The sequence below is a fragment of the Micropterus salmoides genome, unplaced genomic scaffold, assembly GCF_014851395.1.
Source record: "Micropterus salmoides isolate LMB-PRFRI ecotype aquatic unplaced genomic scaffold, ASM1485139v1 Ms_hic_scaffold_22, whole genome shotgun sequence".
In the NCBI taxonomy this organism is placed as follows: Eukaryota; Metazoa; Chordata; class Actinopteri; order Centrarchiformes; family Centrarchidae; genus Micropterus; species Micropterus salmoides.
The window spans coordinates 18,171,837-18,310,839 of NW_024041373.1; the positions used below are offsets into that span (position 1 = coordinate 18,171,837).

Below are 139,003 nucleotides of genomic sequence, written 5' to 3' on the forward strand. Positions count from 1 at the left end.
TATGTTGGATTTTTATTACTCCTACGCATTTTACTCAATATAAGAAAAAAAAATTAAACAGTGTGAGGAATATAGATAGATGGTGCTGATTTATTGTTTTGACTGCATTTAATGTGGAAATGCTAACTACTGTATAAGAGAATAATGTCAGGTATTGCAAACTTTTCACTAAGCTGATACTCCTTTCTGTGTTATCAGGTACAGCAAGGTGTACAAAAAAAAGTCCAGGAAGTGGAGCTTTTACTCATTGAAGGTAGAGGACTACAGTTTCGCAGACCTACAGAGTGCCATCCTCCTCCTCCTCTGGCAGTTGTCTACTACCGAGGAGCTGCCTAGAAGCAGAACCAGGAGAATCTGATGATTCCCGTCAACATGGGATTCAGTCAGGTGTCCCTGCCCCAACTGTATTTCTAGATACAGCAAAACCTATAACAAAAAGTAATATGGTTGGTTTTGAAATGTGGTAATCATGTCTGAGAGGTTGAGGATTGTGATATATTAAATCATCTCCACAGCAACAATACAATGCTACGAGTAAAGGACCGAACATTCATCAACATAATTATATATTTTTATTGAACAGAGGTTCAATAAAAATATTGAATAATAAAAAAAATATTGAATAATAAAAGAATCTAACAGGACTTCTGTGTCCACATTACACACCACGTCAATGTACATGACACAGATGAGCCGATGGCTGGAGCAGAGCTGTAGTAAGTTTTGGTGTAAGCAGTAAAAAATAATAAAGTAATACTAGTTATGGATTACATTTTATAGCACTTTATTTTTGACACCAAATGAGTTTAGGGGGAAACACCACAGAAACTTTGAGTCAAGTACACTGGGAAATAATATATTAATATAAAATATGTATATACAGTATATCGTAAAACTTCAATGGTAACTTCAATTAATAGCCGAGTCCCAAATAGCCGCCTACCTCCTTTACTGGCCTGGTGTGGGAACACATTTTGACAAATAAACGCCTGGTCTGGTTTTTATAGAAGTTCTTTGGATGTATAAAACCTATTAAACCTCGCGGGGTCGCCTGCTTTAGCTGCTTCTAAGCTGCTCGTATGATCAATATGACAATATGGACATGCTTCCATCGGTTACATTCTCGCGCTTGTTAAGTCCGAATGTGTCCGTTCCTTGATTGTTTATATTCCTTTAGTCTGTAAGGGTCCACCGATCAAAAGAATCAAAACAGCTTTTCAGAAAAATTTATCCACATTGTGAATCCTGTCATGTGAAGTCCATCGCTCTCTGTCTGCTACACTTCTCTCATCCTGCACCATGTTGTTGTTTTCGTTAGGTTGCTGCTTTCAAAATAGAAGCGCATAAGCCGTCTGTCGTAGCTAGATCAAATGAATGACGTGTATTTGATATTATTTGATCATTTTTACATTAGTATTATTCTGTTTTAAATAAATAAACTGTTTCATAGTAGTTTTAGTTTTGTGCAAAAAGAATTAAAGGCCTGTCCCATATGGACACCTGTCTCAAATATAGTCAGGGTCAATACAGTGATTTTCGCAAATAAAAGCCTGGGCTATTATTCAAAGTTTTAGGGTATACACATATGTTCATATGCCGTTGTTGGAGTGTGAAGCTTGAGGCAGCTCCTAGAATATGTGCTTCTTAGTTGCACCTCGTCCTCTGCGTTCTGCCTCTCCTTCCTCGGACCCTGGCAGCCCTCCCTCCTCTGCTTCGCCTTGATCCGGTCCTGTCCCGGTCTGTGCTTGGCTCTGGGGTGCAGTCCTCATCAGAGACAATAAAATGCTGTCACTGTGGAAGCTCTAACATGCAAAACAATGTACATGTTATGAGTCTAACACGAAATTAACGTTCATATAGTGTAACTGTGATGGTATGGAGAAAATGTGTATCAGCCTGTTTTTAGCTTTGCCCAATGTTACCGCAGCTGTTAGCACAGCTACCTGTTGCTAACAGTTAGCTAGCTGACTCGTTACTGAATCAAAGTCAGTCTTTTTAAACCTATCCAATAATAACATGCAAGCTTGATAGTGAGTACTAACAGCCGGGTTAGTTTTCATAATGATAAAGTTAGATATTTTCTTAACCCCCTGATGTGAGCCGCTGCGCTCCTCTCCCCTTGTCACACTGTGCTCGTCATTCAGCGGTGTCGGAAACGCGCGTTCACGTGTTTTTGGAGCTGTGGCTTTGGAAGGAGCCCAGAAGGGAGGGGATGGGAGTTTCTCTGTTGGATACTTTCAAAATCCAGCAGTTTCTTGCTAGTTTCTCAATCTTACCTACCCTGCCTTTAAGGGGATACTTTGCAATTCTTATCCAATGCACTTTTTGTTAAAAAAATATTTCCTCATGGGTAGGTAGCTCTCAGTTTTTCGTTTGCTCTGAAAAAAAATCCGGTTTTCCTACACAGCCCCGGGTCTGTAAATTGAGCAAAAACAAAGCTGCTTGGAGCGAGCAGCAGGTGGCGGTGGCGTGCTGGAAGCAGCGGGACAGAGAATGAAAAACTGTAGTAAGTATGGTACTTTTGCTGTGAAGATGACTGAGAAACAGTCACAGAGGGAAAGGTCTGATGAATTGTGAAACCAGGCGAGGGGAAGACCTGTGTTAACATCTGTGAGGGGTTTCAATGCTGGATAAATCTACAAGATTTGAAAGGAATGAAAACCGATGCTGAGGTTGCTCTGTTTCAGCTGGACAGGTGAGTAAAGTTTGCTTTGCTGTTCCACATAAACGACAGGTTCACTATTACTGTCTTGTTTGTCTGTTGCCATTGTAGTATCCAATATTTATATTTGACTCATAACAGTTCAAAATAGCACTCTAGCAGCAGGACAGAGGGTCAGTGACCTTCTACGGGAGAGCAGTGATTGGTGGTTATGTAGGGACTGAACCCTTCTATAGAATTTGACCTCTAACCCGTTGTTTTGTTACCTCAAAATAGTACTGTACCCTTCTATGGGTTTGACCTTTTATTTTGCAGACTCAAACCCCTCTATGGTACCTAACAGATACCTAAACATATCCTATATAAGCTATGTTTGATGTACAGAGAGTGGCCATCGGGCTGGGTCACTCTCCAAGCTGCTGTAGAGCTTGTAATTGATGCTGAACTCCTTGATTTAATAAACTTTATGATCAAGAACAGTGTCAAGCGGTTTTCTTCTCAACACATTATCGCAGAATTATTGTTCGGACACCACACCAATGTTTGTGATGATCCCAGCTGGTTAGCTTTGTTAGCTTAGCCGCAGTGGTCAGTGTGTGTGTGTGGTAGAGGAGGAACAGACGGAGCGCGTGTGTGAACGGAGACCCGGTGAATAGAGAGAAATAGAGAGAGTCAGCAATAAGGCTTGTTCAGCAGTAAATGTACAGTAGAAGTTACAGAGGCTGGTGAATAAACTGAAGAGTTGCTCCATAGTGTTGCTGCTAACTGTTGAATAAAGAGTGAAGGAGGTTAGCCCCAAAGTTAGCTTTGACTTCGGCAGTGTATAAAAACAGTCTCCCCTGTGCTTCCCAACTCTTATCAGTCAATGTATTTTTGTAGATTTTTAGATTTAGGCTTAGAAAAGTATTTTGCTTCAATACATATTTAAAAATTGACAGGCTTGTTGTCACACCTTCTACAGTACTGCTAAAATGTCCTCTTATTGAGGCTAACTTGCTCTTGGACAGCAGACGCTGTGGATTCTGCTATATTTCAGCAGAATAGGACTGGTTACCATGGCAATGCCCGTTCATGAGTTTGTTTATCAACAAACTCTCTGCAGAATAGCATAGTATCCCTTTAATGAGGTCATATTATGCTTTTTGGCTTTTCCCCTCTCCTTTATTGAGTTATATATCTTTTTTGTGCAAAGTGAAAAAGCCCAATGTTCACCCCAAAGGGATTTCCCATCTCCCACAGAAAACTCTGTTCTGAACTGCCTGAAAACGGCTCATCCGTAATCCATCCATATTCCTTTCATCCCTGTGACGACATAGGGATGAAAGCAAAATGCGTGTCATATAACGCTCTCCAAGCAGCTAGACTGACATGCCCTCAAAAACACCGGTGAAAAAACACTGAACTGCAGCACACACCTCTCCTCATCCTTCCAAACACTAGCTACCCTCCAGGCAGTCAATGGACATAAAGTTGTTGCTGTATGTAGAGACAGAGCTCAGTTATAACTCAATGGATGAAGGATACATTTGTTACAGATTAAAAACTCACCACTCAGAAACTCTTGCTCCAGTGTTTGTTGCTAAGCTGGTAAGGGGATATACAGCTGAACCGAAGCCCTGTTTACTGCTTCTCACCGACCCGCCCTTCTCTGCTTCTGATTGGCTAGTAGTCCTTAACTAACTTGCAATGAATTTGATTCCTTCTTCACAGACAAAATTCAAACAATTAGACAAGCAATCAGTGCCTCCATGTCAGTAACAGGATATGTCTTGTCCCTGTGTCCACTTAAAAACAATTCATATAGCATGAGACAATTCGATTCTATTAACCATAAAAACCTGGAGGACATAATACAACATCTGAAATCCTCCTCATGCTGCCTTGATATTCTGCCAACAGGTTTTTAAAAAAAATGTGTCTAAATGCATGGCCTCAGATTTACTACAAATTGTCAACATGTCTCTCCTCTCAGGTTTTTTCCCATAGGCCCTGAAAACTGCAGTCATTAAGCCACTCTTAAAAAAGAGCAATCTAGACAGTTCACTAATGAGCAATTATAGGCCAATATCAAATCTCCCATTTTTAAGTAAAATCATTGAAAAGGCTGTTTTTCAACAGCTTAGTGCTTTCTTGGCACTAAATAACTGTTTTGATGTCTTCTAGTCAGGTTTTTGACCACACCACAGCACTGAGACAGCTCTTGTTAAGGTCTTCAATGACATCAATTTAAACACTGACAGTGGCAGAATTTCAGTCTTAGTATTATTGGATCTCAGTGCTGCATTCGACACGGTCGACCATACCATATTACTAGACAGACTTGAAAACTGGGTTGGACTTTCTGGCACAGTACTAAACTGATTTGAATCCTACTTAAAGGACAGGGACTACTTTGTGTCTATAGGTAATCACACATCTGAGCTGACAAAAATGACATGTGGAGTTCCCCAAGGCTCCATTCTGGGACCTCTTTTATTTAACATTTACATGCTTCCACTGGCTCAGATTATGAAAAACAACAAAATATGTTACAATAATTATGCAGATGACACACAGATTTATATAACCATTTCACCAGGGGACTATGATCCCAAACAGGTGCTGAGTAACTGTATTGAGCAGGTCAACGATTGGATGTGCCAGAATTTTCTTCAATTAAACAAGGATAAAACTGAAGTTATTGTTTTTGGAGCCAGGGAGGAACGATTGAAAGTCAGTGCTCGACTTCAGTCTGTAATGTTAAGAACCACAAATCAAGCCAGAAATCTTGGTGTAGTCATGGATTCAGACCTGAATTTGAGGAGCCATATTAACACAATTACAAAGTCAGCCTACTATCACCTGAAGAATATATCAAGGATTAAAGGACTTATGTCTCAGCAGGACCTGGAAAAGCTTATCCATGCATTTATCTTCAGTCGACTTGACTACTGTAACAGCGTCGTTACAGGGCTCCCTAAGAAATCCATCAGACAGCTGCAGCTGATTCAGAACGCTGCTGCTCGAGTCCTCACTAAGACCAAAAAGGTGGATCACATCACTCCAGTTCTGAGGTCTTTACATTGGCTTCCTGTATGTCAAGGAATTGATTTCAAAATCCTGCTGTTTTAGTTTATAAAGCACTAAATGGTTTAGGGCCAAAATACATTTCCGATCTTCTGCTTCATTACGAACCATCCAGACCTCTCAGGTTGTCTGGGGCAGGTCTGCTTTCTGTCCCCATAGTCAAAACTGAACAAGGAGAAGCAGCGTTCAGTTATTATGCTCCGTATATTTGGAACAAACTCCCAGATAACTGCAGGTCTGCTGAAACAGTCAGTTCTTTTAAATTAAGACTTAAGATTTTTCTTTTTACCATTGCTTTTAATTAAATATTTAAGATTTTTCTTTTTACTGATAACTTACACTGCACTGTAACTTTTACTGTCCTGTTTTCGTTTTCTTTGTTTTTAGCTTTTTATTATTTTCCATTTAACTCTTTTAATCCTGATTGTAACACTGTAACTTTTATTATATTTTATGTTGCTTTTAAACTTTTACATATTTCCCTGTTGCTTTTATGTTTTATGTAAAGCACTTTGAATTACCTTGTTGTTAAATTGTGCTATACAAATAAACTTGCCTTGCCTTGCCTTGCCTTGCCTTAACTAGGAACTCCCAACAAAGATCATGTAGAGGCAAGATGTATCACTCCATAGCTAAAACACAGTGTGAATAGAGGAGCTGCAGCAATGTGCAGTATGACCAAAAAAAGGTGGCTTTTGAAAATTAAAACATGTAAACCTGTTCTGGTACAACCCTTAAATAAGATTTTGAACCTGAAAATGAGCATAATACCACCAATTAACCCATGGCTAGTAGAGGTGCGGTACATTCAAGATAGCCCTGGGGTAAGAACGTGCTGTGTGAAAAGCCCTAATTGTTAGTTAGCTAGGATACATCCAATCTTTTATCTACTCCTCAGATACTTTTAGCATAATTTGTTGGCACTCTATTATTACACCTGTTTTGTGATTGTTTCATGATTTGTTAATTTAGTTTTTGTGCTATGACTTACTTCACTGCTGCAAGTCTTTACACTAGCTCTCCAAGAGCCTATTTCACCACTGCCCCCTCCCAGTTTTTGTTTCATATTATATAATACCAATTTAATTGAAATATGATGTATGTGTCTGTATAGAGTTGTGTTTTATATTCTTATTATATTATTTATTAACCATACATTTCCATTAGTTGGGATTTATTTTTATAATGCAACTATGACCAGGTGGTGCAGTGGTTTGCACTGTTGCCTCACAGCAAGAAGGTCATGGGTTCAAACCCCCAGTTTCCCCAGCCTTTCTGTGTGGAGTTTGCATGTTCTCCCTGTGTCTGCATGGGTTCTCTCCGGGTGCTCCGGCTTCCTCCCACCATCCAAAGATATGCAGGCTAGGTTAATTGGTCCCTAAATTGTCCTTAGGTGTGAGTGTGAGTGGTTGTTCGTCTATGTGTGGCCCTGCGATGGACTGGCGACCTGTCCAGGGTGTACCCCCCCTTGCGCCTGATGTCAGCTGGGATTGGCCCCTCCCTGTACACAGGATAAGCAGTTGACGATAGATACAACTATGACAGTTTTTCAGAATCAGCTTTATTGACAAGTAGGTTTACACATACTGTTATTATTATTATTAAGTTTATTTAAATAGGGACAGACAAAAACTATAAAAACAGATAAACTTTGACAGACATCTGATGTGTGTATCAAAGTGTTTTTAGCTAAAGCTAATTCACGACACTTGTCCCTAGTAGGGCTTTTTGATTAAAAAATACAAAAAAACAAATATGAAAACAGTATTGTTCCTGAATTAACCACGATTTAGTGTTTTTTTTAAGGAGGCTAACGTCAGGATACATTTCAAGTGATCTGGCAGAGAATTCCATAATTTTGCCCCTTTTACCGAAAAAGATACTACAATTGTCTTTTGACGCTGACCGGGTGATGGATCTGGTACTTTGATGTCTATACATGTGGTTTGCTTCGTTATTTTGGTGCACAACAATAAACATAGTAGGTGTAAAATATAGGAAAGATAAAGCAAGAACTGCAGGTCAAGAATGATAAATATAAGATATAAAATGCACTATATGATAACAAAAATAAAATAAAATAATAATAAACTATATGTACAATATTAAATTAATTGGGGATTTACATGTGCAAAAATGAACAGTATGAGTATACAGTACTGTAAAGGGGGTGGGGTATGAGAGTGAGTGACAGAGGGGGTCCCGGGCCTTGTTGATGAGGCCAACTAACAGAAAGAATCCTTTCTTGTGGTGTGATGTTTTGTTCCTGATGGACCGCAGCCTCTTGCCGGAGGGGAGAGTCTGAAACAGTTTGGGTCTGGGGTGGGAGGGGTCAGCCACAATCTTTCCTGCTCGCTTCAGAGTCCTGGAGGCGTGCAGGTCCTGGAGGGATGTTAGATTGCAGCCAATCAACTTTTATGCGGAGTGAATGATACGCTGCAGTCTGCCCTTGTCTTTGGCAGTGGCAGCAGCATACCAGATGCTGATGGAGGATGTGAGGATGGACTCGGTGATGGTGTTGTAGAAGTGCACCATCATTGTCTTTGGCAGGTTGAACTTCCTCAGCTGCCGCCTGGAAGTACTTCCTCTGCTGGGCTTTCTTAGTGAGAGAGCCATTGTTTAGCTCCCACTCAAGGTCCTGGGTGATGATGGTGAACATGAAGCGGAAAGACTCAGGAGCTTGACGGACCAGTGACTGGAGGTGCAGCTGTTGGTGTACAGCATGTAGTGTTGTAGACAAGACCGCCCAAACCGAGACCAAGTCAAGACCAAGACCAGAGTTTATCGAGACTGTGACAAGACCAAGACTTTTAGGGGCTGAGAGCAGTCGAGACCAAGACCAAGGGAGGGCGAGACCGAGTCAAGACCAAGACCAGTTCCCTGCATTGCATGGCATGCAATAAAATGTGGAACGAGATCATAGGTACTGAAAGATCCACATTCCCATTAAAACACCCACATACAAACACTAAGAGCTGAAATCAACGTAAGCATCGCGGGGAGGGGTCACAGTCGTTAACGGTAACAACACATAGGGTTATTGTTTGCATTTGAAGCAATATGTTTTACTTCCAATCAAAGTTAGGATGTTAACAAATCAGACAATGATATTCCCAAAGTTATGGTCTTGACTGGTCTTGCAATAAAATCCCGAGTCCTCAATGTCTGAGACCGAGACAAGACCATCAAAAAGTGGTCTTAAGACCAAGACCGGTCTCCAGTACTACAACACTAACAGCATGGGTAGGCAAATAAGTCCGGCATCGGGCCAATTTCCTAAAGTCATTAGATGGCGGGTCAGAACACAATCAATTTATCATTCATAATCCATCATTTAATGTGTGCCTGTTTAGCTCAGTCAATAGTGCACAGGACACCTGTTTGAAGGGTTGTGTTCAATCCCCACTAGCTGCTTGTATTATTTTTCTCCCTTTTCAACTAATTGATAATAAAGACATCGTTTTACATGTCCACAATTAAGCATGTGCAGGAATGTGTGTCTCCTGGCGATTGGTCCCCATAAACCAATGGATGCTTATTTTCATTTCCCCAGTATCTCCAGGCAGAGGAGATTCCTGTGTTTCTTATTCAGGGGACTCCAATCTCTGAAGGCTTTCAGAGGTGTCAAGCAAGCCAGAGACTCTTTTATATTTCCTTCAGAGCTTTTCAAAGTAAAAGCTCTCAATTAAACAACATAAAGTAGGCCTACTGCCTACTGCGAGACGCTTTTATTTTGTAGGCACAATCACTTGGAAGTGATTATGTGAGTAACTTTTGCTGTCATGACTGAGATTTCAGCACCAGTGCTATAATGTGTTTTTGTTCCCCACTATCAAAGTCATCTGGCCACGAGCCAGATATTATTGCTGATGGGACAGCTTTGGCCCACAGGCCTCTTATTGCCAACCACTGGTGTACAGGGAGAAGAGCACAAATTCATTTTAACCATCAGTATGACAGATTATTTTAATGTATTGCAGATGAAGAATCTGTTTATCGCAAAAAATAAGGACGTAAGTTAGACAGTGACCAGCAGAAGCGTGTTACTACATGAAGAGCCATTTTGGAGCCAGAAGATTCCGCTCCATTTAAAAAGCTGTAATTCCCATGGCTATTGCTAAAACAACATTATAAGAAACTGTTACAGTAAGCTACTGTTGGGCTAACTGTTATTTGTTGTTTTTTTCACTTTTACTCTTGTGGAACCAATGGGTTTGTTTACCAAATTAGTTATTATTTTCAGTGTTGCCAGATGGGACAAATATAATGTAGGCCAGTCAGAGCTTAGAACCAGCTCAATTGTCAGAAAAGTAGCCCTATTGGTAATTTTCATTTAGGAAAGGGTTTGTGTGTGTGTGTGTGTGTGTGTGTGTGTGTGTGTGAGAGAGAGAGAGAGAGGGAGACAAAATATAGAAAAATAATTGGTCATATTGCCTCAGCTCTTCTTTTTTATCAATATAATAAGGCAAACTCCAAAAATCGAAACCACGGTCACAATAATACAAAATTTACAACATGAGTCATAATTAAATGAAAGTCTTTCAGACAATGTTAAATTAAACATTAAAAGATTTCACTCACAGATAGATAGTCTTTATTGTCCCTCACAGGAAATCTGTCTTCACAGTATGTACAGAGCCTCGAGCATACATAACATACACATACACATGGAGTAACCTTATGGGGTCATGTACTATAGTAAGTGCTTTGCATTTGGTGGCTTTACTGTTGAGGTCTGATAGGTTGGGAATGGGAAGGCCAATTATTTTTAATGCAGTGAGAGTGACGCAAATTAGTCCTATTGGTGTCAGTTAACATATTGAAGAAACATGGGGAACAGTAGAGAATGGGTTAGAGGATGCTCTTGTACAGTAGCATGTGACAGGCGGTAACAGAGAGTGCTTTAAGCTTTCGGAAGGCAGAGAGTTTGAGAGTTGACAGCGTTTATGGATGTCAGTGGTGTGTTGGTCAAAACTTAATTTATTGTCCAGGGTTAGTACAATGGATTTGAAACACTCTACCATTTCAACAGGTTCATTATAAATGCAGGTGGGGTTGTGGGTGATGTCCTGGGCTGTCCTGTGTGTTCTGGGGGTACTGATAAATAGTTCTAGGTTTACTCATGTTTAGTTGGAGAATGTTGGTGCACCATTGTGTGAGGTGGGAGATGGAGTCTTGGTAGACTGAGGTAGAATTATTGTCATTGAGGAGTGCAAGAACGGCAGTGTCTTCAAAGTATTTGAAGTATGTGGTGACAGGTGAGGTACCTCCACAGTCGTTGGTGTACAGGGTGAACAGGAAGGGGCTCAGGACACAACCCTGTGGAGCTCCGGTGTTGGTGGTGATGATTGACGAGTTTGCTGTGCCTACCATGACTGATTGAGGCCTGTCACTGAAGAAGCTGTGGATCCAGTGGATGAGGGGCGGGGGGACATGGAGGTGGTGAAGTTCACTGATCTTCTGAGCAGTGATTTGTGTTAAATGCAAAACTGAAGTCTAGGAAAAGGGGTCTGGCATATTAACAGATGTAAGCTTTTACAAGTCTTACAAATTATACTTGTGTGACGCCCTGTGTGGCTTGACTGTGTATATTTGTCGGTATGGCAATGGTGATGTGGTTTTCTGTTTGAGGAGCTGATTGCAGTGGTCCCAGTGCTCCACAGGAGATAAAAGCTCCAATTCCAAGAACATGTCTCTGTCTCATCCTCCCTGCCAGCAGCTACACCTTTTGGTTTTCGTTCGTTTGTTTTATTTGAACACCACAACACTCTACACCACGATCACTCATCCACACTTACACGACTGATGTTGCTGACTAACCCATCCCATAATTTAAGTATTATTTTGATCATCTTATGTTACAATATACCTTGTTAATTGAATCGCTGTGTCCTTTCCCACTTTTTGTCATGGCCTTCGAGCCTGGTCATGACACTTGTAAGTTTTAAGTGTCCTAAAGTTAGACAAACTGATTATTATGTCTGTTACACAGCAATATCTAAAGTTAGAGGGTTTCTACCTAATGGGCTACTGCTGCAACCCGTTCTCACTCCCAACTCATCACATATAGACACATGGTCAAGACCCGTCCGCGTCAGTTTGTAACGCATTAAAAATCAACATAGCATCATAGTTCAACACAGTGGGGGACGTTGCATATTTATTGTTGCTATCTTGACTGCGGAGCCCTAAACGTCAAATCTATGTTAAAGGGGTATCCAGTACATTACAAACTGACGCTCACAGGTCTTGACCATGCAACCAAGTGTGATGAGTCAGGAGTGAGAAGTGTTGTGACAAGGCAACAGGATAGGATGGCTCCCACCTGTGACACCTAGTGTCCATGCCCTACGCATTTTGCATAACTTTAAGCCTTAATAGAATTTAAACAGATGAGTTTCACCCCCAAACAGTTATGAATAGGGACATAAGCTATAGAGACCAAACTGTTTTTGTACCAGACTGTGAACATGTTTATTTCTGGCATTTTAACCTGGGAGTCTAGGGGGATTGACTTGCTATTAGAGTTTTACTGCATAGGAATTAAACTATTCATTTCTAAAGGGAAGAGGGACTTATTTCTTCCTCAAAAGTTACAGTGTCACTTTAAAGATGTTTCTTTCACACATGATACATCCTGGCATGAGAGACCTAATTTGTGTACCTAATTTTTTTAATAATTAGTGTGAATCAACATTCCTTGTATTGTAAGATATTGTTCATTGTGCCCATCTTTTTGTTTTTGTTTTCCGATACTGTTTTCAGAGTTTCACTAATCCTGCCAGTAATGACTTTAGAGGCCATCTTCTAGGACATAAGTTTGTTAAGCTCAATGGATAGCTGTGCACCTACAGTGAGGGCAGAGGAGAGTGCACAACTACGTCAAGTACGGAAGGTCCAGGTTGGAACAGGACGCCTGTGATTATCACAACTGTGATGGATGTTTATAATAGACTGTTTGGCTACTAATCTTACATTTCAGCAGTGTTTCAGTTTGGCTAACCTGGGGTTTTGACTTTGGATTCTTTGCTGCCTTTCCAATGTGCTGAATACAGAGTATGTGACCTGTGGATGTAAATGATTTGGAGGTGTTTAAAGGTACCTGTGATGAACAGAATTTTCTGCTGTGATGGTAAATTGAAGGCATCAGTACAGATGTCACAATATGTGTAGGTATGTGAGGTTAATGGAAAGCCAGAAGGAACCCAGAAGACCGGTAATGTTTCCATGTTGTAAACATGGTTAAGGCAGTTCATTAAATGACCCCGAGTTCTTTTTCATATTATTTAGATGTCAGGAAGACATCATAGTATCTTTGACGGAGCTGTGCTGAGTAAAAAAATGTGAAGTTATCAGTATAACAAGTAATTCCTTTGCTGTTGAGTAGTTAGTAAAGTCAAGCAATGTGTAATTTGTAATGACTAATTAAGTAATTTGCCCAACACATTTAATCAGTGAAAACAATGTGGCAGACATCAATGATTTGAAAGATGTTCACATAGAAATTCTACACACCGTATATAATTGAAAAACCATTGTGAGTGAATGTTCAATAATATTGCCAAAGAACACAATCCAGAGTTTGCAGAATTTTATTATATCTGGGTGGTGAATGAGTTGCACTGAGCCAGAGAAGATCCAGTAGCTTGAGACTGGATATTTTGTAGTGTTTTTGTTCTGTTTTCAGTTTCATTTGTCCTCTCTTGCATATCTTCGTGGGTGTGTATTTTGTATAGTCCTAGTGAGTTTTCATTTTCCAATTCTGCCCAGAGATTAAGTGTGTGCAGATGTACAGTACAATATATCTTCATATATGTCTGTGCATGTAACATATAGTGGCTTTGACAGATCGAAAACCAAAATCATTTCTCACATCACGCCATGCTGGGCAGTGTAGATTTTTGATTAACAGCTGTAATCGAACTTGAGCCCCTCTTTCTGAGCCATTTCCCCATAGCTGTCCAAAAAAAAAGAACCATGTTGGATTTCGAGCTGTCTCAGACTTCAAAAGGTTTGAGATGGGAAAGAAGCGAGGAAGTGCAAGTGGAGACACATAGACAGAGAGAGGATGGGGTGGGGTAAGGGGGTGGGAATGTACTTGAAAGGAAGACACAGAGACCAAGAAAGAGAGGGAGACAAAAAAGGAGAAATGTGTGTGTGGGAATGTGTGGTGGGAGGAAAAGGTCTGTTGGTAAGCAATTGCTTGCCAATGGACCCTCAAAAAAATAAGGAAGCAGAGAACACATCACCTTTGGCCAAGTTCTAAAGTGTTCATTTAAAAAAATCTTGGAAAAGTTGCCGAGGGGTTTTAAGCAGTATTGACTTTCCTTTCAGTCTGTGAGAAAAGCCTAAAGGAAACCCACTAAAAGGCAGAGTTAGCCCACACAGCCGAGGTGTAAATGTGGGACAAAATCCATAGTGGGGAAGATGTTTCTTTCCTCTGGCTTCTCTCTTGTCAGCATAAAATATAACACAACAGTAAACTGATACAACCATTACTTGTTTATGATGTTGGAGCAGGGACGATGGGAAGGATGGGCTTTAAAAAAAAAAAAAAAAATCAGTTGTCATTCTGGACACGTACTGGCTCCTTTTAATTTGCCATGTTATACTGCTATAAATCTGCCCCAGTATCATAGTAATGCTAACAAGGAGAGAAGGGATTTGGATGAACTCTGTGTCATGCTGTTTTTTCTTTATCACTTTTCTAATCTAATCTATTGCTGTTGTTGTTTGCCATCCAACCCAACTGGAACTAACTTAAATAAGAATACATCTCGATTTTTGCATTTATGCCTGCATACATTACTCCCACAATATGGTCTGACATCCTCAGCAGTATTTGTGAACATAAAGATGTCCTAAAGCTAGAAATCAGAGAATCACAATTTTGTCCATTTGATGATGTCTTACTGAAAACAGAGGTTTGTAGATTTAGGCAATGTTTGACTTAACTTTAACAAAAAAAATTAATTTATATAAACTTTAAATGAGCTCCACCAGTACTGTACCTATTGTTCTTAGAAAAATAATCCTTATACAGGGGGAACTTACACCACATGAGCTAACTTGTTTCTCCTCACCGATCCTTCTTAATTTCACTCTTCACCATACAGTATGCAATTATGGCTCCCTTCTGTGGAAGGCTTCATTATCCATAAGTGTGGCTTTACAGATTTGAACTGCTTCTCTCTTCCTTTGTCTGTATGGTATTAAAAATAAGTTTCATTCGTTAAATGAAACGTGAACACGAATGTCTTCAGCATGGATTTTCCCAAGGGGAAAAAAATTCCGGCCACAGGAAGTGGCATTTACAACTGGGCTAAGGTTTAAAAGACTTGAAATGTTCATTTTTGCAAGTCAAACTGCCCTCATGCGTAAAATTGCTGGTATTTCTCTTTAAGAGACAGATCTGATATTTTCAAAGTGGGTCAAAGAATATCTGTTTGACAACAGATGGTGTTTGCTCTCCAATGGCAATAAACAAACACGTTCATTAGAAATTAACAGACCAGTTTTATAATTGTGCGATTGTATCTGTTGGTCATAATTTCTGGACAAAATATGGTGACATATTCACGCAAAAAAGATTCAAAAACAATATCTGGAGACATATGTGTTCACACACAAATTTTCTCAGAAGAGTTTTAATAGAAGAAAGAACAGATTCTTTAATTTTCCCTTACATCTTAGCCCTAAGCAAGTTGTGTTGCCTTTCCCAGCATGCATTTGGCACCAGGCAGGAAACCAGCCTGAAAAGATTGTCAGTCCATCACATACTTGACAGAGACACACATTCAAACACATTCCTGCCTAGCTATGTTATTTTCAAGCATGAATTTCATCCAACTTGCATATGGGCATAGCACCAAGAGAACATGCAAACTCAGTACTCTAGTCATAGAGAAAGGATCATTTAGTTTTTTTACAATGTGGCTTAGTTTTGTAATTTTTGCAATAAATCTTAATGGTGATAAAACGTTGTACCCACTTAGTTAATTGTTGAGCTCAAACATGGTGACATCGCTTAAAAAGTAGTCCGACAGCAACACAAGCAGTCAGATGATCAGGTTTTAAATAAACCTCAAGGTTGCCCAAAATGAAGGGGAACTGCAAAAAATGATTATCCAAACTGTTTGTTGAGCTGACCTAAGACCACTGTTTTCCTGTACAGAGAGCAGACCTGTCTCCTAGAAAAAGTTGTGTATATACTAACAATTTGTTTTGCTAATTACATTTTGAGAAGAAACTTAATAGCTGGCTGGATTTTGTTTCCTGCAGTGTTAATTTCGGCACCTGATTTTGATTTAGGTCTGATTTTAAGTCTTTTGGTGAAAATGTATATGAGTTTTAGTCAGTAATACAACAGTTGTCTTTTCTGAATATTGACGTTCTAACCTGCACGTTTTTGTAGTTTGTCCCAGATGTTTTGTTGCTACTTCTTGTCTAAAGTGGATTGTATGTGAATTTAGTCTGCAGTAATTGATGGAGACAGAACTCCACTGAAAAACTTTTATCATGCTTAACTGCTAGGAAGTTGTATTGCAAGAGTGGGGTTTACACTGAAGGGAAAACAAATGAAAGACTTTGTCAATAACATTTTACTTACACACTCAGCTTCAACATTTTGCGACTTTACAGATATGTTCATTTACATTTCCTCTTTAACTTGATGAAATGTAATCACATTTCTCTCAAAACCTTTTTTTATTGCTGCCCAAGTAGTTGTGTATAAATGTAACATAACAGACAGACACAGAGGCTTAACTATGACAATCCAATATCCTTTAAATGATGTGGATCGTGGTAAAGAATGTGGCTGAAGGAGCAAAAACTATAATTGACCCAGCAAATGTGAGAAAATCCTGCAAAAGGATACAATACAGCTGTGTGTGAAAGATGAGCTACAGCTGTGGGAGATCAAGTAAATTGCATTGATATCTTGACAGGCTCGTCCCTGTGCTCATCATGTACAGGAAAAAGGCAAAAGAACAAAGACATCAAAGAAATAATAGTAATACAGTGATTCGCCAATGAGGAGAGTTGTATTTTCAGTGACAGGGCCAGTTTATTGCAGCAGAAAAACTGTCCTAAACTACTCCTCCCACTGTGATTTTAAAATGCCTTTATTTCATCTAGACGATGAAGGAGGTACGAAATAAGTGTTTTGCTATCTGCAATAAAAGAAAGTTTCTCTTTTTAATGGCATGGGTATAGCCGAGTGGGGAGTGCACCTTGCTGTTCATCTCCTGCATGCTAGTGTGAGCTGTCTGGGTGATGGCCATTACAGTTCCTGCAACTGCCTGTGCGTCTGCTCCGCCGGGATCACTGAAGTGTTGGAACTAACAAGCTTGGGATGCAGACAGCGGATGCACAAATGGGATTTTGTCCTGAAAGCTTTAGAGTTTGTTCCCTGTCTTCGGTGGAAAACAGGAGACAGGACAGTGCTGTTTGCAGAGTTATGCGCCACCAGAATGACATGATTACATCTGATAATCTTGCTAATGATCTACACTGGGGAGGAGAGCACATAAAATTGAATGAGCTACACCGATGTACACAGTTTCAGTCTCGTCCTCTCATCTCTCTTTTTCTCGTATTCCCTTTCACTGGCGCTCAGATTTATGAATAATCTGAGATGTTCTCCACCCAGGAAGATATGCAATATTCCTTGTCATAGTTTAAGCACACACAGGATGTGGGGCAAAGACGCGCACACATAGACACATTAAAACTCTTCCCCCAGATATTTCTTCACATAAACACAAAAGCTTGTCTCTTTTTTTTTCTGTCCCTCTCTATCGCTCTCTCTCTCACACACACACACACGCACAAAGACACAAACACGCCAAAATCCGCACAATGCTCTCCCAGCTCAAGGTTAGCACAGATTAAAAGATGTGTCATTGATGGAAGATGCTCCTCCTCCCTCCCCGGCCTGTCACAGTGTGTTTGGGAACAGCCCACTTCATTTTAGCAGCATAATGGGTAAACAGAGTGTGATCAGTCCAATTACCCCCTCATTGCAGAGGCGTTCTGGTGGGAATGGCCTGTAGAGAGAGTGAGCTGTCTGGCGTGCAACAGAGTTGCAACAGTAGCACCTGCTGCCCGGAGCCCTCACTTGTATGAATCTCAATTTGTTTATACAGTCGTGCCAAAAAACAGGGACGAAGAAGCGAGCCCTCTAAGGAGGATGGCACTTCTGGCTATCCGTTTGACTGCAGTTTTCACTGCACTGTCTGACCATGTGCGCAAGATCTGAAGCTGCTGTTCTCAGCAATGAGCTCATGTCAGTGTCAGTCCTTCCAGTGGATTGTTCTGTGTTTAGTTCTTGCTGTGCAGCTTTCAAGGATGGTGAATTTTCGAATGCCCCTCCCTCCCCAACTACACTGTTTTACAGTTCAGTAACTGTATGATTTTGCAGCCTAGAGTTCATCCATAGTACAGTAACAAGCTGCAGTCCTATATAGGAATTCTGAAAATGTATGTGATATGGGTTTTACCTGTTTTCAGATATTGTGTTCGCTCTCAAATGAAGATTAAGACAGGACAGTTGGCAGCACAGTTAATAGTCCCATCTTCACTTTTCCAGTTTGTCTCATGACTAACAGTCAGGACTGCTTGACATGTTCATGCAAGTGTGGAGGTTTGTGCTGAGTATGTCCAGGTTCTGGATGGGTTTAACCTTGACAGAAATGAGTAATTGCTCAAACTCTGTTTCAAAATAAATAACATCACATATCTGCTTATATTCTTTGTTTCGTTCTGATCTAAAGATGTGCTTGTCGTCCTTGAAGAAGATGGAATCCTTCTCTTTATGGATCTCCCCTGGGCAGCTGTCTGGCAGATGATGCAAATGTATCTTCCTTGTGTTTTAGCTCCTTATCACCAGGCATCATAATAAGTTTTCCAAGTCAAAAAAATAAGCCTTTTTTAAAAACAAGACTGACATACAATTCCTGCAACAGCTGACATAGAGCTCTGTCAGCAGGAATTAGGTACTGCCTTTCAGGATTTATTTGGCTCTACTAATTGAAACTAATACCTTTCAAATAGCATATTGATTTGGTGAAAGCTCAATTTTTCAAATGAGAATTGTAAAAATGAATGAATAATACAATAATGTGAAGGTGCCAAGATGAAAACAGAGTTGTTGGATGCTTGTTGCCTGTGTGGCACCACAAGACATGGAGATGACAGCAAACATATCATACTATGACTTCAAAGTGCATCTTATTTCCAGGGCTGTTGTGCAGTAGAAGGCCTGAGGCACATTGTATTAGTGGCCTAATTAAAAAAAAAGTCTTATAGTGTCATGAGAAATACAGGCACAGTAGAAAATCCTGCATCTGTCCACATCAAAACGCTATCTGGATCTTTATCGGGAAGTCCAACTGAAAATGTAGTCACTCCTGCGCACGCGCGTGCACACGGTTGACAGGTGAATCCGGTGTTGATTGATGCAAGCAAATTATGTTTTTTTCCCCCCCCTGTCGTTTCAGATGCAAAATTTTTTATTGCCACAGCACTGTACTGCAAAGAACAAATTATTTTTGCTGTCAAACGCTACGAGTCAATCAGGGTGCTTTTTTGGATAACTTTTGTAGGTTTACATAAATAGCCTAAGACGTAATTGAATAAAAACTATGTCCTCCCAGACGAAAAAAAGATCAGCATTTTAAAGCCGTTTTTTCTCCAAACATCCTCATAAACAATGAGCTCAAACAGTTCCTGCAGTCACTCTCCGTCGGCGCGTTTGCCTGATGCGCAGCGCCTCCCCAACTGGTCCCTCACTTTGACAAATTCCTGGACGTGAGCGGGTCTGCTGGCTTCTTGCTCGTAAAGATGATACCTTGAATATTTTAGAAGTTGAATAGCTCTTGCACACATTCACCCCCCCACCGGTAGAAGATCAGTCTGGAAGAACACAATGGGACGGTGGTTATTTTGGAGTTTTTCGCTTTTGGCTTTCGCATTCCTGTACTCCGCTCACCCCAAGTTTGTGGCTCAAGCGGAAATAAGTTCTCCCAGACCAAACGACAGATTTTATCGCCTGGAGGTAATACCGCTGGAGGCACGTGTTACCCGAAAATCAACGGCGGTCAAAGGCTCAATCAAAGTCGACCACAGCGGAAAAGTTTTAAGCGCTTTTGAAACGGACGGTGCTTTGAAGCCAATTAATGGCAAGGAAGTGGGGAATGAAACACAGAGTGGACTTGGAAATGAGGCACCCATCGGCATCAAAACGGCACCAAACTATCACAAACGTTTCAAAATGCCTGGTAAAGAGTATGGTAAGAATTCCGAGGACATCCAATGGCGACCTACAGCGAATATACTGTTAGAAAACGCAAGAAAGAGAGTAAAAAGGAGCGTCGGCACAACATTCAGCGAAAATGTGGATAGGAGTATAAGTGGAGAAGCTCAGTCAAGAGAGAGGTTTGTGGAGACTGTCCAAGGTGTTTCTAACTCCAGAGCCGAGTTCCGGCGCACTGGGGAGGAAGCCAGAGGGTCTAACCCGAGGCAAAGCGAGCCGCACCTGGACACTTCTACTTTTGCTCTATCGGGAGACTCTGCGCACAACCAGGCGATGGTGCACTGGTCCGGACACAACAGCAGCGTGAGTTTCAGTTTTACAAATAACACAATATATCATAAAGGTTTTAGAAAACGTGTTATTTCCCCACACACCGATTACAGCACAATTCATTTAACATTTTCATTTCATGTGTGAAAATGCAAATTTTGAACATTGTAAAAATAGATTTACATGAAACTGGCACATCTTTACGCACAGCTGTTTCTGCGCGCACGAGGGAAATTCCTTCCTACAAACTAATTACTTCAGTCTAAGATGGTCTTGAATTGATCAATGCATTTTCTCTTTTCTCATTCATGATGTTTGTCGTTATTGCCTAAATAGAGGTTGTGACTTTATGCGGGTTGTGTGGGCGCCTGATGGATGCGACTGTGCACTTGCTGGATTCCCTCTGGCCCTTTCAAACTACACTAGAATAATTTATTTCAATGGAGTGTTTGTCACATGAACTTGAAATTAACAGTTAACCCCGTGGGTAAATTTATCTGACACTGAGCAATGGGAAGGTGCATTGTGGCAGCAATCACAACACATTAATTATTTATGAAATAATCAAAGATTGTCTCCCAGGGAGGTGCAATAGCTACAGTTAAAAGGGATTGGGTCCAACTTGGCCCTTGATGTGAAGCTAATGATACAAGTCTGACCTTTTTTGAAAATGAACCATGCATTTGTCCTTGACATTTGACTCACACCTTGTTGGTAGTTGTCTAATTGCTTGGATTAATACTACATTGCAATATGTTTGTTGTTGAAATGTTGCCCAGCTTTGGTTGTGCACAGCTTAAATGGATGACAAGACATTGCAGCAACCACCCATACCCCCCACTCCCAACCCACTCTCACACACCACAGCTGCATGCACTCTTTGTGGTTGCACACCATTTTACCATCACAAAGACAAAGCCATGGAGATTTTATCTCTTACTTTACATACGCCGCATGCAAAGGTGTTTGCAAGCTTCAGCACTTATCACACACAAATATCTTTAAACTACAAACAGCCTCGTACAAGCCACTCTGCCTTTTTAACTTCAGGTAATTCAGATCACCTCAGTTAGCTGGGCAAAAGTGTGTGTGGTGGCAGCATTAATCTGAGACCACATCAGAAGATTTGTGTCCCAGAAACACTGCAAATATTTATACATTATCCAAAAACATATATAATTTCAATGGATTATACGGTTCACCTCTACTATACTTCTATTTGTATTTTCATGGTACATTTTATGTTTGGTAATATATGTCATAACATCAGAGGCATCGCAGACTTCAGCCACATGCTATGGCCAGAAATAAACCAGAAATGCATCTAATAAAATCTGATTTGTGGGATGTATTGTGAAATATGTTGTTGGTTTGAGATATCTTCACCAACGATGCCCTTTTGTACTGCAGGACACTGTTCACTGGATCATTACTGATGGGCTTGTCACTGCAGCCAGTCAACATCTGAGATTTATACAGTCTGAACCTGTCTGTCGTCCCAAAAGTACGGCTGGAACTGCAGGGTTTAAATTGATGGCATTTTATGACTAGATGTTAGAGCTTAGACTATATTAGATGTAAATGACTGATAATAAATCCAATCTAAAAGGAGCATTTGAAGGAAAATTACTACATTCCTGTGGTCTAGGATAGATCTATCAAATATTCACTTCAAGACTTTGCCAGTGATCTGGCCAAAATGTAAAATCCTATATGGAGTGAAATGAGAAAGATTTAGACGGTGATCATGATGGCAGCGGGGGAATCTTCAGAGTTCAGATGAGATAAAGAATTTCATCGTATAAAACCTCAAATCTATCCACAAATCAGTCTCCCAACTATTATTTGATTTCTGTGATTGTCTGAGACATCAAAGCCTGGAGCCATAGCTCTCTGGTCTCTGACTTTTAAGAGAGATAACATTGATTGGACTCGGCCATGGGAATAAAACATATACTGCACGAATTCCCTTTTTAAATTCATGCTTCTTAACTACATATAGTATTGATTGAGTGTGCATGTTTCTGTCCTGAATGGGAATGGAGACACATAGGGTTATGATTCATAATGTGTGCCATAAATAGGAGAAAGAATAGAAATTAAAGTAATTAAAAATACTAATAAATACAATTGACTGTGATATGACTACGTATGTTGGTAATCTTTTAAAACAGCCATTGCAGCACAACCTACACTCAAGGGATGCCGACCCTCCCTCCACCCTGAAAGCAAAAGTCTTAGTGTGCGAGCCAGCTGGTAATCAGGGAGTTATTGGCAGCCAAATTATTTTAGGTTCCTGATTGACCATTTTTGCAAGCTCCTTGCAGACAGCTGACCAAACTAGGACACTGTGCTGAAGCTAAGGATAGTTAATGAGTGTCTTTATTGACATCACACCCCTTGAGCTGCTGCTGCAGAAATTATACTGAATTTGTTTGTGTAAATAATGCCCACCTTCAATGAAAATAAGGGTCTGGTCATCTTCACTGGCCTGCTATTATAAACTTACTCTGGGAGGAGCTGGAGGCCAGTTGTTCTTGGACCATGGTGTAAATCTTTTTTGTTGTTGTTGTGTTTTGTCTGAGGTGGTGAGAGTCAAAACCAATCTGTCAGCTCTGTAACATTGTCTTTTTCTGCTGCGACTGACTGGCAATCAGACAGGCCTCCTGGGCCGCGTTGTCCGCATGCTTAATCAGAACGAGGCAGTTATTGTTGCACATAATCTCATCGGTATAAATAGACAATAAAAAAGAGGAAATGGCATGGCCCTGGGGGACACTTGTGTTTAAAACCGGTTCATTAGATAGACAGCCATTCCATTTAACATGCCAGAGCTGGTTGCATAGAAACTCCTTGATCCATAAAATCAATTGGAATGGGTTCCCAATTCACAGAGGTGTTTGACCAGAGTTTGCGGGTGGATGATGAAAAGTGCATTAAAAAGCTGCCACTGTCGAGGTATTCAAATACAACAAAGGGAAAAGTTTCAATGTGGTTTTGTTTTTCTGATAATTTCCCACATCTCTTTTGTATTTTACAAGCACATCTGCAATTTCTTGATTTTGCACTTATAATTTGAGGTAAGATCCCTTTTAATTAAACAGTTACATGATGCTAAGTCAAAGGGGCTGATATTTGACCTTGTAAAACCTTTTGTTCTTCCGCTTTTCATCATCCTCTTGTCCCCTGGAGATTTTGATCCATACACTTTTGAAAACCAAAAGTAGTTCACGTTTTAAAATTTCAGTACAAATTGTTTGCCTCCTGTGACACACTTTGTATAAGGATATTCTGCAGCACCTCAGCATAAGGAAATGTTTTGTTTAAATTATTATCAATATACCTACATCTGATTCAATTGATTGTCAGTTAAATGCTTTACTAAGTATGTAGTTGCCACTGGGGAAGAAACTTCAGAGAACTTTTTTTCTACCAGCCATATTCATCCTTTAGCTTTTACCTGCTTGTCCCTCGAGGTGTCAGCACCATAAGTCTGTTCATTAATCCATCCCGTCTCAAGCCTTTTGGGGTGCACTGTCCACTGATGTGATTCTAAGATGCTGATAGAAACTGCAGCAATCCTGCGTGCTATGTAAGAAGTACACTCTTGGTTACTACAGCAAAAACAATCGCTCAGGAGCCTGTATGGGCAATTATTAAAGGTTTTCTGAGAAAAGGCAGCATTTACCATTTGTTTGTTTTGTTTTTTTGCCTCAGTTTTATTTTATTTTACAAATTTTACCCTCTGTAGTAATAATTCAGTGAAATCTTACTTTTTTACTCCTCAGATGACATGCATGTATGCCCTTTGTTTCATGAATCATTTATGCTCGGGGACCATAATGCATGACATCAACATAGGCTCTCAGCACGTCCTCAGCAGTTAGGCTAGTTTTACCTCACAAAGTGCATTTTAAGCTGCAAAACAAGGCCCGCCATCAGTTGCGTGTTCAAGCTCACTGTCATTACTTGATTTCCTTTCTGACTCCCTATCAGTCTCAGTCTCTCTTTTTAACACACACACTTACACACACTTTATATTTCAAATTCAATCAAAGTGACAAAGCGGGTGCAGAATCATATTTGACAAGTTTGCATGTGATTAATTAGTTTAATAACTGTCGTAGTGTGGCAGACACATAGTATAGCTGTGATTAGGTTATGAAAACAAATTTATGCATTTTCTGATTGGGAAAATCATAAAATTGAAATTCAAATTGGGAGACGACCTCTTTATTAATCATCATGGAGATAGAGTTAAAACAAACTGTGGCGCTTTATGAGATGAAAGTTTTTATGTCTAAAGGTCATGGCTGATTTTGTTTGGTTCTTTGTTGCCATCACTCCAAATAGCAGGCAAACCAAGCTACCCCAATTTGGTAACAGTATGTGTTGAGCCTTACAGGTCCTTGAAGCAGCATATTGCCTGAAGCAACACAGCAGTTACTATCATGTTTAAAGATGACTGGGATTGCTCAGGTGGCAGTCAGCTTAAATAATGGTTTGAGTTGGCAGTTTACAGTGACGGGAATGTATTAGTTGCGGGGGGGAATGCATTTTTCCTATCTAGTGAGATAGAAAAGACCAAAACGTAATGCACCACACACACACTGTGCAATCAATGTAGGTGATGGAAATCTTTCAAACACGAAATGACACATTTGGAAACGGAATACTCACTCAATGGGTATCCTGGAACAAATCCTTTTAAAATGACTGGTTGCTTTTTCTTTGAACAAAAAAAAGACTTATGGTTAAAATCTGTATAAGCTATAGCTATATAAATGGACAAATCAATAGGAGAAAATGATGGCAGTTATTTAGAAATTATTAAACAATATTCATCAAAATCTTTGCAGAGGTAAGGCTTGATGGGTTAATGGTTTTATTGGAGCAAATGTGAATTGACATCAATACAAATGTCATGAGACGAAACAATGTAACACTGAATTTGAAATAACAACTAATTGTATTCTAACTTTACTACTGCTACCATTTAATGACCCTCTCAACCTGAATCCAGTACCCTTTAATTCTTGATTTCATGCTGTGCGTCTCTACTTGACACACTCTGATTCTTAAATAGTCCTGTTTGTCACCATCTTGTATTGTATTCCCATTCATTTCTATCTTTCTTTGCTGTATACTCTTGTTTTGTGTTTCAGTGGCTCAATTTTTCACATTTTGTATTTGGTTGTCCTTCTCGTGCTGTTTTTCTCCCAAACACGTTTCTCTCTAATTTGGAGATGTTCTGTAAATATTTTTCAAAAGTGTAGATGGCCTACTGCAGCTGTTAGGATGGTACACAACCGGGTGTGACAAATACAGATCGGATAGTCTTAAATTATTAGGAATAATTGGTAGGTGGTAAGAGGTAGGTGGTTTGTGTTGATATTGCAGTAAACAACTTTAAATGTGAATTATTTCATATTATTTAATAAACCTGCAAACTAACAATCAAATAAATGGCCCAAACTGTCACATTATACACCATTCAGGTTCAAATGCAGCTGTGTAAACACATCATTGTGTCTTGCTCCATTACAGGTTGCGACGCTTGGTTACCAGAACCCTCCCTATTCTGTTTCTGATTGGCTAGTATTCATAACTAGGTACTGCACATGCGCAACTACAAACAAAGATCAAATAGAAGTGCGTAGCTAAAACGAAGCGGTCAACACACTGGGTAAAGAGTTGCTGCAGCAATGTGCAGTATGAAAATTATGGTGATTTTTGAAAATGAAACCATGTAACCTGTTTTTGTACAACTCTTAAATAAAATGATGAATCTGAAAATTAGCGTAATTGTTGTGGTTTCGGACAGAACGGACCCAAACGCAACGCTTGACAGTTTTCAAAAGAGGTTTATTGAGTGAAAAAGGGAAGATGACGGGCTGGAGGTGAAAAGGGGGAAGTTGGATGCTGGCAGACGTGGGCGCGGAGGACCGAGGAGCCGGCGGGGCTGTAAAGGTTCCGGCGAGGTGACCAAGAGGGACCACGAGGCCGAGGCGAGAGAGGACATGGAGGCCGGTGGACAAGCGAGGAGCGTGGAGGGAAGCGGGGGGAGCGCTGCGGAGGTGAGGCGAGGGGAGAAGGCAGGTAGACAAGCCCAGCTGACTGATCGGATGACGGAGGTGAGTGGACCTGGCGGGGGAAACAGACAAGGTTGGTTTCAGAGGACAAGAGGTCGGAGAACGAGGTATCAGAGAGCTAGAACGGTGAGATGGCACCAGGACTGGAGCGACGACGATCAAGCGGCGATGCAGTGGAGGACCGGGGTAGAAATACTGGTGAAGATGAGGCTGATGGCTGGCAGGTGTGGCGGGCGGAGGTGGAGGTTGACGAGACACAGGTGCGGATCATCAGCCGGGCTCCGGAGCGGAGAGAGGGAGAGTACACACCGAGGGAGAGGGGAGGAGCCACAGGGAATAAACAGAAATGCGAAACAAGGGAAAAACAAAAAAGAAAAACCAAAAAAAGCACAGGACACTCGCCGTCAACAGGGCCCCCCCCTCAACGGACGCCTCCAGGCGCACCCCTGGCTTGTCAGGGTGGGCCCGGTAGAAGTCCATCAGGAGGGATTTGTCCAAGATTTGGCTGGTGGGGATCCGGGAACGTTCCTCCGGGCCGTAGCCAGTCCAGTCCACCAGGTACCGGTATCCCCGGCCTCTACGTCGCACATCGAGGAGGCGGTGCACTGTGTAGGCTGGATGGCCATCAACTATTTGAGGAGGGAGGGGCACCGCCGCTGGCATGGAGAGGGTGCTGGTGGAAACAGGCTTGATTAGGGAGACATGGAAGATGGGGTGGACCTTTAGGTGAGGAGGGGGAGGGTCAGGTGCACAGCGGTTGATTATGGCCTCGATGGGGTAAGGGCCGATGAACCGGGGGGTGAGTTTTTTTCGAAGAGGTCTGTAGAGGAAGATCCCTGGAGGAAAGCCAAAGCCTGCTGCCCCGGCCGGTAGGCGGGCGCAGGGGTCCGGTGGCGGTCTGCCAACTGGCGGTTGCGGGTTGTGGCGCGCTGCAGAGCAGCGGCAGCGTCGAAGATGGGCCTGTACTGAAGGGACCACTACCTCCTCTTCTAGTGACGGGAACAGGGGGGGCTGATAACCCAGGGAACACATGAATCGGGACATACCAGTGGCGGTGCAGACTTGGGAGTTGTGGGCATTCTCGATCCAGGGGATGTGGGAGCTCCAGGAGGCGGGGCTACAGTATGCCACACACCTGAGTGCCCCCCCCAGGTCCTAGTCGACCTGTTCGGTCTGCCCGTTGGTCTGGGGATGATAGCCGGAGGAGAGGCTGGCGGCTTTCCAAACTTTAGAGGTGAATTGGGGGCCCCGGTCAGAAACAATGTCCTGGGGGATGCCGTTGAGGCGGAAAACATGGTCAATGATGAGGCGGGCAGTTTCCAGAGAGGTGGGGAGTTTGGGTAAGCGGATGAAGTGGACGGACTTGGAGAAGCGGTCGACGACTGTGAGGATGACTGTGTTCCCATTAGAACTGGGGAGACCGGTGACGAAATCCAGGGCGATATGGGACCAGGGGTGATTGGGGATCGGAAGAGGGCGGAGCAGACTGGCGGGTGGCTGTTGGGATGATTTGGTGCGGGCGCACACCTCGCAGGGTGCTAGGAGAGGGTGAAGTTAAACCTGTTGAAGAACAGGGCCAACCGGGCTTGACGGGAGTTCAGTCTCTTGGCGGTCTGAAATGTAAGAGATTTTCGTCAGTGAGAACCAGGAAGGGGTGTTCTGCTCCCTCAAGCCAGTGCCTCCATTCCTCCATAGCCAGCTGCTCCCGGTCCCCCACGGTGTAGTTCTAGAACATTGAGGTAGCACCAGGACTGGAGCGACAATGATCAAGTGGAGATGCAGTGGAGGACCGGGGTATAAATACTGGTGAAGATGAGGCTGATGGCTGGCAGGTGTGGCGGGCGGAGGTGGAGGTTGATGAGACACAGGTGCGGATCATCAGCCGGGCTCCGGAGCGGAGGGAGGGAGAGCACACACAGAGGGAGAGGGGAGGAGATGCAGGGAAAAAACAGAAACGCGAAACGAAGGAAAGATAAAAAACAAAAACCAAAAAAAACACAGGACACTCACAGTCAGCTGGGCTGCCACCTCAACAGTAATATGACCACTTTAACCAAAGTGCTTTTGTTGCCTAAACCTAGCCACATGTGAGACTCAGGATGCAAACCTTGCTCTCATGTGTCAAAGTCCTGCCCTTTAAATGTCCACCAGTGTTGCCAAATGTAATGTGCTTATTAGTAAAGGACATTATTAGGTTATTAATCTTCTGTTATGTTCTGTAGCAAAACAGGAATGCAAGATGGGGGGAAAAAAAGTGTTCCTTTTGGTTTTCTGTTTTATTAGTATAATTCAACCCGTTCGTACTCCCTGACTCGTCACATACTCACACTCACCATCATTTATCATTTAATCATTTAGCTGACACTTTTATCCAAAGTGACTTACAATTGCTAAGTATGTCAGAGGTCCATCACCACAGTCAGCATCAGTTTATAATGCACTATAGCATCATTGTTCAACACACTGGGGGAAGCCCGGTAGCATCAGTTTATGATGGTAAAGTTAGGGATATGATATTTAACAGAAAAGATTGAGTAAGGAGGTGGATGGAGGGCCAGAACCCCAGAACCAGGAGACTGGGGTTTGTATCCTGTGTGAAACAAAAAGTCAGCATTAAATATTTTATTATAAAATAATTATATTTTATATTTGATAAGTTCCGCGAGTTACATAAATTGCGTAAGTTCCGCGAGTTACATAAATTGCGTATGTTACGCAAGTGACTTAAATTAACTTAAGTGTTAACTGACCTAAGTAGTTATTTAAACCCAGACCATGATCTTTTCCAAACCTTAACCAAGTAGTTTTGTTGCCTAAACCCAACCAAGTATTTTTTGTGCCTAAACATAACCAAATTGCTACGTTTCACGACTTTAATACGTTTTATTTTGAAAGTTTAACCGGATGTTGCATATGTATTGTTGCTAACTTTTCTGGGCATTGCATATTTGTTGTTGCCAAGCGTTGCTAACTTGACTGCGGAGCCTTAAATGTCTTAAAATGACGCTAAAGGGCTTCCCAGGGCATTAAGAATGAGTGAGAATGTGTTGTATAATTAGGCGACCCCCAAACGATGGTTAAAGTAATGAAAAATAATCTACACAGTCTTTTAGATCATTTAACATTAAACATTTATCAGCTTTTATCACCAAGAAATGACTCTGTTACTTAGTCTTTATTATGCAATCAAAAAATGGGTTTGAGAGCAAAACTATCCACACTCATATATGTGTGATTAAAAATGCAAAGCAATTCCCATGCACCAGTTCAGACATCGAATCCTTGCTATTACTGAGACGGCATTGATTTTTTATTTTTTTTTTCCCGCTCCGTCTTCTTCATGGACTTCAGAACTTTTAGTGTAATTACTGTGTAATTTACTGTGCAGTGGATGTTGTCACTCTGATCGAGACTGGCCAATAGAGATTTGTCTTTTGTAGGTCCCACACACAAGATTTCAGCTCAACATTTTAGATTTGCAAAACTTTTAGATTTGCAAACAAAAGTTTTGGATAAAATTTACAGCACACATTTGCTAGTGTGGAAAGTTTTGCCCTAAAAACTATTTTGTGACACAAAACTAACTCCATAGTAATAAGTAAGTTTTATTTGGTAATGAGTTGACAGTCACCACGAGCCAATCCCATTGAACTCCATGTCCTGTCAATCTGAATCATAATACCTGGAGAGGAGAAGGGGCAGATTCCTTGGACTGCATCTACAACTTTTTGTCAGCTCAAAACAAATGTATCCACCTAAGCTGCTGGAAAACTACCAAGTCCTTTTCAGTCCTTTGTTCCCTGGAGAAGACATTCCCTCCGAACATAATCATGGCAGCATTTATGTTTACCTCAAAATGTAACTGGCAAAACAAATAAGAATATAAATGTAATTTGTAGGAGAAATATATACTTTAAAATGTATGTTAACGAAAACTTAAAAAGAGAAGCCAGTCTCTGCCTCCACATATTATGAAAAATGCAAATAAGTGATCGGGGGAAATGACAAAATGGTGATATGTGTGACACATTTAGCTTATGATTTTAGTCTCTCAGCACTTTTGGCAGTGAAGGGGGTCATTTTAGGTGGAGGGCTTCTCTCTTCCAAAATCTCAATTTGGACCCACTACTGCCTTTGGCTCCAGCTCAGACCCCCGTGGGCAGAAGCCGAGCCATTAGGAGCCAAAGCTGTTAAGGAGAGAGGAGACTGGAAGTAATGTCTGAATGGTGTTACATTTCTCAAAGAATTCCAAAATCCTAAGTAGTGTACAAACTTATTATAAACCTGTTAATTTTCCCAAAAATTTATAATATCATATTTCACCCAGGGTAAATATCCAATCTGTTGTATTCCATGGCTTAATGAATAACAGGATTACACACACACAGAGTAGATGTAGTCATGCCACTGTACCTTCGTCAGAACACTAAATATGAACAAATAAAAGTGTCAGAGAACAAAAAACCTGAAAGAGTAAATTGCTAATGTTGTATTTTCTCCAAACTGCTTACAATGCATCAAATCAATATAAAATTGCAGGAGAAATGACTAGAACTTTGTCGAATGTGTCAAAACATTTAAATGACTTGCCATCAAATTTGTCCTTGAATGCTGCATTCCTTGTTTTTCCACCTTTTTTGTCAAAACCTCAGAGTGCCTTGGTGTCACCATCAAAACACAAAGAGAAAATATGGACTGAGTGCGGAGAACACTAAATATACCTTGTCCATTAAACATATTTCACTGACATTTCACCCCAGGCTTTCCTTAAAGAAATGAAGCAGACCAATCACAATATTTTATCCCACTAATGGCAAACAGCACAGTTTGTGGTGCATTGTTGTTAGCAGCAGAGAGACATAACATGCCCGCAAAAACTCTTCACAATAGGGCCGTATCTCAAGTGAAACCCTTTTATATTCAGCCCATTTCATTAATTCCCCCCATAATGGACTGAATTGATTGCTAAAACCTCTGAAGCTCAAAGCGTCAGAACCATATGACCAAAGCTCAGGAGTCGTGAGGATAAGCAGACATACAGACAGCAGACTAATGCACAAGGGACATTTCACTGAGGTTTACTTGATGAAAGCAGCATCCTCTGAGTATGTTTTCACCCACAAAGTACAAACAATCAATTTGGTCCTCTGATGAGATGAGGACAGAGTAAGGCCTCTCTTCGACCGCATCGTTTCTTAAAAGACGTTTGTCTTTTCTGCTAAGTGCTCTACTTCGGAGATGCTCTCAAAGAGCCACAATCCAGATGTTGTGTTTTTATCCCTCCACCCACTTGCAGTGCATCCTGATTTTGCCCTCGTTGCTGTCAAGCCTTAAAGAAATGTATGCAAATTTGCAACTAATACTGTATTTCTTTTCTCCGCAGGTGTTTGCATCAGATAATTTCTAATGGATGCATGAATATATTAATCTTTAATCTTATGAGGAGAAAAAAACAATTTATGTCTACAGTGTTGGATGACACAAAAGTTGAGTTAATTTTGATACACAGATAACTTTATACATCCACACTGGTAGTCTTTAGATTTTAAGGATGTTTTTCTATATCCAATTAGGTTAACAAAGGACACAAAACTAGTGTGCTTAGCTGGTGATCCACCCCCCCCCCCCCCCCAACCCTCATATCACAAGAAATGAAAGTGATAGTCTACAATGGACCTGAAATGTTCTCCCTTTGGGTGGGAGATCTAGGACAGTAATTAGTTAGTTGACTTAAAGAAAACACAGTGTGTGTCAGATTACTCAAGTGACTGTTTCTTGCCCTTGGCTGCTTCTTCCTTCCCTTAATGAAGTTGAGAATGTAATGAGCTTAACAACAAATGGAACAGGTTTTATTTTTGTATCATCTGGATTGCATCTGCGTGAACAGGCCAGTGAAATGCAGTGCAGTGAGGTGAACAATGGAGTCCCAGCTTGCTCTTCTCACATTGGTATGCCAGCTTTTGGTGTTTGATAATGGCCAGGATGCATTAGGGGGCCTCCATGGATCAGCATTATTCGGTGGACTTGGCTCTTCCCACTGTGTTCTATGGTTTTCACCCCGCTTCCTCTTCCAAACCATTCTTCTGCTTCTTATTCAAAGCACTAATGGCAGAGAGTCAATTTTTGGGTAATCGACACACGAGTACAAAAAATTATGTTAAAGATTGGCATCACCCAGATCTGTCTTATTGACTCAGACATTTTCTCTCAAAAAAGATTCTTTATGGCTTAGAGGTGACTTTATTTTATTCATTTTATTTATCTGTTGTGATCATCAGTGTTTTTATGATTGCCTCAATTATTGTAATATATTTGTTGCTTATCGGTTTGTAGGGGTATATAGGTTGATGCTATTTTATCATTTTATATTAATTTTTTGATCTGATCTGTTTTACTCTCTTACTAGGTTTCGTCACTTGAGGGTTGTGGAAACAAGATGTGTATACAACATTGACATCGTAACTTTTAGTTTATTAGGAAAACAGTTTGTTAGCAAAACAAATGCTGGATGTGCTTATTATCACATCCAGCAGTTATTGAGTAACGTTATTATTAATTTAAAGTCTTGTCTGTGGCCACCTGGTGAATCTAAGTCCAGTATTCACTTTTCTTTTGGCTCTGTTTTTGGTCTCTACCAACTCCTGGGGGAAATATCTGGCCCTTAACCGCTAAATGCTCCACTGTGTTCATGAGCTAGTGCTGAGCAGGTAGTGAACAAAGGGTTTTTATACCTTCTTTACTGAAAACAGTTGCCTGCTGTGATGGAAAACTACGCTATGAGAGCAGTGAGAGTGAACCAAAACAGTAAAGTTGCAGCCAGACAGCTAAACAATGAGCTGAAAATCACAAAAAAATCTCTGGAAAACTGAGCTGCAGATTCAGGTGACAGTTCTCTGCAGACTACTACGACTGACTTCTTTTAACTTTACATTGTCATTTGATACATTGTTGTTTAAAAAAAATATTGATTATAGCTACTTTATAAATTGGAACCCATTTCATTATTAAGTGGGACCTTTTACATTGTCACCTTGTCAGTGCTCTCTGGTGGACAAACTAAAGGAGACACTGTTTCTAAATTACCTCAAACCTAGCTGAACTCGGCCAACATATAAACCAATACGATAAATCTGCATTAAGCTAATATTCGCTCATATATTGGTCTAGCTGTAGTCTGTGTTACATGTTTTGTAACCTCTATGTTGTATTTTCTGTGTGCTGCTGCCTGTAAAAGAGATTGTTTAATCTCAGTTAGGCACTTTTCTGGTTCAATAAAGTTGTTATTATTATGAATTACAAAATTATTATCTAGTACAGGACATCTTCACAGCCTGAGTTTCTTGTTGGAAAATAGAAAAACACAAAAAGTACACACAAATATATACTTTCTGTACACGTGCATCTACACATAGCCCATGTAAATAAAAGAACGTCTGCTGTAAAGTCTTGTCTGATTATTTTTAATTCGATCACTTGATGGATTCAAAACCCACCTTTTACTGTGTTTATCAGATCTGATAAGGTCACAAAACCTGACCTAAGCTGACAGATAAAGGTAGCGTATTTGGATAAAAATCAGCCTATGAAAGCTTATATTTAACAAATGATTTAATTATTGTTGACACATTTCAGCGAATTGTCAGACGTTTTGATGTTGTGGTTGGACTCAGAGGAGGTAAATAGACAAGGGTTACTCCCGGGAGATGGCTGTGTGAATGGATGTGTTTACCCTCCAGTGCAATATACAAAAGCTTATGTGTATTCATGAGAATGTAAATGTGTACCATTTCTGCAGTGAATATTTCACAGGAGGCTAAAGGTAAAAAAAAATATAAATATATGTCAATGCTTCTCTGAGAAAGAGTCGTTATCCATGTTATAACATTCACTGTTACTTTGGGCGTCCCTTGGAAATTAATTTAGATCATTCCGTTGTCCCCCTCCGGTTAAGTTAAAAAAATGAAGCCAGATCTGCATGAAAGTGGCTTTATTTCTCACATTTCTTAAGACTCTTCCTACTTCCCGTGATGTGTTACTCCTGAGAAGAAAAGAATGAAACAACAGTCTTTTGGAAGTGTGATATTTAGGATCCCTTTTTTTCCCCCTTGACTACCCAATTAGGCAGAAATAATGTTTGAGGGGTGCCGTCTTAATGATGCTTTACTGGTGGCTGAAAAAGCAACAGGTTCCATTTGAAGTGTGGTGTTAGAAAGCACAATAAAACTGAGCTGATGTGCAGTGACAGTCTATTTCATTTTATTAATAGCCAAATTGCAGTACAGTACACAGAGATAATTCATACCTAAATTGCGAGCTGTGTAGAAAATCTTCTTCCCACAGATGCCTCTCACGTCCCACTGACGCATTTTAAAAATTTGAGCATTTTCTCTTTAAAATAACCCCCAAAAAACAGATTGATATTCTAAAGATTTCATTTAGTCTGTGAATGTGCTATACATGCTGCAGGCTTGAGCGCTCGTGCAAGCGGCTTGTGTAGGTCTGCCTGTAGATAAGGCATTTGCATCGAGCCAATACAGTATGTCTCTGACATTATGGCTGTAACACCTTCGTTGTCATGCTGGCTGTCTATGTTCAACCATCTGAAAGAGTCAAAATACTTGCTTGGCTCAACAGCATCTGACTGTGATCTGACTTTTAATGGGTTTTTTTAATTTTTTTTTTATTAATCTTCTCAATGTGCGGGTTCCTCGTGAAAAATGCGGGATGCAAAACAAAAACACAACAAAAGAAAGTACCTGGAGAGCCTGTTTTTAAAAGGAAAAGAAAGAAAAGGAACAAAGGCAGAAATAAAGAGAGATGGGATGCAAAGAAGTGAAAAAAGCGACAAGAATAGAATGTTAGGATAAAAGGATGACTAAACCCAACTCCTCGGAGGGTGAGAGCCAATCTGAAAATGATTGGTTGACTTTCCCGGGGCAAAGCTCTCTTTGCTCACATCAATAAAACATAAATATGAATAAATGCAGTGCTTTTGGCCTTCCAGGGTCCTTACTTAATTTCATGTATGCAAGTGAGCGATGATATGCATGGAAAATTGTATTTACCTAGAAGGCTCAAAATAATTCTGAAGCCATTTTGTGTTTGTTTGTTCCCAGTATTTACATAAATGCAAGGCTGCACCGTAAACTCTTTTTGCCTTTTAATGCAACTTCATTTGTTGGGCTCTTATAGTGTAAGTCGCGCATGTGATGTGTAAGTCATGCGCTCTCAGCCACTCGTCTCAGCATTTGCACGTAAAACAGTTGCTCCCTATTGACTTGAGCCACACATGCACAGCCTATCAATAATGTTGAAGACGTGGGAATGCACAGTCTCCAGTGATGTACTCTACATGTATCCACTTAGAGACAAATCATCCAAACAGTCATCCGCCTCAGTAGTCTGTTGGTCCCTGAGGTAGATCGTCACTGACCCAATTCAATGGGTCAGCTTTGTTAATGAGCCAACTGCACAAACACGTTGATGTCAGTTAAAACAGGGCCCCTAATGGCAATTACAGCTTGGGTGCTAAGAGGCTTTTTGTTAAGTTTTGCCTTTTGGGGCTATTTTATTTTACATCCTCAACTAAATTCGTGAACATTTGATTAAATTGGATCCATGTAAAAAATGGTGATTGAAATCCTAAAACTGTGAACCTTTTATTCGTTGCTCACTCAATTAATTTGCAATTTTATTTGAATCCCTTTGGTTAGGATTGAACTGCCTCTAGTTTGACACTGATAAAATCAATTCCAGATCCAATTTACCTCACAGTATTTATGATGTCCCATGACACAGAGTCATTGTTGTTGGCAAAAGAGAACTGAAGAGACAAACGATCAACAGTTTAGGAGAGTTTTTCTCTTGTATCCATTTTTCAAAGCAGGCAATTAGGCCTAACATCACAGCCATTTAACTAAGTCTGTACTCCAAATTGATTCAGACTCCAGAGTTGGACCTTGCAGACATGGTGCATTTAGTTATGCAAATGCTTATTTCTCTGTGTGATTGGTTAATTAACCTGTAATGCAGATAGTCCCAGCCATGCACAGTGGCTGTTTGATGGCTAAATTGTGGGTCAATTGGGTTTTTAACATTTTCAAAGCAGACTTAGAGACATGTCTTTGTTCCTCCGAGTCTTGTGTGGCTTTTCTCAGTTTAATGACTCGTTCCGGGGGTCCCATAAGGTTAATGTGTTTAAACTCACTGTAATTGAGCTTTTGACCCATCTTTCAGGGTTTTTTTTTAATTCGTCATATTATGCCATGTTTCTGGTCCTTGATTATTATTATCTGCCATCCCTTCTCCCTCCCTCCATGCGCTGCCCTAAACTCTCTACCCTAACCCCCCTTTCTATCCTGAGTTATGAGCATCCCCATGGGAAGTCATTTATAATGCCATTGGAGTGACAATAATTCGTTTGCACACCATTTCACTCTGCCCTCTGTGCCTTGGCAGGCTTTTATGGGCTGCATTTTTGTTCCCCCAGAAACACATTGTCCAACCATCCTCAGCGAACACGCAAAAGCATTTAGCCCAAACTGGACCTCTTCCAATGAGTGAAATAAGTGACATAACATCTTCCATCAACATTTCAGATAACATTTGTTGGTGCTTTTTGCAGCTGAACTCCTTTGCTATTTTAAATGAATGACAGAAATTTTAAAAAGGAAAAAGAAAGGGAATGAGAGATGACGCTGTAGTGCAGCCACTGACTACATTTCTTTTCATTGTTCAGTGAACAATTATGTTCAGATTTTGCTGTCATGTAGGTATCATTCCACATGAGATACAAGCACAATTCTTGACAGCCCACATGGATTTTTTTCAGATCCTGCCACCAGCAGACTGACATCTCTTGACAGCATGAGGATCACTTGTCATTGGGATAACATACTGTATGAAGCTGATATTTATCAGTAAAGGAATGTAGCAAGCATGTTGTATTTATTCCACACCATTAGATGACAGGTAATGTATGCCGGTGAGGTACTTATTCAAAGGCGTTTTAGTGCAGACGTTGGCATGTAATTACATATGTCTGTTGCTGTTATGTTGTAGGTGATCCTGATCTTGACTAAGCTGTATGACTTCAACCTGGGAGCTGTTACTGAGAGCTCACTCTGGAGGTAGGTGTTAATTTTAATCAATGCCATTTTTCCCTTTCCATCCACTGCAACATTGCAAGAATAAAAAAAAAATGCAAAAGCACAGCTCTAAAAACAATAACAATAATATATTCATAGAGAGTGCAGTGTACTGTTAGTATGATTTATAGTGTTCTCCTTGCTAGGATATGAACAATCAAGTTACACTGGAAGCCAATATGAAGTATGTTTTAATAAAGCAATCTGAAGTAGTTTAGAATGAAGCATCCTCCCCTTTGCTTCCTGCAGTCCCATAAATAACAACTGAGATTGCAACAACCTCTTAGAAAAGGAACTATCTTCTGTCCATCATCAGTAAAGAAACATTTTGAAAGGCTATTTTTTAAAGACATATACCGGAAGAGTTATCTGAGGGATTCTTTGTTTGGATCTGTGGCTCTTTTCCTCTGACCTAGAAACTTCCTGATGGAGTTTTTGATTGATTGTCATTCGTAACCTTTTGTTTCAGAAGCAATTGACATGCAATTGCTACTGTATAGCTATAGTAATTCCATTCAGTATGTATTGAGATGTGAGTTACAGTGCCCTGTCAGGTCATAAATAAGAATGGAATTCATTAAGGATTATACCATAGAGACCAACCCAGCTTTTTTTTCTCACCTCGCCCATAGCCTGCAGAGAACTCATTTCATTCTGAAATACACGTGAAAAAGAGACCATCAGTCTGCCAAGCATAGAGTTTCAAATTAATATCTGTTTCACCAGAGGCGCCTCTAAGATTTACACCCGACTTGACACGTTTTGAAATCCCATATTGTGTACAGGAGGTCTTCCATCATCAAGGTGTCTGCTTAACAATGGCACCACAAGTAAATTAGAGTGTACCTCAGGGGGTGCATGAAGGCTCTTAGTATAGGTATTAGAAAAGCAGAGATTTGAATGTTGTGAAAAGAAATGGGAGTAAATGATTTCTGTGACAACACAATACATGATTTATGACTACAGCTCCGGGCCACTGTTGGTGGCAAAATACAATGTGCAGATCAATGAGTGACTTGAAGAATCTAAACACATCAAGTCCCTTTGTGTTTTAAGATGGCTGCCTTTTCTGCTAAAGAAACTTCACAATATAATAACGTAATTTAAAAGGCTTTCTTCCAGAACCACAATCAAAGACAGATATGCCAACTGAAAGGAGTACTTAAGCAGAAATACAAATGTGTTTAGGGGTAAGTCTTTGAAAACAATGTCAACAACAAATGGGACTATTCAGATTAATGCACAGACAATGATAACAGACACTGGGTATCTATCCAATTATGCGGTGAAATTACATTTGGAGGCACTCAGGTAGAACTGAGAGTGGATTGGCTGTTTGTGGTGAGGAGAAATATGAAGATGTTGATGACAAACACATCTGCCCTTGTCATGAGATGCATGGACTTGTAAGGAACAGGCGGCTCTGTGAAGAGCAAGTATCTTTACATGTTGCAGAGATACCTTCCACAACATTCTGCTTTTATTTTATTGAAACGCAGGTAATTTAATTGATAAACTGATAAATCTGCTTTTTATTATATTTTTTACAATATAATAACCGTAAACCTATATTTGTCACATTTGTGCTGCTAATTTGTTGTTCTATAGCAACACAATACCACACTTAAGCTAAGAAAACGGAATACAAGAGGATGAAACTGAATAAATAAGATGAAAACAGAGAACAAAAGGCCATTCTACCTCTAATTTAAGATATATTTCTGTATGAAAGGGGATTTCACCTCTCCTGTGTTTACACCGTTTTAAGGATGTCTTTAAATCCCTTCCTCACTATCTTCTATGTACAAACGTCTACTGACATGAAAGGAGAGTAATGCCATACTGTCGCTTAAAATGTGTTCAGCACAATGTTGTTATATTCAAGAACTACTGTATGCTTGTGTTTGATGTTTCAGTCCTGTATTTACTGTGTGTACATTCCTCCTGACCATTTTCCAAAGTATACCTGAAGTTCATAAATTGATTTTCTACCTTGCAGGCAGCTGCTTGTTTCATTACATGTCAGTGTAGCATGAAAATCAGCTTGTAAAGCCTTGAGACTTACTTGACGTGTGAAGTGAATGTTTAGGCTACATAATGTGTTTGTCACCGCTACATTATTGCTGAATGGTATTGTAGCTTGGAGTAGGAAATGCCTAATGAATATGTCAACCTCTTTAATGTAGAAAGCTTGCATTATGCTTCTTCTGCTTTCCATATTTTCTTGTGGGTTGTCAAAATGTGATTGCTTCCATTAATGCAGTAGTAAACAGGAGTTTTTGGATTATGTGTACTAAATGTGTACTAAACCATTACCACACAGTGACAACATACTTTTGAAAATGTTACAATACGTTAAAGGTACCCTGTGGTGTTTTCTTGTAAACACAGTTGTTTGTGTGTATCCTTGAGGCCTAACAAACCTGCTGAATGAATTTCCTTCCTCATGAAATATTTGCAAAACCATTTAATATGTCCATAATATTAATCCATAATCTGTATTTACATTGGTCAGCAGTCTTTTACTTCCTGTCTTTTGCTGGTTCATCGCTACATTTCCTGCTGGCTTATTGCCACCAATTGTTGATCTGTGAAATAAACTGAGGGATGACCGATACTGTCGCCTCTCTTTCATTTGACAGACAATCTTTCAGTTAAATGTATTTATTTGCTTTGACTGTTGCTTCACCTTCACCGCTTCACATTGTCCTACTCCTAGCAACTTTTAAGAAAGACCATAACTGCTAACATAAGAGAGTCGACAACATTTCTTGTATGTGAATTAGCTAAAAAAATGCGTGTAATGGCCAATCCCTGATCACTTGTTTAGCCGGGAACTCCTTCGTTGTTGTTTTTGTTATAAATGATTTAATAAGTATGTAAGTGTAATTCTTTTCTCAATAAGTGAGTTTATTCCTGTGTGTTCTCCAGTCTATACAACATACTACATAAAAAATCTTTTGATATTAGAGGTGGATTTAGATGAATATTGAAATTATGCGGAATAGCTAACATTAAAGCTGGTTAGAGTTAGTTAAGTTTTTACACTTACCTAATGATATCACAGATATGCAAATAGCATGCAACATCCAATGACTTTTTGAGCAGGCTTTAGCTACTTTCTATTTAATATAGTTGTCAACAATACTAGTAGAGTACAAAACCCATGCATCAAAAAATGTCTCACAAGTGGTCAAAAACTCCACAGGGTCCCTTTTAACAGTGATTTATTTAATCTGTCTGTTTGTATAGCACATTTCTGTGTAAAAAACACAGACTGCTTGAATGAATGAATGAATGAAACCTTTATTGCCCCCAGGGGGAATTGACTTGAAATGTCTGCTTTTAAGTCAGCTTCCACCGTGTGCTGAAGCATGTTGGCAGAATAAAGAGTAGGCTTTTCCATAAGTGAGTGTGATTTTTTTTTTGAGTAATTTTTTCAAATATCCCCTTTTTTTTATTTGAGCATCTACAGTAAATGACTGGTGGGGTAATGACAGCCCACTTTTTCCTGTCTAGCATATTTCATGCAGGACTGCAACAAAATGCTTTACAAGAGCAAAAATAAAAATAACACATTAGCATGAAGCTAGTATCTCTCTGCAAGTTGATTTTCCTTCTGTAAAGCAAAAGCTGCGTGAATGGTAATAAAAAGAAAAAAAAATCTCAAAACTCATGGTGCGCTTTAGAGATGCAGTCACGTAGAGAATAACTGATTTGCAGTTAATGGGCTAAAACATCCCAGATCGCTGGTACTTTAAAATCTGTCTCTGGCAGGTCTCTAATGGATTTTCTTCATCAAACATGCAACATGTTTTTTTTGTTTGTGTCCAGATCCACTGATTATGGAAGCACCTACACCAAACTCAATGACAAAGTGGGTTCAAGGACCGTTTTAAGTTACCTGTACGTCTGCCCTACCAACAAACAGAAGGTCAGCATTTCTCTTTGCTTTTATCTCTCTGTCTGATCTCTTACAAGCTACGGTCCTGACATCAAATTACAGTTTTTTTTTTTAAATTGCTGCCAAATGTCGGTATCTCTATCTCTCTCCCTCCTCTCATGCCTTATCCCTCGTCTGGCCCTCTGTACTTTAGATAATGATGCTTAGTGACCCAGAGGTAGAGAGCGCTGTTCTCATCAGTTCAGATGAAGGGGCAAGCTTTGAGAAGCATCTCATTAACTTCAATATCCTGAGCCTGCTCTTCCATCCTGCACAGGAGGACTGGATACTGGCTTACAGTCATGACAGCAAGGTAGCTTCTGAGTGAATCCGCAATGAACCTTTAAGTGGAAACAATATAATATATGATGCTGAACCCATAACCTGTTTTTAAAATGTTGTTTTAATGTGATTCTACTGTGGATGTGATGATAGCTGTGCCGCTCATTACCAAGATCTTCCTCCTAAAACTTTTAAGTGTGATGAAGATCAGCCTAATTTTATCTTGCAGCTGTACAGTTCAATGGACTTTGGGAGGAAATGGCAGCTTGTTCACGACAACGTGATGCCAGGCCGATTCTACTGGTATGATTATGTGGATCCTATTTTTGAACTGTTTTGTAGAGTGATTGATTGTAATTTGCATAATGATAGTGTTCATGACCCTATGCTGTCAGAAGGATACAGTGACCTCTTGTCACAGCCCCGCCTCTCCCAATGGCAGTCAAGCACAAACCTGATTATATCCATGTCACGTAGACCTGAAGGAATATTGTTCTTCTTTTCCATAGCACAAACACGACATGCTGTTTTTGTTGTCGCTGTAATTTTGTAATCTCGACTGCTCGGGCACAAGGTAGTGAATATTGATGTGAGCCCGTTTATCCCTGTTTGTCATGGCATGTGTCAAACAGAAGTGTGTTTTGTAGCCGGGAAAGAAAGGGCATTGGTTGGAGGACATCCTCTCCACATGCATGAACAGCGAGGAATTTGATGAATAAGAACGGCACAGCGGGTAAAGCGGCACCCGAAATGGGCATTATTTGTGCTCTTGAAAACCATTCCTTCACGCGTATCAAATTGTATTATTCAAAACGGTTTTACAACCACACACAATTTCATAACTACAGACATTTGCTTTGGTAGATATTTATGGGAATAGCTGATGTTTTGTTATCCCTCCTCCTTGTTGTTTCCACTGCTGGTTCTTTGGTGAATTGAGATTAATTGCTGCTGGTGGCGCAGATTCTACACTGACTGATTTACCGGAGATAAAAACATCTTGCTTTCACACAATAGGGATGTCCATCTACAGCTGTGATACACAACCTGGCGCCCCCCTCTCTTATCTCTTTCTCATTTACCTTTTCTTCCCCATCTTCCTCTACTTCTTTCTGCTCCTTTCTATCTTCTCCTCCACATGCTCTTTCAAGGGCGGTAATGGGGCTGGACAGAGAATCAGATGTGGTCCACATCGAGACGCGCATCGCAAAAGGCCGTGAGTGCTGCACTCCAGTCCGCCGCAATAGCAGGACCCTAAGGACCCCTTGCCTCTCATTTAGAGCGAGGTCACAGGGAAGATGAGACCCGTTCTGCTGTTCAGATTGGTCCCTGAAGTCAAGTAAAGCAGAATAGGTGTCTCCTGACAAACGGAGAGTTTTATTGTGTTGATGGATGTTTCTTCCTCTTAATCTATCCCCTGTGTCTCATAGACAAACCTCAACTCCCTCCCCACATCTAAACAGCATCATATATTCTGTCAAACCAATTATAGATGTTTCCTGCATTGGGAAATATAGTCATATGCATCCTGTAGTGAGAAAATATATATGTCTGAATTAGCATCAACTCTTCTCTCTCTTGTCTTACACAATAACATCCTGAACTTTTTTTGTAGTGTGACACACCGCAAGAGCCTCTACTCGTTATATTGGATTATATACCTCTATCCAAGCCTAAAGTTGTTTCAGAACTGTGAACTTACATAATTATTTAACATTTAACATATGCATATTGCAGCTCGAGTGCATACAAAATACTGTTCAATGGTAAATGGTTGTAATTTACTTCTTATTGATTTCCTTTCGCCTCTTTCCAGGCGCCCAGTATGTGAAGTGCAGAGCCCAGCGATGCACAGATGGCAACAGACAGTACCTCTTTCCTGGACATGTAGACACCAACTCACTGGTTGTGCAAGATGAATACGTTTTCACACAGGTTACTTTTTCTTGATTAAACTAAACCAGTTGTCTTTTTCACACAAAGGCTTCTGTCTCTGTGAACTTTGATTTTCTTGTTGTTTTTTTTTATCATTTTATTTTGGTCTCTAGTGCATTCAATTCATGCTTTTCCATCAAAACCCACATAATGGCTTTCCCCAACACACCTGTTCCCCACTGGCCCAATGTGTGTTTTGATTATGTTTTGTCTCGTTCATGTCAAGGCACGCTCAGTTTTTGAGTTTCCACACAGACATGCTCCATGCCTGAAATATGTGTTTGCTAGCTGAGAGCACATAGCAAAGGAACTGTGAATAGACAGGTTGGTGTCCTTGTTACGATTCATTCTGAGTTTGACTCCAATTAGACAGCAGTAGTCAGGGCCATTATTAGAAATTTAATTTTCAAATGCCCTCCACTGTCATTGATTTCCATCCACAGCTAAGTAATTTTCTCCCTGCTGGTCAGCCTTGATGCATTTGGCCATCCTTGTTAGACTCCAACTAAGTTTCAGGAAAATAAAAATCACATAGCCGTTTTCTAGGGCTCAGTGTTTGTAGTAAATCATCCTGTGCTCTTTCATTTTGAATAAATGCCCCTAAATATTAGCTGTTCGTTTTTTAATTTATTTATCCACAGATTTAATCTTTTGATATGATGAGATGATGTTGCAGCAGGAATACTTCAGCGGTGACCCAGTTTCATTTTCAACACACTTAATCCACAGACTCGATTGGAATGGCTGCGATGTAAGAATAAAAATGTATGGGGGGGAAAAAAATACATCAGAGCGTGATTCAGAAATGGTGATTCAATAAAATTCCCAAATTGCATTTAGCTGAGATGAGATTGACCGTCAAGGCGGAGGCAGACATGAGGAAGATGCTGGTGAAAATAACTGGACACAGACAGTGTCTATGCCGAGCTGTGGTGGCACAGATGACTTTCTTGTGACTTTCATTGCTCGGGGCAGTTGGATTTAACTTGACAAAGAGTAATGAGGTTATCGATTGGGTTACAACGAAATAAGCAGTCTTCAACACCTCCAAAGTCTCTTGGGAGAGAAGGAACAGCCAAGTGCAACATCCTCAAAAATGTGGCCTGGGAAAATGCAGCTCATTGATTTTCGATAGATTATTCCATTAGAGCCCTAATGTAGTGTGTTGGGGGACAAACACCATCCTTCTAGTTGATTAGAAAATAAGCAATCAAGTAGTGTTGCCCTGCCTGTAAGTGCGAAAGTGGTAGTGCATTAAGATCTTCAAGACACACTGTAGATAAAGCCAACACAATTTTCAGTGCCTCTTCGCTTTAGACTAATTGAGATAATGATTATAATTTCTGTTGTGCTTGTAATTTTTAGTCTGCTTTCGACACTGCGGAAAGCAGAGCAAAACTGTAAGCATTTTATCAAGTCAGTCATGCATTGTGAATTAATATACCTCCTTCAGGAGACGTTTTAGCTTTGTGTCCTCATTTCATTCACATTTTGAATGTTGTCAAATTCTCTCACGTCTTAAAAAAACTCCCCATCCCATTTTTTTTTTCATTTTCCGGACAGTCTACATTGTCCTCTATGTAGGGAAAAAGTCAAAAGTGTCACTAAAATAGAGAAAAACAAGGTGTTAGGTGAAGTGACACTGACATATATGTATATGTGGTCTATTTAAAGAATGACAAAGCCTCTTTGACATCATTGCAAAGGTAACCAAGTCAGGACGAGCCAGCTACTTTGTCTCCTACATGAGAGAATCCTTCAAGCGAATGAAACTACCTAAGTATTGCCTACCAAAGGTAAGCATCAAAGACACCAGATAACTGTCAAATAATAATGGTTCATATGTATGATCATAAATAAACATGTTTTGTTTTTTTCTGCTTGGAATCGCTTTTGTTTCTTTTTTTGTAGAATACAAGTCGCACAACAGTGTTATGAAGAAATGTATTAAAAGGCTCCTTAGCAGTACACAGCCTCTCTTAGTCTTTTTCATCTCTAAGACTTTTTTGGGGGGTTTTCTCACTTGCGCTTTGCTCCACCTGTCTCTCTTTCTCTCACCCACCCCTTCCTACAGGACATGCACATTATCAGTACAGATGAGAAGCAGGTATTTGCTGCAGTCCAGGAGTGGAATCAGAACAACACTTACAGCCTGTATATCTCAGACTCCCCCGGGGTCTACTTTACTCTTTCATTAGAGGATCTGAGAACCAGCAGAGGACCCGCCGGTAACTTACTGGTTGACTTTTATAAGGTGCGTAGTTAGTCTCGTTCATGGGCTGTCACTGTACCGCTAATTCCCCTTCCAGTTATTTCACATAGTAGGAGCTGTCAGAAAGGCCTATAACATTTTTCAGAGCCTAAGGTGACATATTCAGTGCTAAAGTATAATTTTGAGGTACTTTACTTGAGAATTTCCATTTATTGCTACTTTATACTTTACTACATTTGAGAGGTAAAAGGAAGGGTAAATAGGGCCCCTTTTACCCTTCTACATGCATTTCACAGTTATAGTTAGTTACTTTTCAGATTAAGATTTTATGCTTATAAGTCTTTAAAAGATGGCGCATTGTTACACATTAAACAACCCACTAGCGGGGTGCAAACCACAGTGGAGCCAGGGGGCTGTGCAGATGTTATAGTTGGAGCTCTCCTAAATCCTGATTTCTGACATTTTATGGGGTCTCTAAAATATTGTCAATATACAAATGTAGCCATGCATTTCTATTTTCTGTATCTTCATCATTATGGATCATGCATAAAATTAGGCTATTATTGATCTATGATTGATGCGTGAGAGTGATTCATCACTAATTCAGTTTAATAAAGATGCATGCTATTCTGTCATCACCATTGAAGTGTGGCGGTGCAATATCATAAACTTCACTCGCTTAAAGATCAAAAAAATGCCGTGTGCCGAATCACCATGATTCACCATGAAGTACCAAGCCAAACACTGGAATAGCTTTGTACATGCATGGCCAGGTTGGGGGGGTTGCGTGAAAACATTGCTTCCCTTTAGGCAACACCCTTTATAACCATTAAAGAAGTAGGCAGATAAAATTTGGTAATAGTGAACTAACATAAAAACAATAATAACACTGAGAAGGCCTTTTCGTAATGAATTCTTTTAATTTTGATACTGGAGTACACTTTGCTGATAAAAGTAAGTACTTTTACTTAAATAACCTGTAACTGAACTGAGTGGACTGAATGCTATGCCACTGCTCAAACAATAAATCACTTTCTAATGATTCATTTTCCGTTCAACTAACTAATCAGTTAATTATTTTAGCTCTAAAGTGTCATGAATATGATTGTTACTTCTTGAAAGTACCTTAGACAATAAATGCATTTTTGCTGTTTTCCTTCATAGGTTGAGGGGATAAATGGCATTTATCTCGCCAACAAACTTCTGGACAGTCACATCAAGACTTTTATCACATACAACAAGGGACAAACATGGGCACTGCTGCCAGCTCCCGCCACATCAGTGGCGGGAAATAACCTTCATTGCATTCTGGTGAGCTTGATCCTTTGGGCAGCAGTGGATGAATGCTTGTATTCATGCGAAATGAAGCTTATGATGTATGTCATTCATCAAATGTTTCAACCTCATCAGCTGTGCTGTGGGTCTTCTTTGATTCAGAGCCATATTTGCACAAGGCTAGGTGCCAGCTTCAGCATCAGCTTGTGTCTTTAGCCTCCTAATTGGCTGAGGAGATGCCTGGCTGGAATATTCTTATTATCGGTGGGAGGCACAAAGTGTCATCGCGTTTAGTTTCAGGGGTCCAGACTTTCCATTAACCCCTGTGATTTCAATTTACTACCTGTAGTCACACTGGACTAATGACTGTTAGATTACACTGAATTACATTATGTGGCCGTGTTGGTATTCAGCAGGTATGAGATTCACCTAATTCAGTTAGTGTGTTCTATGGAGACAGAAATAATGTATATTGTTTGGTTAATAGCAAGTTACACTTTTTCTCTGTCATTCAGATGACCATTATGCTCTTGCCTGCTTTCTGACCTCTGTCCAACCTCTGCTGTTTGAAAAGCCTTATTGATGTTTTTGAGTGTGCTTTAGTCTGTGAGATGAGTGAAAATGATTTGAATCAATTTTGCCAGTTTTATCAGTGCATCTTGGCGAATTTTAATTACATGCCTTGTTTGCTTTAGAATGAAACAATTCACATGCCCTCTGTGTCCTCTCAGCCATTTTCTGCCTTTTTTTTCTGGTAGAGGAGATGAGAGGAACAAAGTATCTTTGTTTTATAGATTTTCTCTGAAAATGTTAGCACTTTTCTCTCAATGGGAAGAATAGTTTGAAAGCAAAGCTAATTATAATTGCTTCTGTTAAGATCTGCCTGATACATATTGTCTCAACCTGTGCTGTATTGGAATCCATTTTGTTGACAGCCATTTTGTTCGCTGCATCTTCATCTGGAGATGTCGGAGAATCCCTACACGTCCGGACCCATCACCAGCAAAAAGTCTGTTCCAGGAATCATTGTGGCTACAGGTACAGCTGCATAAACGACGCGCATTTAATTTATGGATTAAATTGATCAGTTTAGACCTGACCGAAGTGGTGAGACTTGGCTAATTTTTCGTCACCATAAGTATCCCTACTCTCTCAGATAAATGCATTGTACCAGTGCAACCACAAAAACACAAAAAACTAAATCACACAGTGCCCTCTTTCTGTCATTGAAATCAGATACTGAGACTTCAACTCCTGAATCTCATATTTTGGGGGAGATGATTAGGTTGCAGTAAGTCATAAACATGTCCCCCGGTGGAAATTGAAGACATGCACAGATTTGCAATATAACTAACGATATCTTTATCAGGCGATCGTGCATATAGGTGTGTTATGGAGTCTTTGCTATGTAAATACACAGTGAGTGAAATTATTCATGTTTCTGTACTCAGGGAATATCGGAACAGAGCTGTCCTCCACCAACCTTGGGATGTTTATTACATCTGATGCAGGAAATAGTTGGAGACAGGTGAGACACTGAACGTGTTTACCTTAAACAATATGCATTCATATTGAAAGTGTTTCTGTCATGAGTGGAGCAAATGTGTTTCTTCATTATAGATTTTCGATGAAGAGCACAACGTTTGGTTTCTTGACAACGGAGGGGCTATGCTGGCAGTCTTGCATGCAGCAACGCCTATTCGACACTTATGGTGGGTGTAGTTACTGTTAAACAATAGCTGATCTCATAATTGCTGGAGGTAGGGACTGTAGGTGTTGCAGTGGGACATTACCTGGGTATAATTTAATTTTTTTTCTGGGTTTGATGCAGCAAATGATTACATTTAATGATGTGAAATGCTGATTGTATCGGCACTACAGCTTCAGAACTGTCAGACTCATTTCCAGCAGAAGAGAGTCTATTAAAGCTTTGTACTTGTGGTTGGATATGATGGTTTGAGTGCTTTTATGCAAATGAAAAGTAGAGCAGGATGGAAATGAGACTGAGGACACCCTCATAAGTCCCCTATGTTGTGGTAGCTTTGTAACACTCTCTACTTTGATATGTACTTTGATGTCCCTGCTCCAGTCCTGTCAAAGGTGATTTAAGCTCTGAGAAAGGTGATTTGAACCCCCCAAATCTATTTCAAATGTTACAACCTGAGACATATCTCTCTTTACTGTTGTTTTGTCACCTTCAAAGATTTACCTGCTACGAGGAACATTTGTTCCATTGTTCACCTTGGTGACGAGATAATTTTTCACACTGAAGAGAATTCAAGGTTCTTCATTTCTCAACTGTGCCAAAAGCCTGAAATCTTTTATCATATTTCTTTGTGCCTTGCTTTCCGCTGTTTAACCTCTACTTGGGATGTTTAATGCCATACGCATAGAGAAAACAATATATTTAACCACTACAGACAGACAAATGTGGTTGGACACACAGACAGACAGATGTTCATGCATTGACAGCTGTTGTTTGTTCATTGTTTTATGCAGGATCAGTCTAGACGAAGGAAAGAAATGGGACCGTCACAGCTTCTCCTTGGCACCGCTGTATGTGGATGGAGTTTTAATGGAGCCAGAATCTGACAATCACATTATCACGTAAGCAGAGACAAACAAGTACAGTCCACCATGAATAAAACAAATATCAGGCTTGAAGAATTAGCTCTTCTGTGGATGTAAACCTGATTTTCCCCAATCAAATATAGGGAATGTTATCTTGTTTATCAGCATAAAGGACATATGACACATTTGTAGGTGCTGTTGTTCCACCATCATGTCAGTAACCTTTATATCTGTATATCAAGATAGTCTCATCTGAAATGAGCTTTTTGGTAAATCATCTTACAGTTTCTTTGGACACTTCAGCCATCGGTCAGAGTGGCAGCTGATCAAGATCGACTACAAGGGTCTCTTTAGCAGGAGATGCATGGATGGCGATTATCAGACATGGCACCTGCACTACAAGGTAAGAGGAATATTAAACGTTATTGATTTATTGTCAGTTTCAAGTTTGATGCGTGTTTCACCAGTGTCACTGTGGACACAGTACACTCGTATAATGCATGAACAAAAGTATTTCTTTCTGTCTGTCTCTTTTTCTTTTCAGAGTTTCTTTCAATCTTGTAAAAAACGAGATCATCTTTTTATTGTTTGGTAGGGAGAGCTGTGTGTGATGGGTGAGAAGCAGATCTATATGAAGCGCAGGCCCGGAAACCGCTGCATGCTGGCCCAGGACTATTCAAGGATCTATTCCTCGGAGCCCTGCCTCTGCACAGCCTATGATTTTGAATGGTAATGACTCATCTCAGCTATCCCATTTGGGACTGAACTGTACTGTACTGTACTGATCCTTAATTTCTTTCTCAGCATGTTTACCAAACAGGCCCTCTCCCCATCTAATTTAATTGCACTTAATTACGGCTGCTTGTAGACATTTGTAATCAAAAACACAAGTATCAGATTGCAGAAATTCATATGCCTTAATATCCATCTTACATTGCATATTTACTGGATAACCAATGTGACTGTATCCATCAAATCTAATTATAGTTTTGGAATTGTAGATGGGAGTTAAGAACTTTTCATCGTGCTACTGTAATTTGCATAATGTCGAATGACTTATTAGAATTCAATTAATAATGAATCGCTAAATGAATTTTGAATATCTTTTATCCATCCGTCTGAAATTCTGTTTGATCCTGCTTGTCTGACAATCATGTCTCTAGTTATGGTCTTAAAATATGCCACGAAGCTCCAACAGCAAAGCACTTGCCCAACTACAAAAGCTTGTAGAAGCTAGATTATTTGATTAGCAGAATTTATCATTTTATGAAGTGTCGTGTTTTTTTGGGCAGTGATTATGGGTGGGAACGCCAGGCAGATGGGAAGTGCTCCCCAGCTTTTTGGTTTAATCCAACTGGTGCGACTAAAAGCTGCAGCATCAGCCAAAGCTTCCTTAACAGCACAGGGTAAGTGGCCCCTAATGTTCAGTCCTCACAAAACAATATTATTCCATTCCAGCTTGTTTGTCATGTTGTCTAGCATACAGAAACAACAGAAAATAATGCTTAATTTCCTCAATGGTAAGTAACCTAGACTGTGTCCCAGTTCCATAATGTATAATAATGCTAAGCAGATTTGTAGTATGCAGCGTGTTCACACTCATAAAGTGACAAAATGAAGTATACTTAAGGAGGCCAGCATGCATACTATATCTGTTTGCTGATGATGGACACTTTTGCCCCACAACTTAAGAAGTGAGAAATGAAAATGAGGAGCTGCTCAGAACTGGAATTTTGTAAAATATATTCTGGATGGATGGTCCAGAAACATATTTTAAAACCCCCTAAAAAGACGTATTAAACCTTTTGCTTTCTGTTTTTGAAGTTTAATCGACAGTAGCATTCCAAAGTTGCAGTATGGTTGATCGTCTTCATTTTCTGTACAAAACACTGAAGTGCATAGATTAATTTAAAGTTGTAAATGATGAAAATAAGTATAAATCATAAATATCATGCTGTATTCTTTTAATATGTAATAAGACATTATGAGACAAGACTTGTTTTACTATGTGCTTCAAAGGTATCGGAAGGTTTTATCCAATAACTGTAAAGAAGGAGGGAAGAACGTGTACTCGCCCAAGAGGCAGGCGTGCCATCCCAGCCCACCCCGAGGCCTCCGGCTGTCCATCAGTCAAGGAGAGTTCAGTGCCACTGTTGGAAGCAACGTCACTTTCATGGTTTACCTGGACGATGTGAGTCATTTCACCAAAAAGTTACTGAAATGTTAGCAGTAGCTGTAGCATTAGTAATTGTTTTAGAGGGTCGGTTAAACAAAAATGAGAGCAAGACTAGCATGGGTGTAGGCTCTGTGAGCTATATGGTAACGCCAACACGCTAACATGCTAATGTTAATACAACCTGCTGGTTGCTACTAAAGGAAAAGTTGGGGAATCGCCAACGTCAGGAACAATGAATGTCAGCGCCAAATTCTTTTCAAATTTACCAAGCAGATGTGGCAATATTTCACAGGAAAATTTTAAAATTTAAAGTCATTAGGAATCCTACCTTGAACACATTGACTGTCAGAATCAAATTTCATGGCAATCCATCCAATATGTGTCGAGCTATTCCACACAAAAGCTCAAATCCTAACCTGCAGGAACAGTCAGGAGATCACCAAAGGGGCCAATATGTGTTGAGCTATTTCAGAAAAAGACTCAAATCCAAAACTCACGGCAATAGGGTTCCCAGGACCAGCAGGGCTGGGAACCCTATTGTAATAGTATTCGTTTTTATTATTGTTATTCTTCCATAAAGAAAAGTGATACTGCGGCCTAGATGGTAAGTGCTACAGACGCGAAACTCATAGGATAGGTACAGGTCACCCCAGTGACCTCAGGCCCCAAATATTGCACACTTCAACCTCTAGGGGGCGCTATAAGCAAGTTCAACGCATTTGGGCTTGGAACTCCTGCATACAACGGCGCATATCAAAAACCTTATATCCACGCGTTGGGGGATCGAGCTGAATCTCGTGGTATAGGCCGCACCCATTTCCGTCTATAAAAAACTATTTTAATTAATTCCTCCAAAGTGGTAAATCTGATCGGCAACTTGGCACGGACCATCTTTGGACCAAGCTGGTAAAAGTTTGTAGAGGAAATTTTGATAAATGAAAAAATGTCCCAATTACAAGCTAACAAATCTTTGCGAAAAATGCTAAAAACAGGAAGTCATGTCATATTTTAGGTTTGGAATGGCTGATCAACACCAAACTTGCTGCCCTAATGTGGCATGACTTGCTGAGTGGCTGTGTAAAATTTGGTGCAATTAGCCACTATGTGACATTATTTAACAGAAAATATTTGTTCCTCTATAACCACAAGTCACATTGACATGAAACTTGAGCGGAATTTTTCAGGATGGTCTCCTGACTCCAGGCACCAAAATTGACTCTAATATGCCCATATTATATTCATTTCATAACCACAATTCCAATTGATACCAAATTTGGCTCATTTGTACCCCATGCACCCCTGATGACACCTGCAAAATGTGGTGCAATTTGGCCTAAAGATGGTGCTATAATCGAAGCTGAAATACCGTATCATTTGAAAGGGTCACGGCTGTCACCATATGCCACATTTGATGTAATTCGGACAATAGGTGGCGCTGTTATTGCAAACTGAATAGTGCTGGAAAACGTTATTTGAATACATAGGATTTTGAAATTACACAGAGATCAGAGGGCAGCAGCTGGCGTTGAGAGGCTTGGATCCCGCTTACAACTGCTCACAGTTCTAGATATTTATGAGATTTCTGCCTCTAGCCCAATAATGAATGGAATTTTGTTTGTTTGTGGTGAATTTATAAACTCAAACAGTATCATTACTCTTGATGATTCTCAGATCTTGCGGTGAACAGTTTCCATTGGAACCACTGAAAAAATTCTCTGTAAAACTATTGACTGGGTGTTTAGCAGGACATATTGTTAGCAGAGCACCACAAATTAAGCCTTATTGACATACTACATTATAGTGGCAGCAGAAATCTCCCTGAACAGATATCTCAAAGTGTGGGAAAATAAAACCAAAGCTATCTGCCTGACTAGATGCCACTATGGGTTAGTGAGAAGATATGTTTTTGTTTCTTTTTTTTAATTTGGATGAAAAACTCTTTAATAATCAAAATATATTTGTTTGTTTTGGATGATTTTATCAGTTGGCAAGGTGGCACGCGAATAAAAACTGATCCTTCTCACTTTAGGATGGTTTCATTACCTCTTTTGCTTCTTTAGCTCTATTTTTACTTTTCTCTTATTTTTTCAGTTGAATTTCTGTCTCCTTCCATTCATGTTCACCTACAAAGTATTTGTGACACAGCTTATAGGACATCTCAGCCCAAGCACTTTAGAAGTGGACTGTGCTTACTTCACTGTGTGTGTGTGTGTGTGTGTGTGTGTGTGTGTGTGTGTGTGTGGTCTAATTGAAACATCCTGACCTAAGCCATGGTGACAGAGGCCACGTCTTACCGTCTGTCCACAGGGAGACTCGCTCAGGACCAGCATCCAGCTAGACTTCGGGGATGGCATCAAGATCACATACTCTAACCTGAGCAGGACTGATGATGGCATCAAGCACATCTACCGAGCAACCGGGATTTATAGAGTGACAGCTTCTGCTGAAAACAGCCATGGATCTGACAGCAGCACACTGTTTTTACACATCACCAGTATGTGAATAAGAAACATCATTACTCAGTCCTCCGGCGGCGCATATAGCATGAACCTCCTCTCTTTCATGGATAGTCACATTCCCACTCTGCTGAATTTTATTTCAGTCATGGTTGTATTACTTTAATACATTTTAAAATTGAAGAACACACACCTGGAGCTAAATGTACATCATCTGTAATCACAATAATACCCTGTTTGCTGAATATTTGTGTGTTTTGTGTGTGGGTGCATTTATTTGTATGCACACGTGTGCTGGTGAATGTGTTGCTACCTCAGGTCCAGTGGAGCGTGTATATCTCTCCGCTCCTATTGTAGCCATCAGGGGGAAGGAGGCTAATCTGACTGCGGTGGTTTGGCCTAGTCACACCAGAACGTTGACCTTCTTCTGGTGGCTTGACAACAGCTCAGAGGTGAGAAGATTCTCCTCCCACTCCCACTTATTTTCCCCACACACATTTTTTTTGTCTTGTTTACTGCAGTCTTTTCCATTCTCCCACTCTTTTCTTGATGTCCTGGTGTTGTAGTTTACAAAGTATAAATCTACCAAGGTTTTGCACAAATCATGTTAAAAAGGACTGCATGTGACTGCCCTTTGTCTTTCTGGAGAATCCAGCTAGGATGGCTGGTCATATTTGTTTATCATGCTGATTGTGTTTACTGCAGCACCTCCTCATTATACAGTATGTCAAGGGCTGCATGTATGGAGTATTCTATATTCGGCTGAGAGGATGGTGGTTTTTCTGTGAAATTCTCTGTTTTTCCTTTTGAAATCCAGCCCATTATAACCTTGGAGGGAAGCATCTCATACACGTTTCAGACAGAGGGAAAAAACAAGGTCACGGTCCAGGTTGCTTCTGGGAACACCATAATGCAGGATTCAAAAGTTATAACTGTTAAAGGTGAGTGGTGGAGACAGTCTTCAAAGCACTTTAATTGGTGCGATGCATGTTACATGAATATGCAATCCCCTAGCTCGGGGAAAATATGATGCCCCTCGGTCCACTCTGCAATCGGAGTCAATGTGGACTTATCTAATGAATAAAATGTCACTGTAGATGAACACCCAATCTTGAGGTGCAATTAACTTCAAGACGTATGTTGCCAAATGAAAAAAGACAAAACTGCACGTCAGATTAATCAAAAAGAAACCAGAGGTAGTGTTCATATTCTAACATCATGACACCTTTTTTTCCAGAGTTCTTCAGGTCGCTGCTTTTGTCGTTCTCACCAGCTCTTGATGAGCACAACCCTGACATACCCGAGTGGAGAGAGGACATAGGGCGTGTGGTGCAGACAGCTCTGTCACAGGTACATCACGTCCCCATAGCTCTGAGAACATTGGCCACAAGTGGCTTTCAGGGTCATTACTATTTTATACCTGTGTGCGGTACTGATACAGTGGTCCTGTTTTATGGCCAGTGTGAGAAAGTTGGTCTTTTTTTAGTTTACCTATGACAGTAACCAGACATGGCTGTCTAGTGTGAGTTTGAAGTGAAGCTGTCAAAATGTTTGCCGTGGGACAGTGTCCGTTTGGAGATTCTGACTTTAGATGTAACAGTCCAAACTTTAGCCTCCACAGTGGAGTTATACCTGTCTGTGGTGTTGTCCTGTCGCCGCAGGTGTCTGGGGTATCGGACGATCAGCTGCTTGTGTCTTTGTACCCTGGACTTCCAACGACAGCAGAGCTCTTTATCCTACCTGATGAGCATATATCAAATGAGCACAAGAGAAGGAGTGAGGAGGCTCTGGAGACAGTAAGAAACATGATATCTAAAACAATACTGGGTCACTTATCATATGAATCTTTACCAAGAATAGCTGTACTTCTACTCACATGACTCATAAAATTATACGATCTTATTAGGTGTAAAAAAGCATTCAGAGGCTGTTGCCAAATCACGTCCACCGGTAAATAATTAGACTAATTGATTTTGGCTCTGGTTTTAATGTACTTTTTCATACTAGCTGCTATGTAAGGAGCCAACAAACTAAATGACGAGGAATAGTTCTACATGTCTTTATTTGTTTTTTTGTTGAGAGTTAGTTGACTTAGATCTAAAACTCACTAAAGCTAAATAATCAACATATTATAAATTGTTTATTTCGTATGCAATACAAATGTAAAACTGATAAGTGGGGTTAAATGCTGTAACTTGTGATGCCAAATTTTGAATGATGGAGAGAGCAAGGCTAATTGTTTCCCCCTGTGCTAGTCATTATGCTAACCTAAGCTAATCGCCTCCCGGCTCAAGCTCCATACTTGATGTACAGACATGAGAGTAGTTCTTCTCATTGAAAGAAACATTTATCGAAAGAAGAAAGCAAGTGTTAAGCAAGTTATAAATGGCCAGTTCATGATATTATTAGGGCACTATGATATTTAACCATACAGTGAGATTTTTTATTTATTTATTGTAGTACAATACATCACTCTCTGTTTTTTGTGTTTTTGTTACCTAAAACAGATGTCAGATATTTTTGTCACTGCCCTGAACCAAGGCCTGATCCAGTTTGAGCTGAAAGCTGATATTCGCATTATTGTGTACATGACTCAGCAAACCTTGGGTAAGTATGTCGTGTTTGTTATTTATGCACACTTGGACCAATGTAACATTTGAAAACCTTTTGCAGGCACATAATAACAGAGTGTTTAAACAGATCTTAGTCTTAACTTATTCCAGTTTAGTACAGGATGTCTACATCCACAGTGCATTTGTTCTGCCTGCTGATGTGCAAAAGATAAACCACATTTCTTTCTTGGGATGATTTGACATTGAGTTGTACCCAAAAAACAGACAAAGACAACAGTATTCCCAGAGTGAGATTTATATGATACGGTATCTTACAAGATTTAAATATATTTCACAGTGCATCAGTTTTGCACCCGAGACTGTGAGACAGTTGTTCTCTTTGAAATCAGCCAATCAATGACATGATTGACAAAGAAGGCATTTGGTATGCACTGAGGAAATCGTCAGGGTCACCGGGTCATTAGCATATCGCAAAAATGTGTCGATCAACCCTGCGTGCCTTTACCCTTTTCATCCACCAACGGATCTGTCTTCATTTGTGTCTGCATACAAAGGTCTGGGTTGCCTTTAAAACGATCCAGAAAGGTCATAGACTTCATAGGCTTCTTTCTGAAGGAGAGAAAGATGGGCGGGGAGGAGGAATACTTTGAATATTGCATCTCAGCATTTAGAAAACCATGACTATGCATAAGCTACCTGCATGATGGACCCTAGGGAGAGGCAGTAGACCTCCTAAAGCTTCCTTTTAATACCCTGAGGGGATAACATGCAGAGAGCAGCTCTTCCAACTGGGCCTGCAGTTGTTACATGACATGGAGTAATGAAAGCAATCTCCTTGAAATAATACATAATTTAAGAAAAAAAAAGAGCGAGGGTTTAATGCATTTGTCTTAGTCGAAATGTAATGCTCATTTGATGATGTTTGTCTTTCAGCGCCACTTGTGGATTCAAACTCCATCCACAGTGGGTCAGCCATGCTGATGCTGCTAACTGTGGTATTTGTAGGTGTTGCAGCCTTCTTCATCTACAAATTCAAAAGGTGTATTATCCCTTAGATGAGTTAATCAGAAACTATTTATCTTTGTTTTTGGTGAAAACCTTACACAGTTGCTCTGCCATCTCCTTGTCGTTAGGAAAATCCCTTGGATCCATGTTGAGACTGAGGACAGTCATGAGAAGGAGTCAGAAGTGATCAGTACAGTTGGTCAGAACGACAACATGTCCAAGGTCAAGCTCAGTGAATTTCCCTCTCCAAAAGAACTCATGGAAAAGGAGCTGGAGGCCAGAAGCAGAGGTACACTGGCTACACATTTTCTGTTTACTATGTGTTTTACTTGTGTTTTCTATTTTGTATTTTAATCAGTGGTGGATGACGGATAATGATATATTTCTTAAGTAAAAGTAGCAATACCCAGGCCTGGGTATTTTTAGGGGGAAAGGCCATGTGGCCTTTGGGGTTGTCAATTTTTTGAGGTCATAAAGGCCAAATGCCAGGGCAGCAAGGTCATCAAATGAAACAACAATTTTAAGGAAATAATGAAATTAATTTAAGGATTAAGGATGATCTTGTCCCTATTGTCTTCGGTCTTATGGCTGCAGCTGCAAAACTTTGATTAACTGGAATTTAGGATGGAGGATGTGGGCTGGTGCATAATCATAGTTGGCTGACAACACATCTTTCTCGCTCTTTGTCCGTAGCGACCCGGTGCTGCAGATGACCAGTCTGACTATGGTTTCTTGTCTTATTCATTCTTTAATTTATCAAACTTTCTTACCTCAGCTCAGCTGCCCTTCTCTTCTCAGAAATTCACTCAATCTCAGCCTGTGTATCAATGCATTGCATTTTATATGCTCATAGGTTTTTATCATCTGCACAGTAACTTGTAACTACAGGTACAAATACATGTAGTGGAGTAACATGTACAATATTTCCCCTTGAAATGTAGTGGAGTAAAAGTATCAAGTAGTATAAAATTAAAATAGTCAAGTTAGTACTCAAAATTGTACTTGAGTAAATCTACTTCCCACCACTCACTTGAGTGAATGTTTTTTAGGATATATAGTCAAAAATATAGTATATGACATCTATGATGCAACTTTTAATGCCAAGACTAAATTAAATACAGAATATTCATATCTGTACTACTCAAACACATTAGTACAGGGTTTAAAGGATGACTGTCAGTGTGACAGACTGATACTGATTAACATTTTCTTGCCCTAAAAACACATCACAGAGCATCTGTTTTGAATAAATTGAAGCTGTATTTGGTGTAAACACAGAACACAATGACGTTGTTTCAGCTTTATTTAAATGAAGTCTTTTCTATGAGCAAGACTACTGCACATTGAAGTCAGCACACATCTGAGGTGCTGGAATGTCTTTATCAATGCAATGTGTCATATTTTGCAGATTTGTACACCACAAGAGCAACTGCAGCCCAGTAACCAGATATCACGATAACAAGTTAACTGTTTGATTGCTATGGCTGACATCCACTGTGATGTCATTTAGACGAGAACTATTCAGTCCCTGCAGACAGTGTGGGTTATTTGACAAAAGTAGCATTGCAGTGCTCCTGACACAGACATGTGGGCTGCAGGCCTTTTTTCTGGTCACTCAGCACTTTCTACTGTTCTTCATTTCTCAGCTGTTTCTACCTTTCCAAGTCCTTACTGATCTGAAACAAATTAACTCCTTTTGGTTACTTTCGAAAGTGTTTATTTACAGAAAGGGCAGAGCAGCATGCAACCTTTGATTTGGGGCTTGATTAAATGAATTTACAAGCATGCTGTTTAAAGATTTCATTTATACTTGGAGGCTTGGCTTGTTTCTCATGCAGTCTGATTTTGGCTGGGAGACAAATGTTCCCATAACGCTGAGTCTGTTGTATCCAACTTCAATTCAGTTCACAAGAATATAAGAAGATCTATCATCTGCTAGTGAAGGTCACGGTCAGTCTTCCTGCAGGATTAATGGCAATAATTCATCAATTTTTAATATTGCCTTCATTTATTTATCTACAGTTACTCTGACATGTATATTTATTTAAAATTGACCTAGTATAAACTGAATATCCCTCTGAAATATTTTATGAAGTAAAGTAAGTCTGCAAGGTAAGTCTTACGCCAGCCAATGGGGAACATGCCCCCTACCAGAGAAGAACCATTAAACAGTTTTAATTTAATTAATGCCAGTGTTCATTGATTTTATGTCTTCTCCTTTTAGTCTAAATGGCTTTAAAAGCTCTAAGAAGAATCTGCAGGTCTTTGATAGTTGCCACAGAACAGCCAGAACTGTGAAGTAAAATCACAGTCAAAATTCATAAAGGTTGAAATGAATATTTGAATATTTGAATATTTAAAACAGGATTTGACAGATTAAAATGAAAATTTGAATGCAAGTTCAGTTAAGAATCTTAATTTGATTTATGTTAATGCAAATTGGTTCAGAATGATTAACACGACAGCTCACACGGGCTCATGTTTCATAATAAGTAGAAATTTGCAGTTCAGCTGAAATAAGAATTTATAAAGCTGTAAAAGACATTATGCATCGCACAAGACAGGAGGTCATCAGAACAGGTCTACTTTGCAATAAAGGCAGTGTTTCCCAGTGTGAGAGATGCAAAATGAATACTATGAAAAAAGTGTTATTTATAGTACATTTTTATATTTATATTGCATACTGTATTTATATTATATAGTCTTGCTAATCCACCCTTGATGCTCGTGCTGTGAGGGAGAGGTGAATATTTTTGATATGATATATTGATGAAGGTTGGGGTGACTTAAGCCAAGTATATAGACAGCAGAGCCTGTACTCATCAAACCTCTAAGAATTACAGTTAAAATTGGTCTAAAGAGCCCATTTAGTCTAAAAAAGGTGAATGTGAATAATAAATATTTATGAAGCAACTTACTCCTACTGACAGTAAAGTGTGGAAAGTGTAACAGCAACTCTCAAGTAATCACATCATTTGTCACATGTATTAACAGCCTATCAAAGACAAGGATTTACCCTACATCTGCTCCACTGTTTAAAAATCCTTACCTTTTACTTAGTGATGTTGTTAAACATTTGTAATTTACATTTTTATTAGTATGAAACCTATAAAGTGGCAATAATTTACTTTTTTTATAAATACCAATGCATAAAATGATGTGAAAACAATAAAGAATTATCACCTGATTCTGCAGCTCCCCTCAGTTTCATGGAGCTTTATAGTGAGTTTCAGCTGTTTGGCCCTTCAAAACTTTACTTTTTTGGTTCACTTTCACCGCTCTAAAACCCCCCTGTACACTACCTCCTAAGCACCAAACAGCACACAGACACAGTTAGCCAATAGCTGATGAATATAATGCTACATTTAGCTGCTAAAGAACCAGATATTTTCCTCATGAGTTGGTGGAGACCAAAAATAGAGCTAAGAGAGAATGAATATTGTATTGAATGTATAATGATTTACTTCTCAAGATGACCACCACCCCATATGAATCATGACGTTGCGCTGTATCTGCTGGGTGTTAATAAGCAACTGTTTGCTAACAACAACAGTTGCTAACTCGCCATCTCAGCTTAAAAGGTGATGTGTTAACACTGCCCACAATTGGCCAGAAACTCCGTTATCGCAGCTTCAACGTCTTTACATGTGAAATGAACAGCAATTTAATACATGTATAAGGTCTAAATATACTGTTTGGATGAAATAATAGTAAACTGATTGAAAACTAAACAAAAAGATACCCAAACTGGAACAGGAAAAATATTCTGCAGCTGGTAGATGAGGCACATCAGAGAAATTATTTTGTACAGTCACTTCAAAAAATGTCTCAAAAGGTGTGTGCTCACCTCTCTGGTGGTACTGCAAACATCTATGATGTACTTTTAGCCAACTTGAGATTAAGTTTGATTAATATCTTATAATCTTAAGTGTGTGAGTAGAAGTAAAAGTGAGGGATTTAAACTTTTTAATTTTAGCAGTTATACAGGTTCAGGTCTCTTCCCTCATGGACACTCAGCTCTTTGAAATCAGCCAATCCTGGCTGGCATACTGTGATATAGTAACGTCTGCTGAGGCTTATGAGACATTTATATCTTAGATTTAACCTTTCAGAACTCAATTCTAAACATTCTTCAAATTTTGATTTTGCTACAGACAGATTTTAGTCTTAAAATACGCTCCATGTAAAAGCAATTTAAAACTCATACATCATATTTTCTTTAGCAAATCTGAACTGACTGCCAGATCTTTACTTTGATGAAATCACTGCCAGGTTATTAGTTATATGGGCAAACATGAAATTTCATGCTGCTTTTTACAAATCACTAAATTTAAAACTACTGACACTGTTTCAGCACCTTTTGAATAAGCCAGTGTCTGCACAATCTGAACGACCCCTCACAGCGATCCTATCAGCCCTCCATCGCTAGCTCAGCCCTGCTTGGATAGACCGTGTTCCTTTGAGACAACAGGGGGCTTTTCAACAGAAATGCATGGGTGATGACTTTATAATTAAGTGTAAAAGCTTGTGATCGTCACGTAAAAAGATTAGAGAACGCAAGATTGAACTTTGAGTTGTTTGGCTGATGTTAAAGATAGTTATTACAGCTCAAAGTTGTTTGCATGGATCCTCTCTCACAGTTCTTTTATTACCATATCCTCAAAGCAAGCAACTTGTGATGTGCAAAGCAGTTGACCGTCCTTATATTTTGTCTATTTTGTCATTTGTTTGCATGTTTTCAGGAAGAATTGGAAGAAATATGGAGAGAATTGTAACAAGGGAATTTCCAAACTGTACAAATGTCTAAGAAATGCGCTCTGTCACTAAGTAAGTACAGATTGTTGTGTTACAATTGTGCTGAAATTGTTTGCTTTGTTGGCATTGTTTTTTATTTATTTCACGCTGATAGCAGCTATTGTTCAAAGTCATGTTTTAAACTCACATGGATAGATAAATATCTACTTTACAATACTTGATGAAGATGAGTCCACTGAGCCAGACTTGAGGGCCTCTAGTTGGAGGGCGGTGAATTGCTGAAATTAGCTGATAACTACGGCACACAGCACAAAATGTCCAGTTAGCATCAAGGTTCCCTAGCTCTACGTCAACATCACTGATGAATAGCTGATGTGAGTATTGTCAAGAAATGAAAACAGACTGAGTTTCTGAAATTAAATACCTCAAAAGCTATAAAAGACAATTTGAGAAATATCTTTAAAATAATGTAAATGAGAAAAGTACAATTCACTCATGGGCAGTGGTGGAAGAAGTACCGCTACATTCCACTACAAGTAAAAGTCCTGCGTTCAAAATGTTACTTAATTTACAGTACAAGCATTATCAGAAAAATGGGTAGTTAAATCTACAACAACGCATCATCATGAGTTTGTAGCGTCGCTGTCCTGTGAGAACCATGTGTCTCTCAAAAGTCACCTTTTCATGAGCTCAGTAAAACAGCCCTGTTTTCAGCTTTGTGACAACGCATTTTCCAGCTAATCCAAGAAGGTTTTTAAAATAGGTTCTTTAGTTTAAGTAGTAGGAGTTGTTTTAACCCATAAACACACACAGAATCAACAAATTTGGAGATACGTGGTTTTCACTGGACAGAAGAGGTTTGAAACAACTAAAGCTGTCAGACAAATGCAGTGGAGTAAAAAAGTATAATATTTGCCCCTGAATAGTGTAGAAGTATAAAGCTGTATAAAATGGAAATACTCAAATAAAATACAAGTACCTGGAATGTATACTTAAGCACAGTACTTAGTAGTGTTAATGTACTTAATTACATCCCACCACTGCTCATGGGTCAGTACAGGAGACAGTGGAGTGTACAGGTTTTACTGTATTTGTGTATAAGTTTGATAAAGTTCAGCATTGAATGACAGAGATTGATCGTGACTTACAAAAACAGGATATTTAGGCCCTCGAGAAATATAATAATAATACAGAGCTTAAAATGACAAACTAATGTATAAAAAGTTTTTCAAATCTTACCGTACATGTTGATAATGTTTCCCTCTTAGCATAATGTTTGCTCATGAATTGAACCCGCAGGCTATAAAATTTCTCAAGTGTAACCTTTTAATTTCCTATTTTATTTTCATTTTTCTTATAATTTTGTGTCTTTTTGTTACATCCCGAATGGATAATACAACCCAACAACAAAAAGTTGTCTGTTTAAGGCAGAACACACCTTGCTCTGCCTCTGTAAGACAGAAATATCGTTAATAGATCATTTTAGATTTAATTACAATTTTGGTATGTTAAATAGGGTTAACTTTACGCTCTGGAGATATATCAACATTTACCACCCTATAACTAGAGGTCTTTTAGTTGTAAATATACAGTAATGAATATAAAATGTAATAATCTGACTGTTGTGAATGCCTTTAAGAAAGAAATATGTAGTTGCTCTGTAAGATAACATGGTGCTTTCATTGACTGTTTCTCAGATGATGGTACACAACAAAAATGTGACAAATTGACATGAAAGTCTAGCCTTAGGTGTGGAAATACTAAAAATGTGTATATAGAATAAGACGAAATGTAAATCTATACAGTAGCTCCATCCTAAACCACAGAACAGACAGTAATGTTTCCATGACCTTCAGTCTCACAACAAGCTGTTTGTCGTCTTTATTCTATTTTTTACAGTAGCATGCCCTAATAATCTGTGTTAAAAGACTGAAGACTATATTAGGGTGAGCGAGTACTGTGTGTGTGTGTGTGTGTGTATGTATGTGTGTGTGTGTGTGTGTGTGTGTGTGTGTGTGTGTGTGTGTGTGTATGTATGTATGTATATATATATATATATATATATATATATATAATATAACATAACATGGTTGGTTTTAAAGTTTACTTGACACATCAAATTATTAAACACCTTGTCTAATAGGCTAGTTGTGCATGATCTATGATATTGTTCATTTGTCGATGATATAAGAACCGTCTTGTTTTGAATCATATTTCTTACTGTGAACAAATTGCCATTTTAAAATTGTTCAAAATAAATGTATTTTTGTATGGAATTATGTTTTTTCTATTATGCATGCACCTACTATAATAGTTTGTTGTAATACACTTTTTTTTCAGTGAATGAGAAATGCCCATGTTGTCATGACATAAACATGAAAACAAATGAGTTCATGAAGCTTTGTTTTTACAGCATTGCCACAGTTTTATCTGAAACATAGGTGCCTTGTAGCACTAGTGTATCAGCCTCAGCCCACCACTTATAATGATCCCGCAGAGGCCCTGAAGTTGGCTTTAATGGGCAGAAGTGTGATAACACCCATGTGAAGATTCCCATCTGACACTTTGACTGAGCTTCATTTTACCTCTATCACTCAAGTTGTCAGTCCCAAATGGTTTCTATTTAATGGGAACAATTACTGAGGCTGTAGTCGAATGATGAGAAACAGATGATTTTGTAAAGAAGAACTACTGCCGTTAATATTGTTCCTTCGTTCTCAGATCTGAAAAACAAAAGTCTTAAAATTAAATACACGGCAAGGTTGAAGGACAGAACTGTGCAGATGATTGGCTGAAATAACTCTATACACACAAAGCTGTAGCAACAAGGCCCTTGTTCCTCCTCTTTTGCATTTTGTTTGCCACTTCCTATCACACACACCAATCTTCATCAGTCCAATAGCCATCGACACCCCGAGAGTCTTATTCTCGCTCTTGCTCTCAGTCTGAATTAACACCAAGGCCTTTCTCTAACTGCCATGGGATGTTCAGCGGTGCACAATCAAATTGAACGGTGACAATCACTAATGGATGATTCGCTGCAGCCAGACACTGTAATGTAGCACTCAATGAAAGGAAACATGCTCATCAATTTCACACTGTGGCTAACACAATATTGCTGTGGGTTATTGTTGTGGGACATTTTTCATTCAAGGTGCTACCCAGACTGGGAAAATCTTCCGTGTGTGTGTGTGTGTGTGTGTGTGTGTGTCTCGATTTCCTGGAGAGGGGATAATTAATTTGATGCACAGTGGGATAGCCAAGGAACCAGCCCATTAGAATCACTCCAGGCTACTTGGTGCTTTTCATTGTCCTCCAGCTCTGCCCCATTGTGTCATGCAAATGGCACTGAAACTTTGAGCCTGCTAAGCAACATTGTTAGAGACAAAGCAGAAAAAGCAACAAATTTCGACAAAATAAGAGTTCCTGTCGATCAGAACTACCAATTTGTGACGGACTCACAGTCAGCTGAGGTGAAGTCACAGTTTTGCCCTTCATGAAGTCTGTTGATTGATTAAATCAAAGGTCAAACACAACTAAAAGCTGCAGTCAACTTACATAGATTACAATAGATCGATAACGGCACAAATGAGCCGTTTGTGCCTTTAGAAACGAGTTTAACAACCAGCCTTGCTGCGTTAATGTTGTTTCTGCTTTATTCCACAACCATGGTCACTTCTGCAAGATCAAATGGAAAAACACAGAAACAACCCACTGAATAATCACGTCACTTGTAATCAATGCGGCGTCTAGCCTCTGAGAAACAGAAAATACTGCAGTTCACATTTCTAACATTTTCTAATTAAAACATATTTTAAGTATCTTGAAAGAAGGGAGAAAAAACATCATGCAAATATGTTCACAATCGTATTTACAGGTTGATTACTGGGGCTTAAAAACTTTGTTAAATAAATAAACAAGCACAAAATAAAACTCTTCCGATGATCGGTGTGGAGAGACGGCGTTCACCTGGTGATGATCACAAGGTTATTTTTGCTTTAGGCTCAATCGCAGGATTGGGGGGAAGAAGTATGGAGAAGTCTCTAGTCAATTTGTCTTACTGACAAATGCTGCTGACAACTCTTAAAAAGAAAAGTTTGATGAAGAAGAACTTCAGTACTTATCCCAAAGAGACAGCAGCTGACCAAAGCTCTGTGCGTAGGCTGAGCCTTGTTGACAGGAGATACGTCTTCTCTATCTCTGTGTCCCTAGCAGCGAATGAGATGAACAAATCTGCAGCCTTTTGTCCGCTGAGTCCTTGGGAGCAAACCTAGCACAGACTGCAGGCTCCTCTGCGTTACTGTAAATTGAGGAAATGCCATTTGGAGATGTTGGTATAATCATGGTAAATAAATAGTCCAGAATAAACAAAAGGTGTTTTAACATAACGTAAAAAGACAACTTCTTCCTGCTCAGATCTGGTCTAGTTTAGCTGTTGTTCTACTTCCTGTAAGAAGGCACCGCAACCTTCACAGTGAGATCAGTTCAAAGAAAAACAACAAAAATATGCATCTGTGTCAAGGAGTCTTTTAACTTTATGGTGGCAAATTGAGAACACAAACAAATAGCTAATACATTTAACTAATAAGTAATTGTCATACAGACATGGCACTGTAGCACTTTTTACTGCATTACAGCAAGTGTTTGCTGCTGTATCGTAGCTTCTTCTGTTAACACAGGAATTATTGAGAATTTACATGTAGTTCTTTTTTTTTTGTTATAGAAACCAGAATGTACAAGAAATGCTCCCGGCAACAAGTAAATATGAAACACAAGTTAAAAAGTCATTGTCTGTGAAACAATCAAATATAAAATTGCTGCTACAACAATATAATCCATATGTATGATTTAGATTAGACAAAAGATTTGTGTAGAATCTGTTTTAAAGTAGTAACATTTATGATGTTAGCATTCATTCCACTGCCTCTAAAATGATTTGCAGTCTCCTAAACAAGAGGGATTGCTCATCTACTGTATATACCTATCTAGTATATCCACTTTCTGCTTCTGTTCTTATTTTTGTTATGACATGTATAACATTTTGAGCGGCGGGCTTGATGGAATACACAGATCTGGGAGTAGGAGCCCTCCCTCATCTCCTGGATATTGCAAGCTTTCATTTGATGAGAATCTGGTGATAAGATTTACTGATTGTACAGAGCTTAATGAATCTGCTACCCTCACTGTCTTACTCAGATAAGCTGTTTCCACATAGTTAAACAAAGTAAACTTCACAAACACAAGCCCAAAGAACAAAAACCGAAGCATATTTTGAGATATTATTATACATCACTTCTGTTCCGCTGTTTAATATTTTCATATTTGAGCAGGCGCAGCTGTAACCAGCCGAGACAAATAACTATAACTCCTTCCATTATGGATGTACATTATTTACATAAAAAGATCAATGTCCTTGCAAAAATACAAGTATTTTCAGTCAAAAAGTGTCCCTTTTCAAGAAGCAAGTATAAATCTGTACAGTCTCCTCAGAGGGATTAGGCAGCACAGTGTGAACTGGTCCATCCATGCATGGGTAGCAAAACACTTGAGACCATTCATTGTGACCGTGGTTTCATAGCTTGCTGGAAGTAACTGCCAAAGAAGATGTATTGCTTTCGAGTCGGTCATAGACTCTCAACATTAAAACACATGGGGCGCTTCATCAGAGAGCTTGATGTCTGTGTGCGATGGCAGGTAGCCTGGCAAGGGAGAAGAAAGGGAAAGAGACAAGAGGAGGAATTTTATGTAGCTATTTGCATACGGCTGTAGTTTTGCAGGCAAACACATTTATCTTGGATGGGTCGATTGTTTAGCTACGGGTAGAGGTAAATCAACTGGAACCCCGTGGATATTTCTTGATGAAAATGCTTTCACCACTCTGCCACTTTCCTGATGCACTAATTATTTTATTGGGTCAAATAATTCACCCAGACATTTTCATCACTTTAGATCGCACTTGATTGTGCTTCACTCACCTGTGAATACTAATACCCTGCTATGACAAACTCGGGTTGGCAAATACATAAATATACAGCACATAATAATGAAAGTATTTTGGCAAACTCATGTGATAATACAGGGGAAGGAAGAATAGCAGCAGCACTTAACAATAAGTGAATATCTAGCAACTCTTCCCCGGTCAGCGAGCTTCAACTTGTTCCTCTTTGCCAATGCGGTTTTTAATGTACTGTCACAACTTTTGCGACAACTCTTTTTGCTTAGTCCTTGTGATATCCAACTAAGCAGATAGTTATGGGCTAAGGTTGTGAGATATGGCTGTGATTTCTGCCTCAACTCACACACAAAGGAGGTGAATTAAATGTTTGTATTGCTCAAAGCATTAAAGAATTAGATTTTACAAATTCAACAGCAACACGTATTTCCAGAAACAAGGTCTGCCTTCTGTTCAGTCTAACTGCTGCGCAATGCCTGACTATCCAACCACCCACCCAAAAAGGGTTAGTGATATCATAATTTTGGGGTGGTAATGAAGAAATATTAGCAGAGCAATCACTAACTGTAAGTGGTTTATGAGAGCGATGCTGCCATTTGTAGTCTGGTAGAATAATATTGAACAAGACAAGTTGATGGCACATTGCTAGTTAATTAGCAATTAATTTTATTTCCATGTCAAGCCGAACATTTGGCTGATCCTACATGTGATTACATGAAACTGCAATATATCAAACACCAAAAGTATAACAAGATATTTTCTGGTAAAACATGCACAAAACAAAAAACATTATATGTACTTTTATATCCATTGAAATAACATGTTTAGGTGTAAAACTTCAAACAAGTTTCGCACCAAATAGTGGAGGAAAGAAAAGAAAAACAACAAGCTTAAAGTTTATTCTGGCCAAAGGCCTTTTCCCCCCTCATCTACCTGGCTATCTCCAGTTAACCGGCTTAAACTCAGTCTACTGAACTAGTTAACAAGACTACATTTCCGAATGCAATGCATCACTGTTTCCGAAAATGCGCATGTAAAGGTTTAATAAAAGTAAACTCTGACTTAAGAGTTTGCAGCAGCTGGCCAGGAGATCGCAATGAAACAGGAAAAGCATTCCTGAATTCATCATGGGTGCTGTGAACAGCTTTTATAGGAACAACTTTATACTTAATAGGTCCACCGAAGACAGTTGACAGTGTGTTCTGTGGATTATCAGAAGGGGGAAATTGTTGGAGAAGAATTTTCTAAATGTGATTTATTTTTTCAATGCTGTTAGCACTACAAATTAAATCCCAGAGATGGTTATCTTGAAACCTGTGGAAATTACAACCAGTACCACTTAATGTAATAAAGAAAATGTTAGCTGGCGTTGGCTCCAGACCTTTTGTTGCTTTGACAAGTGATACATACAATGGAGGTGGTGATTATTCGTTTACAGGTGTAATACCACAGAGTGAATAATTACTTTGTCAAGTGATAGAACACAACACTACATAAAGAACAGACGTTTCATTGTCCAATGTACGAATCTGAAAATTACAATCTGTATAAACCTTGTGTGTTTCCGAGGAATGACTGTAGCTCAAAGGAAGAAACAGATGCATTAATACCTCTGCTTTTTGAGTCCAGCTGCACATCCACACGATCCAGTGAGGTCAGCTTGTCCCCCTCAGGGTTTGGGACGTCTATGGAGGTCACTGTCGGTATGACCTCTTGTTCTTTGTCAGGCTGCTCTGCTGTGTATGTGTTGATGCCCGGGATCTTCCTGTTAAGTCATGCAGAGGAGGGGAAAAAAAAGAAAGGAAAGGATTTTAAAGTAAAGTTAATGGAAACCTGCCATCGAGTCTGTTTCACTAATGCTCTCACTATGCATAATGTGTCACACACTATTTTTAACTGTTAAGGATGGGAAAGGATTGCTTGAAAGCTAGAAACTGGGGCATTTTGTGTTCCACTGGGCATTGCTCTCTCACTTTCATATTGTTCACCTCAGTTTTTTCAATCAATTTTTCATCCCCCTCAGATGCACCCCCAATTCTGCCTAAAAACTAACATCTTGCATTTCTAATTTCAGATCCTCCCCTTGTGATTTTGTGCTGCAGCTGTTGCTGTGACATTTGAGGCAGCTTTAGAAACTCAACGTTGATTTCTTAATGTAGTAATTATGATCCGGAAAGTTAAAGTTAAGTAATGTTTTACTTTATAATGAGTAAAATTCTCCAAACTACAGAGGAACTCAACCATCCCCCTGTGATTGTCATGGGATTACCTGCAGCAGAGGATGCTATTTACTGTATGTCTCTCACTGTATAATATATGTTGTCTCAGGACTCCTCTCCTCAACCTTTCCTGCCATTCTGCAGAGTATGCCTCACCTTGAACGGCTGTGTTTAGCATTTCCAAAAGGTCAACCCTCACATTGTCAGATAGATGAATATTGATAACTGCAGGACTCTGACACCCATTCAGCACTCTGGGAGAATTGATTAGACTGTCATTCCCTGTAATATTCTGCAGATTGAGACAGAGGGGAATTGTCTTATTCCTCGAGTTATTATTGTGTCGTGGACGTCCATAACTCAGAGATATACGGAGTCTGAATACTTGTGGAAAGTTTTAGGAGTTCAGCAGTGAGCCGCTTGCTTGTAGATAATAGGGCCGACTACAAACAGGGCCATTGTGCAACACACACACAACCAAAACAACATCATCTATCTTCTAGATATTTACAATAATATCTTCACATATTATTTCTAACAGTTTTCCTGTGCTGTATATGTGGTTACAATATCCAGTATACTGTACCTTTTAAATTTATATATTACAAAGAGAGCCAAGCCCATCAGTACGACTGACACAAGCATGATGACTGCAGTGCCACTGTGGCCACTGTCACTGCTGTCCACAAGAGGAGCTTTAAAAGAGAAAGAATTAAAGAGAAATTGAGTGCACATGCAGGCCAAATGAGGACAAATGCAGATTTTTGTATCGACTATATATTTCTATATCGAATTAGATAACAATTGTATTAAATAACAATGGAAACCACCGCTGTCTGGTTTAGCTGCTAATATTCGAGAATTATCTCCAGGAAGTCATGGTTACATGAATTAAAAACTAACAATACACCAGTAAGACAATTAAATGACATAAAACAGTTAAGTAAAGCCTGTAGACACATTTGTTCCCTTGCTAGTCATCTTCGCCTCCAAAGTAGAAGAATTGCACTGTCTTGACTCAAATAAGAGACAACACACACAACCACCTGGAATGCTCCTCTATCCCCAAAATGGATTGGACGGTAGGTGCAGCAAACTCACCCGGAGACAGCCGTGTGGCGTACACGTTCACTTGCACCCCTGGTCTCAGTGCGAACTGGATGAGGTCTTGGTTCAAAGCACTTAGCAGGACCTGATAAAGCTATGAGGAGGAGTGACAGAGCGGAGAAGACTGTTAGCGGCGACTGCACAGCAATATTCCACAGTCATCAATATTTCAACCGCAGTCATTTCATCCAACAGCCTGAATTATGAATCAGAATTTTTGCTTCCTTCTAAAGAGGAGCAAATGTTGATGTGATGTGAAGAACCAAACCTGCTGCACTGAAACCTGGCAGGCTATTAATGGCGATGGAAACCCTATCAGGTAAAAGGGCAATCTGCTTATTATGTGGCAGTGACATTTAAAAAATCTTTTGCCATTTCTATCAAATCAGGGAAATTTCCTGTTTTATTTTTATTTTTTGGTGTACCTATGTTCAACAAAGTATTATTCGCCATTTTGAAAATTCACTGAGGCAAAGCTACTGGAACTCAAAGTGTGTTCCAATATCATAAAATTGCTATTTTAATTGTCCATCCTGAAGTGCCTCTAGTCTCCCTGCTTTTTTACACCTAGATGAAGCAGTCATTTAACAAGAGACCAAAATGCCTTCCCAGAGCCCATTTGAGTCCTTAGCCATGCCTCACTAATTCCATCTCACTCTTTCTAAAATCTTTCCACTGGTTAAAATTAGACTGCTCTACACAGTATGAATAATTACTTTTTGTTCTAGTGGCATATCAGGGTCAGTAAATCTATTACACATTTTAATAAGCTGTTCCACACATACTCACCGCACGCACGTGTGTATGTGTGGGTACACGCTCACTTAATGCATCCACATTGCAAGTCATTCACTGGAGATGAGAACAGTGAACTGAAGATTTATTACCCTATTGTCTGTGAGGTTCTGCCAGGTAATCAGACAGGCTTTAGATAAATACATCTCTTTAATTCCCAATCCAGGCCGCCTGTCCCAGTTTGTCTAGTTTCTCCATGGTGCCAATTATATGATGCATCAATGTAATTAAATACCTATTAACTTAGTTCAAGACTGACTGTCAGCCAGCAAAATTATGTTTACTTGTGATACTTCGAGGCCCTATCCATTATCATGAATAAATGAGCTGGTGCTTTAAAAACAGCTCTGCTTTATTGTTTTGTTTACATATTTAATAGCTTTATACAACACGATAAGATCCAGAAATCTTTTTTTGATGTAAGAAAATAAATATGACGCATGGTGGCTTGAAATTATTATGTTATAATTTAAAGATTGCTGCAAGTCTCTAAACTTCTAAGAGGTTAGTTTGGCATTGAGTCTATAACATGTACTGAGATGTTTTGTGAGCGTTGTTTCAGTGCTCTGATGGATCCTGTTTCAGTGCTTTTACATGTGAAGACATTGCCCTCTAGTGTTGACATTATGCATTACTCTTTAGAAGGGAACATGGGACCATTAAATCATTTAAACTTCTGTGTTACAATGAGTGAAATCTCTCACTTTTCGTTTGATGGCAAAGAAAAGAACCCCAAATTAACAATTTAGGTTTGGGTTGCATAATTCAACCATTATAAAAAACAGAGATACAGTGAAATTGAGAAGCAGTTCCCCAATTGAATTGACTCCACGGGATATATAAGTGGTTTACTCTAAATCTGGAAACTAAATGAGAAAGATGTCATACGGAGCTATGAGATGAGATGTGCTTGCTAATAACAGTGGAGCTGTAGAAAACATATTCCCCTTGCTCTCTGTTGTGTGTTGTCACTTGGCGTTTTTGCATCTTTTACCTCATTTTCTACAAAAAAATGTACACTCTTCATTACTGCTGACCTTTTCCAAGGAACAACAGTGTTTTCCTACCTACAGTACCATGCAGCCAATGGTGTGTCTATGGTGACCATTTCACTGTGGTATGAAAATACATTTGCAGAGACTTTAAACTTGGTTGACTTGTAATCCATCACCATGAGCATCATGTCTGCATTTATTTTTGTCAAAGTTAACCTTACTGTTGTGTGGTGTGCCGACTTTCCAAATCAAGCTGCACTTTAAAACCTTGTTACCATGCAACGATAATGTAACTTTGACAAAAATAAGTGCTGACATGATGCTCATTGTGATGTATTGCCTCACAGAAACAAGTTTAAATTCTCTAAGTTGATTTTCATACCGCACTGAGATTAATAGGAACTACTGGCTGCCTGGAAAGTAGGCAAAAATGATTAATGTATGCATGTAAAATGTAAAACACTTCATAAAAGAAATAATCAGTGATGATGCAAAATACTTGCATTTTAAGAGATGTATCTCAAATAAAAAAGGGGAAACAATTGGGCTGGGGAAAATGAAAAAGCCAAAACAGAGGTAACCACCTTCCATGTAGTCAGAGATAAGAGGGGAGTTATCAGTGCAAGTACAAGTATCTGTTCACTGTATAACAGCGCACATATAATTTAGGTACTGTGCACAAATAAAGAAACGGTGCAGTTAAGATGTAATCTTCTCTTTGAAATTCCCCTCCAATACATATGAAGATACCTTCAGGGCAGAGACTTTAGAGAAATGAAACAAGCTAAAGAAAATGGACCTAAATTGTAAACATATTCATTGATGCATATGACATAAAAGACAACAATTGTCTAATATCAAGATTATATAATGAACACAAAAGTCCAAAAATTACATGACTGTCTATATTAATCAGAAATTGGAGAATCAGAGATAAATGAGCATGATTGATTGATATGATATGAGAATGGCAGATGATGACTACCAAAATTGAAATTTATACAACAGGGTTCTCAGGAATTTGTCGTTTAACTTTTTAACATTGGCAGGATATTGCAAAAGAAATGATTAAAATATTTGTAATAGAAGCTGCATGGATACGTTTGGCTATGAGCAAGAAAGCTATCACAAAGTGCAAAGTGAAAAACATATACAGCTGAATCAAAGCGTGTTTAAAACTTCTCACGACCCGCCGTAGTCGTGAGAAGCTAGTAGTCCTTAACTAGGAGCTGTGCATGTTCAACTCCCAACAAAGGTCTTGTAGAGTTAAGATGCATCACTCCATAGCTGTGTTCAACACAGGGTGAAAAAAGGAGCTGCAGCAATTTGCAGTATGACAGAAAATATGGTGTTTTTTGAAAATGAAACCTTGTAAACTTGTTCTGGTAAAACCCTAAATAAGATTTTGAACCTGAAAATTAGCACAATATGACCTCTTTAAACTGATAGTTAATCAATAGTGTTGTATGACACTGAAGTAAATTGCATATTCTCAAGGGATGTTCTTTCTAGACAGTCTCCTCACTTCCCTAGCGTACTTTTGTGCGGCTTTAATTATCACATAAAAACCACATTGTACTGAGCATCTGCCATGGGCCATTAAAATGATTTGACGAGACAGTACCTGATTCAGGTGTGCCCACTTTTCATCCATGGCTCTGTGTCTTGACCTCTTCTCAGGCACAATGAAAATCTCTGCTGTGGTTGGTAAACCTGGAAGCACTGTGACCAGGAGCTGATCCTCACTGATTCCTGTGACCTTTAATATCAACAACAACAAAACCTCATTAAAAAGGTTTTCAAGTTGACACTGTTTGGGATGATATTCTGAAATATGATTGGGGTCATGGGCATTAATGACTAAATACTGTTGGCTTTCTGCTTCATATATCATTTGCCTAAGTACCAGTCACTGTCAAGATATAATGCACGTCCAACTGAAACATGCTAGTTCAATTTGACAGTCTTTGGTAAATGTCAGGGCTTTTAGTGCATTTATGCCGTAACCAGAGGTCTCCTGTCAGTTTCCGGGTGTAAACCATGGTAATATCTGACAAGACAGAAGGTCAAAGTGAATGTTTCATACTGAGGGCTACTGTAGGATATATATAGACCTCAGTATCCAGGTCTTTTACATAACCTGCTGCTTTTTTGACATCCCCACAGTGTCTGAGAGAGAAAACCAGATGCACTTAACCACAGTTAGGCTCTCTTCACTTGAGGTTTTGGTGTTCTCTCGAGGCAATGGCATTACACTCTTTATCAACTGTCTTGGCAGTACTTTTACTGCCCTTTAGTGTTTTGACAAGTTCAGCTGAAAGCTTGTAGTGGTAATAATGATTTCAGGTGATGTGCCATGTCAGCGTGTAGAGGTTAACAACTCATTACACAGCAAGTGAGGTCAAAGACATTGCAAGTAGTGGAGTGCAACACTTGACACAAAACCACATGCATACATTACCAATGCAGCATAACCAAGAACGGAAATGTCACTGGCTCACTAGACAGAGACTTGAGTTTTTCTCTCCAGGCGAGTGCAAAGCTGGTAATTGCCAGAATTTGAATGAGGTCTAGGTTTAGATCATACCTGATTGTTTTTCCGTCTTTATAATACGAGCTAGCAGATGCAGAACATACCTGAACCATGCAGTTCTTCACCACTCTGCCGATGTCCTCTCTCCACTCAGACACCCCGGGGTTCAGCTCGTCCAAATTAGAAGAAAAGGCCAAAACATGTGACTGTAAATATTCTGAAATGCAGACAGAAAACTAACTCAGACCTACTTTTCTTGTTCTGTCAAACCTCACGATACAGGATCATGATTACAATAATCAGGTACTTCAAATAACCCTCAATAATGTTCAAATGATTTCTAAAATGCTGTATATTATACGCAGAAAAGATGCATAAAGATAAATGTTGAAATGTCTTTTCTATCTTGGAGTTTTAGGAAGCAAAGAGATTGTTTCTTTGATATATATTTTGATCTTGTGACCATGTAATGTTTGCATCTCTAGCTATCATCATCATTAAATCCTCGACTTCGAAAATTTGGCATTTTAATATGAATTTAGATTTTTGGAAACATTTAGAAACTATTTAAACAAGCTAATTGTGAGAATCTTATTCCTAAATAAGCTCAATGATTAGCACTAGTACTATATGTTGTAGGATATGTACATAATATAGACAAATAAATCTGTATTTTAATTGTAAAAAGTAAAATAATGTTTGCAGCAACTAACTTACTTACTAGCTCACAGCCACATCCCATGGCCTTCATCAGGGACTGGAGTTTAGTCCAAACACCTGTTATCATGTGGCCAAATTCCATACTTCGGTCACGTGATAACAGTTAAAACATCACCATGGCAACTAAGCAAAGACCATCCGCTGATGAAGGCCAAGAAAGCTCTGGAAAAGTTAAGTGGACTTTTTTAAGTAGGCTTTGAATATTTCAAAACATTTGTTGATTCACTCAACTTTGAAGAGACAAAATTAACTTTATAGTTTTAACTTCATTATTATATTTAAAGTAAAGAAAAAATAAATGGTTTACCATAAACTGCCACAGTCATTTGGTCCTGATGGACAGTATTGCCCACTGAAGCCTGAACAGCAACAGTGTGACTTCCCTCCTTGAAGAAAGTGAAGGACATTGCTCCGTCCAGTGTCACAACAGGCTAAAAGGCAGACAGACAGAGAGATGTACTGTGACTTGTGAATCTATCATGTAATTCGCTAAATAGGCTGCATGATAGAGAATGAGAAAGTAAGCCTTACCTCCGTTTTGTTATCAAACCACCAGTAATAGGTGACTGTCCCCACATTGCTGGGTTGTAACACTGTCGTGAGGTTTACTGCTTTGTTCTTGACGACAACTGAAGGAGCCAAGAGCTGGACTTGTTCAAGCTGACCTTTAGAGAGAAAACATAAAAGTCACAGTAATGGCTAAATACTGCTTCCATGATGCTCACATTTCCAACACAAGCCATATTTAGGCACAACAATGACTGTCTGGAACACACTGGGCACACAGGCAGACCGTGGAGATTTTGCAGGAGTGGTTTGATAAGTGTCTGTGGATGTTTCAATGCTTTTGCCGCCATGAAAATGTCACCATTGGGATCCTTTATAATGAGCCAAATTCAAACTGACCACCGCTGCACTGTCAATGAGGAGACAGTTGTCTTTAAGGCTACACGAGGTGAGTGACACTTGAAACTTTGGAAAGAGTCTCATTTTAATGAGCCAATTTGAAGTTACAGAAGAGTCGCAAGCATATTTATCCAAGTGTTTTGTATTATTTTTTCTTTCTAAAGCCTCACAAGTTGAAGTGCTTTGACCTATTTGAAGGCTGTTGGATCTTGTCTATGATTAGCTGTGATAAAGAATCAAGACCATAGCTTATAGCGTAGTCGCTTTATATTAACTAAAATGAAGTTAATGGCTAACAAGTTCACCTTACCATGTGGCAAGAAACAGAACAGTTAATCATCACCTATGAACAACCCTTTTACACTAAATCTACCCCTGAAGTCGAGGGGTATTACACAATTCATTAAAATAATGCACACAATAACTTACAGAGTATTCAGGAGGAAAAGGTTTTATTATATTCAAACATTCAGAAATCACTGGAAGAATGATAATACTAAGCTTCATCATTTAAGCTTTGCAGCAACTTTTAAAAAAGGTACAAAGTGTAAGATTTGGCCAGAATTTTAGCTTAAAACATTAAATGATCCAACATGCTCGACAGATTGTGAAGAAGAAACAGCTTTCACGTCATGTCAGAGACTACTACTGAAGTTAGCATGCTAAGCAGCCAACCCTGGCCCATCATGGGTTGTAAAGCCACTTGTGCCTCGAGATGCAATAGTATGGAGCATGTGGTCAGGAATTACAAATTGTACCTTTTAGTTACTTTTTTGTTTTACTCACAGGAGACGTGGAGGTAGAGTATCACCCTGTCAAATCCCAGAGTGTTGGTTGCTGTAGCAGAAACTTGGTATATGCCAACTTTACTGTAGATATGCTTGACCCCGTCATCGATGGAGCTTATGTTAACATACGATATAGCGGTCCCATCGCCGAAGTCCATCGTTATACTTGTTGTGTAGCCGAGACCCTTCAAAAAGAAAATAAAATACTGTCACTCAGCCTCAGATGTTGGTCAGAGTCCTCGCTGACACACAACAGAGTGCATTCTCCATAATATCTACAAGAACGAGGTCAAGTGGTAAAACATGTCACTGCATATTTATTTGACGTGCTGGTGCTCCAGCCTCTGCGCTCTGTCTCTGTCAGCATCTCGATATACAGATAACACACTAAACACTAAAGAAAAAGCATGCAGCCTAGTAGTGTGTATCACCCTGTAATACACACTGCTGTTGCTTTGTTTAAATGAAGTCAGCACCTCTTCCAGAAAGACCAAGAAAGTGACATTCCTCCCCAGTGTTGCAACCAGTGTTCCCTCACTGGTGAAGAGCTGGAGTCCCCTGGGGGCCTGGCTGGGACACTTTTGACGCCTGGGGCTATACTTCAACAGCGTTCCCTCAGTGCAGTTGTTAGTCAAAGCCCTGCGATATCTGGAATTCATTAAAGACCCCCCAAAAGAAAGAGATGAGCACTACATGAGTGTCCAAACAGGCATATAACACATGCACACACAGGTTGACATTCATACGACATGTACAACATTGGTTTTATCTACCATGGCTCTATCAGACAAGCTCAGTTAGCCCTCTATTGGCACCAGCCATCAGGTACAAATGTGTTCATTTGAATTGATTTAAATATACTTAGTTGCTTTCCACCATAGAAGAATAGGGGGTGATTTACAAGAAGGTTTATCCTAAATTTTGCATGTTTGCACACAGTATTCTCATTGCTAGAGTTAATACAAAGGAATTAGGTGTACCCTGTGGTGTTGAGGAAGGTGTCCCCCGTGATGCAGTCTCTAGATGTTTCTGAAGGAATGAACCAGAAAGCTGGAGTGCAGCTCCCATCAATCTGTCTCTCAAACCCATAGTCGCTGTTTCAGTTGCAACAACAAATACAGAAAAAGATACAGCAAGACGTTATTGAGATCATGTGGGGTGGTGATGGTGCAATGGATAAGACACATGCTATTGGTGTGAGAGACCCGGGTCCAATCCCCCACTGTGACCCATGCACCATTGTGTCCCTGAGCAAGACACTTAACCCCTAGTTGCTCCAGACCTCAGACCGTGCAACCTCAATTGTAAGTCGCTTTGGATAAAAGCGTCAGCTAAATGAATAAATTTAATCAGTTATCCATCCATCATTAACCGCTTATCCTGCGTACAGGGTCGCGGGGGGCTGGAGCCTATCCCAGCTGACATCAGGCGCAAGGCAGGGTACACCCTGGACAGGTCGCCAGTCCATCACAGGGCCACACATAGACAAACAACCACTCACACCTAAGGACAATTTAGGGTGACCAATATAATCAGTTGTCATTTATTTAAAATATCAAATAAAATCACTCAGCTCAAATAGAATCATACTTAATAAGTGCTGTGAATAGAGGTGATCCTGGCTATCTAGAAAACTTTTTTCTCTTTTGAGTTTTTGAGATTTGATGATGTTTTATGTATCAAACTTCTGAAGTATTAAAATGCATTGTAAGTGTTTAAACAAGCTATAATTATACCTTGGCAAAGTCAGAGGGATCTGTCAGATTCCTTTTCATCATGATCAGGGATACGCAGTCTCAGGAGCCAGAGTTGGAAAGTTTAATAGGTCTTTTAATAATAAAGTGCTGTTAAGCTTGTCTAATATACTAGTCAGTGCTGCTCATTTAGCACCAGTGAGATCAGAAAGATAAAAGAAAGTATGTGACAGAGTGAAGTGATGTAGGAGATGTTCTGACTTGTAGTACATAATGTTATAATAGACTCTGGAGTGAACCTTTACTTTCATTCATCATGCAAATCTATTCAAATGCACCTTATATAAGTAGAAAGATGGCCTGCTATCACATATTTCATTGTTAGAACTGGGATATTTTTTTTCAGTTCACTTGTTGTTGTGATGATGTGATCATAGAGCGTTACAGTTTTAAAAAATTAAATTGTAGTTAAAATGAACAAAAAATGTCATTTAAGTTTTTGTTTTACACAATTTAAGTGTGTGTGACCACAGACGGTTCATTGCAATGAACACAGGTTTGATTATTTATATGGCATTTCGCTTTATATCAAAATCTTTACACTTTACAACTACAATCTTATGTCAATATTATTCATACCTAAGAGTTGAAACAACTGATGGCAAGTTTGTAACTCGTAGTACTAACATCCTGAGTCGACAGAAATATAACATAAATGAGAATAAGTTGTGAATTATAGAATATAACTCTTAAAACTCTCTTCTTGTTGTGCCTTAGGTTTTCTTCACAGACTCTGCCTCTGGAGATTGATAAAGTGTTGTGCACTGGATTTAATGAAGTGAAAAGAGTAGCTTCAGAGCAGGGAACTCACCACTCAAAATCTGCCTCTGTGCATGGGCAGGAGTCTGACATCTGGGATATATACTGATCTCTGGCCTTGACACATCGAACATTTGCTTTCAGTTTTTGGAAGATTCTCTTCATTCCCATGATGCACACTTCACCCTATGATGAATAATGCATCATAAACATTTCAGATGTTCTTTTTCCTTTCTTTTTTTACCATCTTGCTTTTATTGTGTGACTGAATCAGATTCTTGAGTTTAATAAGCAACCGCAAGATCCCTCTTACCTCATTGTGTAGCTGCCATGTCATATAATCTTCAGATGTGCATCGTTGTTGGAAAATGGACCTGAAGTCAATTTTGACAAGTTGCCACTCAGATCGATGACTGAAATGACCAAATATTCTGCACAAACAAGTGAGAAAAACAAGGTCAAAAACATTTCGTATGTGGGGCAAATTCAAGAAAAAAAAAAAAGAGACTGTTGTATGAAAACCTTCACTTTGGGTAATTTTAATGCGCTGACATTAATCCATGTTCCTCTGTGGGTTGAGAAACTCCTCCACATCTTGGGCTTATGAAACCCTTTCAAAACCACATTAAATAAACTCAAGAATATTTATGTACACTTCTAAGTCTTCATCGGGGTAATGATAATTAACAAGTGTGGTAATTAACAAACTAGAAAAACCTCAGTTCTTTATGGTTCCTTCATATCTTACGTCATTATGAGGGTGTCCTCTCCAGGCTCCCCCAGCACCCCATCAACATAGAGCGGAGAGGAGGTGAAGCTATATTTGTCCCAGTTTCTGCCCTCATCAAAACTCAGCCTGAGGGAGAGAACAATGGTTGGATCACAGACACACCAGCCACAAATAGAGTTGAATTCAGTAAGAAAAGTCTCAGCAGGAAAGCAGTCTCAGTCCTTGTTTTGAAGATTGAGTATATTCTCTAAAAAGATGTGGCGCAGCTTTACCAAATGTGTCTAATTGGTAGAGGTGTGTGTCTGATGGCCACCAGAGATCCTCCTTGATTCAGGAAAAACACGCTGTACTCTTCCTGAAAAACCTGCAGACACAACCAGCTTCACTTTATCCCACCAGAGACAAAAATTCAAGTCTACACAAAGTATGCACCGGTGACAACATAAGGAACATGCATATATTTGCTTACACACTTCACAAGTAGAAATCTCAACAGTTCTTTACACAAGAGCATCAGTTTTGTGAATAAACAGAAAACGTCAAGCAAGTGTTGCTCACTTTGTTGATTTTTGGAGCTTTAAGCTGCTCCTTTCGGTTTATTTGTTTTACAGATCAGAGATGCACATGTCTTAGCCTTAGCTTAGCGCCAACAACAGAAATGCGAGAACTAAAGGAAGTGGCACTGAGAGATGAAACCGATTCCTAGTTTTGTTCACCTATTTTTTCTTCGGATAATGTCTCAATAAAGTGAGGTTTTTCACATTGTATTCTGTATTATATTGAGCGGAAGTTCAAGGGAAAGTCAATATTTATCACAGAAGAACCAAAATGTATTGGTGTACAAATGCGGGTTTTGTAAAGAGACCATTATCACAAAATTTCCACCTAGCCCCACTCTTATAGTATCATACTGTACCTCTGTCCAGGTGTTTCCAGCATCAGAAGTGATGAAAATACTGACATTAGTACTGCTCAGCTCAGGTCCCACCACACCTAAATACAAAAGGTATATATAATACTGCTTTCAAGCATGCCACTCACACAGTTACACAAGTAAATCAGTATAATTTCTTTTTGAGTATTTATTCAGAAAAGATAAAAACATATCTTTGTTTTCTTTCATTTGAAGTAACATGGAACAGATGGAATATTGACTTCATTTCACTTTGCAAACCGTTGTCAGTGGAGAACAGAACTAAAGAACTGATTTGTATGGGAGCGCTGAGGGATATGACCGAGGACCAGAATTACGGCTGAGAGTAAACAACAATGTGGATGTGCAAATAAAATAATCTCCTCACCTGAAGCTATTATAAATCCAGGAGCTGAATCTTTGCTGACAATGTTTCCCGAGGTGTAAGGATTCTCTGACACATGAAGGTGCAGATGTAACGAACAGTAAGGCTGCGAAACACAAAGGAGATTAGTTTGCTAAAGTCAAAAGGTGAAAATTAAAGGTTTGATTCAGACCTGGTTCACATACAATAAGAAGGTGTCATAATAACGTCCTTGAATTAATTGTGAATCTGTTATTATTTGAAATTAGTTAATCATTTCATTTTGTAATTTTGAAAAAGAACTGAAATGGCAAATGTTTTTAAGTTTTTACAATTCAAAATATTACACAGATATCATACACGATCAAGTCTCCATACAATGAAACTGAGGAAAGGTTATTTATGATGGAAGTTCAATATCAAAGTCCTGATTTAAGCTTACTTGAACGAATGCATGAAAATGCGTATTATTATGGTTGGTATTATCACAGCCTCCAGAATTATTTTGGTGAACTGGAAATAGCTAGAGCTCCAGATTTAAAAGGCTGGGTAGATGCATTGATAGAGATAGCATTTGATGAGTGGAAGCCCACTAGATTAAAAGCTAGTTTGAATGATTGCATATGAGTCAACCAAGTTTAAAGATGTTTTATGGCTAAGAACATCCTCTGTACTGGATAGTTTAAATTTTTAATTTATTTAAATGTTGATCGGGTCTACCACTTTTTTGCGCTCCTTTTTTGTTGTTTATTATCACTTGTCTTTTCTGCACAGTGTCTTTTAGTTTTGTCTTACTATTGTCTTCTCCCATGACCATGCAATAATGTAAAGGCTTTTCCTTGCTGTCATGTTCCAAACCTGTCCACAATTCATACAAACAAAAAAACAGTTTTGACTGAACAGATTACCGATGTTGTATTGAATAATAAATGGTAATATTTATTTTTAAAAGTAATAGTAGCATTAAAATCAAGTTTAGTAGTTAAGATACAACATGTTTACAATGCATGATAGTACACTTTATTATGACAAAATCCTTACTAAAATATTAAAGACCTACTACCACCAATAATAATACAAATAAAACCAAATAATGTTAATTATGTTAATGTTAATAAATTATGAATCTAAATATAAAAATTTATAAAGGACAGTTATGTTAAAATAGTGTTACCTTTAAAGTGTTTATGAGTGGGGTTTGCCAAATTTAGTGACACAAAGTTGAAATTACAATGTCAGGTCAAGTCATTTTTTTTTATTATTGCCCAACATTACAAATCACAGATTTGCCTCTTGGAGCTTTATAATCTGTAGACCATCTTTCCTTTGACCACTGACCCTCAAGATATGTTAAATTATTTAAAAGGTCTTTTCAGTTACTGACATAGTCTGAGTTATGTTGATGTGATGCATCTTTATTTGCACTCTTTGACCATGGCATTGCATGGTTTGGTATTTTTTGAGCACATAATGGAAATCCAAATAACAAAATTTATCTCTCTCGTCAGTGGCCCACTTACTTGTTCACAATAGACCTTGTTTCCCTGGAGATCAGTTGTTGGAGCCTGAAGAAGACGCCAGTCTCTCCCCTTGTTGTATGTGATATAAGTTTTCACTTGGTTCTCAACAACTTTATTTGACAGGAACACCCCTTTAATCCCGGCAACCTGCGAACATGAGAGGCGAAGAGCAGTAGGGTGGAAAATAACAAAAAAATGGAGGGGAAAAAAATAACCGTAAATTATTCAGACTTAAGTAAAGCTGAAGGCCTAGTTCGGAGAGGAAGAGATGTCTGAAAGTGATAGTTTTTCTGACAGGGAGCACTATTTTGGACCATCTGTAGGACTCAGAGAATCAAAACAACATATGGTGCAGCCCTGAGATATTTCTTCTTCTTTGTATTTATGTGCACAGAGATGCAGACTTTAACATGCAGCCATCACTTGAGTTCACATTTCTCTACTATTTAGAGAGCACAAAACTTTTGTCAAAGGAAAAATGACCATTTCATATTTACCATTTAGGTCAAGTCATTGTAGCTAAATATTTCTGGGCATAAAATGTGTGAAGGAGGGAGGTCAGCGTGCAGTGAAAGTAACCGATGCTGATGGCTTTCTTAGCTGTGTGCTTGTAACAATGTGATGCTTTTACTGCTGGCTGCTGATGAGGATGATCTAGAGTGATGCATACATGTGCAGTCACTGCAACCTCATAGCACATCTGTCGACACAGATAAAACATGTTCAGGGCACAAGTTAAAGCTGCTATTTTTCCTGTATTGTGATTATGGGCTGTAAGTGATGCTAAACTTGCGTATAGGTGGTAGTTACCTAAAGACTGAACCTAATAAATGTGATGCAATGATGTCACAATTAATTAGGTATGAGAGAGACACTCAGATGCTGCAGAATAAAATGCAATGTACCAACATCTGTTCCATTATGGTGAGTACATCTAAGAGCAGGGTACACTTAGTGAAAAACAGCAGAAAATCAGAGTAAAGTTTAAGGCTGTCTGTTAGTACTTTACTTGTCAGAGTCAGAGTCCATTTTATTCTTTGTGAAAGCTCCCAAACCAGATATTTAAATTCGGATGGTGCTCTTAGATGCACAAAAGGAATGCGGCTTGTTTGTTTCTTCTCATGGTAAAAGGCATGAAAGTTAGGGGTGATTGGAGACTCCAAATTTCATGAATTCAATGTGAGTGGACTATAGTTTAATAGTTTTGGGTTTTGGACTGATGAAACAAGCCGGTTGGATTAAACAAGGCATCTGATGACATCACTTTGGGCTCCAGGAAATTACAACAGGCAATTTCCACTATTTTGTGTAATTTTATGGACTTTAAAAATGTTTGTTAGAGTAATCATTAATGAAAGTTATCATCTGTTGCAGTCCCTTTCTCGTCTGGAGATTATATAGTCAGAAAATCAATTTTCAATTACATAAAACAGATAAAACAGCAAATACTCAAATTTGAGTAGCAAATGTTTGACATTTTATATTTGATAAATGATTAATCAAAATTTTGATTATTTTCTGTCAATTGATTCTGACTTTTAACTCACTCATGGGCAGCATATGAACATCTGTAATATGCAGGCATGATTGTAGAATTTTACAAATAGTTTATAATACTGCATAATAGAAAATAATTGTGCATGTATAATTGCACTAATGATTGCACAAATTAGTTATTACATTTTTAAAATGCAAGTAGCATGATATTTGATTGGTTTGATAGTATACATTTGTGACACATTGTCCTCTAAAACTACAGCAGTTACATAACCAGGCAAGTAATATGAGTTGGTCTCACATGGATGAATAGCATGAAGACATGTAAAAGGATGACAGCACCACCACCAACAGCACCGCTGCTGCCTACCTCATATAGGTCTATCATGATGTTGCCCTCCGGTCCTCCGCTGCTCACAACGTTCTCCAGCATCAAGGTGAAGAACAGCCCTCTGGACTCAGACATGTACAGGTTGTAAGAGTCATTCTGGTGCCAGTCCTGAATCGCTGCCACCACCTGGTTATCGTCTGTGCTGATTATCTGCAAGTCCTAAATACGTGAAATTCATAAGATGTCTCTGTGTGGAGCCAACAAAGCTTTAAGAATTGATTTAAAAGGTGTTCTCTCAACAAAAAAGTGGGAATCTGCATGGGAGCGTGCACATAGTGGCCACAGAGCTCAAGCAGCAAGCTAGCAATTTGTCACTTCTTGATTCAGTCGGGATCAGCAGCGATTAGACCTCAGGCGCTTCATGCAATGTACTAAAAATGAAGACAGGCTCCATTTAATTTTACTGAATCCCTTATCCAGAGTGAGGTGAGGTAGGGGCTGGTGTCCTTCTCAAGGGAGTTTTGACAGTATACATGGATGGATGGATTGATCGAAAAAATATTGTGGGTACTAAATCTCTCCTGTTGTTACAGTGAGGAAAATAAGTATTTGAACACCCTGCTATTTTGCAAGTTCTCCCACTTAGAAATCATGGAGGGGTCTGAAATTGTCATCGTAGGTGCATGTCCACTGTGAGAGACATAATCTAAAAAAGAAAAATCCAGAAATCACAATGTATGATTTTTTAACTATTTATTTGTATAATACAGCTGCAAATAAGTATTTGAACACCTGAGAAAATCAATGTTAATATTTGGTACAGTAGCCTTTGTTTGCAATTACAGAGGTCAAACGCTTCCTGTAGTTTTTCACCAGGTTTGCACACTGCAGGAGGGATTTTGGCCCACTCCTCCACACAGATCTTCTCTAGATCAGTCAGGTTTCTGGGCTGTCGCTGAGAAACACGGAGTTTGAGCTCCCTCCAAAGATTCTCTATTGGGTTTAGGTCTGGATACTGGCTAGGCCACGCCAGAACCTTGATATGCTTCTTACAGAGCCACTCCTTGCTTATCCTGGCTGTGTGCTTCGGGTCATTGTCATGTTGGAAGACCCGGCCTCGACCCATCTTCAATGCTCTAACTGAGGGAAGGAGGTTGTTCCCCAAAATCTCACAATACATGGCCCCGGTCATCCTCTCCTTAATACAGTGCAGTCGCCCTGTCCCATGTGCAGAAAAACACCCCCAAAGCATGATGCTACCACCCCCATGCTTCACAGTAGGGATGGTGTTCTTGGGATGGTGCTCATCATTCTTCTTCCTCCAAACACGGTTAGTGGAATTATGACCGAAAAGTTCTATTTTGGTCTCATCTGACCACATGACTTTCTCCCATGACTCCTCTGGATCATCCAAATGGTCATTGGCAAACTTAAGACGGGCCTTGACATGTGCTGGTTTAAGCAGGGGAACCTTCCGTGCCATGCGTGATTTCAAACCATGACGTCTTAGTGTATTACCAACAGTAACCTTGGAAACGGTGGTCCCAGCGCTTTTCAGGTCATTGACCAGCTCCTCCCGTGTAGTTCTGGGCTGATTTCTCACTTTTCTTAGGATCATTGAGACCCCACGAGGTGAAATCTTGCATGGAGCCCCAGTCTGAGGGAGACTGACAGTCATGTTTAGCTTCTTCCATTTTCTAATGATTGCTCCAACAGTGGACCTTTTTTCACCAAGCTGCTTGGCAATTTCCCCGTAGCCCTTTCCAGCCTTGTGGAGGTGTACAATTTTGTCTCTAGTGTCTTTGGACAGCTCTTTGGTCTTGGCCATGTTAGTAGTTGGATTCTTACTGATTGTATGGGGTGGACAGGTGTCTTTATGCAGCTAACGACCTCAAACAGTTGCATCTAATTTAGGATAATAAATGGAGTGGAGGTGGACATTTTGAAGCCAGACTAACAGGTCTTTGAGAGTCAGAATTCTAGCTGATAGACAGGTGTTCAAATACTTATTTGCAGCTGTATCATACAAATAAATAGTTAAAAAATCATACATTGTGATTTCTAGATTTTTTTTTTTTAGATTATGTCTCTCACAGTGGACATGCACCTACGATGACAATTTCAGACCCCTCCATGATTTCTGAGTGGGAGAACTTGCAAAATAGCAGGGTGTTCAAATACTTATTTTCCTCACTGTATGACACGGTCTCTCAAACCACTAAGCCACCCTGCTGTACTTTTAGTAAAGGGGATTCAGGGCCGAACACCGGTTGCCCCGGCCTTTCTGTGTGGATGTTGTCTGTGTGGATGTTGTTTGCGTGGGTTCTCTCCGGGTGCTCCGGCTTCCTCCCATGCAGGCTAGGTTAATTGGTGTCTCTAAAATTGTCTGTGAGTGTGAGTGGTTGTTTGTCTATGTGTGGCCCTGTGATGGACTGGCGACCTGTCCAGGGTGTACCCTGCCTTTTGCCCAATTTCAGCTGGGATTGGCTCCAGCCCCCTGCAACCCTGTACGCAGGATTAGCGGTTGATGATGGATGGATGGATGGATGGATGGATGGATGGAGTTCTGAGGAACACTGGCTGTGCAACTCCACATAAATGTAAGTAAATATCTCTTGATACAGTCGGGAGGGCAACTGATTAAAAACTGTGCATGGCTCTTAAACCAACACAAGATCTAAAGATATAATTATGCATAACTGAATCAATTTTCAGGAGGATAATAATGCGGAGTGAACAATTTAATGGATTTGTCATCAAACATTATGACTAACCAATCCTCACCACAAAATAGTCTGAAGGAATAAGTAAGAGTAAAATTCACAGTAAAATTAATGCTGCAGCTCGTTCCTTTGCATGTGCCTTCTTTCCAGTCTTACCTTTGGCAGAGTGTACTTGGGAAGCTTCATTGGGTAGAAAGCATTTCTTTTATAGGACACATAATGGACTGACTGGCCACCTACTGGTACCTAGAAAAGTAATATAGTGAAATTTTCAGTTCACATTTCAGGTAAATATTCATTAACTTCACTGTGTACACAGATTGCTAGCAGCATGTATCAAACAACTTAAACCAACTTAAACCAACACAGGTTTCCTACTAATTAAGGTGTTGTGCATTATGGCAGAGTGGAGTTGTAGTATAATACACAACACTGTGATTTCAATTTCATGCCATCCTTTCCCAGCATAATGGCCTCTTTTAGTAAATGAAAAACATGACTGTACATTAAAATGCGATCGAATGCAGTGGTTTTACAGCTTTTAATTGTCTTTTAATGAAGCCAGACCTTGCAATAAAAACCCACCTGGATGAAAACGTATTCATCCTGAACCACCAGGGAATTAGGGATGATAAATCCAGGGAAAGGCTTGCCCTTGTTTCCATCAGAGCAATTCTGAAGTTTACAAGTTATGTACTGTGACCCTGTGGGTAAACAAGAAATGAGTGCTAAAAATATAACAAAGGGAAAAACAAACATCCTTCTGTAGTCCACATTCAAGGTTTTAACTGAGCTATAGAGGCAAAATTTTGGAGGCCAATCCTTATTCTCACTAATAGATAAAATAGAGAGTGCTGTCCCAGTGTGTTAGCATCAGCCAAATGAGGCGGTCTCCCGAAGGACTAGGCATTAACACACGATGCCTTATGGAAGTCCCCCCCCCCCTGCACTGTGGCCAAGAAAAGAGCCAAGTTGCAGCCTGGCCCACACAGCTTAATCGTATGAAGACTCTTCATGTAGTCAATACAGATGGAGAGAAGAGTTTTACTGTAGTAAAAAACAGTAATCTCTCGCTAGTTTATTTTAATTAAGGGTTAGGACTTACAACAAATGTGGACAATTTGATATTAAATCTATTTTCATATATTCAATTTTGACTAATTTACTTTTCTGTGTTAACAAGGCATTCGTTTACTCACGTCCATCAGAGATGCTGATCTCCAGATGAATCATTCCTTGTTCTTTGTCTAAACCCAGTCTGGACCTGTAACATCATGACAAACATGTAATAAACATTAGATTCCTGCCTAAAGCAAGTATCCATTAATAATGGCATCATGTGCATTAATAATGACAGCACATAGCCACTTTTAGATCAGTTGATCCCAACCATTTTGTTATCCCTGTTTATAGCCTCTTGAAAACAGAAGTTGTATTGTACGCCTAAGTTGTTCAGCCAAAGACTGATTTTTTCTTCTCAGATAGTTTTCTCCTTCTCAAATAATTTTATTTGTTATTTATTTGAATTTAAATAATAATGAATAAAAAGGCCTCGAAAACCTTTCCACCAAAATGAGATGGCTATACCAGCTCTTTGAAGGTTCTGACTTAGCCTAGTTATAATGCAAGTTCACTAGGAGATTTACACATCTAAATAAAAATGGGGTGCACCACACACATTAACTCTCTCGCCTGTCATTCACCGTTCTTGTGCAGAGTTTAGCGTGCATTCCGTGCTGTCGACAACTGTATGCACGTCGTGGTTCCTCTATTTCAAATAGCCGGCTATTTAAAAACAATAAAATATTCTTTGTGTGGTTCATCAACGGTGATAATTTTTCCGAAAGTCCCACAAGGTGCGGACAACTCAGAACAACACCAGTGAAGCTGGGGCTCTGTCTCTTCAGCAAGTGTTCCTCTTCTGCCACTACCTACACGCTACGCCTACACAAGCGCACTGACGACCCAGGGTTAGGGGTTACAATTTTGGATTTATTTACGCACTTTAAAAACATTCAACAAAGCCCATCTATGCATTAAATCTTCGACTATTCGGGGTCAGCCCTACTCAAATTACAAAATATTATGCTAAATGACTAGCTAGCAAGTCTCAGTTAGATTAGCAAAATACCACTTGTGCTAAAGTGCATTAATAAAAGCTACTAGCTCTGAAACCCAGATGTTTCTGTGCATATATAAATGAAACTAAGTCATACCTACGTTTTCAAAAGATTAAACAGTTATGGTTAATAAATACAGTAGATAGGCCCTCATTTGTTATTTTTGTTATGTTCCTAGGGCATATTTGATAAAGTGATGTTAAATAAAATAATAATTATAACAACAAAACAAAGAAAAATTAAAAATGTTCACACAATAAATGCATTTAGCTAACAGTAACACTTTCAATATTTGTAGTTTACATTAGAGTTAGATTTTCATTTTGTGTAAGGGTATAAGAGATGCAGCTGATGATCTTTACTTTTCTCTCAGGAGCAATAATACATACAATCTGATCTATTAAGACTGGCCTCACAGATTTGACCTGCGCTGCACTTTACGGTAAGGTGTATTGCACCTCAATTTCATTCACTTTCAATAAAGATTCTTCATGATAGCAGTTAAGTACAGAACGGCAGGAGTGACCACTTGTTGTATTAATAGTAGCTGTTGTGACAGAAGATGGGATTCTTCTCATTTTCCAAACCTATAATATAAAAAGCCCCGGTCTTGCTTCCCTCAGCACTCTGTAATTGCCTCGCAGCTCCATCTCTTTTAATGGACTTCCTGTCAAATACTTCATCCAATTCTATCACTGAACAGCAGCCCTGGCTCTTAAATAAACCTCTGCAATGTTACTCTGTGTTCTCCCATGACTAACATCACTGCGTCTGCCTAGCATGGGTGTCTGTTAACATGTTTTTGTAAATCATGTTTGGCAGATTTTCAGGAAGTGATGAAAGTAATTCTTTCATAGCAGATCTCTGATGGTGTGGGGAGCATTTTTTTCTGCCACGACTTATTTCTTCAAAGACAAAAGGAAGTAGGCTACATATTTTCACATCCAACATTTGATTTTTGATTGATCATCTTGTTAACACTCAACTTCAAGATGATGCAAGAAATCTCAGACACCATTGTCCAGCATATTGACTCAAAAGGAAAACATCCAACAGATTGGAATATAAATGAATCCTGTGTATATTAATATTAACTATGCTGTGATAATTAACTACATTTTTCAAAACAAGTAGCAGTGTAATATTTATGATGTTAACTGTAAATTGTTCCTGATACAGTATATGGGAGAAAGGACGGTCTATTGATGTTTGGTATAAACCTAAATTACGAACATATTCTTATACAAAACAGCTACAGTGCAGAGCCTTATGTGAAGCAGGATTTAAAAGTCAAAGATTTCTATGTGCACAGCTGAGCTTGGGTACGTCACCATTAGCTAGACACAGATTTAATTGTTTCCCTGAAGAGAAAACGCTTTGTTTGTTATGTGAATTAGATGAGATTGAAGATGAAGTCCATTTTATGTTTTATTGCTCATTAGGGGCTACACTTTTTGGTAATATGTCCTTTATTTCTGATTAGCTTTTATGCATAGACGATAATTAAAAAAAAAAGTGTTGTAGGAGGGGAACCGTGTGGCAGATTTTATCTTACGAGCTTGGGAAAGAAACTAAATATCTTTGTAATGTAATATATGAAAGAAGTTATACTCTTGTCTGACAAATGTTTCACCACTGCAACTGCATTTTTGGTCCATGTGGGCCATGTGTGCATTTTTTTGACTCAATACATAATTAACTACCCACACAAAAGTATAGAGTCACTAACTCTTGTGGATTTACTAATGCAGCTGTTTTAGGTTATGCAGATGTTCTCAGCTAACTGTAAATTGTGGTACAATTCCCACAGTTTCTGTATACATTAGTAAAAACAAATTAGACAGTAGAGAAGGAGCATGTTATAGATGACTGCTCAACCCCATAAAAAATGAGTGTCATACACCCACCTTCCCTTTGAAGATACAAATATCAGCCTCATTAAACAAGAGTGCTTTGTCTGATATGTACTTGGTCACCACCTCCTACTCCTGATTTTTATTTACTGTAATATTGTTGTTAATATGTTAGGTCATTGTATTTCCCAGAACAATGCAAAAGCTGCAAAAACATGTACCGTCACTCCAAGCCCCGTGATTTATCTGTGGTTTTGCTTTTTTAGTTCTATGTGTGAAAGTGATTTTGTAGCCAACAACTATAAAAAACATTATAAATGAAACATTCATCCAGGGTCATAATTCCTGTACCAGCACTCAACAGCTAATAACATTAAAACACTCAATGAGGTACCCAGAAGCTCTCTACCACATCATCAGTCCGGATTCTGTAAAATAAATCACGTATCATACAAAATAAATGGAAAAACTGATGAATAATATTTGGATGTGACTCAATTTCTAATACACTGTGGTATTCCACCACTATTTCATGAGCAAACTGCATTAAATGGATCAAATATTAATCAGTATGTGTAAACTAGACCCTTAATACACAATGTAAAAAAAAGTAATAAAGGAAAACACACTATAACATACACACATTATTCATCAATCCATGATCTGCCTCCCTAAAAACCTATCCTGGTTTGGTGTTCAATAATAAAAGCAATAGGATTAAAATGTGTAATGGTTCATTTACGCAATATTTACCTTTAAGGGTTCAGTGTGTAAGATTTAGTGGCGTCTAGTGGTGAAGGTTGTGAATCGCAACCATCGGTCCGGTCTACCACTGCACCCTACCCTTTCAAAGAGCGTAGGACAGTTATGGTGGCTGACACAGCACAAAAGATTTCTCTTCTGAGACAACCGACAGTAGCCAGTCAAGAAATGAGGTTTCTTTAGGTATATTTTTCAGGGCTCTCAAGACTCACGGATTCACCGTGAGACACACACATTTCAACCAGTTCACATGCTCTCACGCCACACCTTGTATTTCTCACGCTGAGAAGTAAGAGATAATGCCCATGAAAATGTCCTGCTATATACAATTTTTGGATGAGGCACAGGCATACAGAGTTTTCTGCAGAGCTCACAGCTTTCTCTGTACCTTAAAATGCCAGAGCCGTTAAGCCGATCAGAAATTCGAATTCAAAATTCGAATTTGTTGTTTCCGGGTAAATTCCGTGATCCCGCTGCAAGGACGTTCGTTACCAGGCAAAATGCATGCACGCGTGCGCACACAGGAAGTTGGAAGAGCAAGCTCGATGAATGCAGGTTTTTTTGGCATTCTGATTTTATGATTCCTGGAAGAAATCACTTGCCTGTGATCAAATATAGTGAAAGCAACTGATGTTTGGGAGTATAGCCAAATGCGTGCTAAATTATTACTGATGCAGTCAAAAACTCTCCAACCTCTTTGCAACCAGAAGCTTTGGCTTAGCCAGAGGTGAACAAAGTAGGCCTGTTCAGATCCTTTTTTTAAGTAAAAGTACTAATACCTCACTGTAAAAATACACAAGTAAAAGTACTGCATTGAATATGTTTAGTAAAAGTATGTAAGAAGGCTATAAGCAGAAATATAAAGATAAAAGTAGCCTACTCAAAGCAGAAAGAAATATGTCCCCTATGACTATTATGTCATTAGATTATTATTCCTCATGCATTACTGCAGTTGGTTGAGGTTGAACAATGTTGTATCAGACTGCAATTAATGATTATTTTCATTAAGTATTAATCAGCTGATTATTCTCCATTAATCAATTGTAAAGATTCTGAAAATAGTGAGAAATGTTGTCACAGTTACCCAGAGCAAGTGACAGCTTCACAATGCTTGTTTTGTCAAAACCTCAAAATTATTAAAGCTACATTAAAATAATCAAAAAAGGAAAAGCAGCAAATCTTCACATTTATGAAGCTGGAACCATGAAATGCTTTGTCATTTGGCCATGAAATGCTTGTCATTTGGCCTTACTAATGTAGGCCTACTAGCTGTAGGCTACTTGTATAAACTGTTAAGTAATTTAATTTATAACAAAACATTACATTTTTTTATTCTCTTCATATGTTTTAAGTAACTAGTACCTGTAGCTGTAGATATGAATGGGTAATTCTAAGGTAATAAAAACAAAATGGGTTATTATGTAAGGTCTGAAAACATAGTTATGGATCTTATATTGCATTTCTGTCAATAGATCCTCAGAAATATTACATACTGAACCTTAGTAACACTGGTGGAATTTACATTTACTCAAGTACTGTCATTAAGTCCAATGTTAAGGTATTTGTACTTGGATATTTCCATTCCATGTTACTTTATACTTCTTTTCCTACTGTTGTACTTTTTACTCCACTATGTTTATCTGACACCTGTAGATACTACTTTTCAAATTAAGATTTTACATAGTAAAACATGTGATAAGGTTAAAATATAATATAAATATAACAAATACTGTTTGACAAAAAAGCAGTATTCATGTGGAGCCCCTTGTCCCAGGTTTCAGATGCCAATGAGTTGTTGAATTTCCAGCAAAAGGGTGCTTTTCTACTCTAAGCCTCTCATTAATTATCTCACAACACCTAAGATTTGGGAACCACTGGTAGTGGTACCATACTACATATAAAGAAGTTAAAACTAGCTTGACCAGTAAAACATTAAAATTACTGGACTCTATGAGTACTACCTCCTCCAATCACACGCACGCACTTGCCCACTGAAATTTTATTTGCGTGACGTATAAATAACAGTGTCCCTACTGCCTCAGCATCCGACCGACTCTTCAGCAGACGGCGTCAGAGCGGCAGGGCTCATCGGTAGACGGCTCCGCCTGTGCTTATAGAACTAGGGTTACCATATCGTAACCTTCGTTCTATCTCACACAGGCTCTGCCCTCTACTGAACTCTATGGGTACAGTGGGTGGAGCCAGATGACTGTCCGCCCTAGCCGCGACCAGCCAAAGTCCACCACGCCAACCCGGTCGGAAACAGGCCGGCCAAAGCCCTGTCCACCACATCACCTAGTGACAGAATGGTGGGACACCCCTGAGAAGGTCGCAGGACCGATAGAGACTTGGCCTGACCATTAACACCTGCACTGCCCTGACTTCTCACTGGAACGTCAGGCACTGCCAGTGTATGTTCCCCCTCTACACCCAGTAGTCACCAGATCCTCACTTTTCAGATCCTAGGTCGCACTTGCGAGCAGGATCCTGAGAAGGATCCCGACATATCCAAGAGATAGAAACGCACAAACAGGCACAGTAAAAAGGGTCGTAGACACTTCCACACTTCCGAGTGGAATGTGCACACACCCTTCTCGCGCAACAATTGCAGTGCGATGCATCTGCTGAGCATGTGGGGGGCTAGCGAGTAGTTGACGGGGAGGCTAATGTATTTGTAGGCTACCCCCTGAGAGGTGAAGTGTAGAAATTCCCTGTTACTGTGTCACCTCGACATGAAATAGGCGTCTTTCAGGTCGATGGTGGTGAACCAGTTGCCGGGCTGCACTGGCTCCAGCAGTTTCTTGATCATCAGCACGTGGAAACACCCTTTTGTCCATTATGCTGGTTCAGGTGGCGGAGATCCAGAATGGCTCAGAAGCCTCTCGTCTTTTTGGGGACCAAAAAGTACATGGAGCAAGACCTCTGTGCATGTCATGCGCAGAGATGCCCCAAGACAGGCTGCTGAATGCAAGAATGAGCCGCTGTTCACTGTGATAAAGTGCCACGGGCCGCACCGCGGGAAGAGAGGTGTTGTCTGGTTGCATCTCTCCGGCTATATCTGACCTAGATTGGCGTTAGCTCGGCTCTTGCCGTCGTAGCTAGTCAGCTGAACGCTGCGCTGGTTCGGTTGAGGATATGTTGACAATGCGGTTGTGTGTTTTAGGAACCTACACACACTGTCAGTGAACTAGCAGTGTTCCCGTGGAACTGCCGTGAGAGTTAGCTCATGGAGGAAATGAAACCAACTGAAGCAGTGAGCAATCTCTTTCGTCCCGCTATACCGAGAGAGACCTGACTTTGGCCTGTCTCTCGAGCCGTTAGCTTAGCGTCGGTGAGCGCAGCGACGCGTTCGACACATCTAGCTCAATGGGATGGGGTTGGTGGTGAGGAAATTTCTAATAAACAATTTAACATTCACAAGCATCACCACAGTGTACACAAGCAGCACATGTTTGAACAGTGGCTTTGTGAATACAAGGCTGCAGGGCGAACCCCGAAGCCTCACCCCAGGAGTTAGCTCTTTGATGAGAGAAGTTAAAAAGTCAAAAAACGGTTTCCACATTCTCAAAAGCCTTACCATAGTGTACACAAGCAGCACATGTAAAACAATGGCGTCTTGAACACCAGACGGGATATTGTGGCAGCGTCAGCAGGCCTCTCTCCCTCCATAACGGTCACTTGGCCAGTCACTCCCTTCCCCAGCCGCAGGTTGGCTGGGGGAGGGGGGACTGGACTCGTCCGGGCAGGACATGGGTCACCTCGCCCGGGTGCAAAGATAATTTTCTAGAAGTGGCGATTCCATCCGAGGAGGTGGTAAATTCAGTGAGCAGTACGCCGTTTGCTGAAGAAAAAAGGTGAGGGACACTGCTGAGGTGGTATGGACACTGTTAAATACGTCACTCACGTCCTATTGGTCGGCTACGTGCACGATAAAATTTCAGTGGGCAAGTGCGTGCGTGTGATTGGAGGAGGTAGTACCCATAGAGTCCAGTAGAGGGCGGAGCCTGTGTGAGATAGAACAGTACTCTGGTAATTGTTATTGTTCATCTTTCTACCACATCCGTGTCCAGAATCTGGGAAAACTTGGCAAATCATCCAACATATTTTAATGAACATGTAAATACTGTATGTACAGTGAAGGCATTTCCCCTCTGCAGTTCTACTGCTGTGAAGAAGATGCTAAAAATGCAAACATTTTAATTAATTAATGTATAATCATTGATCTTGTCTGTTATCCATGGTGTTTTTAAAGCATATCAAAATATGCAGGAATACTGCAGCATCTCTCTCCTAGAAACACAAACTCTCTGTAAATGACTGATTGTTTATCTCACCAGTAGAATCTGTTGGGGACAACGCTGTCGTGCACAAGCTGCCATCTCCTCCCAAACTCAACAGAGACATAAAGCTGAAAAATGAGAGGAATGCATTAACCAAATGAGTTACAGTATAAAGCATCATTTTCCAAGTCAGAATATCCAAGAGAATTATTGCCTGATTTATGTCCAACAGTATTATCAGGCAGCTGTCAAGTTTGTAGATTTTGTTGTGTCAATATGGTGATGTTGTTTTGAATATTGAAGTACTGAGTGAATACTTTATGTGAAAATGCATCAATCGTGAGAAAATGCATCAGTTACACTCAAAAATAAAAACAGAAAATATTGAACATGATTAATTATGATGCTTTGGAAAAGAGGGAATGGAGGATATCCAAATTGGCCTCTGTATTAAAATCAAAGTGTCTCCTTATTTTAAAAGTATTATAAAATCACTAATGTAACTGTTGTTGTAATCTCTTTTTTCCACAAAGCCATTAGTCTCCTTTTTTACTGCAAAGTTGGACTTGTGTCCAGACATGGGCTGTCATCTTGCCATTAAGATCGAGCAGCAAGCATCTTGAGCTCAGAGCTTTACAAGGATAAGCAACATCATTTTGACTTATCTAAGAGCTTAAAACTTTTAAAAGACAAGACAGATAATCAATAAATGTAAAATGAAACCAAGATAACATTCATTTCAGCAGCGATAAAAGGGAAAAAAAGCAGATGAAATTTAGCTTGACAAAGAACAACCTGAAGGTAAACTTCTCTAGAGCATCTTTATTTTGACCCTTCGATGGCTCTCAACTATGCTTTCATCTACCTCCCTGCACCATTTATCTCACTACTCAGACCTTGACTGTTTTTCTCTGTGAAAATCAACTCTTCCAATAGCAGGCTGGGGAGGCTGAGTTTGATGTCTCTGGTGTTGAGTAAAGCAGACAGCAGGGTTCTCACACGGAGTAATGAAGGGTGTGTGTTTATGCTCACAATTGTGTGCAAGATTGTGGATTGTTTGGGGGTGTGTCTCCCTTGTTAACTTTCCCCTGTGCTGTCTAGGACACATCTGTTCAAAGTCAGAGTCTGCTACCAGACCTTGTGACTTGTTTAGGGGAGCAGGTGATCAGCTGCCTCTGTTTCGGCAACTCTAGCCTTGTTTTAAGTGGCAGGTGTCTGCTCATCAAGACCATATACAGAAAGCTAGTGGCTTTTATCAAAATGGATGCTTTCTACTGTGACAGCAACCTATGATTTGGATCATTTTATAGAGATATTAATTTTCAGGCTTGTGATATATAATCGGACAGAACAACAATCTGGCAGAATGCTCAAGCCAAGCTAACAAGAGCATGATAAGCACCAAGTGAACCATACACAACAGCCTATACTCACTTTTTTTATTCCACCCATTTCACGCCATCTGACAGCTACATGTTACCTTTTGGTCATGGCTGTAAGCCAGGATCCAGTCCTCCTGCTCGGGGTGAAAAAGCAGGCTGAGGATATCAAAGGCTAAGCTGTGTTTCTGATAGGACGCCCCCTCGTCAAGGCTAATGAGCAGGCTGTTCTCCACCTCCGGGTCGGTAAGTAACATGATCTGAGACGAGACAAGAAAGGAGACGGGGGAATCAGCGGCCCACCTTGACAGTATCCATTCCACAGGGCTTAAGTGTGCTTGTGCAATGTGCTGCTTGGAACAGACACATGGTGTAAGCTCCTGCAGGGCTGCTATGTAGTGAAAATGACAACTCTACATGCTATACAATAATAATAATTTATACAATACGAGGAGGATTTTTCATTATATGCATGTGGTAACTTACCTTCCTTTTGTTGTTTGGACTCACGTACAAGTAGCTCAGTATGGTTTTTGGCCCGACTTGCTCATTAAGTTTCTCATATGTGGTCCCATAATCAGTTGACCTAAAATTCAATTATAGGATAAAGTAAACAGGTTGTGGTGGCGAATGGAGCAACACCTACTAGTTAAGATGCTGATGGTACCATTAAGCATATCAGGCAAGCAGAAAATTGCAACAGCAGCAGTCATGAATCAATTTGCTAGATGAATGGAGATTTTTTTAATTATCAAAATAAACAACAATATCCTGTGTGGCATGCATGGTGAAGGGATGAGATATTATTATTACTATTATTATTATTGATGCTTTGGGGTAAAAATTTGTTTTTCTAATGTTTATTTTCATGTTTAATAACTCAAATGGAGGACTTGAGGACATACTGTCTATTGGCTGAAAAAAAGAAAAGCTTGACAACGGCAGGGTTTTTGAAACTTTTTCAAAACCAGACATATAATCAGAAATATTGATTGTCCTCCAAAAATGGCACCGCTTTGCTGAGTTCCTTTTGGATGTCATTTATTGTCACCAAAATAGATTCTGGTCTCAAATGAACACACATGCACACGATTGTGGATTATTGTTATTATTATTATTGTTGTTAAAGAGCAGTTGGGAACTATGTAATAATTATTCATTATTAACCCTTGTGTACTGATGACATTCCCACAGAACCTGTATGTGTAAAACTAAATAATATTGCAAAATCGACTACATTTTTCCCTTCAAATATTTCTTTATTTTATTGTGACCTTATTAAAATCCAATATGTAGAGATATATATTTAAGGGGAATCATTGTCTTTGCCACACACTGGGTTTGCACAAAATAAAGAAATTACCATAAAGCATTGGCCACTTAAGGTACACTTGTACAATCAAATGCAATTCAACACCACTATTCAGCCATAAACTTTATGATTTCAATGTTAATTGATTTATATTTTTTTTTAGAATTATTAACATAGTGGTGGTGTTGTACTGGACATTACATTGAAAGGTGCATGTATGTAAATGGGAAGCACAACAAATTAGAAACACCTGCCAATACAAGGTCCAGTATAACACTACATTTAACTGTGACCTCAGTAATAAACATACATAATATATATAGATTTACATATTACAGTGTCACTAAAACAATGTCAAAAAAAACTGCTTACATAACATATAAAGTTTGTGAGGTTAAATGTCATGGCAATGCTGTTGTACTGGATTGCAATAGATTATACAGGTGTACCTTATATTGTATTGTGTTTTGTACTGTATTTGTTTTATTATTTTAGGATGCCTAACAACATCAGACAAAGGGATTGCCAATGAAAACTAGCCTGTGGCTAACTCAGTTACATTAATATTATTGATCAAAGTACATTGTCCCTTCTCAAATTAACACTTAATAAAATCAGAAAAAGAAATGTACAGTATGTTGTCCTACACACAGAAGTGAAATTATGTATGTTTCATTAGTGCAGAGAGGTCCAGCTCTCTTTTAGACCTCTTATGAACAAACTGTTGTAAAACTCCATAAGCAGGAATGCAAATTAACTCACATTAAATTAGGAAATGTGAAGTTGATGTGTTAAGTAGCTATGTTTTTTGACCTATTAAGGAGGGTTCTCTAGGACCCCAACTAGAACATTACAATTACGTCATGACATTAGAAATTCTCAAATGTATTGTTGTTTGTTTTGCTGTAGCTTCTATATAGAAGGTAATACCAGACAGAAGATCTTACCTCCATAAAGAACTCTCTGTTACTCTGCCAGAGTTGAAGTCGTAGTATTTTGTCAACATGAGGATCACCTACGAAACAGATCAAACACATCACTAGCTTCGAAGGAGTGTCTCACCAGTTTTGAGAACAGCAGCAATAAAGCATCACATAGTAAAACAAAAGAGCCGAGCCGAGGCGTCCATGCACATGTCTTTTAAACTCCCTGACAGCCTCGGCTTTATTAAAAAAACGTGATGGCTTGACAAACCCTATTTGTCGTAAAGCTATAAACCTTGTGCATTTTCTCTGAGGAAAAGCTGATCACATCTGTATGCTATAATGGTTTTAAGACCCAGTAGAGTACCAGCAAATGCTACCATGGGTAAACTATGACTAAATGAATAAATAAGTCAACACTAAAATTCATTACAGGCACAGAGAAAGAGACCTCGTAAATATCATGGACACCTTTTTGAAGAAGATCATAAAAAGTGTCATACATGGTTTACAATACGCAGGCCTTTGCTTAATACACATACATTTCAAGATGTCTTGAAAATTACCCTAGATATTAATGAATGACTCACTGTGGACATTTCTATTTGCCTCATTTCCTTAGCAAATATCAAAACCTAAATCAAAGCATATGTTTGTATAATGATGCATAAAGTGAAGTTGATGTACATTTAACTTGTAATTTCCATTTTTAATAATATTAGAAAAAATTTAAATTAGTATGATGAGTCCTTCCAAAAGATGCATTTTGAGTCATGCCGTTTTATAAAATCTCATTTGTCCTTTACACAAACAGTTGCTCACGGTGTGCCCTTCACCCTTTCCACAAAATAATCACCAAAACAATGACCTGCCTGCACTGTGCAATCATAAAATCTACAGATCATATAGCTCTCTTGGGAAGCCTCTCTGGGCATCTTGTTCAGCTTTTCATAGCTATCTTCTGATTATCAAGTTTTATGAGTGTTTGGGGTAACATTCTCGATAACAAGTAAGAACTCCATCATGTAAACAAGAAATTATAACTTTTTAAAACCTTACTCAGACAATTTTTCGAGGGTTTCGCCTAGAAAGGTCAGTCCTGCTCAGTCTCTGCTAGATAGAGTCTTTCCCCCCTTGAAACTAATTGCTTATGTGAAAGAGAATTGTGACAGATGCACACTGTGGCTCTACAAGGTCACTTGTGTACAGATGACTTCATTTAAAAACATGATTGTACATGTACTCCATCCTAAATACAGGTTATCTGATTCCCTTAATTGATATTGTTAATTCCTTTATCAATAAACAGAATCTCCAAAACCAATTAAATCTAGTAAAGAACAAACAGAAACTCCTTATTGTGTAAGCTTTTCATTATGTACAGTATATTGATTGTAACTACTGATTATTTCCTTAATTCATTGATTGGTCTATAAAACATCTAACAGTTAAAAATGCTCACCACAATTTCCCAGACGCTCTTTTATATCTTTAAATGTCTTCAAAACCCAAATATATTCTATTTACAATTATATAAAACACAGAAAAGCAGCAAATCCTCACAAATGAGAAGCTAGAAACAGGTTTTCTATTTTCCTTAAAAATGAAAATTAAATGATTATTAGAATAGTGTCTGATTAATTCACTTTCTGCTAATTCATGAATCTAATAATCGTTATACAGTAATATATTAATTTTCCTAAAAGGTCTCACATGTCCTGCACACTATAATCATTTGCGTTTCCTATTATGTGCCTTTACTGCACCATGTATCAGTTCATATATTGTGACTATTAAATCACAAACCACATTGTAACACCACAAGTTTCTAAAGAACAGTATTGCTTTAATTATTTGCTCTCTTTGTGAATGAGCTAACTACGAAAATTCTGACTCTGCTATTACTTTGTGCTGAATGTATGAAATCCTTTCTATGAGCGCTAGTTCAGAGATAATCCATGTAGCTTTTTATAACTACAGTACCAAGTGTCCAGACTGGGTTGCAGAGATTTATGGTCTTCCAATAAAATGGCCTTTTTACCTTCCAAAAGTCATACCCTCATGGACTCTGTCATACACAATAAAACATCTCCCAGCAGTTGGAAAATTATCCCCATTCTGTATGGCAATTAACTTTATGCATTTACTTGGGAAGGATCCAGGACTAGAGTCAGTTATAATTTGCATCCGCCTTATTGCTAGTAGGAAAGGTTTTCTATGTTCAAAGTGTAAGATGAATAACATACCGCTACAGTCTTTCGGTATTTGGGGGTGAGCTGACCCTTTTTAAAAAACATCAATACACCGATACAATATTCAGGTTGTAGGTTCTTCTGTGGGTAACAGGTGTTTGAAGTTCAGCATGTCACATAAGAGTTTAAATTGCTATTTGAAATCAAAGGACAGAGGCTCTTCTTTTAATGATCACACCGTACACCAGATAATGGCATGACTTACTCTCTGAAATGAAATAATAATGTATTAGCATATCTTGCCCTTTCAGGTGTCAAATTTGATGCCAGTGACCATGTAGTGCATAGCCTATTTAACTGCAGTAGCACCAGCATATCTCCAAACTGGATTACTTGACATCCAAGAGCAAGCAAATTGATTTTTCAACCTCTAATCCTTTGTAAATCTTAAACCTTGGAGGTAAATGGACTGGGATGAGTTTGATCATTATGTCAGAACGAATGGAGGCTTAATGGTGACTGAAAGAGCTTAGGGTGAGAAGATTACTGTTGCGGTATGAAGAGGAGAAGGGGTGGTGTAGAGGTATCAAGAAAGCAGGAGGGGTGATTCTGTTATTGAAAAATGAACACATGCTACAAATGAAGGAGGCGACACATTACAATTCAATCCCACTCTCACCAACCCGTAGATCCAGCCTCATCAGCTGTTGGAATTAAGTTGCCTCATCAATAAAACTGTCATCACATTTACAGCAATTAAACAGATGGATGATTCCATAAAAGCAATTGTTACAGGAGTTACTGGCTGGAATATTAATAATAAAGACAAATATGACATCTCAAAAACTGGTCATATGTCTCAGGTGTTTCCTACCCAGTGCATGATGGGATAGGCTCCAGCCCACCTTTGGCCCTGAACAGGAATAAACAAGGAAAAACACAATCAACTTAACAGTTTTTTCTTCCAGGGATAGTTTATGTTTTTAAAAGGGTCAGCTCACCCCCAAATAACGAAAGACTGTAGCGGTATCTGGCCATGCAGATACTATAGCTTTGATGTTTTCTGCTCAGGTTGTCTAAAATTTACCCAAAAAAAGTGAACAAAATTTTGTTTGTGGTACACACAGCACTGACAAAATACTTTTTGTCTTTCTTTCCAGAAACAATGTCCTGGTTACACCAGATATACCAGACTTCACTGTGAACAATTCTTTATACTGAAACTACTTGGTTTTAATAATTTGCTACTGGGCTACAGGGAGGTTTTAGAGCTGTTTTACCAAAACAGCAGCCTGCAGCATATTGGAAATGACGCTGTAAGAGTAAATAAAAACATTAAAGATGCGGGCGGTAAAACCAAAATAATGAGCTAAAAGATGCCAAAACTCTCCGCGGAGCTGAGGGGAACTGCAGAATTGGGTGATAATTCATTACTATGAGCAATACACATACAAGCAGTGATGCGATCCACTCTTAATTTAAGTACGATTGATTACAGCAGCTTTAATCATGAAGATTTGAATTTCACATTTTTATTTCATTAAGATTGTGTAATGATTATATTCAAGTTAGTGATTTCGAGTTACATTAAATGTCACAGCTAAGACAAACTAATTGGGAGGAGGAGGGTGAGAACACCTGCTTTATATTAACACCACACAAGTGTTAACAATGTGGAACAATGTGACACGAATGCCTTTCATGGAATAAAGAAAACAACTTAGCAAGCAAATTCAAAGACCCCACAGGCCTTTATAGGATAAAGTATTTAATTTGATAAAATCCCCACAATAACAGCATCATTTAATACCTTTCATAAAGAAAGAATTGTCTATTTCTGTTACATTGTTTATGGCCCTGCGACTCTCTCTGCAGTGACAAACTCCTACAGGGATTCACATCCTCATATACTTCAATAACACCTCAGTGAGACACGTAATGTACAGAGGCTTTTGTCTGCCACAACAATTTACATCACTTCATTAACAAAGGCAACATTTCCTCGTAGGCCAGATGTTGTGCTGAAGCTAGGTTGTTTGAAGTCAGAGCTGTTGGCTCCCCTATGGAGAGCAGGTCACTGCAATCATAAATTATAAAACAACAATAACACTTTACAATACAGTCACAAAAAGTAGCTGCCGAAGAACGAGCTGATAATGAATTGTTAATGAGTGGGTCCTGAATTACTGGGTTAAGCACTATATAGCAGATTATGATTAGTTACTAGAGAAAAGATTGGGAGAACCTATATCAATGAATCATTAGTTCATAAGTATCTGTGAATCGGAATAGCTTTCTTCATGAGCCGTTGCTCTGAACCAGCTGCTGAGTGGCACAAAATAGTCATCACTCAAGTGACTAGTGTCCTGATAAAACCCGATATAAGGAACATGGGGAGGAGTGAAATAAATGCTCAGAAGATTGGAGAATGTGAATGAAACTTACGTTATTAATATGACTGTACTTTTTAAAAACTTGGAAGTAAGAAGCTCAACTTAAATGTGACTAATGGCAACTCTTTGTTACTTTGTCAGACAGTAATACCGTTGATCTGATCAAGCAACCAGCATTTTATATGGACAGTGAGCAGATACTTCATGTTGCAGCTACGGCTGTTAAGCAGAACAGCAAGTGTCTGGCTTGATTGGACTCCTCGGCCCCGTGCGGAAGCAGCAGCTCGGTTGATAAGTCATCTGAAACGTCTTCCTTCTTTTTTGGGCTTCTACTCTCGCATCATTTGCTTCTTCACAATAAATGAAAGCCCAGGCTGGTTCAGCAGCTAGGCTACGGCCGCCTGCTGAGCCTGGAAGCTTCAGCGTGCATGTAGAGGGGGGTCTGATCAATGCAGGCAAGATTAGACAAAATGTTGAGCTCACTGTGCAAGGATGTTTTTTCTAAACTACTTTTAACTCTTGAGCACTTGAGCAGAAATTTGGAAATGCTGAGTGTGATGGTAGAAGATTAGTTGCATGTTGACAAACTAAAAGCTCCCTGGTCTCTTTAATAAAGTACTTCTCTGGCATAAATAAAGTAAAACAGCTGATTAGATAAATATGCTAGGGAAGGGTTTCTCTCACCCATATGTCTTATCAGGCTCAAAAACAGTGTTTGAAACTGTGTGTTTGCCAAAAGGCATCACCATAAATCAGAAAAGGAAACTTCAGTGAGTTAATCAGAGTTGTGGTTTTGAATTTGAGGCATTTCTCACAGCAGCCAGATGGTGTAACGCATACAGTATGACCGAGTAATGCAGGTGGCCATTGTAAAATGAAAGTGTCATGAAACACAACAGCAGCCAACAGCAGTGTGTATGGAGCACTGAGATACAGTGGTAATTTTAATGTTAACTGCCAAGACATTATCTTGCTTAAAAAAAAAAACAAACACAGTGAAAACAGGCAGAGTGCATGTAACAAAAATATGAACCTGCACAACATATGTTTGATTTAATCACAAAGAAGTGCAAACACAAAGGCGTGTCTGTCACAAAAAAAAGATAACAAGTGAGATCTCATTATGCATTGTTCCAGCCAAATTAACTTTATCCTGGTCTAGGATAAAATCTTTGGCTGATTTTATGGAATTTCTGCTCTAATAGACAGCATTCAGTGGAGAAGAAAGGAAACCCATGAGGGGAACACAGCTTGCTGATAAAAAAACCCACTCTGCAGGATTTCGAGGCGTTAGAGAACCTCGCCACAGGAAGGCTTGGTGGCTTGGCAGAGCTGAACTCAGCCTGCCAGTAGTTTCTGTGCAGTGCTGAGCATCAAATACCAGCCCCTCTGTTTATCCATGCAATGTAGGCAATGCCACATCCATGAATTTGTCAGGAAAGATAAATTCTTTGTCTTCCGCGGTCTTAGGTTGAGTCGCGGTGTTACAATTCTTATCATTATGTATTTCATGAATTTATTTATGTTTCTCTCACATGATGTGTGATGTTCACACTAAAACAACACTAGAGCAATCTACCCAACAGCCTGTCCATCACAGCCACCCAGGAGAGAGGAGCTGGTGGGGGTCCACGCTGACAGCCTCAGCCATAGGGTTGCCTGAGCATGTCGGCATGCTATATGCAGGAAAATACATGCAGCACTGTGTCCAGAACAGGTTGTGTTGGTATGCTGAGGAGGCAGAATGAGGATAAAATGCTGTAAAGATATTAAGGACTAAATTGAATTGAACTATTGATCATATTAAGTCTCCCATTTCTCCCCGTTGGTACAACATGGAGAGCCAGGGCTGAACAGATATGATTACTGACAAAATGGCCCTGGCTTTAACCAAATTAGATGTCTAATTAAAATTTCTGTAGTAATTGTCCCATACTGCTTTCTGCTACACCGGGGACAAGAAGACATTTCAACAAATTGACATTTTGGGACAGAATTATTCACAAATGTTTTATAAATTACTGTATATTCACTGAAAACTTCAAAGAAAGAAATATTCAAATGCATATTTGCTCCCGCAGGTTTTCCAAATTTATGCTATTTGAGCAAACATGGCTATAACCTGTTACTGACTCAAAGAGATACCAAAGGGCTGCCAATCAAATAAACAAATTACATTTTTATAGAAATGTTTGTCAAACTTGGCTCTGGTGTATTCGGGTGAAGAATATTTTTATGAATGAAAAACAACAAATTTGCCTCTATTGCAGAGTTATTGGTGATTATTGATAAATTGATATGGCCTACTTTTAGCATCCTCTTCATAGGACACATTTTTTGTATTTATGCTGCCTTCATAATGACACTGCTCGAGAAGAGCAACACCGCTCTTATGTCTCTTTTTCATTTTTGGCTTGTTTTGCTTTCCTTATATGCACAAGTTTGCAAGTGCCCCAAGCCTGTTGCACAGCATACTGTATTTTTCCTGCATTTATTTAATCATATCCTGGATTTAATATTTGACATATATTTTTATGTAAGACATATTACACATTAATGTTTTTCTTTTGAGTAAGGCCAGCTTCGTTCTCAAAATAACAACACATTTGGCATGTTTCCACACTGCTGTTGAATATAGTAGTTTAGGCAAATAACGCATTCTCACTCTGAAGAACGTCTCGGGTTATGTATGTAACCCTTGTTCCCCGAGAAGGGGAACGAGACACTGCGTCGGTGACGACACTATGGGAACGCCTCTGAGCGTGGCAGGGCTGAAATCATGAATGAAACTACTCCAATCCTATTGGCGTTGCTAGAATGGTAGCATGTGATGGCGTAACTGGAGGCGTATATAAGCACACCGGACACATTAGCTCTTTGCTAATGTTCCCTTCTCGGGGAACAAGGGCTACATATGTAACCCGAGATGTATCCCCTTCGAGGGAACTCAAACTGTGTCGGTGACGACACTATGGGATTGAGAATACCCACTATTCCACGCCGAAGCCTCCCTCTGCCCCCCCCAGCGTGCAGAAACCTGTAGGCACGACTAGGAGGAGAGCGCACGGGTGCCGGGTGCAGAAGGAAGGTCCAGACTGTAAAACCGGATGAAAGTGTGAAGAGCGGCCCAGCCAGCTGCCTCACACAAATCCTGGAGCGAAGCCCCTACGAGGAGGGCCCTAGAGGCCGCCATGCCTCGAGTAGAGTGCGCCCTTACAGCCATAGGTGAAGGTAACCCGCGCACCTATTAGGCCAGGGAAATAGTCTGAACAATCCAGTTGCTGTTTAGAAGCGGGGAGCCCAGCCTTGGGGGACCCGAAACACACCAGCAACTGGTCTGCTTTCCTCCACCGGGAGGATCTCAGAGTGTAAATACTCAGTGCTCTGACCGGGTAGAGCAGATGAAGTCTCCCGTCCTCCGCCATCACATGAGGGTGGGGATGAAACGCCTGCAGCACCGTAGACCCTGCCAACCTGGACGGAACCTTAGGGACATATCTCTCTGACCCTCCCCGGGGCAAACTCCAGGCATTGAGGAGAAACCGAAAGTCCCTGGAGATCCCCCACCCTCCTCAGAGAAGTGATAGCGAGGAAAAAGACCATCTTAAGGGTCAGGTGCTTGGCCTCAGCCGACTCCAGGGGTTCGAAGGGGGCCTCAGCCAACACTTCAAGAACAAACGCCAGGTCCCAAGTGGGAACCCTGGAACGAGTCACGGGTCTCATCCTCCGGGCTCCACGGAGGAAGCGCACGACCAGTGGAAGCCTCCCCAGAGGCCCATCCCTCAGAGGGGTGTGGAACGCCGCCACGGCAGCCACATACACCTTGAGTATGGATGGGGAAAGGCCAGCAGAGAAACGGTCCTGGAGGAACTCCAGTACCATAGTTACCGGGCAGGTAACTGGGTCCGCCACCCGTTCTCTACACCAGGTGGCAAACACATTCCACTTCAGGCCTTCTCGTGGACAGGGCTCTGGAGCTGAGCAGCGTCTCGACTGTCCCCGCCGTCAGGCCCGCCTCCAGGAACTGGGCCCCCTCAGGGGCCAGACCCACAGTCTCCACAGGGCGGGGCAAGGGTGAAAGACCTGGCCCTCCGCCTGAGACAGCAGGTCCCTGCCATGGCTGGCCCTCGAGGAGCGATATTATGTCCGAGAACCACACTCGGGCAGGCCAAAACGGGGCTACCAGCAGTAGACTGACACCGTCCTGACGGACCCACTCCAGAACCCCCGGGAGCAGAGCGACTGGGGGAAAAGCATACAGGCGCAGCCTCGACCACGTCTGCACCATGGCATCCAGCCCTAGCGGGATTGGGGGCGAGAGGGAGAACCACAGGGGACAGTGCGTAGTCTCTCGAGACGCAAACAACTCCACGTCTATGGGGCTGAACCTTTCGCATAATAACTCCACCACCTGGGGGTGGAGTCTCCATTCCCCAGGCCTCAGCCCCTGTCTCAACAGCAGGCCTGCTCCCTGATTCTGGGTCCCAGGGACGTATGTCACTCTGAGGGACAGCAGTCTCTGCTGGGACCACAGGAGGATCTGATGTGCCAGTCTGCATAACGGGCGCGAGCGCAGACCCCCCTGGTGATTCAAATAGGCCACCACCGCCGTGTTGTCGGTCCTGACAAGGACGTGGTGACCGCGGAGACCGGGCAGAAAACTCCTCAGAGCTCTGAAAACCGCCAACATTTCCAGGCAATTTATGTGCCAAGAGAAATGATGCTCCTGCCAGGAGCCTCTCGCAAAGCGGCCGTCCATGACCGCGCCCCACCCCGCGAGTGAGGCGTCTGTCGAAATAATTGTCCGGCGACATGACGCTCCCAACACGGGACCCTGGGACCGGAACCAAGGCTTCCTCCAAACTGACAGGGAACGAAGGCACCTGCTCGTAACCCGTATCAGACGGAACGAATTTCCCCTCGGGGAGAATCCCTTGGATTTTAGCCACCACTGCACCATGTGCAGCAGGCCAGACGGGATTACGCTGGACGCTGCCGCCATGAGACCCAACACCCTCTGAAAGTGTTTCACAGTGATGGTGCGGCCTAGCTTCACTCTGGTCACCGAGGACAAAATGGACCCGACGCGTGCAGGCGACAGATGGGCCCGCATCGTCGTCGAGTCCCACACCACCCCTAGGAACGTAGTCCATTGGGTGGGCGTCAGCACGCTCTTCTTCGCGTTGAGCCGCAGCCCCAAACGCTGAAGGTGGGCGATGACGACATCTCGATGCCGAACCGCTAACTCCCGAGACTGAGCCAAGATGAGCCAGTCATCGATGTAGTTTAATATGCGGATGCCCTGGAGCCTGAGCGGGGCCAGAGCTGCATCCATGCATTTGGTGAATGTGCGAGGAGAGAGTGCTAGGCCGAACGGAAGAATTTCTCGGGACCTCTTCCTCCGGACGTCTTGTGGTAGCTTTCTTCTGCGTAGTCTCAAACATGCCAGAGTGCCTGCTGAATAGAAAAAAGCTAATGTGTCCGGTGTGCCGGTGTGCTTATATACGCCTCCAGTTTCGCCGTCACACGCTACCGTTCTAGCAACACCAATAGGATTGGAGTAGTTTCATTCATGATTTCAGCCCTGCCACGCCCAGAGGCGTTCCCATAGTGTCGTCACCGACGCAGTTCGAGTTCCCTCGAAGGGGAACATTTTGTTCACTGGTACCTCACGCAAAAAAAGAGCCTGCAAGTCACAGAGGGATAAGACAGAACTTTCAAGTTCTTCAAAACACAGCAAATGAAATTTTTTTGGCAGAATATTTCAACCCTTACTTTCACTGTAGCTATTTAGTTTAATATTTGACATTAATGCTAAAAAAAACAAAACATTTTTGCACATTACTCACTGGCAGTATTTTTATTTATTATTTATTGAAATCTGCTGCATTTTTTCCATCAAGTCACAATTTACTTCACCACGTTACCTTGAATAAATCTGAAGTGTCATGTTAGAAAGTTTTAAGATAACTTTCCACTGACTGTTTTGACTGAAGAGTTTCTTACATACATTAAGCCATACTGTACACTGCCAATGCTTTTGTGCAGGCATTATCATATTATTTACTTTGAGTGTCAACTGATCTTATGAGCTACAATCATCGTTTCCTCCATAATAAAATAATTTGCTTTGTTTAATCTTTAACTGATTACTACTGTTGGTCTCAGACATACACAGGACAACAGACATGTCTAGTCTCTAGTCTCTCAGTCTAGTTCTGTAGGCTGCACAATCATGGGGAAGATTGCTGACTTGACAGCTGTCCAAAAGACGACCATTGACACCTTGTACAAGGAGGGCAAGACACAAAAGATCATTGCTAAAGAGGCTGGCCGTTCACAGAGCTCTGTGTCCAAGCACATTAATAGAGAGGCGAAGGGAAGGAAAAGATGTGGTAGAAAAAAGTGTACAAGCAATAGGGATAACCGCACCCTAGAGAGGATTGTGAAACAAAACCCATTCAAAAATGTGGGGGAGATTCACAAAGAGTGGACTGCAGCTGGAGTCAGTGCTTCAAGAACCACCACGTACAGACGTATGCAAGACATGGGTTTCAGCTGTCGCATTCCTTGTGTCTCGCAAAGACAAAAAGGACTGGACTGCTGCTGAGTGGTCCAAAGTTATATTCTCTGATGAAAGTAAATTTTGCATTTCCTTTGGAAATCAAGGTCCCAGAGTCTGGAGGAAGAGAGGAGAGGCACAGAATCCACATTGCTTGAAGTCCAGTGTAATGTTTCCACAGTCAGTGATTGTTTGTGGTGCCATATCATCTGCTGGTGTTGGTCCACTGTGTTGTTTGTGGTGCCATATCATCTGCTGGTGTTGGTCCACTGTGTTTTCTGAGGTCCAAGGTCAACGCAGCCGTCTACCAGGAAGTTTTAGAGCACTTCATGCTTCCTGCAGCTGACCAACTTTATGGAGATGCAGATTTTATTTTCCAACAGGACTTGGCACCTGCACACAGTGCCAAAGCTACCAGTACCTGGTTTAAGGACCATTGTATCCCTGTTCTTAATTGTCCAGCAAACTCGCCTGACCATAACCCTATAGAAAATCTATGGGGTATTGTGAAGAGGAAGATGAGATACGCCAGACCCAACAATGCAGAAGAGCTGAAGGCCACTATCAGACCAACCTGGGCTCTCATAAAACCTGAGCAGTGCCACAGACTGATCGACTCCATGCCACGCCGCATTGCTGCAGTAATTCAGGCAAAAGGAGCCCAAACTAAGTATTGAGTGCTGTACATGCTCATACTTTTCATGTTCATACTTTTCAGTTGGCCAACATTTCGAAAAATCCTTTTTTTTGTATTGGTCTTAAGTAATATTCTAATATTCTAAAAATTGAATTTGGAATTTTCATTAGTTGTCAGTTTTAATGATCACAATTAAATTAAATAAACATTTGAAATATATCAGTCTGTGTGTAATGAAAGAATATAATATACAAGTTTCACTTTTTGAATGGAATTACTGAAATAAATCAACTTTTTGATGATATTCTAATTATATGACCAGCACCTGTATACTGAAGAGCAAGCTGAAACTCAAGGCCAGTGAGAAGTAGACAGAGGCAATCCATCAACAAATTTTGTTAGGACAAAAAAAACTGTCTGCTGTAGGGACCTTCATTCTAGCTTCAACACAGAGGGAAAAAAAAAAAAAAGGAAAGATGGTGCCCACTTCAAACTGCTTTTGAACACAATTAGGAGAGGAGTATATTTCTCTGTCTTTCTTCAGTTAAATATCTATCATCAGTGATATCTCTTAAAAAATACAGTGTGCTGCCTGCATATTTTTTCTTCTGTGGAGAATTTTAAGTGATTAACATTATATGCATGGCATTTAAAACAGCTGAATAGAGTGGAAACAAAATACAGACAGACATGTTCAAGGTCATGAGGGGCCGGAGCCTATCCCAGCATGCACTGGGCAACAACCAGGACAGTTTGACAGTCTCAAAGGGCTAACACAGAATGACAAACATATTCACACCTTTAGGCAATTTAGACTTTCTGATTCACTTCACTTGCATGTGTTTGGAGACTAGACCACCTGAATAAAACACATACAAACACAAGGAGCGTGCAAGAGATAAAGTCTGAATGAATTAAAAACAAACATGTCATTCCTTGGTATTATTTTAAATGCAACCTACGTACCTAATCCTAAAATATGTTGTAGAATTTACTGTACATATTTTCTCACTTAAGTGGCGAGCTAACGTTACTGTCAAGCAGAGCAGAAGCTGTACAGATGAAGTCAGATTTTAACCGACCCGTGTTGCGACCCCTCGACTGATATGTACTGTGTGAGCACAGAAGCATTATGTTTTGGCCATGGTGAAAGGCCGATTTAAGATCGTTAAAAAAGTTCATTAACAAAAGCGTACAATTTCAGCATGAGTTAACACAACAAAGTCTTCTGTGTCTGCCCAGCTTAAGGCAGTTACAGTTTACAAAGTCAGAAAAACAGCCTCACTTTCACACAATTATTCCATCCAAAATGCTTCTTCACATTACTTTGTTGATGGTTTAATGTTATGATAATTTGTTCAGCATTGCTCACTAGTTTTCTCCATTTTGCAATAGCTGGTTACCAAAAGCCTAGTGTATTGATAGGGCAACAGGACATGCAAACACCCAGCACTGGACACTTACAATGCTGTCCTTTCATCCCTTCCCAGGTGATTGAACAAACGCTCACACTTCTCATGTGGCAACACCAAAAACGGTCGTTCAGACTTGGCCTCAGGTGACTAACGACCATAAGGACTGTCAGACAGCCAGGAGCACTAAAGCACCAGGTGGTACCCATCACATTGACAACGACACCACAGAGGTTAAATACTAAACTCCCAGACAGTCTGTTAGAACTGAAGAAGCCTCTTCAATGAGAGGTGAAGTCCAGTTGCCCTCGATTTTAACACTTAGAATTACACACTGAGAATTTTGCATTTTAACAGATCAATCCAGACTGATGTGATTTTTCCCCTAGCTTGTTCAAATTGTAGTTCAAATTTCAAATAAAAACTGACAAACTCAATGCAAACCCAACTAAATCAAATATACATATAAACATATCTTGTTTGCACATTTATAACCTTCACACATTTAAGCCCTTACATTTACTGCTGTAAAACTGGCTCCTGCAGGTAAACCAGTCAAGGCCATGGTAGCATGAATGCTACATTAGAGGTACTTTAGAAAATAATATTATATACTTTTATTACAATCTCTTTCATCAAAATCAAATCATTGAAACATGCTGATTAAAGCTGTGGCTCAGGAGGTAGAGCAGGTTGCTTGTTCATCCTATGGTTGGCAGTTTGATCCCAGGCAAGACATCCCATCTGAATCCCAATAGGCAAAGCAAGGGCCGTGCATGGCAGTCACACCATCGTGTGAGTGTGTGTCTGAATGGGTGAATGAGAGGTAAAATTGTGAAGTGCCTTTTCGGTAAAGGTAAAAAATCACTATATAAATGCAGTCCTTTTTACCATTTAAATTGCTGCAGTTAAATTGTTCAAATTAGAAGTGTTTTTGAGGATTCTGAAAATATCATCATGAACAGAGGTAAGTATTTTTAAATGACCTTCTGGGTTTTTCTTCACATTGCCAGTTCATTATCTTTTAAAGAAACTGATGGTTACCTCTGCAACCACATGAATCACATACAGATTGAGCACTCTTTTGCATTTTCCTTGGTTTTCATGTTGTTTGAAAAGCCAAAATGACAGTGCAGACTAGTCTTCAATATGTGGTAATTGGACAACTTATAAAAGAACATTCACCCACTAGGTTTCTGGAAAACTAAATATCAAGTCAATAACAAGCTCTGCGTGTTCAAATTGGCTGGTGTTTCGTAGGCCTAATACTAAATCAATTATCAGATTTCAGAACAAACACACCATGAAAACGTAATTTCATGTAATTTCAACGCATGTGAGGACAACTGCCTGAAGTGTCACAACAGAGCAGGACTTTCCCACAAAAACTTAGTCACATTAACAAGCCTGAGGAGATATTACGTATATGAGCACTGCACGTATTCAACAGACCCCAAACCATTTCTTATGTCTTCATTTTTGTTAGCCAGAATATCTGCTTAATTATTTTACAAACTGTCTGTCGCTCGCTCATCATTTGGCCTGTAAGATAAGGTTTATTGACATATGACTGGCTGCTAAACCTCTTTCAAATCTCTTCATACCCAGGGACTGACTGAACTGTAATTGTTGACAAGTGAAACAAAGACGTTTAAAATGGAGAAGAGAATTTGGCTAATTTAGAACTACATTACATTTATTCATTTAGCTGACGCTTGTATCAAAAGCGACTTACAGTTGCTAAGTACTGGAGCAACTAGGGGTTAAGTGTCCTGCTCAGGGACATATTGGTGGACCAAAGGCATGTGTCCTATCACACATGTTACCACTGTTCCATCACCATCACTACCTTAAATAGATTTCCAAGCACTACACCAGCTGGAAAATCCAACAAGCTTCCTTGGTGACCACCTGGTCTGCACCTACACAGAAAGAGAGGGTGCGGCACGTAGCAGAAGTGGGAATAAGTACACATTTATTCTTAGTAGGCAGAATGAATCTCTGTGCCACTAGGGGGGAAATGTTTTGAAACAGGACTAGAAAGTTTGTCATGTAAATGTAAAAAAAGATTATGCCAAATCCTGGTGATAATGAATCAAAGAGAAATATATGCTGTAATGTATAGCATGTTCTTTTCATTAAAAGGAAAATTATTTAAATCAAAGGAATAGTTTAAATTTGTTTATTCACTTTCTTGCTGAGAGTTAGATGAGAAGTATGTATGCTATATACTTAGCATGCAGCTTAGCATTTTAGCATAATGAATGGAAACCGTTAAGATGGCGAAGAATTGCATCACAGCAGAGTCAAGTCAGTCAAGACTACAGTGTCCACAACATGTAAAATGCTGCTCCAGTAATATTGAAACAAGCTCACTACCACTTGTAATAAATGTTTTGACAGCAGCCATGTTGGAAATCAGACTGTGGAACTGCTTAAATGGCAAGACAGCCTAGTACACCTATTTCTGTTTGTGTACTAACAAGATATAACATGTTTATTAGTCAATTTAGCAGTGGTATGCAGATTTTGTTACCTTTGGACAGAGTCAGGCTAGCCGTTTCCCTCTGCTTCTAATCTTAAAACTAAGCTAATCACCTGCTGGCTTTAGCTTCATTTTTACTGTGCAGACATGAGAGTGGTGGGCGTTTTCATTCGTTTGCATTTCCCCAAATGTCAAACTTTTCCTCAAGGAAGGCAATAGTTTTAAAAATCTTAACTTGACGTAAGCTCTTTGTTTTGGGTTTATTTTGATGCCCTTTTTTTGCTTTTTTATTATCTATTTGCTTTAGTTTTGCAAATGAAAAGTCAAATTTGGCATATTTATCATTACAGAAGCTGAATATTTTGGAACATTTGTTCTTTTGGATCTAGTGCTGCATTAGATGTATTTAGAGCTGCAACCATTAATCGATTAGTTGTCAACTATTATGATAATAGATTTGAGTAACATAAGTAATCTTGTAGACCAAACAACTAATCGATTAATCGAGAAAACAATCAGATTAATCGTCAATGAAAATAATCATTTGTGGCAGCCCTAGATGCATTAAATTGCAACATTGATATAACTCTCCTTGTGAAATGGTTTGTCTTGCTGAATGTGTTTTAAATCTGTTTTGTTAATACATGACTGGGAGGAAATATGATGCCATTTTGGTAGCGAGTGTCTAAGAAATATAACATTTATTTTGGTTAAGCAGAAGGAAACTGTCTTGGTCTCATGCTCTTCTTTCTACATGCTGCCTTTACATGATGTCATCCATGTGATGTCATGTCAGCTGATGACACACATTATACATATCTGTAGAGCCAAATGATACAAATGCCTTAAAGTGGCTCACAGTCTGTCTGGACTGCCCAAAGAGATTGCACTTTCCAAGAATCTTGGATCTCTGGTTCCCCAGATCAAGCCTAGGCCGTATGTATAAGTGTGTTACTCATATTTTAGTATTAAATCATACCTCCTCTTTCATCTCAGAAATATGGCCAGGATGCACTTGCCATGTCAAAAAGCTAATTCATGCTTACATTTCAAGCAGGCTAGACTACTATACATTTACTGAAAAGTCTATTTAGGGAGTACAAATGATTCAAATCCTGCTGCTTGACTCCTGATCAAACAGGGAAAATGGGAGCATATGTGTGTGGTTTTGTATGAACTTATCTTTTGGAATTGATTTGTCCCTTTGCATGTATATATAGTAGAGCTCAGAATGGCTTAAGACCAGCATACACCGCAGACCCCCTGTTGTTTTAAGCGCCTTCACATTGATTCACATCCGCCACTGTGGGTTGTTAGATGTTCGGAACCAAAGATGTTAAGAAAACTGGAAGCTCCCAAGCTGGGAAATGCCAGTTCCCCGGATATTAGGGAAGCAACCTAGTGAGCGTTTTTAAGCAAGGTTTACAAACATCTATTTCTGTTAGCTTTCAACTTGGAATGTTTATCTCTCTGTTCCTATATTTAGTATTTGATAGTATTACCATGATGCTATTTTGTTTGTCATTTTATCCTCATTTCTCTTTACTGAAACGCACTTACATTCTTTGTAGTATATGGCGTGTTATATAAGCAGATACAACTGATAATCTGCTGTATAATGGACTTCAGTTTTACCCTTCAGTAGCTTTCTTCTCACACATAAATAAATGTCTGTTAAACTTATAAGTTGTAAGAACACAGTCCATCAGTCCATCAGCAGTAGGCTATACTTAACCTTTTGCAGCATGATTCACCTCTCCTTGAGCAAGGTGGCTAAGGCTCAAGCAAGAAGGTAGATACAGGTTTACTGTTCAGATGTATGCAAGAAATAGATGCCTGTAGCCAAAGCCATTTTTTTGGACAAAAAAAGGCACAATTTGCGTGTGTGTGTGTGTGTGTGAATGAAAATGGGAGAGAAAATGACAAAAGGAGAGGACATTTAAAGTCTTTGCAGAACTTATATTATTTAGGTATATATATGCAAAGTCAGCTAATCAATAAACAATAGCATAGCTGGAGTAGGGGGAAGAGGGGGGCAGGGTGGCACGAGAGAGAGAGAGAGAGAATGAACCAAGGCAAGACAAATTCCCTCAAAGTCTGCAACCTCTCAGCAGTCACACATTTCATCTCTATTACATCTCATCTATTCGAGTCATTGTCGGTTACAAATAATGCTTTAAATTACCCAAATGAGCATGTGAGTACACGCTGACCACACTGCGTCAAACGAGATCCGTGCGTAAATCTGGTGCACATTAACGAACTACTTACGCTACTGTTTTGTCCGGACCAGTGCACCATCGCCTGGTTGTGAGCCGTGTCCCCGGCGAGTGCAAATGTCGAACTTGTGAGCTGAAACTCCTCCTGGTCCGACAACGAAGCATCCTCCCCGCGCTCGGGTCTGAATCCGGACCACGTCTCCGCGCTCCTCGCACTTCGTGTTCGTCTCCAACTGGCCACCTCTGTGTCCTCTTCCACCGTCACACCAACCGGCGCCCCATTTTCAACGTAAAATCTGTTGTTGTTTCCGTCGTTGGTGCTGTTTTCGGTTAAGTCACCATCACTTAGAGAAGGGGCGGCCGCGCCCGAAGCACTTCGAGAAAACACTTTCGGGTGGGAAAGTTTTTGCTGGCCGTTCAACGCGTCCCTCTGGAGACAACTTGTGTTATTTCCCCCCAAACGCGGTTGTACTTTGAACGAACTTTCTCCGCTCGCGGTTAATTCCGCAACGTTGTGCTTTTCGTCCCGGCCGGCGGTGGGTTTGGCTCCCGGTGACCCCTCAAATCCACCAACGAATTCTCCAGCTGGTGCCTCGCCAAAATTAGTCAAATCCAGCGCAGAGAGTTCCCGGGGGGATGCTGTGATTATCGGCAGCTGGCAGGAGGGAATGCACCTTACATCCGCTTTTGTTCCGCCCAGGATGGAAGTTAAGGTGAAGAGCCAAATCCACTCGGAGAAAATGATAAAAAGGTAGTGACCGAGGCGCATCTCCATTCTACGTTAATTCCGACTTCAGGTGTATTAAAAACATGCCATTTTCACTCTTGAGCGTTTGTCTGTCATCATCTGGTCAAGTGGAGTCCGCGAATGCACTGTGGGGAGGTGCAGCAGTGCGCGGACAAGTGTTCCCAAGAACTGATGCAAACGATGCATCAGAGGAGGAGCTGGAGGCTGAATCCTGGACGAGAGGGGAGAGGGGCCCATACCCCCGCATCCTTCTCTCAACCTGGATGAAAAAAAACACACCAACAGTGAGGGGGGTACTTTTAATTAAGTTATATTTCTGTAGAGGCGCGTGTTCCCCTCGGGGTTTATATCCTGTTTTTGATCAGCAGTGTGCCAGATACTATTCCATTATGAAATATCTGACTGGATCGACATCCTATAGGGTAATTATAAATACATATAAAGGCTATAGGTAAATATGCATAGGGTTATAACAATCTGAAAAGTAGAAGTTGGGCTCCCTGGGGAGGAGTCTAGAAACATAATTAGGTCTCTGGTAGTCTTGTGGTAGTCTGGAAATGTTCCTGACAGGGGCGTTATGAATACAATGAGGCTTTGCCTTTTCCATTAGCATGGGTCTAGATAATCAATTAAAAGGATTGCCTGTGTTCACTGTCAATTATGCCATGCAGGTAATGACTGTGTTGTGGCCCTCCCGCAGAATGGCTTGAAAATTGTTTCACTTAGGTTTTCTCGCCTGTTTTCTCCATTCAACACAGCTGAATGGAGAAAATGCATATTCACCAAATTTTAGCATGTGTTTTTTTTGTGCCCTTTCCTCAGGTTAATGGAGGGTTGTGTGAAAGAAAACAATGAGAAGGATTAAACCAGAGACCAGTGAGTAATCATTTTCTCTATCAGCCCCCTCTGGTCTCTGCTGTTGTATAGACTATAAGCACAGATGAGTATTCAGGTGCCATGGCAATAATTGAGAACCCATTATTGTCATGCACCTTGGAATATATTGTTATATTTTTCTATACTTTGGGCTTTGTTCCAGTCAGCTAATGGTAAGCCATTAGGAGAACTAGAGCCTGTCCAAACCCAGTGATTAGATTCTATTTCTGGGCAACATTTAGTCAATAGGATGAGGATGCTGTTGACTGTTGACTGATGCAGAAGAGACTCCCTATATTGAGCTGTGTTCTCCCTATCGTTCTGAACTGCGACGTGATCCTGTTCCACATACGGGTGAACTGCACAGAGACGTCTTTCATTGGCAGCCATTAGTGATGCAGTGAGCAAGAGCTGTCTCAATCTGTTTCAGTTAGCCCCCACCAGACAAGGGGAAACCAGTCTATAATGCAGATTGATGGCTGACTGAGAATTTCAATCATGGAGAACATTGGCTAAAAAGCTCAAGTCCTGACTGTAATGCATACCCAAAGCACAGTCCAACTACTACAATGAGGAAGAACTCATGCCTGCATGTGGGTGGCACCTGCACGACGTTTTACATGTATTTTTTACTTGCTGTGACTTTGTCTGGGATACATCTGCAATGATGTTGTTGAGTGTTCATAATGGATTTTTTGCCTGACCTGTCTGCTTAGTTTAGTCATGGATGGTTGTGCACATGCTGGGTGTGTAAATGGCTTGTTATTGCTACTTTGTCTTGTTAAGCTTTGTAATGTTTCTGCGATAAAAATGATTTCTCAAAGATGGATGCAACCGCTATTTTCATTGTCAATTGATTTACCGATTATTTTCAACCAATCATTTGGTTAAATGTCAGAAAATAGTGAAGAAGGCCCATCACAATTTCCCAAGGACAAAGGTGACATTTTCAAATTAGTTGCTGTATCTGAAAAAAAACAGCCCAAAACCCAAAGATATTCCATTTACAACAATCTAAATCGGTGAACTGCAGAAGAAGAATATACATTTGAGAAGCTGGATCTAAAGAATATTTTGGTATTTTAGCTTGAAAAATTACAAATCAGCTATCAAAATAGTTGTAGATTAATTTTTCTGCCGATTGACTAAGAAGTAGTAGACATTGCATTTAAGCTCCAGATGAAAGTACTACTTCTGTTTTTTATTGATAGATTTCTCTGTAATGCCACAGTGCGACGATGAAGTTGTGTAAATGTAAAATCAATACTTGGTTTTGAATGAAAGTACAAAAGTACAAACAGACTTTGGGAGGTGTAAAGTGTGCATTAAAAATCTAATATCCATGGAGGATCTATGACTTGTTCGCAGACTTAAAATTTCACTGTGCAAGGTGACATATATCAGGACTGATGTCTCAGAGCACATTTGTGTGCACAACATGGCAGCTAGGTGGAATCATTGTCTTTAGACAGACAAGATTGCTGCTTTGCTGCCTGTCACACAGACTGAATACAAACTGCGTTATGCTCCCTGAGCTCATACTTCTCTGATGGAAACTTGTGAGCAGACAGTGTGAAAAGCACACAAAGGAACGAGGCGACAGCGATCCATGTTGTGGATTATTCTGTGTTTTTTTTTTATTTAATAGAGTTCAAGGGAAGAAGAAAAGAGCACTGTATAGCCCAGGGTCTGAAATTAGACCTTTTCCACTGATGTCAGGTTCACTTTCACAACTGTCCTAATTACTCTGGTGCGCATAACAGTAAAAAAAAAAAGGAACAAAGAAACTCAGGACATTAGTCATGCACAGTCCATTGTCTCGCCCTTCTGCTCCAGCTAAAAAGCTAACATCTGCCTTCAGTGCTGCTTAGCATTGAAAATAAGCAGCAATATGTGTATACAACAAAAGCCACACACAGTTTCCATAGAAAAGTGAATTGTATTTTCAGCATTCAATAATTATGTACACCTAATCCTCTTACAGAAAAGAAATGGAAAAAAAATAAGAATTTCTGTGCAGGTTTTGTAATTTGGTTTTATGCAGATGTATTACAGAACCACTGGCGCTACTGTAAGATAGAAGGTGTTGAGGAAGCAATGGACACCTGAGACACCCACTTCAATTAGTACTGAACACCCCTCTGGGGCACCGGGAGAGAAAATCGCCTTTTCAAATAATGATTTCAATTACATTATCGAGAGATACGGTGAAATGCAATACAGGCAGCAGGTTAAGTGCTCTGACCTCAGTGAAATGCTGCGGGTTGTATCCATTTAAGACCACAAATCCTTTAGTATCTCTTTTGTGATATAAGATATGTAGTCAGTGAAGTAAAATGATGAAATGATACTTTGCTACTCACCGAATAAACAGATCTGTACAGATACATATTAAAGTGGTGGTATTATGCTTTTTGTCTCCTTTATTGAGTTATATATTTTTTTTGTGCATGTAACAGGTTTGCAAAGTGAAAAAGCCCAAAGTCCAGCCCAAAGGGAGTTCCCATCTCCCACAGAAAGCTCTGCTCTGAACTGCCTGAAAACAGCTCGTTTGTAGTCCAGCCCTTCACTTCCTTTACTTGTGACATCACAATGAAAACACGTATTAAAGCGGAAGCCCTTTGGCTCAACTCGCCTTTGTTTGGTTTTTCATTGTAGAAATGTTGTACCTGTACCTGCTTCCAGGTACTTTTTTTCGTATCACCTCACCTCCAGTGAGCTGAGAGATACTAAAATGTAACGTGAAAACAGGACAGACTGCTGATTGGTAAGAGAGAATATTCACTATTCACTGCATCGTCATTGCATGCGCCAGACAGAGGCCAGCAACAGAAAGTTTTATATTTTACAGTTTTCGTATGGAATTTCATCACTAAATCCACTTCTGAGAAGTTTTGAGGTGAGAAATCAGCTGTGTAGATTTCAAATATTGAAAGTTTTACGAGAAGTGATGGCGGAACAAAAATGTGCTTGAATATTTTCGGAGTTGAGGAGCTCCGCAAGTGGCTGCGGGGGAAGCCTGTGCCAGCCGCCCGCTCACAGAGCCCTCTGCTCCCGCCGTCAGACGGACCGCTGCAGCAACAACGGCAGAGGAAAACACAGCTGTAAGGTTTTCATACCGCGTATCTGTCTTTACATTCTGAATAATGTTGAAATGTTTGAACTTAAAAAAGAGAAAGCTGTGTGGATCGCTGGTGTGTGTGTTGCATTGAACATTACATTGCGGTAGTTGTGTGTGGCTTCGCTATGACAGCAAGCTACGTACTATCTGTAGGTACTATCTGCAACGGAAAAGCAGGGACGAGTACAGTCGAGTCTGTCGATTTGCGCTATGGTAGCATTTTTTGGCAAGGCAGCATAGATTGTCAGAACACCGGCAACAGTTCAACGTTTAGTCCTGATGGTAAGATGTGGAACAATGATGTTGTGGACTTGAGAGTAACTTATACCATCTGCTAGGTTACAGTCGCAGTCTGAAGCGGCTATGATTTGGATCACGCTACCTTGTTTCTTACAACCCGCCCTTCTCTTCTTCTGATTGGCTAGTTGTCCTTACCTGGGAACTGTGCATGTGCAACTCCCAACAAAGATTTTGTACAAGTAAGATGCATCACTCTGTAGCTCAAGATCGGAGCGTACAACACATAGGATGAAAAGAGGAGCTGCAGCAATGTGCAGTATGAGAAAAATATGTTGTTTTTTTTTTAAATGAAACCATGTAAACCTGTTCTGGTACAACCCCTAATTAAGATTTTGAACCTGAAAATGAGCATAATACCACCTCTTTAATATCTAATAAATTATGTCATTCTCTACTTATTATCTGCTTTTGTTAGAAAGTATAGATGCAGTTCTAATTAATTAACCTTCAGCTCTTAAATATGAAGCCTGTTTCAAAACCATAATTTATTCAGCACAGATTCAGTAATCAGTGAGGTGGATTTCCCCATTAAAGAACCTCTTCACAATTACGTTAATCTTCATTCTTCCAAAAAAAAATGCTTGACCTTCAGTGTTCAGAATTTGCCTCTGGGCAGCTTAGGATAACAACAGCAGCCTTATATGATTGCAGAGTTACATTATTCCGCATTTATAAGCTGATTCTTCAAACAATGTGAGGAAATGATATGAAATTAATGTCTTCAGCATACATTTCTCTTCATTTCACTCCTGCCAAGAAGCCAACATGCACTGATGTTGCGTGACCTTAGCTCAACTACAATTTAGTGTGAAGTGTAAGCACATTATTGGCCAGATCTGCTTGTTAGATAAGAAGAAATTAAACTAAGGTGGTTTTGCCATGAGCAGAAGGGGTAGAGTGGTCATCCACTTAGGTTGAAGGTTGGTGGTTCGATCCCCGGCTCCACCAGGCCCAATCTCAATGCCCCCTAAAGTGCTAGGGCACTTAAGGGATAATAATAATAATAAACTACGTGTGTAATTGCATTCCAGTGATATCATGTGTGCTATGTACCATCTTAAGTTTTTTTTTCTAATCATTTTAACATCAGGGTTGGTTGCTTCTTCCATGCTTATTTGTTTACCCTTCTTCTTCTCTCATAAGGCGGATTTGCCATGATTTTTCTCTTGCTTCCGGGCATCCCCTGGTAAACCCCGTTTTTCACGTTGCAACACTATGAACTAGGGGCAGTTCCCTCAAGCAAAGTCTGCAGAAATGCGGACTTTGAAAAGGGTGCAAAAAGGGCTCAAAATGTCCTTGCGTTTATGAATGTGTGTGAATTCGTGAATGTGACGTAGTGTAAAGTGTTTTGAGTGGTCGCAAAGACTAGAAAGGAACTATACAAATACAGTCCATTTACTATTTTACATAAGGTATTCATCATTCATAGCATCAGTGCTTAGATAGTGACATTCACATCTGCTAGCATTATCAACCAGCGCCCTCAAATTCATCAAAACCGAGAGCATATTCTCGGCTAAACTACTATACTGTAGACACACACTCACTTACATCTTAGTTGTATTTGTGAGTTGTTTGGTGTCTGTGTGTGTTCGGCTGATGAGAAAATGTTAGACAAACAAAATTCAGAGAGGAATATTGCCAGGATCTTGCCTTGATATGGTCTGTCACAAAACATGATTTAATGGACTGTTGTATCATGCATATTTGGAAGGAATTAGTTTTTGTGCAAGGCCAAGTATGCAGAGAATATAATAAAAAGCTTGTTACTTAAAATAAACCAGAATAAAGTGCTCTAGAGTAAATTTAATATTAGAAGAAATGTAAAAATGACTTCCTTAATTTAATTTTCCATGTCATAATATGAACTTCTTTAACAACTAAATGCCATTACTGATTCTTTCTGGAAAACAGTGTGCTTAGTTAACTGTGCCACAAGGCTGGAATAAAACAAAACCATCATACATGTTTGAGCTCATCTGAACCTTCCATTAAAATACAACAGCTTATCTCTTTAACCCACTGGTCTGATGTCTCCTTAAAGTATGCCCAAACCCTAATGCTGTTTAATAGGAAATGCATACATTTTCAGAAATGATATATTCTTAAAAAGATGTGAAACGGTGTATTAGTGGTAAGTTTGATTCTAGACTCAAGGTAAAGTTAATTTTAGGATAACAAATTCACAGAAGTTTGCAGATTATGGCCCCATGTCTGTTTGGTCTTTATAAACACTTACACTATGGAAAATGATGGTGGGGTAATTCATTCCTTTATTAGATTAACAAATTTGATTCCTGGGGGATTTCTTCACGTGGTCAGAGGAAGCTCTGAAAGTAGAAAACTTAAGGTAAACCTGCACCTATCATTGAAGGCACCCTGGTTGTAAACATTAATATCTGAGAGAAATATTAAATTGTTGGCACAGCGGGCCTGAAGCTCTCCTGGAGTAGCTTGTAATTAAAACTTTTAGAAGTCCATCATGTCCACTTTAAGGCTGTGTGGTAGTGACAGAAGTCTTGGAACCCCGCTGACGATTTCCTTATTAGAGTGCTGTCTTTTTTCTTTTTGAGCTGCTCACTTTAGAGATGATAACAGCAGTTTGCAGGAAGAGGGAGACCATTTTGAAATCTTAATAGCCACACATATAAATATTATAAATGAACTGGATAAACACTTGGAAAGTGTTCTTGGGGTGTGTTAAAGAGATATGCAGCACAAACCTAAACCTCATTCTTCAGTTGGACAAGTCAAATAATTCTCAGCACAGTTGAAGTTACAGTTTATATTGTTATTAGCCCACAGCAGCACAACCATGACGCTAGTAATTATTAATCATAGATGTCCCCATTTAAACAGTTTCCTCTTCGGTTCTGAAGAAGCCTCTTAGATGTCTGCCTGTCGGTCTGATTGTTTGCCTGTCTGCCTGTCTAGCCATATATCTGAACTGATCATCCAAACAAACGGCAACAAGGTCAGTTTTTTCAAGTGTGGCCGATCATTACATAAATCACAATTCTGGTTAGTTTTGTTTGTTTTTATGCTACCAGTATTTCTTATGTTTATTTTGCAACTTTGGCAACTTCACATTTGCCTATTTCTCTAAAAACAAATGTGTATACATTTACAATGTATCCCATCCACTAAATATCCTGTAGTGTGGTTCTGAATACATCCTGATAGTCTGACATTTTGGCAATCACCCTTATTACCTCCAAATTAAATGACAAAATAAATCCATGCCATATATTGTCCATGCCCTTTAGAATGACACATAGAAGTATTTTCTGATTTGACGGCCCAATCGGCAGGACAACATCATTTGTCTTAGCCTTCCAACAGATATCGCTGTTGAAAAATGTATCCGTTTTATGATGTGAAAGTGCTATGATTAATGTTTAAAGCGGTTTAGGCATAAAAAGTATTCGTTGAAAGGTTAAAAGATCATGGTTTGGGTTAAAATAAGTATTTGTTAACCTTAAGGGACCTTTGCTGTCGTGTTTACAGTAATAACCACATGGTTAATGTTATAGAAAGAGTGTGGTCATGGTTTAATAAGAAATAGCACTGACTGTTGGCTGGAAATGGGAATCACTTATTTCTCGTGTAACAGTCTGATATTCTGTTGACCCATCCATCTACCATGACCTCCTTTCTACATGTTCTTTTTCACTGCATAACAACGTTGCCTTTCTTCCTTCTTTGCTCACATCATAATTACTACAGCAGCTAGAGGCATATGTCGTTTTGGGGCACTGGCTGTGACGACTGATGCTGTCTTTCTTCTAGGGAGGACAGTCTCGCTTATTTGCTTTCTTGCAGAGAGTTAAAAGAGAGGATCAAAACCACTCTCATATCTGAACGGGAAATATGAAGCTACAGCCAGCAGCTGGTTACCTTAGCTTACTGTACCACAAAAACCGGAAACAGCTAGCCTGGCTGTGTCCAAACATATCACTTTTACACTGTTTTGCTACAGGTTTTAAGTTAAAAATGAGCTATAACAGGGAGCTTTGAGGTTGCTGGTAGTAGGATGTTCTTTTCTTTAGACAGAGCCAGGCCAGCTATTTAGGTGTTTCCCCTGTTTCCAGTATTTATGCTAAGCTAAGCTAACCATCTCCTGATTAGCTTCATATCTACCAACCACACATGACGAGTGCTATCAATCTTCTCATGTAACTCTCAGCAACCCAAATATCAAATGATTCCTTTAAACTTGGCTTACACACCTTTTGGTAGCAGCTTGGCTTTGGCAGCAACATGCTGTTCTCATGTTTCTAATTGCAAAACAGTTAAACTTAATTAGTCATGGTGAGACACATGAGAAAAAGAGAAGGTCATTTTTGTTGTTTAGCATACAGATAGAAACTTCCGGACAAAGATCACTAGCTTTATATGCTTGCCAGTAACCACTAATGAGGTCAGCATAGCCTTTCCTTACTAGTCTAAAGGCCATTGCAAACTTAAAAACACTGAACTTTGTACAATAACAAGAGAGCAAGGTGGGGGTGGGAACTCCCACATGGTGCATCAGTAATTCACAAAGTGGAATATTTGATCCTGCAGAAGACCCCTCTTATTTTCAGGAATGTCATTTTTGAGTCATATGAAGGAGCTGGAGAGAGACACATCCTTCCAGACATCAATTATTAACCAAAGCTTATATCACAACCTCATAGATCAAAACAGCAAGCTTGTAAGATACTAGAGGGCATCTCATATATTTAGTGCTGCCAGAGAAACACAAACCTAAAACAGAAAGGTTAGATGTTTGAAATCTGATGCGAGCTTACGAGTCTTTGTAATTTCCCTGACAGGTACACGATATGGCACAGGAACACTGTAGGGTATGTGAGTCTATCTTTGTACTTCTCCATCAGAGGATTTTGCACCACCACAAAATAGGGTTCCTGTAAAAATGAATATTTTATGATATTGCTACCAGGCTGTGATTGGTAGCATAGGAACAGATTTGCATTCCAAACTGCCTGTTGTGCAAAAAAAAAAAATCATCCTTTTAGATAAGTCTTAATGTACCCAGCAGTCCAAAAACATGTGTGTGGTGTTTCCCATTGTCTCCCCTGAGGTTAAAAACCACAAGGCAGGTAAAATATTTACCCTAGGTTAAAACAAGCTCATAATTCCCTGATTCATTAGAGCCATATTTTGCACTGGGATAGGTTTCACCATATGCCCTCTTTCATTCTGCTGCTACCAGTGATGAGTATGTCTGAGTATGAATAAGACTTCCCCTCCTTGCTGGTGCTTTTATTAATGATGAGACACAGTTACTGTAGAGCTCTTTTATTGTATTTTTTCATCTGACAAAAAAAATCTATTTTTGGCTTTGTTTAATGCAATGGACTTTTTTCTGATGTCTTTGGCAGCTTCCGATCACTAGATAAGCATCTCAGAGTTAGGGTAGTGGTCCTGTTCTGTTTTAGCCACTATTGCAAAACAAAGACATTAGAGGTGAAATGAATAATGTAGAGTCATTACTCAGTAAGAAGTCTGGACACTTGCCTCAAGGGGGGCTGCATCACTCTCTAAGCCCCTGTAACCTATATTTGTTTGAGTCTGTTTTAAGAGCCCATTGGGGAGCAGAGCTTTCCAATACATGAAGCTTGCAATGTTAAAACAGATGATTCATCTTCGTCCTTGTGCTGTGATGCGTAAATTATATACAGTATGTTTATCCACACAACATCCCTCTGAAGTTGTTTAAATTTTATCTTTATATGTTTCTGGTTGTCGACAATGCTTTGTAACAGAATCCGGGAGAACCAAAGCCTGTGAATTTCTATCTGTTAGAAAGTCTAAAGCAAAAATAGCCTTGCTGCCTCTGCATTCCTAAGCCTACTCCATCCTGATCCAGAGAACCTGTCACTCTCCACCTTGTGACACAAACAAACTGGAACCACCTCAGGTACTCGATGCTGATTTGCATTTTGTATCAAGTTCCTTGGTCCGATGCCAGCACAACCATAAAAAGCTCTGCTCCCCAGATATGGAGGCCCTGATTGAAACTGTAGGTAGAGTGGAGGCTCTCTCTGTATAGCTCTCTATATAGAGAGCTCATTAGTTGGAGAGACCTGTGTGCATTGTTCCAAGTCTGCAGAGTCAGCGAGGGAGCCACTCATCCCTTCTCACAATCCAGACTCCTGCACATCTGGTCTGGCAGCGTCAGGGTGACCTGCACGCACACACAGACACACACACATGCACATGCACATGCAAATGCAAATGTTTGCTAACACAAACATTCACCAGTGCACAAAGAGCACCCTGATTCCCGAATGCATAATCTCCTGACTGATCATGCATGCATTGTGTAGACAGATGAACGGCATTGAAATGTAAAAGACTGTACACATATTCTGCCTCCACCAACACACACACACCTCCACACAAGCACTGTCCTGTGCCGCTTGCGATTTACTGGCCATTTTACACCTAGCTGAGGTGGCCACCTCCAGCGCTGACCCTGCACAGCAGCTCAGGGACACAGGTACAGCATTTGGCAGCACTTCCCCAAGAATCCCCAAGCACAGAAGGCAACTGTGCTGTCAATCTCCACTTATGAAGGTTTTAATTTAGTGTCTTGAAGGTCTAAAATGCACAGCTCCTCTCATACAGGTCAGACCCTTCACTGCTATTCCCAGTTCTCAATTATACTGCGAGCTTGTCTGCACTGCAGCATGCTTTACCAAACTCTTGCTGTAACTGTGTGTGCACTGAGAATCTGTAGGAGGAAGTCATCAGCATGCAGGTGACCATCATGAATGACATATGAATAAAGAGAAAATGATATAAATCTATTCCACAGCAAGGGAGAGGGCATGCCTCTATTGAGATCATGTCAGTGTGCATTCTATTGACAGATCCGTTTTATCTGGCTTCGTAATTTCAATGACACGCTGAGCAGTGAGTGAAGGAAAAAGTTTACTAAGAAAACTGAGAACAATGTTGTAGAAGACCACATATTGAGTCTCTATGTTAGTATAAAATAAATATACTTGCTGGACCCATGGCTGCCATTTCAAAAGACAAAATTAATCAATGGAGTTCACTGGAGCAGCTTTCACATAATGCCACTCACAGAGAGCTGTCATTTAAGATTAAAACCACCATTAGAAATCAATACTTTTGATTTTTGCTTCCGATTCTGCTGTCAAGACGTAATAGGCGCGGCCTCACAGAGTGGCTCAGGAGGTATGATGAGATCACCTTCATGAATCAGACGTGGTGTGAGTGGAAGATCAGGAATGATATGATTATCCCGTTTAAAGTTCAGCATTTTGAGAGATACACTTATTCACTTTCTTGCCGAGAAGTTAGATGAAAATATTGAATCCACTCTCATGTCTGTACATTAGCTAAATATGCAGCTAACACCAGCAGCTGACTAAGTTAGCTTAGCACAAAAACTGGAAACTGGGGAAACAGATAACCTGTAAATTTATTGCTTGTAACGGCAGTTTGTCATTCTTACAGCTTCTGTTTTGACAGTGAAATAAAATCAAGTATGATGAACATTTTTTAGCAAAGACACTCCTTAAAACAAGATATCTGTGGAATTACTTTATTCCATTTTTCATCCACACATTGCTCATTGTCTCCTGTCAGATAATAGTAAATGGAGCTACAGCACTTCTAGGAAACAACAGCACCAATCTCACATTTCTTTTCTTAGTCTTCTCATTGTAAACTTTCTTCCTGCTTTCAGCTAAGCTGTGCAGGTCTCCCACCAGCTTACAATAGGCAGGTGTGATTTGCTGCTGGTCTACATTATCTGGCAGCAGCCAGCAATTTCAGGAGGGGTGTTTAAGCGGCTTGGACAGATGTGCTGTAAGGATTAGACCACCTTTGATCCAAACATGTCCAATCAATCATCACAATACTTTACTTCATATAGTTTTCTGGATTATTATGAAGCTTAATATTATCTTTGTTAGACACTGAAAGTGACTTCAGATAGGCTTTAACAACTGTAAATTGTATTCCCTGGCTGTCACAACACCTCTTCAGAAAACTGCTAATTGGGAAGACTCAGCCTATTCTCAGTAGCCAAGGAAGGCAAAAAAAAAAGAAAATATGAAAAGAAGAAAAGTGCAAGACTTCAACGTCCTAGGCTCGACTGTCATAGCACAACGTGCCGCTGCTCCTCTGAGATTTGCCTCTGTGAAAAGCACACACAAAGGCTTGCAGACTCCTCAGTTGAGTTTTTATCGGAGGTGTGAGGGAAGAGAGAGTTGTCAAGGCCATCAGAAATGTATTCACAAACCTTATGTAGGTTCAAATTAATCTGTGTGAGAAGTCGTACTGTGACGTCAATAGACTCTCTATTTAGGGAAGCATCAGTATTCAGTGATAGGATGATGAAAGTGATACCTTATTTAACTGCATGACCTCATCATAATCCGGCTTCACTCCCTATACTTTTGTGTGAAAGACTGAAATAAGAAACATGTCACAAATGAGGTACAAGTGTCTCACATGGGAGACTATCAGAATTCAGTGGCTTCTCAGAACATTTTTGATGTGACAGCATTGCAAATATTGCTGACATCAAAGCTATAAATTTGGGGGCAAACTCTTCCTAATGATGAATTTCAGCAAAACTGTGTTTCCGCAAATCTCATGGCCCATACATTTGCAGACACTTAATCTGCACAGAAGCTCATGTTAAATAAAAGTATATCTCTAAAAAAAAAACAAATACATCAAGATGCATCCATTTCCATTTGGTTCTTAATTCAAAGAACTCTAATCTCCTTTGATCCAGACAGGAATCTTCAGACACCTTTTAGCTGTACGTTTTTATAGAAGAAGGCTGCACTGTAGCAGAGGGTGACTTTGAAGTAGACATTTGCCACTGCAGTGAAAACACCAGTGTTGCAGGAAATGTAGTTTCTGAAAGGGTTTAGAAAATTTTGTTAGTCAGAAGTTAGCTTACATCTGATCCAAACAGGAATCGAATCCAAGAGAATGGCCAGTCAGATACAGTTAGGGGAGACATGCCTTTCTTTCATGTCTTTCTCATATGTTTTATGAATGGAGATGGAAAGTCCAGAAGGGCATAACCTCACAATGCACCAAGAAATATTCCCATTTTTGGATACGGAGTGAATATTTTCAAACTTTTAATGTGAAATGAAATAATTAAAGACAACATGTCTAAACTCTCCGTTCTGAAAGGAGCTGCAACTTTTATGAGCACCATCCAGTTTTTTGACTCCTGACGTAGGAAGCCGAGCCTTCTCCGTGGCACACTTTTCAGACTTTATAAATAAAATATGACGTTCACATATGCGTGCTTAAGTAACAAAAAGAAACACTGTCTAGGTTGTTCAACAATGATTTCAAATATCTTTTGTGAAAAATAAGACCCACAAACAAAGTCAGTCATTGTTACCTTCAAATGATGTCTTTTCACAGTCAAAGCATCAAGAGTATATTGCCATGCAGTAAAGAAAAGTGAGGTTTCTTAAGGTTCTGCTCTCATTATTTTTGTAAATTAGAGCCTTGATGATGGTTTAATTGCATTGTGTTGCAGTCAAAATTGATTCATTTGTTTGTTAGATTTCAGGCCTGTGGTGGTTGTGATAAAGCCAATTAAAGATGGGTAACTCATTAATTCTGCACTTAAAGGTATCAATCACAGCAGCTGTCATACACTGTAAGTCATGATGGACAATAACAAGTCTGACACGATGCTAATTCAATGCTGTTTAAAGACCAAATTACAAAGTTTGCTTTTGTGTGTGAGTTCTGCATGAGTAACATCAATTAGACTGCATCATCTTTATAATTATCTACATTATAATCATATGTGATAGTGAATGGTCTGTTTAATTAAAACATCGGAACAGCAGGCCTTCTCATCATGCATTGTTAGGGCAACAAGTGGGATCCTTTCAAGCAAATATGGAAAATATATGCATGAATAAAAATGTATGATACCTGGTTCGAAACATTACAAGGACTACTAATATGCATCAGCACACGTTTTTTAAATGGTAAATGCATTTATATTGCGGTTTTATCATTTACACACACACATACACACCACTGGCAGCAAGCCACTATGCAAGGTGCTGGCCTAACTATCTGGAGCAATTTGGGATTCTGTGTCTTGCCCAAGGACACTTCAGCATGTGTACAAGAGGGGCTGGGAGCAAACCGCCAAGCCTATGATTAGTGGACAAACCGCTCTACTTCCTGATCCTACATGTTTTTATTTAGCCACACTAGTGGTTCCAGAAATGGTAGTGTTGGTAGGTCATACTCTTTGGTCCATGACTTAATTGTCTCAACAACTACTAGATCCTTTACCGCCACCATGAGGTTGAGAATTTTGCTAAAGCACTAAATTAAGCTGTGAACATGCTAAAAATTATAGCCTACCTGCTAAACATCAGCATGTTAGCCTGCTGACATTAGCATTAAGCTCAAAGCACCTCTGTGCTAAAGTACAGCCTTACAGATCCACTAACATGGCTGCAGACTCTCTGTAGTCTTGTTATGTTAAGGAATGCAAAGCAATTGGTTAAGGTTAGGGATACGGCGTGGTCTTGGTTAAAAAGTTGACAGTGACTTGAAGAATGAGACAGAGATCTTTACTTTATTAACATTTAACCAAACCTGTGGTCTTTGCCTAACATTAACCAAAGTTCTTTTGTTGTCTAAACCTATGCGAACCCCAGTGTCTGTTGTCATGGTCCTGCTCTATTAAACACCAACCACCCACACAACAAAAGCTAAAAAATTTGTTGCTTGTGAAAATAATTCATGCACTAATTATGTTTCATCAAATAAGTAGTATACATTTCTAGGAGACGGGGTTGATTTTTAAAGGGAGGCCACTTTTAGACTGTGTTAAGTCGCATGTAGACTCCACATGGGACGATAACTCCGTGAGGAACAGAGTATTGTTTTGGTAATACTTGTGAAAAGTACACAGTTCTCCTTTCACCTAGTTTAAGGGATTTTCTCCACCTTTAACCTTTAGAACTTAGAACAAAATGTCATTTTGCTTGCCTCTGAGGAGCAAGGAGGAGACCTTGCTCATTAAAAATTAATGTATCAGAGGAGGGGGGGGGGGGGGGGGTATCAATGGTTACAACAATGGAATATATGTGGACCTGCAGTGACATCAGGGACATCTCAGTCAGCAGTGATATGATGAACTCATTAAAATGATTGAAGTTGCTCTTCAAAGAGCCACAGTTCAAATCCCATGAACATGAATCAGAGCCAACATACTGATGTCATGACCTTAATTCTTTCGTTTAACCGTGTTGCGCTTTGATAATGACAATGACAATCAAGAGCACCAGGTACTGCACCCAACCCTGGGCTATATTTCATGAATGAAAGGTTTTTCATTACATTAATTACTGGGGATTATAAGTAAAGATCCCCTTAGGTTTCTACAGATTTTTGTTTTTACAAAGCGCAGTAGGAGACATATAAAAGGTGAGTCAATGAAAAGAAAGTCAGACACACTACACACATAGCAGCCCACAGCGCCAATGAAAGCCCAGTCAGTAAAAACACGATTGCAGATGTCGATGAAAAACAATCCACATTTCTGACCAACTCAATACCAATAGGAAAGATCACCCCAGGTGTTGAATTTTCTGTTTTCAACTTTATTATTATTGCCCTGAAGAAAGTTTGGTTTACAAACAAACATTTAAAACATTAGATGACAGAAATATACCAATGACAAAAAATATCAACAATGCCTAGTAAAAACAAAAATCAATGCAAATAGAAGTATCAGTAAGCAAAGTATATAAGTATGCAAATATACATTTTAACTGAGGAACAGCCAGTAAACCCTGATCATGACCTAAGGTACTCAATGAATACACCATCTCCACCAAAGGAATAAAAGAACTCTCTGTAATATAATTTTGATCACTACAAACTTGCAAAAAGAAAAGGAAGTATTAAATGGATTATGGAAATCATAATCCTGCTCTGTGACACAGAGACAGTCAGCTTTGAATATAAATACAAACTTTTTTTTTGTTTAGGCAAGGTAAGATCATTTGTATAGCACCTTTCATCAACATGATAATTTAAAGTGCTTTAACTAAGACATAAAAAGGTATAAAAGAAACACAAAGGGATCTAAACATAGAATAGATTGAATTTAAAAAATGGCATAAAACAGATTCAACAGAACTGAGGCCCCATCCACTGTACTGCGTTTTTGTTTTAAAACGGAGACCTTTTGCTACATTTGCACCTCCCGTCCAGACTAAAACAGCGAAAAGAAAGACCTACAACGGAGGAGTTTGAAACCCCAAACCCCGTTTTTTTGTTTTAAAACTCCGGGTAGCGTTTTAGTGGGGACGGGCAAAAACGGAGAACTTTAGAAACGATGCCGCTCACGTTTGGCTCTCTGATTGGATCATGCATAGCAGAAACACAATGCTACTGACAGAGTTTTTAGTATTTTTATTAAAATATCTTGTACCGTGCAAATAACACTTAGCCTACACTTGTAAGTTACTGTGCATGTTGCCATTTACCACCATAGCCGCTTTTAACTCCCGTGTTACATTCAGTAACACTCACAACTGGTTCTTGGTCCATGCAAAAAAAAAAACCCAAACTGGTGTGATTCTTTGTCTGCCTTACTTTATTCTTTAGCCAAATCTTTCCTAACTACGGAATAGACCATCTGCTTCATGTTTACAACGGATGCACGCGCATTTCCAGTGTAGGTTAATGGACACTAGATGTAGGTTTTCAGCCGTTTTAACGTAGACGCAGATCAGCTCTGATACGCAGCTAAAACGCTGTGGACGTAGATCGTATTTGTTTTAAAAACTCAGTTTTAAAAACAGCGCTGTAAAGTAAAGCTCTGTACTTGAGTAAATGCTCACATCAACATGCTAACAGGCTCCGAATGATAATGATAGCATGTTGATGTTTAGCAGATATAGTATTTACCATGTTCACCATCTTAGTTTAGCATTTTACCATGTTAACATTTGTTTATTAGTACTAAACACAAAGTACAGTTGAGACTAATACTGGTATTTAGTCATAAACCAAAGTATAGGACAAAATGAAAATTTGACCCTTTCTTACAATTCATCCTTTGTGGATCTTAAATATATATAAACATTTCAAAGCAATCCATTCAATTTGTTGTTGAATACAGTATTACATTAAAAAGTCAACCTCATGGTGGTGCTAGACAAAAAGTCAAAGGATAAATTAAGTCAGTAGTAGTGAATGTCAGTACAATCCATCCCGTTGTTGTTGAAATATTTTAGTCTGGACCAAGGTGGTGGTACAGCCATGCTGCTAGTATGGCTAAACATTATAGTGCAGTTAAATGCAGAATATAAGATATGACTAAATAGTCCCAAATTTAATTTAAGGCAGTGACAAACAGCGAAGCAGTCAAAAGCTGGAGTTTGAGCTAACCTCAAATTTTCTGGGACCAGATATGTGATGCATCAAAACTGAACACTGCTTCTCAGTTTTGACTCTGTGGACAGAAAGCAAACCTTTCCAAGACAACCTGAGAGATCTGGATGTTTCATAACATAGCTGCAGATCAGACATGTATTTTGGTCCTAAACCTTCCAGTGTTTTAAAAAACAAATAGTAGTATTTTACAATCAAGTCTTTGACACACAGGAAGCCAGTGCAAATATCTGAGAACCGGAGAGATGTGCTGCACTCTCTAGTGAGGACTCCAGCAGCAGCGTTTGGAATAAGCTGCAGCTGCCTGATCCAGTTCGGCCCTTTTATAAGATCACAGTGTCTGCTTTTGCATTTTAAAGAGTCCGATGTATAGTTTGTAGTTTTTGTCAACTGCATGAATTCTATACATTGATAAATTAAAGGTAAAATGAACAGCCATACATATTTGTATAGATTGTCTGAACTGTCACAATACAGATAACAAATGTCTATGACATTCATGCACACATGGCCTGACTTTTCCAGCAGTGCATACAGCTGTGACAGGATTTCATTATATGTGGAAATGCTGAAAAATGATAGCATATAAAAAAATCTTATTTTGCTGTCGTTGTCTTGAAAAAATCTAAA

The 139,003-nt window shown here is 39.7% G+C and overlaps 2 protein-coding genes across 6 annotated transcripts; one reads left to right on the top strand and one right to left on the bottom strand.

Annotated features, from left to right (window-relative positions):
• Positions 1-19,267: 19,267 nt before the first annotated feature.
• sorcs3b (sortilin related VPS10 domain containing receptor 3b) lies at positions 19,268-65,018 on the top strand. 2 transcript variants are annotated; one of them, XM_038737789.1, is made up of 28 exons: positions 20,241-20,348; positions 37,239-37,378; positions 37,469-37,536; positions 41,389-41,488; positions 41,652-41,810; positions 42,009-42,082; positions 42,931-42,995; positions 43,596-43,714; positions 45,421-45,510; positions 45,789-45,968; positions 47,091-47,237; positions 48,137-48,239; positions 48,653-48,729; positions 48,822-48,913; positions 49,701-49,808; positions 50,058-50,175; positions 50,368-50,501; positions 51,065-51,178; positions 51,792-51,963; positions 54,256-54,442; positions 54,723-54,856; positions 55,222-55,345; positions 55,642-55,754; positions 56,066-56,200; positions 56,912-57,011; positions 57,911-58,016; positions 58,111-58,271; positions 62,725-65,018. In XM_038737789.1, exons 5-28 carry the CDS (start codon positions 41,655-41,657, stop codon positions 62,787-62,789), a joined length of 2,874 nt encoding a protein of 957 aa, XP_038593717.1. In that variant the 5' UTR covers positions 20,241-20,348; positions 37,239-37,378; positions 37,469-37,536; positions 41,389-41,488; positions 41,652-41,654; the 3' UTR covers positions 62,790-65,018. The 2 variants fall into 2 exon arrangements, with proteins under 2 accessions (XP_038593716.1, XP_038593717.1); XM_038737788.1 differs by lacking the exon at positions 37,239-37,378 and having other exon boundaries at positions 19,268-20,348; positions 62,725-65,008.
• A 1,353-nt stretch (positions 65,019-66,371) lies between these two features.
• Positions 66,372-120,849, bottom strand: LOC119917558 (VPS10 domain-containing receptor SorCS1-like). Of its 4 annotated transcripts, none has more exons than XM_038737929.1 (27): positions 119,926-120,849; positions 101,998-102,065; positions 100,225-100,324; positions 99,840-99,998; positions 98,414-98,487; positions 90,544-90,608; positions 89,930-90,048; positions 89,501-89,590; positions 86,661-86,840; positions 84,794-84,940; positions 83,298-83,400; positions 82,913-82,989; positions 82,269-82,360; positions 82,015-82,122; positions 81,580-81,697; positions 81,319-81,452; positions 79,734-79,847; positions 79,230-79,401; positions 78,752-78,938; positions 77,591-77,724; positions 77,367-77,490; positions 76,444-76,556; positions 75,431-75,565; positions 72,011-72,110; positions 71,496-71,604; positions 70,301-70,455; positions 66,372-67,037 (listed from the first exon to the last, which is right to left on the bottom strand). In XM_038737929.1, exons 1-27 carry the CDS (start codon positions 120,646-120,648, stop codon positions 66,946-66,948), a joined length of 3,792 nt encoding a protein of 1,263 aa, XP_038593857.1. In that variant the 5' UTR covers positions 120,649-120,849; the 3' UTR covers positions 66,372-66,945. The 4 variants fall into 4 exon arrangements, with proteins under 4 accessions (XP_038593857.1, XP_038593859.1, XP_038593860.1 ...); XM_038737931.1 differs by lacking the exon at positions 66,372-67,037 and adding an exon at positions 67,249-68,436 and having other exon boundaries at positions 119,926-120,848; XM_038737932.1 differs by lacking the exon at positions 66,372-67,037 and adding an exon at positions 69,325-69,892.
• Between the last annotated feature and the right edge of the window lie 18,154 nt (positions 120,850-139,003).

What these genes read in the sequence shown, in the direction of transcription:
- LOC119917558 (XM_038737929.1), bottom strand. Translation starts at nt 120,648, where the DNA reads ATGGAGATGCGCCTCGGTCACTACCTTTTTATCATTTTCTCCGAGTGG. An exon ending in ACCTTCCTCAACACCACAGG is followed by an intron (nt 79,402 to 79,733) that starts GTACACCTAATT and finishes AATGAATTCCAG; the next exon opens with ATATCGCAGGGCTTTGACTA. An exon ending in AGTGGGCACACCTGAATCAG is followed by an intron (nt 72,111 to 75,430) that starts GTACTGTCTCGT and finishes TCCTCCTCATAG; the next exon opens with CTTTATCAGGTCCTGCTAAG.
- sorcs3b (XM_038737788.1), top strand. Translation starts at nt 19,659, where the DNA reads ATGGGACGGTGGTTATTTTGGAGTTTTTCGCTTTTGGCTTTCGCATTC. An exon ending in GCCCTACCAACAAACAGAAG is followed by an intron (nt 41,489 to 41,651) that starts GTCAGCATTTCT and finishes TCTGTACTTTAG; the next exon opens with ATAATGATGCTTAGTGACCC. An exon ending in CAGGAAATAGTTGGAGACAG is followed by an intron (nt 48,730 to 48,821) that starts GTGAGACACTGA and finishes TCTTCATTATAG; the next exon opens with ATTTTCGATGAAGAGCACAA.